The sequence below is a fragment of the Bemisia tabaci genome, chromosome 9, assembly GCF_918797505.1.
Source record: "Bemisia tabaci chromosome 9, PGI_BMITA_v3".
NCBI classification, from domain to species: Eukaryota; Metazoa; Arthropoda; class Insecta; order Hemiptera; family Aleyrodidae; genus Bemisia; species Bemisia tabaci.
Window position 1 is genome coordinate 1,733,192 of NC_092801.1, and position 144,179 is coordinate 1,877,370.

General features: G+C 37.8%; 5 protein-coding genes and 1 long non-coding RNA gene across 11 annotated transcripts in view; 4 read left to right on the forward strand and 2 right to left on the reverse strand.

Annotated features, from left to right (window-relative positions):
- LOC109038243 (muscle-specific protein 20) overlaps positions 1-12,601 on the reverse strand; it is a 23,228-nt gene extending 10,627 nt beyond the window's left edge. The window contains exon 1 of the mRNA XM_019053244.2: positions 12,368-12,601. Coding sequence (XP_018908789.2) covers positions 12,368-12,388 — 21 coding nt within the window. The 5' untranslated portion in view covers positions 12,389-12,601. The remainder of the gene's footprint in view (positions 1-12,367) is intronic.
- Positions 12,602-19,821: 7,220 nt separating this feature from the next.
- On the forward strand, positions 19,822-96,670 carry LOC109038238 (cubilin). Its single transcript, XM_072304547.1, has 52 exons — positions 19,822-19,979; positions 20,524-20,617; positions 21,650-21,779; positions 23,077-23,271; positions 24,614-24,637; positions 26,727-26,867; positions 27,857-28,096; positions 28,916-29,054; positions 29,666-29,766; positions 30,865-30,994; positions 31,732-31,932; positions 32,993-33,139; positions 33,877-34,061; positions 35,799-35,964; positions 36,499-36,683; positions 36,980-37,139; positions 38,355-38,554; positions 39,902-40,061; positions 40,994-41,181; positions 42,122-42,287; positions 43,178-43,406; positions 43,734-43,864; positions 44,642-47,595; positions 48,575-48,830; positions 50,415-50,570; positions 52,071-52,300; positions 53,296-53,430; positions 54,524-54,732; positions 55,743-55,921; positions 57,653-57,913; positions 67,479-67,640; positions 68,701-68,894; positions 70,098-70,458; positions 71,645-71,727; positions 72,624-72,818; positions 73,095-73,314; positions 73,994-74,181; positions 75,834-76,001; positions 77,376-77,541; positions 79,062-79,265; positions 80,728-80,851; positions 81,979-82,205; positions 83,483-83,706; positions 84,360-84,531; positions 85,249-85,469; positions 87,988-88,159; positions 90,000-90,181; positions 91,246-91,423; positions 92,038-92,178; positions 93,354-93,460; positions 94,818-94,934; positions 96,409-96,670. The coding sequence occupies exons 2-52, from the start codon at positions 20,529-20,531 to the stop codon at positions 96,457-96,459; spliced, it is 11,544 nt and encodes a 3,847-aa protein (XP_072160648.1). The 5' UTR covers positions 19,822-19,979; positions 20,524-20,528; the 3' UTR covers positions 96,460-96,670.
- Positions 58,076-64,651, reverse strand: LOC109038239 (uncharacterized). Of its 6 annotated transcripts, none has more exons than XR_002009558.2 (5): positions 64,431-64,651; positions 61,745-61,894; positions 60,561-60,824; positions 58,772-58,855; positions 58,076-58,250 (listed from the first exon to the last, which is right to left on the reverse strand). XR_002009558.2 is itself a non-coding variant. In XM_019053231.2 (5 exons), exons 1-4 carry the CDS (start codon positions 64,439-64,441, stop codon positions 58,814-58,816), a joined length of 567 nt encoding a protein of 188 aa, XP_018908776.2. In that variant the 5' UTR covers positions 64,442-64,651; the 3' UTR covers positions 58,076-58,250; positions 58,772-58,813. The 6 variants fall into 6 exon arrangements, 4 of the variants coding, with proteins under 4 accessions (XP_018908776.2, XP_018908777.2, XP_072160649.1 ...); XR_002009559.2 differs by having other exon boundaries at positions 58,076-58,290; XM_019053231.2 differs by having other exon boundaries at positions 58,772-58,955.
- An 11,938-nt stretch (positions 96,671-108,608) lies between the features above and the next one.
- LOC140225498 (zinc finger MYM-type protein 1-like) lies at positions 108,609-112,872 on the forward strand. Its single transcript, XM_072304621.1, has one exon. The coding sequence runs from the start codon at positions 109,487-109,489 to the stop codon at positions 112,259-112,261; it is 2,775 nt and encodes a 924-aa protein (XP_072160722.1). The 5' UTR covers positions 108,609-109,486; the 3' UTR covers positions 112,262-112,872.
- Positions 112,873-125,936: 13,064 nt separating this feature from the next.
- On the forward strand, positions 125,937-141,980 carry LOC140225500 (uncharacterized). Its single transcript, XR_011900573.1, has 2 exons — positions 125,937-126,487; positions 139,159-141,980. It is a non-coding gene; the product is annotated as an uncharacterized lncRNA (long non-coding RNA).
- Positions 137,044-141,980, forward strand: LOC140225499 (uncharacterized). The gene has a single exon (XM_072304622.1). The coding sequence runs from the start codon at positions 137,131-137,133 to the stop codon at positions 139,126-139,128; it is 1,998 nt and encodes a 665-aa protein (XP_072160723.1). The 5' UTR covers positions 137,044-137,130; the 3' UTR covers positions 139,129-141,980.
- Positions 141,981-144,179: the final 2,199 nt, after the last annotated feature.

Below are 144,179 nucleotides of genomic sequence, written 5' to 3' on the forward strand. Positions count from 1 at the left end.
ATTTTGCCGCAAACATCGTATCGGTCGGAGCCTGCCTTTGAGGAGATAGATGCCAAAAGACCCTCATCCCAAAAATTGCCTTTTGATGAAACGGCCTACTAAGTTTTGGTATCGTTATTTATATGTGTGAATTGGCATTTTGGTCATTTTGTTTGCCTGTTTGTAAAGCTACTGATGGCGGCCCCAAAATGCATTTAGTCATAATATAAGCATATTTTGAAACCTGCATATCTAGTTATGGTTCAAGCACTCAATTGAATAATAGTAATCGAGTTACGTATTCTCAAAGTCAAGCCGCCCATGTCTTTCACCATAAATTCGAAAAAATATCCTGCCCTAAGGCTTTAAATTATCATATGAGGGACTTGGAGGACAATGCGCATAAGTGCTGTTTTTGAACAAATTGAGATTTTAATTACTTCAAGTAAAACTAGTCTTAATGCCTCTTCTGTGAAAAATTCACTCCTAAATTTCAATTTTTAAGCATCAGAAAGTCAGTTTGAACTTTCTATTCATCATAAGAATCCATGTAATTTTGAAACTTCAAACACATATCTCTCGAAATAGCAAGAACTGCACTTTTGCGCCTCGTCCTCCAAGCCCCTCATATAATCATAATTACCACACATTAAAAGACTATCCAACCCATGTTTGGGGGGGATAGATATTTTTATTTTTCCAGGAACCCCATTCCCTACTTGTGCGCATGGGTGGAACTAAAAACTTTTCGGGGGGAGGCACCTCATCAAGAGGGTTCTGGGGGGCACCAAAAGACACTCCGCCTAGGAGGCACTGTGGACTACCCCAGCTCCAAAAGAGCGTTTGCATGATTCCCTTAGCATCAGAGGGGAGTCCGGGGGTCCTCTCTCGGAAAATTTTGAAAAATTGAGTCGATTCAGGAGTAATTTTGAGCCATTTCCACCGGTATGTTGATCCATCACTATTTGAAAGGTGAAACTGCCATGCCGAGGAAAAACGCCGTATGAGCCTTCAGGCTTTGCCAAATTTCCTCTGATAAAATACGAAATTATTGGAGTAATTGTAAATATTTTTCTTCCAATTTTTCAGACTATTTTATTCGCAATCTAATCTAAAACATTTGAAAATTTCAAGGAAAAATACGCATAAATTTCGTCAAAAATACACGTTTTATGCGGAAAATTTTGGCGACTCTCGAATGCTCATACGGCGTTCTTCCTTAGCACGGCAGAGAAGATGCCATGCACTTACTCAGCAAAACTTCGCACATTTTTATTTTTCTATTTTCACAATTGAATACATACAGAAGCTGAGTTTTAGCTCATGGTACCAAATGGTAGCGAATGCGGTTTGTACCTCAAAAAAGATTAATTTCAACACATGTCAATCAAATTTAATTAAAAAATATGTTCGTTTCTTTGGAGGAACCGCACATTTCCAACGGACCACCCCCCCCCCCTACCCCCTATTTCCGCCCATGCCTGAACGGCATTTAAATAACAACCTGGCAACTGACCGCCGGTGATTCGTGCATATTCAAATGCGGGTGTTGCGTATAATTATGTGCAAGCGCGAGGAAATGTCGTCTCGTTGAACAGCGGAACAGCGCGTGGCGCTTGCCCCCCCCCCCCGGGGGGGGGGCGGGCGGTCGACCAACTGACCAGGTGACCTAGGCGCATAAGGGCCGGCCTTGGCGCCGGCGTCTGCAACAGTCTCCCGCGTTCAACCGGTGAATCACCGGTGCAAGAACCGACAAGATCACGGCCACAGACGATGGATTTTAGAGACCTGGTAATATCTCTCCGGGGGGTATGGATTCGATCGACATGAATGGACCGAAAAATGATGACGTGAATCGATCGACAACCGTGAATCGATCGACAAACCTGTGAATCGATCGACAACCTGTGATCGATCGACAAACCCGCGAGTCGATCGAAAAACCCGTGAATCGGTCGAAAAACCCGTGAATGGATCGACAAAAGCCGTGAGTCGATCGACAAACCCGTAAATCGATCAACAGCCCGTGAATCGGTCGACAAACCTGTGAATCGATCAACAAACCCGTGAATGGACCGACAAAAGCCGTGAGGTCGATCGACTAACCCGTGAATCGATCGACAAAAGCCGTGAATGGATCGAAAAACCCGTGATACAATCGACAAGCCCGTGAATCGATCGAATTTTGTCGACGGAATCGGTGTCGATTGATTCACGTCGATCCGCACCCGTCCATCAGCCAATGAGAAGGAAGCTTTAAAATCAGTAGACAACACCGTTTCTAAGATGGGCAATTTCATGAAAATTCGCGTGGAATTTCACGAAATTGTTGAAACTTTTGGGGATGCATTTAGGAGGCCGAGAAACGCCTAGAAACATTGATTCTCGATTTTGACATTTTTCACCCCAAGCCAGTTAACATTCACGCGTTGCAAATGTTCCCGCGTTGCATTTGATGTGGAGGTAGGTTGGGTCTAAATTCCTCTCTAAGCTCCTCTTTGTGCCCCCTTCAGTGTATAGCACCTCATTAGGGTAGCACATACTACCAAGGTTTAAGTAATAAATAATTCCGAAAAAAATGAACAAATTTAAAATGTTGTGGAATTTCAAAACGTGAAAGTTCGCTTTCCATTTCTGCTCTAATGAGCAGCAATACGACGCAACTTTGGCAACATTTAATACTGAGCTGCATTTGCTTCCTGTGACGTAGGAATGTACATTATCCGACTCAGCAACACCCTCTTCCTCGATGGAGCCTCAAGGTCGAGGAAATTTCGAGCCGAAGCCTCTTACCGATCGGCGGGAACAATTTTTAGGGAACAATGTCGTTGTCCGAGCCATTTATAACTACAACTTGCCAACCTTCTCTCAAAACGTGGCAATTTCACGCTGAAACGTTGAGAAAACTCAAGATAAATCACGGAAATTTGGCAGCGCTCCATGGAGCCGTCACCACGTGAGTTGAGCAATCCGCCCGAAAATACACTTTCCCGAAATTATGATGGATGCGGCCGCCATCGGAGCGGGCTCTTCGGTCGCGTGAATTATTTTTGACACTGACTTCACTTTTCAGCTGAGACCGCCTCCCAGCCTCCCCCGTCACTCTGCGGTGGCGCTGAAATAACTTCCAGTGCGTGCTGCCTGGCTTTTTGCATTATTTTGAAAAGATTCGACTGAGGGCTGATTGTTGAACTTTATAGACAAAGCGGTAGATAATGAAAGCCTAAGGAGTATGGATCGATCCTATTGGTTGAAATGGGTGGTTCTTGTAGACTAAGGGAGAAAATGATGGACTAACTAAAGGTCTCCTGTGGGTTGCCGTTAGTTATTCTATTGCCTACCCCCTTGTTCAACGCAACCCCCCGCTTCCACCAATAGGATCCCTCCATATCCTTCATGTCACCTGTGTCTATGGCTTTGTCTACCAATTTCAACAATCAACCCGCAGGAGAATAGACATGACCAGGTATCCCGCGGGCTGATTGTTGAAATTGATATACAAATCTATAGACTAAAAAGGTAAAGGGATTATGGAGGGGTCCGGGGTCCTATTAGTGGAACCGGGGGAAGCGGGGGGTTGCGATGGACAAAAGGAGTAGGCACTAGACTAACTAACGGCAACCCTCGAGAGACCCTTTAGTTAGTTCATCATTTTCTCCCTTAGCCTATAGAAACCAACCCTTTGAACCAATAGGATCGATCTTTACTCCCTATGTCTTCTTTGTCTATGCTTTGTCTATCAAATTCAAGAATGAGCCCGCTGGTGAGACATTGATATAGAAAGCGTTTGTAGCGGCGTCGAAAAGGATGATGGTATTGATGGTGTCAGCGTAGAGTAGGGTAGAGTGGAATCATGGAAATTTTCAAGAAATTACGTTAACTAGTTTTTCAAATCCAAAATAAATAATAGCAAGAAGTCTGCAACATCGCAAACGTAGATACGTGATCTCGCACTTTGGCTATCAATATCATTCTAGAATCAATCGCAAGGTAAACGACTTATCATTTTGGCAACAATGTGATGTATATATACATTCTCCATCTCCAATATACGTGATCGTATTTTTAGGTGGGTTTTCTAAGGTCACGCTTTCAGCGGCTGCATGTGTGGGTGGGAGAACGAGGAGGAAAGCGTTGAGAAAGATTGAAAACTCATAAACTCATTGTTTGATGGAGTCTCCTCCGCCAGTTCTGCCTTGCTAAGGAGAAACGCCGTATGAACATCCAAGCGTTGCCAAATTCCCTCGTATGAAACGTGTATTTTGAGGAGAGTTTTTGAGAGCATTTTTCCTTAAAATTTTCAGATATTTTAGATAAAATTGCGATCAAAATTATCTGAAAATGTGCGAGAAAATGTTCACAATTTTCTCAGTTAAATTCGTGTTTTATCGAAGGAAATACGGCAACGTCTGAAAGCTCCTACGGTGTTCTTCCTTCGCACGACAACGTTTGCGTATGCAAGAAGACAAATTATGTACATGCAGTCCAGCAGTGATTGTTACAAATGTTACAGCCCTGCTGTGTGTTGCTGAATTTAAGTTAGGGGTGGCGGATGGACTGAAGCTGATGGAAGGGGGCGAACCGTGGATAAAAGAGATCAGGAGTCCTAAAATATTTCAAACACTTTGTACCCGTGAAAAGCAGATTTTGGCTGTTTTCATGGTAAAATTTACTTCTTTTGACTTTAGTTTTAGGGGTGCCAAAGGGAGCAATTTTCGTTATCATCCGCTGATGAGCTTGTCAACCTGTTTCCACTCCTTGCATTTTCAAAGAACACATTGTCTCCGTATCAGGATCGTAATTTTCAGATTTTTTCAAGAGATTTTTCCCTCCGAAAACAACTCTCAAAATTTGTAATCTGGAAACCCGCTTTGTAGCGGAAATCCAATGTGGTGTAAAAATTACCCCCCGGAATTTCGATTATACACGACGTAAAGGACCATATCCACCAATAGGTTCACCACTGCGTTTAGCGGTTCAATCAAAGCTCATGGAGCGATATACGTGTGTTGTCCCGCATAGATGACTATTCGAACTCCCCGGTAAGTATATTGCCTATCGGCGGAATGACAGGCGAACCTATCTCTCGATAAGTGTGCGCATGGTATGGTCTATTGGTTCAATTAAGATGAAACGATGCTCATGTGTATTTTTCGAATAGGTGAACATTCGCACTCTCTGATTGGAATGTGACCTATTCGCAAAATTGAAGTCAAACTTCAGATGCACCACATCTACCGATTTGTTAACAACATCTTGTATTCCTTGAATGAAAGCTTATGAAACGAGATCTGTTTGAAATGTTGCCTACAGCCAAAATCGAAGGCGAACTTCATAGATGGAGTACATTTACCGATATGTTAGCATATTTTATCGATTCAATAAACCTCGCGAAACGAGATATCGACGGTGAAACTACCAAACCACGTATCTCGGTTTGCGACGTCGCAAACTTCCTGTCATACTTTATTTTTTAAATGAAAAACTACTTAACGTCCAGTCTTGAAAATTGCTGTGATTTTTCCTCTTCGTGCGGAGAAAATTCTGTGAAAATTTCAAAGAATGATATTGATTTGGTCTACTTCAAAAAAATAAAATGTGAGCGTAGATTTTTAAACACCGCAAACGAGATACGTGGTTTGGTAGTTTCACCGTCGATATGTTGCCTATACTCAAAATTGAAAGCAAATTTCATATGGAGCACATCTACCAATATGTTGACAACATCTTCTATCGGTTACAAAGGCTTATGAAGCGATATTAATTTGTGTTTTTCAAATAGATATTCATCCGCGCTCCAGGGCCGGATTTTCTCACTTGCCGCCCATGGGCCGCCTGTATTTTGCCGCCCCCTTCTCATTCGTTTTGAAACATCAATAAAAACCATCAAGTGAACGCGCCAGCGGGGAGGGGTGCATAAGACGCGTTTACTCGGGTTGAACACATTTTTTGGGAAAGCCCTGTCAACACTACTAGCAAAAGGTCACGGAGCTTTGCGCGAAAGTCAAGTTTCGTAAACCTATCTCTAATGGACAATGCCTTCCATTCATAAGAAATGAACGAAAAAATTATGAAAGAACAAACACAAAATTTGGTTTAATGATTTTAACTTCCGCCGCCGCGCCGACCGCACCGTTTTTGGCGCAATGCGTGAAGTATTCACGCAGTCTTGTGGCGCTTTGCGTTTCACGCTGACCGCACTGTGTTTAGCGCAATGCGTGAAGTATTCATGCATTCTTGTAGGCGCTATCCGTTTCACGCTGACCACAATAACCGCACTGTGTTTGATGCAATGCGTGAAGTATTCGTGCAGTCTTGTAGGTGCTAATATGTGTTACATGCCAATTGCCGCGCCGAGGGCTTCTCCTTTTCATCTCAAGTCCTCGTCATCATTTCTCCCTAAGTCGCGCCGTTCCAGGCCAAATTATGTGTTTGGTTTCTCTCTTACCCCGACTAATTGAAGGCTGTCTCTTGTATCACTGAAAGACGACAAAATTAGAAATTACTATACTCTCAGGAAATGAGAGATTTTGTAGCCTTTTCTCGTCTGTAATTTTTTTCTTCTAAATCCGATTTTTTTTTATACCTACATCTAAAATAATTGCAAAATTTGCCGCCCCCTAGATTTGCCGCCATGTGGCCACCCCCTTATTCCGGCCCTGCCGCGCTCCCTGTATGTTTGTTGCCTACGGAACGAAAATGAAGGCGAACTTCAAGCGACAAAGAATGTATAACATAAAATATCAGAATTCGTACTTTTTTAGTGATCCATTACTCAAGAAAATCTCAGTAAAAGTTGTGAAAATCCGTCAATTTCAAGCATTCAAATATTGCCCAGATTTTTAGTTAAAACTGCCAAAATTTAATCCAGGAGAAATCCTCTTAGGAAAATTCTTGGAATGATTTACCATAGGAGATTTGGCTACGCCTGAAGGTTTATACGGCGTTTTTCCGTAGCACTGCAGCGAAGGATCCCTACCTTAATGGATGCAACCGCAGGCAGGTCAGGTCATGTCAGATTTACATGGAAATCTCGACGGCATTATACGCGTTCACGAAACGCAAGAGGGGCGCTAACCTGAAGGAATGCCGCGTTCGCGATGCTGGCTCTACGCTCTGCAGTCGTGCCAATGTAAATATTGAGGGATTGATCGTTTCTGCGCGCTCCAGATCTTTCAAGCGGAACAGTGAAGAGCGTGAATGAGCGATTATCGATATTCTCCCATTTGATGCTATGGTAAACAATCGATTATTAAGGTGTAGCGAACACCGTGTCTATCGATCTTCTTCCGTAGGTTTAAATGCCGGATAAATCGATTTATCGCAAAGCACGCCGTCCAAGACGCTCCTGGGAACGACGCACATTTAAAGCAGAGGGGCACCGACCGAAAAGTCTAGCGTTCTGCTGAATGGATCTGCTGCACGAAAGAGATACAGCCAACTGAGTTATATTTTCATGGCGAAATCACGCAAAATAACATCAACGAGTACACTAAAATTATCTTGGTTGGCTGTCCTTTTGGGACCTAAGTTTATGGGGAGGGGGGGTGGTGAAGGCGTGATAGATTTCCGAAATTACAGATCTTACGTTATGTCCATACTACACTATATTCATTATACTATAATAAACTACACTATATATTTATTATACTACACTATATTTATTATACCATAATATACTAAACTATCTGGAGTATACTATAATCTACTATACTATATTTATTATACCATAATGAACTATACTATAATATACTATACTATAGTTATGTCTATACTCTCTCTATCTAGGTACTCTATACAGTACAACTGAAAGCGAACGGAAAACAGCGTTCTCACTATTTCGTCTATTTTTTTTTCGGCTAAAAATAGGGAAGAATAACAGTGATAATGAGGATCGAGATGTGCCCTGAGGGACCGGGGGGGGGGGGGGGGGGGTTTAGTCATGTGTCTGTTTTCGTCTGCCGCCGCACAGTGGAAAAGAGATTTGTGAAAAAGTAAAAAATTGAAATCGCAATTTTGAGGAGTATGCCTGAAGGGAAATTTCACGGAAACACGAAAGGAACCTATTTTAAAGTTCTTCACTGCGTAATTTCGAAGATATAAGCTTCCGAAATTTCAAAATTCTGTGCAATCTCTCTAATTGACTCGTTCCTTTGTACGCCGTTCGGGGAGGTGTGCGGTGCGTGGCCCGTTGTCGGAGGCCCAGGAATCCCGCGTCGGGCCCGTTGGGAAATTGGCGTGTTTTTGCGCGAAATGCAACGCGCTCTGCGCCGCGGTATGCCGCAGTATGCCGCGGTATGCCGAAATTGCGGCAAACAGACGTTGAGCACTTCCAGACTTCCCTGCTTGTCGCCAAATCGCACTCCAATGCACGCTTTCATGGATCCGTTTTCAGCAAAGTAGATTTTAGAGGGGAGTTTTAACAACGACATGTCATCCATTAAGAAGCTTCGGTACTTGCGCTTTTTCGTCCCCCAAAAAAAAAGAAAAAACGAAAAAAAAAAAAAAAAATATCCGGCTCTGAACGCCGTAATGAATTTTTTGCATGCCACGGGGATTTGCGATTTGATCACTCAAACTTGTGTAAAATCTCGCGTGAGACACACGATAGTGCCGGCACGGCGTGCTTTGCGATGTATCGATTGATCTGCCATTTGAACCTGTGGAAAAGGATCGATATACAGGGTGTTCGCAACGAACACCTTAATGATCGATTCTTTACCATAGCTTCAAATGAAGGAAAATCGATAATCGATCATTCTTGCTTCGCCACTAGTGCCACTGGTTTCCTCTGAGACGATTTCTTTATGCTCAAAAAAGCTCTTTAAGTTGAGTCCGGTTTGGAGGAATCCACTGCTTTACGAAAAGACCAGTGGCGTGGCGTGCTTTTCGATCTATCGATATTTCCCCATTTGAAGCTGTGGTAAATAATCGATTATTATGGTGTTTGCTGCGAACACCCTGTTTATCGATACCTTTCCATAGGCCGATCAATCGATATATCGCAAAGCACGCCACGTCACTAGAAAAGACCAATTCTATATCTAATGACACTCTTCATGCACAGATAGGGAGTGAATATGTCGTAGACAATTAGTCAAACTAAGAATTGGGACGAAAGTCTAAGCAGTTGGTCAAATTTTGCGAGTCGACGAAATTTCTCCTGTCCGCGACATAGAATTTTAAATTGTTCAGTGTTTTATAAAGAAACACCTCGTTCAAAGTGTGAATTTTCACGAAATTTCATCTCATTGTCATCTTTATTGTTCACAGATTCGATTCGTAGAGTGACGACCAACGATATTCCAACTACTTGAAATGATAGTTGGCCTGGAGCCGCATGGGACTTTGAAATAATAGTGAATTGATTTGGAAAAATATGGTTCGTCTAAAACTTTTAATTTATTCAAAGTTCCCGTCAATCTAGGAAGAATCTCAGATAATTTTTCTTCCTACATTTAGAAAGTAAAAATCTTCATTAATGACGCTAGTGTGTGATTAAAATTCTGTGAAAAGACAATTTTAATCGGTCGCAGTTAAACAGAATAAGCCTATCTGAATTAGACGTTGTCTAAATTCCTTTCTTGTTTTATTTTTTCAACTGGAAATTTTATTTTGCACCTCTGTTAAAAACAAAACCTATCAGAGAAAACTATGAAGTACAAAACCCAATTGGACGTATTTCTGCCAGACAGAACGTGCATTATAACGTGAGCCCTGTTGTGCATATATTCTAAGGGGTCTCAGGGCTCATGTCTCAATGCACATACTTCCGTTTGGCAGAAATACGTACAATTCGTCGTTCCCCGCACGAAGGAACAAAGCTCCATTACAAGGTTGCAAAATTCACTCAATAAATTCAATTTACTAATAAAAAACTTACTTCTTAATTTACTCTCTCAAAAATTCAATACTAAGTACTTGTCAAGTTTTTGAACAAAATTTTCCTGATTTCAACCCGAGATCAGGAGCAAGGTTTACGGACAGTAGGTCTACAAGAAAAAGGGCTACAAAAAAGAGGGCTACCTCTTTTGGTCTATAGTCAAAATGTCTACATGAAAATGCCCATTAAAATAATGTCGATAGTAAAATATGTCTGTGGTATTAAAATGTCTTTGGATTGACTGCCTACTCTAAAAATGTCAAAGTACGTATTTATGTCGTCTAATAAGAATCTCATTTGAAAGTGTATCCCCAAAGACAGGACGAAGCTGTGGGTGCTGCAGAAGTTGATGCGTAAAAATTGTGAGGCACATTTCGCGAATAATTGATCCTATAAATATCAACATGTGTATTTTATTTCATATTTTATAAATATATTTTATATATTTTTAGTGGCCAACATAAATATTTTGACATTTTCTAAGTGGGCAAACAAATCGTAGACATTTTAATAGCGTAGACATATTTGACTGTAGACATACTTTTAGTAGGCATTTTAATGTAGTCGTTTTGACTGTAGACTAAAAAAGGTAGCCCTTCTTTTTGTAGCCCTTTTTTCTGTAGACGTACTGTCTGCATACCAGGAGCAAGATCAGTGAGATTTACAGTTAGAAATGCCCAAGACTCTCTCAGTACAAATGCAATTTGAGAGGTAGTCTGCCGTGCTAAGGAAAAACGCCGTATGAACCTTCAGGCGTTGCCAAGTTTCCTCTGGCAAATCACTAATTTTCAGGAAATTTTTTGAATATTTTTCTGCCAATTTCTAAGATAATTTTGCTTGTAATTTGATCGAAATAGTCTGAAATTTTCAAGAAAAAATATTCATAAATTTCCTCAAAAATAAACGTTTTATCGTAGGAAATTTGGCAACTCTCGAATGTTCATACGGCGTTTTTCCTTAGCACGGCAGTACTTTCCTTCTTTTGCGGAAGGACCGATGAAATATCCCGGAAATGTGTTTTTATCGACGGAAATTTTGCAACGTCTCCATGTTTATACAGCGTTTTTCCTTCACCCAACAGCGTTGTTTACATCACTATAATTCAGGGATCAAAGCCGAATTGAGATAGACGTGTTAATTATCATAATGCAAATGCAAATCGACCTACGATGCCATCTGTCGCCCGTTTAATTAAAGTTGTATCCGATCTCATGCTTCGAACAAATCTGAACAGGGGGCGTGTAACGAAATACTTCAATTCAGACCATATTTTATACTGGCAAATTAGCACAGGTGATATGAGCGAAAACTAAGTTTTAGCCTTTTTATTGAAACTTAACCGCTTCCAGAATCAAACTGATGTGAGAATACTTGCATTTTATGAAACACTTGAAACCTTTGAAAATTTTAAGGAATTTGCTTCGCCGTATGCAGAAAATGCACTGAAATTTTCACCAAAATCCGTACAACTGTGTTCATGTAAATAATTACATTGTCCAATTAAATTTGGCAATAGATGATGTGGCTTGGTTCGTTTCTGCTTAACGCGGTCCAATTCTCATTTAAGGTGATTCGACGGTTGCCATATTTTGTGTTAGAGCGGCGTGCGATATATTGCATTAATTCGTTCCATAATTTCAACTACTTGTCATTTTTTCGAATTTTGAGATCCCACTTCTGTTGTCATGAGATTATAGAATTCATGTATCAAATTTGACAAAGAAAATTTTCAGAGGAAATATATCTCATTCGATTCTGATATCGAAACTGTACTCGAATGCGATATTTCTCCTCTGAAAAACCCCTGCCTTTAATGCGTTGAATTTCTGTGTCAAAATTGGTTCGTGAATTCCTTAGTCTCATGACAACAGAAGTGAGATCTCAAAATTCGAAAAAAATGACAAGCAGCTGAAATTATGGAACGAATTGATGCGATATATCGCAAATCGCTCTGACACAAAAAATGGCAACCATCGAATCACTTTCACGGAAAAAATTAAATTGCTGATTTAACAATTCAATTGCGAAAAAAAGTGACTGCAACGTTTCAACGTAGATTTTACAACAAAAAAATGTTACTTTGACCACTGTTCTGCCGTGCTAAGGAAAAACGCCGTATGAACCTTAAGCCGTTGCCAAGTTTCCTCTGGCAAATCACTAATTTTCAGGAAATTTTTTGAATATTTTTCTGCCAATTTCTAAGATAATTTTGCTTGTAATTTGATCGAAATAGTCTGAAATTTCCAAGAAAAAATATTTATAATTTTCCTCAAAAATAAACGTTTTATCGTAGGAAATTTGGCAACTCTCGAATGTTCCTACGGCGTTTTTCCTTAGCACGGCAGTGTTGTAAGCCGATTTCACCACGGGGGTGGTTCAAGTATCATTTTTGTGTTGTAAAATCTACATTGAAACATTGCCGTCACTTTTTCTAGCGATTGAATTGTTAAATCAGCATTTTAATTTTTTCGGTGTCAAAAAAGAAAAAAGGCCATGAGTGCCTACCTGCCACAAAGGTCTCGGCATATCTGGAAGAAGCGAATGAGGTCCTGGGAGAAGCGAACGGAGTGCGCGTCGAAGAGTACGAACAGCACTGGAATCCTCGCGGCGGAAGTTTGCGTTTTGGGGCGCGCGTTCGGCGGAAACTGGACGGGGCGAAACGCGCGCCGGGACGCGAGAAATCCGGGATTGTAAAAATAAATTGCGTGGGAATTTCAGGCGTTTCAGACTCGGGCGTCGTCGCGGTGCGGTTGGGACTGGCGGGCGGTCCGACTTAGCGCCGCTTCAGACTTCAGCCAGCCGACACAACCGGTCCCCGGCCTTCACGCATCGTGCTCGGTTCCTCACGGCGGCTCCAGAAGAAAAGGTTTCGGGTTTCTTTCTAGGGGGAAAGGAGGCGCCATGTCTTGGAAATGGGTCAGCGGGCCGATTATTGAAAATGATAGACAAGGCGATAGACAAAGAAGACATAGGGAGTATGGAGCTATCCTATTGGTCGAAATGGGTGGCTCCTATAGACTAAGGGAGAAAATGATGGAGTAACTATCGGGTCCCTCGTGAGTTGCCGTTACTCAGTCTATTACCTACCGCCTTTGTCCATTGTAACCACCCACTTGCACCAATGGGATCCCTTTATATTTCTTTTATCCTCTTTGTCTAAAGCTTTGTCTATCAATTTCAATAATCGGCCCGCAGTTCTGCGTGTCGCACGGTGGATCGAGTCAATAGGAGAGGTCGGACGAAATTTGGAGACTTTAAACGCTCATAACTCCGTCTATACAAAACATTGAGATTCTAAAAAAGGTTCCATTAGTTTTCTCGTCAACTTTGCTATCAAAAGCACCCCTTTGAAATTTAAAATGTGACGAAATAAACATCAAAATTTGCAGTTTTAGTAAGAAATGATATGTCCGGCCTCTCTAATTGGACGTATTTCTGTCGAACGGAACTATGTGCATTAAGACATGAACCCTGATACCCATAAGAATATATCGACGGTGAAACTACCAGACCACGTATCTCGTTTGCGGTGTTTAAAAATCTCCACTCACATTTTATTTTTTTGAAGGAGATCAGATAAATATCATTCCTTACAATTTTCACAGATTTTTCTCCGCACAAAGAGGAAAAATCACGGAAGTTTTCACGAATTGACGTTGAGTAGTTTTCTATTTAAAAAATAAAGTATGACAGGAAGTCTGCGACGTCGCAAACCGAGATACGTGGTTTGGTAGTTTCACCGTCGATATGCATAACAGGACTCACGTCGTAATGCACATAGTTCAGAAATACGTCCAATTGACTCAATCTACTGTGTGTCGTCATGCGTGATTTCAATAAGATGAGGCACCAATTCTGCCGTGATAGCGAAGAGAGCAGTAAGTGTCAAATTTTCGAAATCGAGTCTCCTTCAACGTAGGGGACGTCCAGCAAAATCGTGGATAGGTGGCATTCAAGATGAAATCACAAGATGTCATTTACCAGATGACCTCTGGATCGATAGGCAAGGATGGCAATTTGGTGTCACAGAGCGCCCGGGCGCGCTGTAAAGCGACTCGAATGTATGTATGAGTCTCCTTCAAAATTCGTTTAATCTCTTTGGGTGAAATCTATAAAATAGTTAAAACGGCAAAATTCATCTTCTTTTTATGAAAACGAGACACGTGGGAAAGCCATAAGTGCACAAAAATGACGTATTTTCAGGCAAGACAGCGGTAACAATATTCCCCCAGAAAGCCAATGATGGCAGTGCTTTCAAGTAAAGTGCCGCCCTCTTCTGACAATTTTTAACTTGAAAATGTGTTTGTTGTGTGTCCAGAACGCAACCACGAAAGCATGCAAAGGATAGGACTTACGGCTATCTTGCCGAACACTAGCCTAGCATGAAAATGAAAAATACCCTTTTTATGTGATTGAAATAAAATCCGTTAATTTTTAATCATACAGATGATATCAAGAAGTCTTTCGGATGATTAGTGATAATTTGACAAAGAAGTGAAGCCTCTCTCAATAAAATGTTCGGGTCAGAAGCTTCTAAGCCCGTTTTCCCAAAACTTCATTTTTGCACTTACTGTTCTCTCCGCTATCACGGCAGCAAAGTGGAGTACGTGCAATGCATGTAGTATCCATGCAGTCTTGCAGGCTCTAACAGTGAGCACCGTGGAGTGCGCGCAATGCGTTAAGTTTTCACGTAATCTTGCAGGCGCTAACATTGCCGTGATTGCAATTGATATAATGTATTAAAATCGGTCGATTTTTAATCATACAATTTCAAAAATTCGTATTCGGCATGGTCTCGCATGATCTCCTTCGACAGTACACTGTGGGTCTGGGCTTTTGATTATGATGCATGTTAACATATAACAAATTCATGTTTTATACGAAGGTAAATAAATAAATACAACTTAAATACGCCCTATCTTGTGTCGGAGGCCAGAATCTGCTCAGGTGTCGGTGGGTTAATCTACAAAATTGAAGAGGTTACTCCAGAGGTCATCATACAATTTTATTCGTAGCGTGGGCGGTTCGGGAAGTGGTGGAACACGTTAGTGGTGGAAACTTCAGGAATTCTATTTCTAAATTTGAATCAGTGAGAACGCAAACACACCAACTCGGAAAAATGAAAATAATCAAGACGCACACAAAACTGCATAGTAGGTGAAGAAGTTAGTCCAAGAAAAAGTTTTTTGGTGCCGAAGGACAAGCACTTAAGGACACTTGAAAGGTCCAAGCTGGAATAGATGCCTTTATGGAAATTGACTGTCTCTAATGAAAATTGAGCATTTCCGAGCTACAGAGTTGGTGTGTTTTTGTTCTCACTGATTCATTTCTGTCATACAGTGCGTCCGCGCTATTAAAAAAGGTCGTTTATAAATTTGAATTTTGCCATGAGATTTCTGTATCCTCATTCCCCCAAGACAAGTATTTCTTTCCAGACAATTTTATCCGATCAACTTATACGTACGATAAATACATTTCTTTGAAAATTTCAAGTACATTTCGTTCAAGAGCAAGGAGAATCCCTAGAAGAGAAAAATATTCGTAAGTTTTCTAGAAAATTCTCGCTCTATCAGCTGAAATTCGGAAAATTACAAATGATGATAAGACCTTTTATTAAGCACGGCAGAGTTGAGTCTCGATCATGCGCCCTGCTCCGGATTAGATGCGAAGTACGGTTTTTTATGAAAGAGAGACCGACGTGAAAACGCGTTTTTCAGGACTTACGTTTGGCCAGTAAGTCTGGAGATCAGTACGACATTAACCCCTTCTGTCACACGGATAAATTATCAAAGAAAATGAGTAAGAAAGGATCAATAAAATTCAAATTTTTAGCCTTGGTTACCCATTTTTTGCGCTTTTTGTCCTCGTCACATTTCGGGCTATATCATCGTTGTTATTGCGTTCCCTCTATTTGTATATCGCTGCTGATTGTCTGTAAGCGAGCAATTCGCTCTATAACGAAAGTAATCTTCCTTCAACCAAAATTGGACGCATTTGACTCAAAAGAAACTACATCCGTTGGGACATAAGCCTTGCCAAGCATGCATTCTTATGGATCTTAGGGATTATGTCAGAATGGATATGGTTCCTTTTAATATAAAGACGTTCAATTCAATGTGCTTCCTAATTTCTTGTTTTTTTTTTTTTTTTTTTTTTTTTTTGAAAAAGCTGTTTTCCCTATTATTATTTCGCTTCAATGAAAGTAACGTGTTACATAATATCTCAGAAAGCTATTTCGCGACTTACAATTACTTCCTGCCATTTGCTGGTTTATCCTCAGAAGAACTCTTTCCACGCCACCTTAGAGAACCCCTTTTCATAATTAAGATTTAACCGTTACCAAAACACATATGACTTCAATTAATGTTTGTTTTGGTGACGGCTAACTCATCAATTTGAACTGGGAAAAACCGACGAGAAAACTTGATTCTTATCTATGGAACTCTTTCCACACCACCTTAGAGAAACCCTCGTTAAGATAATCAGTTGGCCATCACCAAAACACAATTTATGTTAGTCAAAACTCACGACATCACTGTGTTTTGGCGATAGCCATCAGATTATTTTTACCAGGGAAAGACCGACTTTTATGAACACTTAATTTCTCAGGAGGTAAGTTCAGTGGCGCGTTGCTAGTGTATTTTCTTCGGAAAATACACTATTTCTTTTTTTATAGTGGTTGCTTCCCCCGTAGGCCTACCAATCCACTTCATGACTAATTACGGAAAAAACAGAGAGGGATGAAGGAGTTTTACGTATCCTCCCGCCCGTACAAATGGACCATCTTTTTTTTTTTTTTTTTTCGCCAGAAGGGCCGAGGGTTTCTTTTACCGCCCTCTAACTTGCACCATACCGGGTCCTGGTTATGGATTCAGCCGTCATAGGAAAGCGATGGCCGCCGGCCGACTGAACGAAGTGCCGAAACACCACTGCATCCTTCGAACCAAAGCTACGGTATCGTCCGCCCCCTGTTATAAATTTACGAGGCGTTAGAATATTTAAAATTCCTAGACCCACTTTCTGTTAGGGGAGGGGAGACAAAGAAAAAGAGCGAGCCCTACTGGCACGCTTCAAAAGACAAAGAAAAAAAGAAAAAAGTAACATAATTGAAATTATGTTACTACGCGGGAGGGGTTGGGGGACTCTACTTTGAAACGCGAATCTACAAGTAATTACTGGTTTTCTTTGCTCTTTGTCTTTTAGAAAGCAAAAAAAAAAAAAAAAAAAAAAAAAAAAAAAAAAAAAAAGTTAGTAGAAAAAGAGGAGGAACCAACACCGGGAAGTGCGTTAAATCGCTAAAAGACAAAGAGAAAAGAAACCTCAAAAAATAAAAAAGAACACCAAATTAGAACTAGCATGCGATAAGCAACACATAACACACACGAGCAACATGTAACGTTTAAAAGCAACACGTAACATATAAAAGCAACATATAGCACACAAGCAACACGTAACACGCAAGGAACATGTAACACACAAGCAACACGCAACACACACAAGTAACACGCAACACACACAAGCAACACGCAACACACACAAGCAACCCGCAACACACATGCGCAACACGCATACGCAACACACATACGCAACACGCATCAGTAGAAACATATAACACATAGATAACAAATATAACACATAAAAAACATATAACACATAAATAACATATAACACATAAATAACATATAACACATAAAAAACATATAACACATAAATAACATAAAACACACAAATAACATATAAGACATATAACACACATGCAACACATAATACCTTTACCAACGAGTCCTAGCCAGGGACTGCCCGATCCACCCCCTGATGCCTATATTTATAACGTACGGCGTGGTGCAAACATAGCCTGGGAGCATTTTCAGCTGTGACGTCACGTTGGCTATCACCGTAAACCAATCAAATGCGTTGAAAAAAAAAAACATCGAAGTGAAAATAAAGCACTGAGGTTGGGAGCCTATCACGATTGAGTTTGCTCTTGGAGGTCTTAAAGCCTGAAAGGGCAGCCAACTTTTCTCCACGAAATATTCGAAACCGAATTGTAGTTGTTGCCAACCTTTACGTGACCCATTGAAGTGAAACCAGAGTACACCTAGGTTCGAAGACTTTCATAAGTAAAATCGTTATCTGGAAGCCGTTTAGGGCTTGAAAGGGCTGCCAACCTCCCCACATGAAAAATTCAGTCGTTGCCAACCTATAAATTCGAAGGGAAGATCCATCATAGTACCAAACCTAGTCAAGGAAAACCCTAGTTTTCGGAAAAAGAAGAAAAAAAACTAGTAAATCCATCCATGCTCCATGACGACTCAAACGTCATCAGACGTTTGTCATTTGAACTGACCAACCCCAGCATCGTTTTTTTGGGTGACGTTATTCTAAATTCCAGGGTCCGTGGTCACACCATCAATATTTTCCTCATTAACTCAAGGACATCTGAATTTGTTCGTATTGTAAACGTGTGATGATAAAACCAAGAGTTCCTCATGAATTTCAAGACGGACAATTGGACGTATTTATGCCAAACTGAACTATGTGCATTATAACGTGAAGCCTGCTATGCATACATTCTCATGGGTCTCAAGGCTCATGCCTAAATGCACATAGCTCCGTTTGGCAGAAATACGTCCAATTGTTTCTCCTTGCCCGAAAAGGTCGGTGGCCGTAGAGGTTCACTTGGACTTGGAGCAACCATGATAACTCCCAGGAGATCAAATTGCATACTCAACGAGATGAAGGAGCTTAGAATGGTTGCGATGAGTTGAAGTTGAAGTAAGGGCGCCTTACGGCTTGTCCCTTTGACCTTGGTCGGAAATCCTCTATTATCTCTATACATGATTTGCGGCTAGGCATACAAACTATTCTCTAGGAGTCTTTCGGATGATTAGTGGCAATTCGAGAAACAACAAAGGTTTCTTCCAATAAAATTTTCCGGTCAGAAGCTTCTAAGCCCGTTTTCTCAAAACTTCAATTGAATCAGTGAGAACGAAAACACACCAACTCGAAAAAATGAAAATAATGAGGACACACACAAAACTGCACAGTAGGTCAAGAAATAAGTCGAGCAAAACATTTTTGGTGCTGAAAGAAAAGTATTTATGACGGACACTTAAAAGGTCCAAGTTGGAATAGATTCGCTAACTTCAATGACCTTTATGAAAATTGACTGTCCTTAATGAAAATTGAGGACTTTAGAGTTATCGAGTTGGTGTGTTTTCGTTCTCACTGATTCAATTTTGCACTTACTGCTCTCCTCGCTATCACGGCAGAGCTAAGGCACGGGCTGAACCCGAAGAACGCGGTTAAAAATTCCCGTTTATGGTTACTGTTAGTTAAATTTTTTTTTGGTCAGATCAACCAGCAGGACTTGGTTCATCGACCAAATTTGCGATTAAATCGATCGAGACGGATTAGCTGGGATGAAGCAGGTGCTGACCAAGATTGAATATTGCTCTGAGTCATATCTAGGGATGCAGAGAGTGTCTGCAGAACTGATCTCTTACTTTTCTCAGTATCTCAGATATTACGATTTTCCAGTAGGGATGACTCGTTGGCGAATGACGCCTGCGGGCCGATTATTGAAATTGATAGACAAAGCTATAGACAAAGAAGACAAAAAGGATATGGAGGGATCCTATTGGTGGAAACGAGTGGTTGCAATAGACAAAGGACGTAGGTGATAGACTAACTGACGGCAACCCACGAGAGACCCGACAGTTAGTCCATCATTTTCTCCTTAGTCGATAGGAACCACACATTTCGACCAATAGGTTAGCTCCATACTCCCTATGTCCTTTTTGTCAATCGCTGTGTCTATAAATTTCAATAATCAGCCCGCTGGTCTTTATCAGGCCGTTGACGTCATCGTTATCACGGGCCCCCCGACTGGCACAACACCGGGGGGCCATGTGTTCATCCACCTACCCTGAAATCTCACCGGGCGTCGGATTTCAGCTCCATTCATGATAACCCGAAAAGGGATCCCCGACCGCCAGTTGGAGCTGCAGACTTCGACCGGACCGCCATCTGGTACTGAATAGTGATGTGTGAATTTCAATCTTGAATTTTCAATTTCGCCCTTGGAATTTAACATCCTCGAATCGTTGGTCAACAGGTAAGTGCTGTTTTCATTCGTGGATTTTTGCCCGAGTGCCGTAATTAAGAGATAGTTTTTAGCCATTAGGTGCCTTCAAGCCAGTTATCTTTTTCTTTTTCATAAAAACTGCAATCCAGAAAAATTTTGAGCAGATTTAGCATTACAGTGTAGTTTTAATTGTCTTCAACTGGACGGCGTTAACTAAGCAGAAAGGAAACAAGGTGCATTACGGCTATCGCCAAATTTAATTGGGTAACTTAATTTTTTACACGAAAACGGATTTTTGTGCGAATTTCAGTGCATTTTCTGCATAGCGCTAAGCAAATTTCTCACAATGTTCAAAGGAAACCGCACGAACGTTCTGTTGTAAAAAATCAAATCGCCCAGTTTTTGGCTGATGTGGCTTGGTTCCTCTCTGCCGAACTCGATTCAATTGGACTTCAATTGGGGCACTCTCCATCAACCCCATCTGCACATAGCTCTGTTTGGTAGAAATACGTACAATAAACTGTTGTTCTGACCATGACATAACATGCTAAACATAACTTCCTTCAAATTCCAGTATCCATGAGTGCGGGTGAAAAAATAAAATGGCTTTTGCTGATCCTCCTCGTAAGGGTACATCTCTCTGCTGCTGTCTCCCCTTACGCCAAGCAGTAAGTTTTTTTCTTCCTCGTATTTTTCTTCCAAAAAGCAATTTACAAAATAGGATCTAAACGGAAAAATGGATCTACCTATTTTCCGTCTAGAAAATTGATAGGGCTATTTCCTTAAGAACAAATATCCAAGAATCTGACGGAAAATAGAGACAAATTGGATATTTTCTTTATCCATTTCTTAGAAATTTAAAATTCAGAAAACAGATAGAAAAAACACAGAATGTAGACAACAAAATTGTTTGGTTTTTAATAAAATAATCGAAATTTTTGAAAAACAGTAAAAGCTGTATTAAAACTTTTAAAATCGTTTTTGAAAAACTCACGCTTTCGCTAATTTGTTATTTTCAGGGCGCGTTATGGACGTATAGGATGCTGGCCCGGGTAGCCGCCGAAACGCGTCCGGAAAATAACAAATTTTATAGTGAAAGCGTGAGTTTTTCCAAAAAAAATTTAAAAGTTTTAAAATCGTCTATTTTCCTTGTATTTGGTGTCCGGAGCATAGACAGAAAATAGAAGTTTTTTAATAATTTCATTACTTCTATTCGATAAATCTATTTTCTTTCCATTTCCTTTCTATTTTATTTTTCTCTCTAGAAAATAGACAATTTCTAAATTAGTGCTAAACAGAAATTAGAACCGCATGCTACTTGGGTACGGCTCTTCTTGCGAGAATCTCTAGATTCACTCATGAAGAGCATATTTTTGGTATATTTTGACCGGAAACTGAAGGGCTGTATGAAAGGAAAACTATTAGTAATATTGATCAAAGTCATTGAATGTCTCACTAAGGTTTTGTCTCACCAGGTTCATTCCACAAACCCTCAGATATGCTTTAATAGTTCAGTTCCTTTCTCGATTCGTATCCTAAGGACTGCATTTTGCAATTTGGAACTGTACATTTTGGTTCTTCTGGAAAAGCACTTATTTGCATAGGGAAACTAATGGCACATACGTTGTTTTTAAACCGGGCTAGAATTTATAGTTCCAAATTGCAAAATGTGGTGCAAATATCTCTCTCTGCGTTCACAGGCCACGGTTTGCGACGCTCAATGGACATCTTATCATCATTGCTGCGCAAGATCGTAACATCAGCTTCCGAACGTCCGGTGGGGGCCAGGTCTACCTAAACGATGAAAACTTACTTCAAATCGTTCAAAAGGTGAATTTATTTTTTGATTGTTTCCTGATATGGTTCAGTTGCCTTTTATAACTGCAGGATATGTTACAAATGAAAAAATTAAACACTAAGGCGTGGCCCAAAACTGTACATAACAAGGTGGAGAAATGGTGCTGGGTCCACACCATTTCGCGGGGAAACAAAGCCAAGAAATACCAAAAATTAAAATTAGAGTCAAAAATAAATTTTTAGAAATCATAAAAGTAAAAAAATATTATATTAGTCAATCTAATTTTATTATTTATGTTAGTAAACTACAATTCATTTTTATTATAATAAAAAAAAGAGAGGGGAGAATTCATAAAATCATAAAAGTAAAAAAATGTTATATTAGTCAATCTAATTTTATTATGTATGTTAGTAAACGACAATTCATTTTTATTATAATAAAAAAAAAGAGAGAGGGGAGAATTCGATATATGTTACATTCGGGATTTGTTACATTAAGATGTTCGGCGACATTTTTAGTTTTTTATCACAAAGCTTTCAAACACTGATTGCACTCTAGTTGACACCTACGCCATTAAGGAAAGAGATAGCAGTGGTTTACCTTACATCAGAGTGAGGCCCCACGATACGCAAGAATGACACTCTCACACATTTTATTTTGATAAGCGAAAATTCTTTAAAAATATATTGCTCTTATTTAATTATATCATTGCCTCTTGACGGGGGGAAGGGGGAAGGGTGCATCTTTGAGAACATCATCCATTTCCAGCGGCACCAAGGTTTGCTGTCCCTTCAGTACATTCATGACCTCAAAAAATAGAGGGACGTGGGTAGTGAAATTTTGAAGAAAGATGGCTGTGGAAACTTTCAACAGCAGCGTTAGTGGAGGCAAAAAGCCACGCGGAGGTAAATATTACATTGATGAGACGAAGTGAACCGGGTTAAACAGAAAGGAACCAAGCCACATCAGCGTTTGCAAAATTTTATTGTGCAACTCAATATTTTTTTTTTTTCATAAAAACAGTTGTGCGGATTTTTGTGAAAATTTCAGTGAATTTTCTGCATAGTGCGAAGCAAATTCCCTAAAATTGTCAAAAGGATCCGCGCAAATGTTCTCTTGTAAAAAATTAAAGTGCCCAGTTTTTGACAATAGCTGATGTGGCTTGGTTCCTTTCCGTTGAACGCGGTCCAAGTAGCATGAATAACTTCTGAGACACTGCTCCACTATGTGTTGACATGATTTCAACTTTTAAACTCACTGAAAGCTTTGTGATAATCTCTCTTGCCGAAAAGGGCTATTTTGACCTCCTGAAAAATATTTCGATTTCAGACAAAAGGTGCAAACCGGTTTTGGGAGACGTTCATGACGTACGACTTGCCTGAAATTCGGGACAAGATTGGGCGTTTCACGGAGTACCTAGAGGGAGCGCACGGGCTCGTTCAGAAAATGGCGCGCATTGAAATCTCTGGCACAAATGGATCAAGTCTCGCTGTCATCAACGGAACATCACGACCCACCTACCAGGTGAGATCTTTTCAAGCACAGCACTCGCCCTAGATTTACTTTGCAAGCTGCACCGAATGGACAACAATCGCCAAGTATCAAATTGTTGGGGCCTAGAGAGGGAATTCTTCCTCAAAATGTCGAAATATTCAAAAATAGGAGCGACCGAGACTGAGAGGGAGAGGGGAAAGAAGAGAACTCCGTTCTGGAGATTCCCCCCCCCCCCCCCGAGAAATATATTTTTCTCTCAAGAAATTTTTTCGGGGTCTATAGATTTTTTTTTTTTTTCCAGTTAAAAAATAAAGTTTTCAGGAACGGTGAAAATATTTCTACGGCAAATTTTTTCTTTTTTCTGAAAGAAAAAATATTTCTCCAGAAAAAAATTCTAAGCAACAAGAATATTTCTACGGGTGAAACTACTTTCTACAAATATATTTTTTTTTATCTTGAGAAACATTTTTTTTCTTTCGGTAAATGTATTTTTGTTTCTCAGGGTTACGGAAACGATGCCATAGGAGAGAAAGAGAGATAGAGAAAATCATGCATTCATCTATGTTTGAAGTTAGCAGAACTCCCTGCCGCTGTACGACATCTAACCGCCACTGATCCCCATATCGAACCTCAGTTCTCCGAGAATTTTCCTTTTATCATGTCCAATTCAATCCCTCTGCGATTATGCAAGTTGATAACGTTGTTTTTCCTCCATTTAAATCAATTAAAAATATCGATATTGGGTCAGGAAAGTTGCCTCACCAAGAATCGATTGTTTTGCATACATTAAATGGAGGAAAACAGAGTTGCCAACTTGCAGGAATCGCCACCGATTTAATACCACCCCTTCGCCTTTTTCATGGGCATATGTAATGGCCTTGATTGCTCCTGAAGCTGAGGGTGATGCTTGACGGTAACATAAACTTTTTTAGGAACCTTTTATCTGCTTAAAAGTAAGTGTGAGGGGGTCAACGCATTCACCTTAATGACGAGTATAAACAAGCCTCATGCACAAATATTACTGGGCAAGCCATTTCAACATCAAATCATCATACCACTCACACTCTAGGAAAAGGTTACCATACAACTTACTTACAATTGGACCACATTTTGCATTAACGAACCACTATTTCTGGCTAATTTTAGAAACAACATATATGCCATTGGTTTCTCTATGCAGAAAGGTGCTTTTACGATAGAGCCAGAGATAGTGGTTCCTTATTGCAAAATGTAATCCAATTAGTCTTTGAGAAGAGATATATGTAATGCCATGACCACGGTTAAATAATATGAATGAAGATTTAAGATAATCGGATGCTTTCAAATGACTTATCTTAATTTTTGAAAGACATTTTTCCGATTTTTGTTGCAGAATATTCCCAATTTGGAGCGGGTGGTAAGTAACAAACGCACAGTTGTTTATTTTTTTTAATTAGATTAATAACATATTCAATATCGTTGAGTGGGGACGAGATAAACTTATTGATTTTGTTAAAGTCAATTTATTGACTGTCAACCTCAATGTTGCAAGTTGCTGCAGCGCAGGCCCTCTGATCAAGAGGTCTCGGATCGATTTTCGGTCAGGCGATCCATGTTTACTGGTCTTAAAGAATGTTGCCGAGCTGGCATGTCGAGTAGCAATGAGTTTTTTGAGTAATTCTTAGTTGCATTTTTAAAAAGTAGAGAGTGCACATAGTTCGTAGGAATTTCCCTCGATTTTTTTAACTCATGAGAAAAAATTCAACAAAAATGCGCATTCTGAACTCTCATTTCTAAGCACATCGCTGAAAAAGCCGCTGAAAAAGTAAACTTTCGATCGCGCGACTGAAGCGACTCGTATGCCGCAATTTATGATCTATGGAGTCCTGCATTGACAGCAATGGCGAAGAGTGTTATCGACATTTCCCCATTTGAAGCTATAGTAAAGGATCGATTATTGAGATGTTCATCGCGGACACCTTGCTTATCTATCCTTCTCCATCAGTTTAAATGACAGAACAATCGATGTATCGCAAAGCACGCCACGCCACTGATTGACAGCAGCTGCACGGATCATAGATCGTGATAGGAGAGTCGCGCGTTCGATAGAATCTTGTAGAGGGACGGAAATTTTCAGACATCATCTTTGCTTTTTCGGCAAAACGCGATTGAATGGGACGTCAAAATACTCAACCTTTAACTTATTTTTCGTGTAAATATTGTTTTAAAAAAAATCAAGTAAAATCTCCGTGAACCAAGTTCACTTTCTACTTTTTAAAAATGCAAGAACAGAACTTACTGAAAAAGCTTTTAATGAGAGGTGGAATTCAGCCGTAGGATTAGTCCATAAAGGCTATCCAAAGTTGCCAATAAGAAAAAAAGAAATGAAATACCCATTCTAAGATTCTAATTTTCCGATTGTCCTGTTACATTCTGAAATTACCGTGTCACCCGAATTTTTACCCTGAGGCTCGCAAATGGATCATGACCCTCGAACCTTTGTCAAGAACATGTTCGCTGAACATGTCTACTTTGTCTCCGTTCACGATGAGGCACTAAAATTTCAGAAAGCTCAAGGTTATCTGGGCGACGCGTGTGCCCAATTTGCGAGTTGCCCACCTACGCATCTAGAGCCGGGGGCCAGAGGTTCGAGGTTCGAATCCCGGCTGAAACGTCTAATTTTAGCCGCGTGCCATCTCGTAAACTCCGCTGAGCCACTTATATGGCCGCGTTTGTTTTAGAGTGATGCCGAATTTCCTCGAAATGCTTTGGTGTCCTAAATAATCCTTGAAAATTGCAAGACATAGTAATGTGATACGGTACAAAGAAGGAGACCTTACATTAGCATTCCGTCTAGTGAAATGAGGTTGTTTTCTTTATGAAACGCACCCATGGAGTACACACAGTCGTAATAAGAATGAAGGAACCGGCGCCACTTTTAACCATTTTCCAGCCACTGAATTCCATGACTCCTGTGTCGTGCCGGGTCGTCATTTCGATACATTATCGATTGTTCCCGATGCACGGGTATCCAGCCATCCGATGTAAACATAAAGGATAGGAATTATTACATATGGACGGTGTAAGCCGGCAACCACATAACTCAGTTTGCGACGTCGCAGACTTCCTGTCATACTTTATTATTGAAACGAATAAAACTACTCAACGGCAACTCTTTAAAACTGCCTCAATTTTTCATCTCTGTGCGAAGAAAATTCCGCAGAATTTTCAATTAATGATATCAGTTTGTTTTCCTTTAAAAAAATAACATAGAGGTGGAGATTTTCAGACACCGCAAACGAGCTATGCGATTGCCGACTTACACCGTCGATATTCTACATCGGCATTTTGAATCGAAAATGTGTCGAAAAGGTGACAGAATCTCGGCGCACACCGAGCTCCGAATTTGTCGACCACAACATGGATACAGCTCACATCATAATATTACAACTCTATGTACTCTATGGAAAAACCCTGATATTCCTATGTGAATGTTTCATTTGCAGGTGCGGAAACTGAACCGAGATATGAATCGGCTGAAGAGATTACTTCAGGCAGACGAGTGCTCAAGCAACCCCTGTCGAAACGGCGGCACTTGCATCGACCAATTCAATAGCTTCCAATGTCAGTGCCCAGACGCCTGGGAGGTAAGCAACCCTATTTGCCGTGCTAAGGAAGAACGCCGAGAAAATTCGAGAGTTGCGAATTTCCCTCGACGAAACATGTATTTTTGACAACATTCATGCATATTTTTTCTTGAAATTTTCAGATATTTTAGATTAAATTGCGTACAAAATTTTCTGAAAATGTTGGAAATAATATTAGCAATTTTCCCAGTAAATTCGGGTTTTATCAGAGGAAACTTGGCAACGCCTGAAAGCTCATACGGCGTTTTTCCATAGCATGGCAGAATTGCGTTCCGAGTCGTTGCCTACTTTCAATCGAGTTCTAGCTTTCAAATCCATGGAGAGTCATTTTTTTTTCATCCGGATTTTTTTAGTTACTTCTTTTAAATAAATTTTTAGTCCGTTTTTTAGGTTTTTTTTGCCCAAACTATGATATTTCCCGATAATCTCTTGACGCTAGTGATCAAGGTTGCACACGTGAGACGAAAAATATGAAAGATTTAAAATTTCCGTGAAATTTTATGAGGCTGTGAAATATTTCATATTTTCCAGGGGTTAGAGTATGCAACCCGCACTCAAACACACAAAAGTAGAAGAAAATCACAATTCGACGGTGTAAGTCAGCAATCACCTATCTCATTTGCGGTGTCTGAAAATCTTCGCCTCTATGTTATTTTTTAAAGGAGAACAAATTGACATCATTCCTTGAAATTTGTGCAGAATTTTCTTCGCAAAGAGAAGAAAAATCGCGGCAGTTTTCAAGAATTGCCGTCGAGTAGTTTTCTGTTTGAAAAATAAAGTATGACAGGAAGTCTGCGACGTCGCAAACCGAGTTATGTGATTGCCGACTTACAGACTTACACCGTCGAGTTGTCACATTTTGCGAAACATCAAAAGGAACCGGTATTTTTCAATATCTTTCATAAATTTCTGATATTTCATGTGAAATCTCAAGATTTTATTTTCCATGAAAATGTGCTTGCCTCCTAATGATGATTCCTGTCATATAGGGTGTACTATGCGACGAAGACGTGGACGAATGCGCTTTGTACGCGAACACACATCTTTCTTGTCAGAACGGAGGCAGCTGCGTGAACAAACCAGGTTTCTACGAGTGTCTCTGCCCCCCTGGCTACTACGGGGTCCGCTGCACGGAGAGCACCACCAACTGTGCTACGCGTGGCCAGCAGCTGTGCGGTCACGGCATTTGCGTCCCCCATCAGGACTCCTACAAGTGCATTTGCGATCAGGTATGCATAGATATAAGTCCCAGCCAGGGCATAGAGGCCGTTCAAGTATTACGTAAGGCATTTTTGTCAACTTTTTGACCCCCCCCTTTGATCGTAGATGCCGGACCCCCCCCCCCTCATTTTTTCAGATAAAAACGGAGGAAGTCTGGTAAAATAACTGGAATATATTTAAGGCTTTTGTATAGGTATTTTGATGAAAATCGGCAAAAAAAGAAGCAAATAATTAAAATTTAATTGCAGAGTGTTTGCCAGTTATAAAAAACCAAAATTGGGGACTTTTAGGGGTGTTTTATTTTTTACAGCGGAAAGCTTACGTAAAACTCGGCTTAACCCCCCCTCCCCCTTCGTAAGGCTCCGTAAGACAAGCTCGGACCCCCCCCCCCCTAAGTACCTTACGTGCGTATCGTTTTTCGCAAAGAATGTTCTTTTTTTATCCTCTTTCAAATGAAGTATCACAAAAGGGGGGATCGCAGTTGAAAAAAAAGTTGGGGCGTCTCCCCCTCCCCCCTCAGGAGAGTGTCCCCCGAAAATTTTGGAAAGTCCTCTTTGACCTTGAAACATTCTCCAAGTTTCGTTTCAAAAGTTCAATCAAAAACAATTTTAAAAGGGATACGGACTTTCGGCAAAAGTTCAATTATAAACAATTTTAAAAGGAGTACGGACTTTCGCCACACCCTTTGGACGACCCTTAAATCATGAGCTCGCAACTGGGTATCGGAAATATTTCACGATTATAAATAATTTATTAAAGTTTTGCCACCCATTATTTGATTTTATCCATATTTTATTTAATTAATTATCATATTTGCTTTGGTTTAGGGCTGGAAGACCGACGGTATATCACCAGCTTGCGTTGTGGATGTAAATGAGTGCGAAAGTCACTATTCTTGCTCCAAGTCCCCACCTGTTGAGTGTCTTAATACACCTGGGTCCTACACCTGTGGACATTGCCCACCAGGTAAGGCATATTTTCTTTCCTGCCATTGCTCACAATACCTTAAAAATCCAAATCTTGAATCGGACCTTATTCCGCTATCGTTATGGACGCCATTTGCTAGTTGCGGCAAAGTGATGGCCTCCCCGCTTTTTCAAATTTCCCGCCGATAATTCGTATTTCCCGGCTTCTTTTTCCCTCCAATTCAACCGCCAATCCAGAACAAGGTACTTTTACATGATGGCCAACGCAATGAATCTCACAGAGCATTGTCTGCCATCTAAAATTGCATCTAATCCGTTGAATATCACATTACTGACCGATAATTTGATCGCAATATAATGAAAATTCCCCAAAAATTAAAAAAATGTATTATTTTTAATAGTATTTGATTATTATAAATATTTATTTTCATCCTACGAATGCGCTCTCACTCAGTAATGGCATCTCAAGGTTGGCAATTCAAATCGAACTTTACGCTCACGTGTTCGAAGTTTTGTAAACAACTTTTCGACTTTTTCAAAAATTCACACCCAACTGAATTATTTGTATGCATTTCTATATGTTCCCAATAAGTTTTCTCGTCTTTAAAAATGTTGCTTCGTTTAAATTGTTTCACTGAATTCGTTTCGCAGGGTACACCGGGAACGGACATTATTGCAATGATATCGATGAGTGTTTAGTTGATAATGGTGGTTGCAGCATTACTCCCTTTGTAACTTGTTTGAATCTACCCGTAAGTTAAATTTGTTTTCTCTACTTCGTCATGTATTCGTAGTTTCAAGCACGTTGTTAACGGTGTTAGATGCCAACACTTGACATCGCACCTATGTAGTTTTAGAACGGTATCTGGCGCTGGCAACTGACAGTTGAGTATCAGACTATCATGTATGCAGTAAGTAAATCCATTTGTTCAGAAGATCTGACCACTCAGCTCCACAGAGCATCGCTAAAATATCTTCTCTAGTGGTAAGTATGTAGTCCTGCGGGCTGATTATTGAAAGTTTAAAGCAGTCCGATAAGACATGGAATTGCAATATATTGCATGGCCAAGGTAGGGCCATGTTTTGTCGTATTGGGCTGACATCAAGGCGGATAAAGAATGGTGGTCGCATTTCGTACCCTCTGGACGTCACACGGTATTGGGTACATTGGTCGGCCGAGGCCGGGGAGCCGGCTCAACCTCGAATTGCATGGCAAAAGCCGTACCCTCCTGACGTCTCAGTGCTTCAAGATGGCAGCCAAAATCGAAATGCGACCACCATTCTTTATCCGCCTTGGGCTGACATAGTTTCAATAATCAGGTTGCAGGCTATCATTAGAGTTCTAAGTTCAGCTGAAGGAAGAGAAGGAATGTGTCTCGGGAACAGTACTTCAGATGCTAGCACCTGATGGAACGTCTGTTCCAAGGTCTAGTTTGCTAAGAAGCATCTCTGTCATCATTGTATCAGGATTATGTGCTGTCAATGGAATTTTTAATACAGAAATTGATTATCCTTAAGGCGCCACAAGATGTCATCGCAATTCCAAACTGTTTTTCTAAGGTAGTGACTTCTAGTAATAACTGAACTGTTCCTAAGTCCCTGGTTAAAGTGGAGCATAATGACCTAGTCATGATATCACTATGCTTTATGGAACAAATCTCTATAATTTCACTCTGATATCAATCTGACTTCACCCTAACATCATTCAGACATCACTATGATGACACTGTGATGGCAGAAAGTTCAATGACATCAGAGTGATGTCACAATATCCCACTTTTACTAGGGGTATTAGAAACAGTTAATTTAACTTGTAAACCGTGTTTTATCCATAGATTTTCTATTTGCAGGGCTCTGCAATCTGTACACCTTGTCCCCCAGGATACACCGGTGATGGTTCGGTTTGTCAGTATCTTGGAGGTCCTTGCTTTGTCGACAATGGTGGTTGCCATCCCAAAGCCACTTGTGTTCAAAATCCCGGTAAATATGCACTGCCTTTGGTTTTTAATTTAACTCTGCTATTATCAGGAAAAAGTTGTTTCATCATTTGTATGTTGCAAAAAATCTTTTCCATCAACAAAACATCAATCACACATTGCAAAATTATGTAGAGTTATAAAGTTTTTTTTTTATTATTATTATTCAGAATTATACCCACATGTTGCACAAATACATAACTGACTCCAAGAAAAATGTTACCAAGAGAAAAGCATCTTGTCCGGCACAAGGTTCAACTCGAAAATAATTTTGTAATCATAACAATAGAGATCATTTTATGATCGGCTCCGCTGCTAAAATAGCACAGTCTAACAATACTTAATGAACAAAGTGACAAAAATTTAAACCCTACGTGATGCAGTTTTAAAGGAGGAAAGACCCACACTTATGAAATAAAAAAAAAATTGATCGCTTCAGAAAATATGAAAATATATTTCTGAAATTTTCCCATCCCTAATATCTAATTGCAATTTGCAAGAAAAGCTGAGGAGAAAATTTGTAGAAATTTTATTTTTTGACAGAAGAAATAGTACCTTTCAAATCCTTATATACCGTAATATTGCATTGTCTGTTGCAAATTTTTGCGTGCTAACTCTGGATGTTAAGCTCCTCTGAACGCCATGACCAAGGCATTACAGGGTTATTATTTTTTCCCTCTTAAAATTACTTCAACGTGGTGCTCAACTCCGCTAATTTTGCTTTATTTTGGATTTTTTCAGCCATCAGTGACAGTTATGTTCAATGCGTGTGTCCTCCAGGATACGTGGGCTCTGGTATGGGGCCCACAGGGTGCACATCGACTGGAGTTACACCTACCAATGTCACTGTCTGTCCATCGTCAAGATGTAACAACCATGGTCAGTGCTCTTACTCTGCATCGGGGGCTGGATTCAAGTGTCGTTGTGATCCAGGATTTACAGGTATACTCTCAAAATGGACTTGCATATCAACTCCTCCTAGGAAAGTACCCTTTCAAAAAACCTTTATTCTAGGTAGTTTAGGAACCTAAACTTCATTCCTGCCTAGAAAAAACACTCTAACATTATTCTAAAATTTGCATTCATAGTTTATGCAAGCACTCGAACATAATTCATTTTTTCCACCCTCTTTCTATACTTAAAAATATCTCAGAGTAGCCACAGCCCAGGAAAAGCTGGATAACTGGGGAAAGTCTGGGGAAAATTGGCAGAGAACAGAAAACTAACATTTGTGAAAAAGCGACAGTCAGAGAATAATAAATGCAGTGAGAAAAGTGGCAAATTGTTACTGAACACCACCTGCTGATCAGTTTTTTCCAAGCTGGATCGGAAATCTTTCAGTTAATGTTTTGCGTCTTCTGTTGTCTCTAAAGTTGGGGATTTTTTACAAAATCGGTCTGGAGAAACTTATGGAAGTCAGGAAATTCTGATTCTAAATTTTTCTGACCCTTTTGACAGTTAAGCACTGAGAAATTAACAAAATATTTTTTCATACTACTTGAATGTACTAGGGCTGTCGTAAGATACAGGAATCACCCTAAATACAGGTGTTACTTACCCGAACAAATTTTGGCGAAAATCAAGTTTCTTTACTTCAAAAGCTCAAAACTATTTCTTATTCAATGATGGCGGCTTCTAGTTGAAGTTAAAATAAGAATGTCTCTCACTAGCCTGAAGCTTATAATGTCATATTGGGTAATGACTTATGGTTTCAACCTTTTTGATTCCAGTGCAGCATTACCATGGTTTGTTTCCCAACGGCAGTGTAACCTTTTGTGTTCAAAAATTTGCAAAAACAGATGTTGCTTTTATTTGATTGTTAATCTTTCCAAAGTGGGAAAACAGAGACCTTTTTATGCATTCATCAATGTTCTTCTTAAGAAACAAACACCGAGTTTATGACATCTGAAAAAGAGAAGCACATATTGTGAAAAGTTTGTTTGGCTAACATTACTCTAAACTCACTCAAAGCTGTCAATCAATAGGGTTTTTGCTGTTTCAGGCACTTACTGTGAAATAGGTGAAGATGGTTGCTCACCAAATCCTTGTTTGAATGGTGGAACGTGCTCTCGTCTTACAGATCCATCCAAGTTTGCTTGCCTTTGCCTGCCAGGATTTATTGGCAGCACTTGCGAGGTAGCACGGTCAGGTAATGTATTTGAAGGGTCACTAAAATCGAAGTGATAATAAACATTTACTACAAACATTTAGCAGAATTTAGATTAACAGAAAATGGATTCTGAAGATGAGGAAAAAACATTAAATCTGTAGCCTGAACTGTAAGTAACAAGGTGATAGAATTGTGCTGGGTCCACTTTATTCTTCGGGAAAATCAAGACCGAAAAATCCCAAAAATTGAAATCAGAGTCAAGCAACTCTGTTTGACAGTCAATTGTCTCAGATTAAAATTTTTGGAATTTGTTTGGCCTTGATTTCCCTGCAGAATAGAGCAGACCTAGCATTATTCTACTACCGTGTTCTGAAGATGTTTAGGTAATTCAAAATTTTTGTTCTTACCTTATGTTTTTTACGTAAATTTTTTTCTGCTTGGATTCCATGAAAAATTTTTATAACTTTTTTGTTGATTTAGTTCTCGATTCAAAAATTAAAATAAGACCTATATGCAACTAGAAAAAAAACATTCTCCAAGTTTTGTGTTGAGATGTCGAATTCATACTTGCTTTCTCAACCCCACAATAAACAGTTTCATTGAAAACCCTGTCCAACCTCTCAGACTTCAAAAAATGTTGGCTTTTCATGTTCAGTCAAAGAAATATTACTGGGAGAGAATCAATAAAATTCTAAGAAGTGCAATCAATTTTTATTGCAGAATCATTCTGACTCTAAGAAAATCATGGCTTTACATATTTTTCTTTTTTTTCACAGCTTGTTTCGGCATATTGAAATCACCGTCAGGTATCATGAGCTTTCCGGAAACTCCTAATACAACATACCCTCTTGAAATGAATTGTGGATGGATCATTACAACCAATGCAAGTCATGTTTTGAACATCTCCTTTGAATATTTTGCTGTGGAGGCATCACATGAGTGTGATAAAGATTTCCTCCAGGTAATTATCCACATCTTTTTTACTTACTTTTTCCTTTTTAAATAATTTTTCACCATAAACTGATACTTGAATGATCAAAAGACTTCTAGACAAGGTATAATGTAAAGCGGTATGCAACACTTTTCTCTTCTAAACACACAAGGTAAACAAATCTTACAACAGGAATCCCAGAAAACAGCTCAACAAGGTATAAATGTTCATAATGGACCATTAGACAAGGTGCATATTTAAGCATCACAGTTAAACCTCATTTAGTCAGAACCTGCTGAAGTCGGAAATCCCACTAACTCGGTAATAATGGCTTGGTCCTGTTTCTTCGTTTTACCAATACAAAGTCCATTCAACTTGGAAACCTTATTTAGTCGGAGTGAACCTTTGGTCCCGATGCATTTGGACTTAGTAAGGTTTGACTGTATGTTTTATGTTTTCTCATCCAAATTTCACATAAGGCACTCGCTGTTGCATGAAATTGTGACCACCTCAACTTCAGAGTTTCAGCTCAGCCATTGCACATTGTTTACAATTTGAACACTACAGGGGGAGAGAAAAACTGCTCAATTGAGAGGCTTGTTAAATCCATTGTAGTGCTCAATTTTACTCAAGTAGACTCTTGCTTTTTTTAAAGCAGGAAATTCAAATTGATTGGAATCTGTGCTCAATATTTACGTTTTTATTTTGGTTTGGAGTCAATTTCAGTAATTTTCGTTGTGCGAACAGTGTTCTACATGAAATATTATGAGGAAATATTTATCAAAATGTCTGAATTCGAACCTTGGCTAAAGGTCAATCATCATTGGTTGGATGGCAAAAATACAAATGACATCATTTGTACAGTCTAACTTGTATTTAATCTGTGTTAAATATACTCGTTTAATAGCTGGTTCAATACTTAATCACCGAACTTCTGGATATGTTATTCATTTTCTAAATTCATTTTAATGTGGAAACATGTGACGTTCTTTCCAGTTCAAACTTTGTCTGTGGCCCATTCCTAAGTTTTGGGAATTCATTGTCCAGTGTCATTCAATTTTCACAATCGAATTTCCTTTTTTTTTTTTTTACCCTTAAATTTTAATACCTTATAATATTGAAGGTCATAATGGTCAAATTTTCGATTGACCCGTCTTTTTACCTACCTGTAGGGCTAAATTTTTTGCGTGGGGGATTATCGTTGCTCTTCTGACTCTTGACGTATCTCGATTTCCACATGAGCCCCGGAAAGCATGCTAAGGAAGAACGCTGTATGAACCTTAAGGCATTGCCAAATTTTCTTTGATAAAATACGATTCTCCTGGTAAACTTATGAATATTTTTCTGCAAATTTTTCAGATAATATTGCTCGCAATTCCCTCGAAAAGTCCTGAAAATTTCAAGGGAAAATATTCTTAACTTTCCTCCAAAGTTAAAATTTTAGAGGGAAATTTGGCAACTTTCGAATATTCATACGGCGTTCTTCCTTAGTACAATAGTATTCTCACATAGAAATTGAGGTAGGCCCTTACATCAGAGGAGCAACCTCATGTTGCCCTGAATGGGAGATCGAAAACCTACCTCCAGATCTTTCATTTTGTACATAACACAAAAATGCTCTCTAAGTGCACAATTTTTTTTTCTTTCTCTGCTAATAAAATTGCTTACCTTTAGGCATTGCTAAAGTAGGTTAGAAAGAAGAAAAAATTAGAATACTTTATAATAGCCCATACTAAATATAGTTTTTTTTTTCTTTTCGAATTTCAGATCAATGATGGCCCGGACATGACGCACAACTTAATCGGGCGGTTTTGCGGCACCAAAAAACCGGACAATTTCACTTCATCTAGTCACTCGGTATACCTCTGGTTTCGGTCAGACTCCTCAGTGAGTTTAGCTGGATTTCGGATCCGATGGACCTCTGTTGTTCCAAGTATGTTTTTATTTTAGTGGAACCTAGATGGTTTACCACTCTAACTAGCTCTAAGTAGTATTAGCCATTTTGTTTGCAAACCTGATTTTTATGAGCTGTGAAAATTTTTAAAAAATCTTGCAATTTTGCAAGGAGCCAGTATGCAACAAGAACCATGATCGCCTAAATGTTTTTGGCACCATATGATATTAGCATTCTTTATTCTTAGCCTAATGTTTGTAACATGCATTTTATATACGTGAAGTTAGAGCCTAGTAAAAACGTACTATTATGCCCAGCTTAGCGTTTTAACTGCTCAGTTGACAAACACAAACAAAAAGATCAATATCTTTCCTTAGAAAATTATTGCTGTCATTATATGCTTAAAAACAATGATTTAAAATTAAATGAAAAAATTCCCTGCCACAAAGGAATTTTCAATGACTCAAAAGAAATTCATAAATTTTAAGTTTGATAAAATCGCAATAGTTTCAGTGTCCTAGTTTCCCCCATTGAATAAAAGTATTAAAGACCGAATAATTATTTCTATTCCAGAGTGTGGTGGGTTGATAAAATCTAACTCTCACGGAACAATCAGTTCTCCAGGTTCACCGAATCGGTATCCGGCCAACCGCAACTGTTCATGGCGCATTGAGGTCCCGAAAGGCTACAGGATCCTCTTCACATTTTACACTCTCATGATTGGCTCCTCTTCAAATTGCACCAATGATTATCTAGAGGTATACTTAGATTATTATTTTGTATCTTGTGTCCATGTAAGCGTGGAATGGTTTCTCTCCCTTCAAAATTAATTTAGGAAGTTTTGAATAAACCCGGCTGTTTTTCTCTCTCTCTTTAATATTTGCCTTGTAAATCCACACTCAGATCTTTTTTACTCAGGGGCCGTTTGTACAATACAAAATACTGATAATTGCATTTTTTCGGGCACTTCTCTCTTTCTTTTATAAGGCACCCACTCAGGTCTGTGATCCTCCCAAAAAAAATTGTGTAATGCTCATAATTTATCTGTTTTCAGATTGTCAACAGCTTTGATGACTACGGTTCGTCTGTAGGACGGTTTTGTGGTAGCAGCTTCCCTGCCCCAATCTATTCTTCATCTTCTCATGCGACACTACATTTTCATTCTGACAATATCACTGGCCCAAACGAAGTCGGATTCCAATTAACTTACGCTGGTAATGCACTTTAAATTTAATTTTTAAGGCAGACTCTAATCTGACGGTGTTAACTGCTTGATATCAGCTAAAAAGTGAATTCCTTTTTGACTGTTGTCAACCACTGGACAAGATGCAAATCTAAGCAATATGATGTACCCAAGTAGCAGTGATCCCGATAAATAGCTATTTTATCGGTTGGTTATTGCGATTATGTTGGTGGCAATATATCGAGACATTATCTCATTAAAAATTGCGATATATGGCAATTAAATTGCCACATATCGCAACTTTTGGTTTGACAAAATTGCGATCAATTTTTGTCAATAAAATTGAGATTAAATTGCCATTTACCACGATTTTTATTTCGAAAATATGGCAATAAATTGCCTGGCAATATAATCGCGATTATATTCTGATAATATGAGGATAATTGCTCAGATATTGATGACCCCAGCTATTTTATCGCAGACAAAATGGCAATATATCCCGATTTTTCCATTGAAACATGCTACTTGGGTATGTATGTTTTCTTATCATAATGTCATATAGAAAGTTATGTTTTTTGTTATCAAAAGTAATTCCTAGCTCACATATTAACGTTTTTCAATGCCTAAATTCAAACTTCCTGCTCATAAAAAAACCATAATCTACTTGAGTCAAATTGCACACTATAGGTTACCGCATTAGTCTCTGAGGTGTGCAAAGCATGGCAATCTTATTCTTGGCGCCTTGGCTCAGCTATTGCACATTGCTTACACTCTAACAAACAGAGGGCGGGAAGGAATACTGCTTGGTCGAGAAGTCTGCCAAAATCGTTGTAATGCACTATTTTATCCTAGAAGAGACTCTTAATTTCTTGTAAGGGGAAAATTCCATTTTTTTACAACCATCAGTTTGTTTTTGAGTTAACTTCAGTAATTTTTGTTGAGCAAATCAGTGTTAATACAGTATAGCACAAAGGTTTAAAATAACTAGTCCACCTTTTCTGTCCTGTCATTATGATCCAGACATGAAATTATGAAAAAAAATATTGTGTAATACTCTGACCAACTGTTTGCATTGTATTCTAACAGGAACAGCAGATGTTTTCCCTTACCTTTTAGCATTACTTAATTCATGAGTAACCATTAAAATTGAATTGTGGCCTGAGGTTTGCAACATTAGGAATAATTGAAATGCATCATAACCAAAACTTTGGAGTTGAATTTAAGATCTAAATTTTCTGTCCTGTAGCCATTCGTTCATGTGGAGGACTCCTCAGTGGCTATTCAGGGATTATAACATCGCCAAAACATCCTGAAAAGAATGATGAATACGTCTCCGATACCGTTTGTGAGTGGACTATCCAACTGCCCTTGGGGGAAAAAGTATCCCTTCATTTCGATTCATTTGACTTGGAGGACTCGGACAATTGCACCTATGATAATGTTGAGGTAATGTTTGATCTGCTAAAATATGACTTATTATTGCAAAATTATCAAACCAATGTTCTGATAGAGAGATCATGCTCTAAAGCATGGTGTCTAGTGTTTTAGAAACTGGGAAAAACGGGGATTCATCAGGGAATGAATTTACCGGGAAAATTAGGGAATCTATTCCAGAAACCGACTGGAATAGAAATCGAGCAATTTCTCCCTCTAACTTCAATTTAATTTTCCGCAGGTTATCTTTTTAGTACAGTCATTTGCTGAATATTTATGAATGTAATCCTTATTCTGGGTTTGTTTGTGCACAAAAGTGAATTGCAGTAAGGAAACTTTAAGTATCCATTGTTTTTAGGGCGAATGTTATTGCACCGGAGCCGCTTTTTTTAACTTCTTGAGTGCCGCATTTAAAGCTTCAAATCATCAAAATAATTTAGAAGCTTCCATTGACCAGATACGATAATATCAACATCAGGAACATTTTTCAAATTAAAATTTTGAATGTGCGCCATAGAAATGGCGGTAAGATTAATTAAAATGTATATTCATATCTGAAACTCTGGAAATTTATATTGTTTTCCTGAAGAGAATCCCGGGAAAGTGAAAGAAAACTTCGGTTTCTCATCAAGGAATGAGCTCCTGAAAATCAGGGAAAAATTAGGGAATGAGCTTTGCCAAATAAACTAGACACCATGCTTTGAAGAAATCATGGATTGTGTGGCCTTTAAAAAAGCTTGAAAACTGTTTGATTTTGACTCTCTCTTTTTGAGGCCCTGGAAGTGCTTAATTTTTTGGAAAATGTCTGAAAAGTGCTTAAGTTTTACAGGGTGTCTCCAGGTCTGGGAAACCAAGAATCGATAGGGAATTCAATCCGGTCAGGGAAAAGTGGGGGAATTTTCAAAAAAATACCGGAAAATTGAAAAATCTTGAAACTTGAAACCTTACACACTATCAGCGCTGTACATACAATCAAACTGAATTGCAGTTTGGTTTGGAGTTCAATGCTTCAATTCGCATAGGAAAACGCATCTGAATAGTAAACGGAGGAATAATTTTTTATAAGGAATTGTAATTTTATTCAATCAAATGACCTGAAGAAAAAAAGTTCACATGTTTTTGTCATTTGCAGTTTAATTATTGCCAAAAACTTTTTATCTTGAATTCTAGGCATGCAAATTGTTAGTGTGAAAATTTGGAGAATTGCGATTATTTTGGTCAAGGAAAACCTGGAAAAATCAGGGAATCCCTTTTTGCTGAGTCTGTAGACACTCTTAAGCAGTTAATGAAATAAGCCATCCAAATACATGTAGCTATAGTATATTCATTAATCATTAATAATTTAAAATATCTCAACAGATTTTTGATGGACCAACGTTTGAATCTCCTCTTCTTGGTAGATTCTGCGGAGCAAGAAAAACCATTCTTCCTATAATTTCTACAAATAATCAAGTTTCAGTGCGTTTTACAACCGATCTTACCAACTCTGGCACTGGGTTCCGCCTGAAATATGACCTGGGTAAGTTGTCTGTGATTTGCAATAAGTTTTCTTTTCGATTTTTGTCCAGAGAGAAATGAGTTTCTAGTTTTCACCAGACAAGGTACGAATTTAAGCATTTTAATGTATGTATCCTCTTCAAAATTTCCTGTTGGACACGATTTGCGCTACGAAAATTACTAAAACCAACTTCTAACCAATACATCAATGTTATTATTTAGCATTGGTCAAGAAAAAATTGAAGGAGCATAATAAGACTAGAGCCTTCATAAATCAAATTGCGCACTAGAATGATTCTGGCAGGTTTCTTAATCAAGCAGCTTTTCTTCCCCACCCTGAGTTGTTCAAAGCGTAAACAGCAAGCAGTAGCCAGTAGCCAAAGGCCGAGATTGAAGTTGCCATATTTTCATACCGCAAAGACTGTTATGATACCATTTAGCGAGCGGTTTAACTCAATTAGATTATGGTTTTTTTAATGAGCAGAACGTTTGAATTCATACATCAATAGTGTTAGTATCATTGTGAGGAGTTACTTTCAGCGATTTTCGCTGCTTAAATCGTGCTCTGTCTAAAATTTTGATGAAAAATCATGTATCACAGTACTTAAATTTGCACCTTGTCTAGTGGTCCAGTATAGACGAAACTTTTGAAACTGAAAAATCCAGATAAATATTAATATAGTTTTCCCATTAATACTCATTTCTCTTTATTATTACTCTTTATTTAAATGAGTCTGTCACAAAATAAAATTTGGGCATTTTTTCTCTCAATACATTTTTTCTTTTAATACATTCGTGTACCATTTTAAAAAATTAAGAAACTCTAGTTTATTTAGGTCAGTATTTTAATCTGAACTCGATGAGAAGCGCCTGTACTTTCCGAGTGTTTGAAAATCATACTTGAAGAACGTCTTCTATTTATCTTTAATTTTCTCACTTATTTGCGTGTTTCAGTTTGTGGCGGCGAATTCACAACTGAATCGGGCCATTTCAAGTCACCTCTCTTTCCGAATTACTATCCAGGCGAAAAGCGTTGTACGTATCTTTTGAGTCAGCTTCCGGGCAAAGCCATTGAAGTGACATTTTTAGAGTTTGAAATCGAAACCTCCTCCTATGATACTTGTGAGCTTGATTACCTTAAGGTACGTTGTTATGTCCTGAGCATGCTGACGAGCATGCAGAATTGCATGTTGGTCGGCAGAATTCTCCTTTTAAGCTGGCATGAATCAATTTGCCCTTGGTTCCCTCTCACAAATTAAGTTTCCCTCTTAAGCGATCCTGGAGATATCAAGTAATCACTCAGTTTTTCTTCGAGCTCATTTTTTAAATGATTGGCAGATTGATAGAAACGGGAGACAAAGGGAAAATGGAGGGATCCTATCGCCAGACATGGGTGGTTACCACAGAGTTAGTGGGAAAATGATAGATTAACTGTAGTGTCTCTCGTAGCTTGCTGTTAGTTATTCTACTACTTGCCTTCTTTGTCCATTGCATCGACCACGTTCAACCAATAGGATCACTTTATTTTTTCTTTGTTTTTTTTTGTCTATTGCTTTGTCTATCAATTTCAATAATTAGCTGAGTGTGTGATTTAATTCAGTACTTTTTCCAATAAACAGAAAGGAACAAACTGAGCTGAAAGTAGCATAATTTTTAGACTTCCTCAATTTTCTCCCCACTAAATATTGAGTGTAAATCAGTGGTGTAGCGTGAATTGCAATTTATCGATTGTTATGCCATTTAAACCTATGGTAAAGAATTGATTATTAAGGTGTTCGCTGCAAACACCCTGATAATCGATCCTTTTCCATAGGTTTAAATGGCAGATCATTCGATATATCGCAAAGCACGCCACGACGCACCACTGGTGTAAATAACTTTGAGTCATTCAAAGGAGAACTTCGAGTCTAAAAAATATGTTCTTTTTGAGCTTAAATGTGGATTTCCGTCAACAGCACGTTCCATGAACAAACCTCTTTTTCACCTGAAGAAACTTAATCTTTTTTCTCTAAATACGCACTGCTCATTTGTTCTTATAGCTTTGAGTTCAAAAATATCAACATCTTGATTTTTTTTATGTAGGCCTATGATGGCGAAAATGAAAACGCAACATTGATTGGCACGTACTGCACTGGCAATAGACCTGACACAATTGTTTCGAAACACAATTACCTGTTCTTTGTCTTTGAGACCGATTCAACTATTCAGAAGAAAGGATTTTATGCTAATTTCACTGTCATTGATGTTGGTAAGTGCTGTTGTCCTCTCTCAGTTTTAAAATTAGTCATTTCTGAATTGAAATATTTATTTCATTACTTATTTATCAGTATGAAGTACAATTGAAGACCTTCAGCTATCAGTGGCAGCAAAAAATAGTAAGTACTTAAGGCTACAGCATTGAAGGAATAACTCCAGGATAATTAAACTGAATGAAAAATGTCTTCAGAAAACTTTTACTCCAAAATTTCATGTATCATATGGTGGTATTATTATATTATTGAGATTTACCGAGAAAAGGCATAAAATGGAATTAAAATTTGAGAAATCCGTGCCCTGGAGTCCAGGTATGTATGTAGAATTGTAGAAAGTTCTTAACTCTCTCATTCTCTGAATTGGCCTTCCCATTTTAAAAACCCCTTTTTTTCCCTTACATTTTCAGAGCTGTTAACTTTTTTTTTGTCCTTTATTTACAAATCTCCCTCGTCCTATGAAATACACACATATTTCATGGTGGTTTTCAAAGAAACATGCGATTTCAATGCTTTTGCAAAGTGGTTTTCCAAATCACAGCCTCCCCATTTTTCACTGCGAACAGCCATGCAATTATGATCATGTCATTAAGAAGTTTCTGCATCCCTACCACAAACATGGCAAATTAGAATTTTAAACAATTTTATCTTAGAATTGTGTAATTTGAACTGGAAGTTTCAAACTGCCATAACTCCAGTTTAGTTGAACATTTGCGGCATTTTTGGTCCTGGGATTCTGAGAACGCTTTTCTGTGTTCAAATAGCAATAATCTGGTTTTGAGGGTTTGCAATCAAAGGTCCTTCTCTCTGTGAGTAGTCCTATTTGATATAAATTAAAAGCTTAAAATTCAGCAAGGATGAAAAATAAGTTTCTCTCCTCTTTCAACAGCTTGCGGTGGTATATTCAAGGCAAACAGTAGCACAATTACAAGTCCGAAGCATCCAAACAAATATCCAATGAATCAGAAGTGTCAGTGGGTGATTTCGGCTCCACCAGGCTATTTTGTCCAATTGACATGGACGGAGTTCTCCCTTGAGATGCATTCATCGTGCCGCCATGATTACGTCGAGGTTTTCGATAATTCTTCGGTGGTTGCTGAAGACACTCTGATCGGCAGGTGAGCTCTCAGTTTAAAAACCTTGATATTCTCATGAATCTCCAATCCATTCTCACAATTTTCAATGAGGAATCGACTGCATTTGTCAAGCATGGAAAACAAAATTGGAGACTTTATACCAAATAGTAGCAATAATTAACCAACCGATTATGTAGAAGTTAAAGTAGTACAAAATTCTGCAGTGCTCGGGAAAAATGCTGTGGGAGCATTAAAATGTTTTCAAAGTTCTCCCAGTGAACCATGTATTTTTTTGGAAAGTAATGCTTATTTTTCTTTGAAATTTGTAGACACTTGAAATTAATTTTTTATTTCTCAATATTTCTATAGATTTTGTGGCGTCAAACTACCACCACCTATTACATCCACAGGCAATATAATGACTATAACTTTTGTTTCGGACTCATCAATAAATATGGATGGATTCTCAGCCAATTATCTCATGCTTGATGGCTCCAGGAGTAAGTAATTGGCAAAGCACTTGAAATATGGGGTTCAAATTAATGTGTTTCTATTGAAAAATTATTGTTGCGTTTTCTTTTTCTTCATTTTTCAAAAGGGAATTCCAACTTGAAGACATTTTAAAGCTTTAGCATCCTATATACCCTTCTCTCTTAAGTATTTTCATACTGAAGAAGAAGGAGAACTACAAATTGATTCATTTTCATTTTCTTTTTTTTTTCTTTTCCTCAAAGTTTGTATGTGTTGCTCAGGTAAATGGTCAAATCTGGCATTTTATCAAATAACTCAACGAATAGTCAAATTTTGATAGTTGATGAAGTTTTGCATATTTCCAACGAAAAGCTCTTGAGTTTTCAATATTTTGTAAGCAAGAATTTTTCAAATACACGAACATTTCTTGTATTTTGCTCTCCGAACACTCCTGATATGTTCCAAGCATCAGCATTTTAATTTCGTTTAAATTTTATGATCTGCTACAGATTTGAGATAAATGCTTGGTCAAGAAGTACATACATACATGCAAATTTTTACAAATAATTGTTTTCCATATGATGGAAAAATTATTTTGTTTAAAATCACAAAAGAATCAGAATTTTAGTGTCTGTAATAATATTTGACTATCCGCCTAGGTATTTGATAGGACGCCAGAACTACCTTTTTGCTTGCGACATATGAATGCCAAGAGTTAATAATGCTTAACAAAGGACCATCATGTATTCCAAAAGACTTATTTAAATCCTTGCAAGTACCTATAGCCAATGCTCTCTCTGTTTCAGTGTGCGGCGGAAACTTTTATTCAACAACTGGGTATTTGCGCACACCTAACTATCCCAACCGTTACCCCTACAACCGCAATTGCATTTGGACAATAACTGTTCAGCCTGGTCAGCAGATCAAGTTGCATTTTAAGAACTTCACTCTGGAACCCAACAAATTTTGCTACTATGATTATTTAGAAATCAGGCAAGGTGGTTACGAAACTTCACCTCTGATCGGGAAATATTGTGGCCACGATACGAGTCCACCAAACATCACCTCCCATGGTAATCAGCTCTGGCTCAAATTTGTATCTGATGCTACGACCAGTCTAGAAGGCTTCAACATTTACTGGGATGGCACCAGTACAGGGTGTGGCGGAGTTTTGACCAGTTCGACTGGCTCCATCACATCACCCAACTATCCAAATTCCTACACAGCAAATGCCAATTGCGCGTGGAAGATCACTGTAAACAAAGGCTCCGTCATCAAACTGACAATCGTCGACATTGATGTAGACTCCATGTATCCAGGGAAATGTTGGACCAATTATTTGAGCATTTATGACGGTGCCAGCTCCAAAAGTCCCCTTCTTGGCCAATTTTGCCGCAACGGACAGCAGACTGTCCTCAAGTCGACGACCAATGAAATGTTCTTGAAATTCCGATTTATGCGACGTTTTGAAAACGGTAAAGGATTCTTCGTGCAGTACTCTTCCGAGTGCAACACAACATTGAGCGGCTTCACGGGTGTGATTGAGTCACCCAACTTTCCAGAGAGATACCCTAGGTTAACAAATTGTGTTTGGGTTATTAGAGCTCCATTAGGGAATCGCATCAATATCTCATTCTCACATTTCGACCTTGTCGCTGAGCGGTACACCGATCAACTCATGTATGTTGATTACATGGTCAATTCTCGTTTGCTTTGGCCAGGGAGGCTTGAGAGGTTGCAGGGCTCAAACTGTTCCGACTCTGTCGAAATCAAAGAAGGCGGTGTTGAGGGGGGCATCACCGACCCTGCAACAAAATCTCTAAGTGTTCTTTGTGGTAGAGCGCTGCCAAAAATGATCTCTTCCAGCCTAGATACTGTTTTTGTGCACTTCAAAAGTGTCTATACTATCCCAGGAACTGGATTCAGGCTGGAATGGGTGGTTCATGGTTGCGGTGGAGTGTTCCTGAACCGACCGAAGGGCAAGTTTTCAACACCGAACTACCCTCATAACTACCCACCAAAAATCCACTGCGAATGGTTCATTACTGCAGACTGGGACAAACAAGTAACCATCACAATTCCACGTATTGATATTGAAGATGACGATAACAATTGCTTGATGGACTCTCTCACCATCTACAGCGGCGAAGATGACTCTGCACCTGTTCTCACCAAAATCTGTCAGTCCCAAACATCAACCACTATCGTTCATTCTCATGGCAACAAAGCCTTCATCCGCTTTATTTCGGATCAGTCTTTTTCAGGTCGCGGTTTTGAGGGCACTTTCCAAACAGACATAGCGGCTTCAGGTTGTGGTGGTATGTTCAGGACACCCTCAGGATCGATCTTTACGCCCAATTATCCCAAAAACTACAGAGATGCAGAAGAATGCACTTGGTTGCTTACTGTCAAAGCACTTCACCGTGTCAATCTCACTTTCTCAGATTTCGATGTAGGAGTGGCTCGATTGAATCCTAACTGTAGTAATTCATATGTTGATATTTTTGATGGGACCTCCTCAAATGATCCCAAATTGGCAAGATTATGCGGCAACACAGTTCCTGCGCCTTTTGTTTCATCTAGTAATTTCCTATTGATTCGACTGAGAGCTCGTAGTCCAACTACAAAAGGATTTGCTGCCAACTACACCACTGCCTGCGGTGCGGTCATAGAAACGGATGATTCCGGCGTTATTTCAAGTGACGTTTCAGCAATGGCCCACCAGGAATCAAAAGAGTGCTCTTGGATTATCCAAGCCGCAAAACCAGACTCGAAAGTAACGTTCTCTGTAACACATCTAAATATATTCGCTCGGCAAGACGATCCAGAATGTACGCAGGACAATGTCTTACTGGCTTATGATGGTGATGATTCCAATGCCACCAAAATCCTTGAAGTTTGCGGATCAAGAATTCCACCCTCCATCACAAGCACCGGGCCATCAATGCTTATCACCTTCAAATCGGACCAGAGTTATGTTGCTGGATACAAATATCGGTTTTCTGGATTCTATTCCGTCCGGGCCACAGCTTGTGGTGGTACTTTAGCTGCGGAACATGGAACTATATCTTCACCCAACTATCCAAACAGTTATCCAAGATTAACAGACTGTGTCTGGACCATTTCAGTGTCTCAAGGGAATAAGATGCAGTTGGTCTTCTCCAATTTTAATTTGTTGAAAAGTGACCATTGCATGGAAGATTATGTAGAAATTAGAGAGAAAAGTGTATCTGGTAAGCTGCTTTCCGTAAGTTGTGGAGATGAGAAGCCAGCCTTAGTCACGGCTACTCATGGCTTCTGGATCAAATTCCACAGTGGCTCGCAGGCAGACACAACAGGTAAAGGATTCACCGCAGATTTTGCCACGCTGACACACAATGATCTGGAGGGTCCCTCAGGCACGATTACCTCACCACTCTTTCCCATGGCTTACACTCTAGATAAAACCTTCACATGGCGGATTTTGGTGGACTCAAAAGAGGCTGTCATGATTACGTTCAATGATTGCTCATTGGAAACTTCCCTTCCTGAGGAAACAGTGTACCTCAGTGTCCAAGAAGAAAGCGCTGATTCTGGAGACTCCGTTTGTATCAGTGATCTAAAAATCTACGATGGGTTCGATGGAAGCGCTCCTTTGCTCGGTCAAATCTGTGGTCTCGCCTGCCCGAAACCAATGATTTCTTCTTCAAGCTATGTGTACATTGAATTCCATAGCAACGTGGTTTTTTCTGGATCGTCATTCAGTCTGTCTTGGTCACAGGTGAAGTAAAATTTAATAGTCATGAACTATTGGCACTCATGAGTCATTTGTTCTTTTACTCATTAATAATTCATCATCTGTATTTTTATGAAAAAGAGGCCTTAGTGGACAAAGAGAAATCGTGGTGCTAAAACAGCGTAAGATGTAATGAAAAGTTAGAAGCGTGTCTTGCGATCAATTTTTGGTTCGAAAAACGCTGCCTCCCACAGAGAATATTTCATAAAGTACCGATTCTTAACTGTGGTGTCGATCTACATTTTAGAAATTTTAAAATTAATGCGCAAGAATGATTACATTTTTACCACATTCAAATAGGCGCACTCCTCTGCTGCCCTGCTAAGAAAAAACGCTGTATAAACATTCGAGGGTTGCAAAATTTCCTCCGATAAAACATTTATTTTTGGGGAGAGTTGCAAATATTTTCTCATGAAATTTTCAGATGATTTAGATTGCAAACAAAATTCTCCAAAAAATTTGAGGAAAAATATTCAGATTTTCCTGAAAATATGTATTTTATCAAAGGAAATTTAGCAACCTCTGAAAGTTCATACAGCGTTTATCCTAAGCTTGACAGAATGGAACCAGAAAAGGTACCAATGTATAAGTACCCTCTGTTAATTCCAGAAGATTTCGTAGTACCCTGTGCTTGCCAGCAGCCAGTCTTCAAAATTAACAACCAAAAGTAATAAAAAAAATTTAAGATGATAAGGCCTTTCTTATCAGCGCCAAAAACATATTAATTACCAAATTTTACCACACTACAGATGAATTTTGAACAATTAATTGTAACGCAAATTATTTTTAACCCTTTACTCATACGGCAACAATGATTATTTTTTACTTATACCAATTCATACTAAAAGAATAAAATAGATGAAAAAAATTTCCAGGAGACTGATGTCTGTGAAGTTATAGACACTATGATCTTTTCTCCATTAGATGGTCGTATACTTATTTTATATTTCTGTGTTTGTCTCAGGTTCCTCGCGATTCTACGTTTGTCTCAACAAAGTCATCCAATGAAACATGCAGCCAAGATGTCTTCTTGTCAGCATCTATCACAGGCAACATGAGTTACGTATTCAACTATAGCTCGGCATTTGCTGATCATGACTGCACTTGGATTGTGCGCAGTGACAAAGGCAGTCACATCCAACTCAAATTCGACAGAGTGAACTTGTACAAGGATGGATACCTTTATTATGGCTGCTCTGGTGGTGTTGATGTGTACGAAGGTATGAATCTCTTGAATATCGCAAATAAGTCAAAAATTTGCTCAAAATTTATGAGAAATCCTATGTTAATTGCAAGCAAGGTGTCTAGCAACCGAGAAATGTCAGGGAATTTTTTTGAGTGTCAGGGAAAACGTCAGGGAATTTGCAAAAATTCGGCATGTCAGGGAATTTTATTTTGTAAGGGATTTTTGTGTGAGGGAAATCGAAAGAGACGGATTTTCCGGAAAATGTTTCACGAATTTTACTCTAGCTGAGGTTTCTACTTTAATTTTTGCTGGTGTCTTTTAAATTATTAAAATGAGATTGAATTATCTTACATAAGTTTAGGAACCATATATTTTGTTCTGTTTATTCATTATCTTCCTAAGACTTGTAAAAATTTTCACTCACATCTAATTTTTTCAACCATGTCGAAAATGTAGAAATCTTTTTCCAATTTGTAAGAGAAATGTCAGGGAATTATTTTTTCTGTCCGACAGGGAATTTTAAATGTTTTTGGTCAATTTTGTCAGGGAAATTATGGAAACTTCAGGGAATTTTTGTATTGAAAATTGCTAGACGTCCTGGTAAGGGTCCACAGGAAAAGCTGAATAACAATAAAAAAGTCTAAATCTTGGTGGCAAATTTTTTAAGGAATTGAATTTTGTCAAGAAAATCAGTTCTTGTGATTTGCCAATGAAAAAAGGTCCACATTGCGTGGATAGTTGAAGGCTGAAAGCTGCAATTGTTCGCTAAGGAGTAGATTTTAGAAATTGCCTGCTGAAGGCAATGAAATTTTTGTTCAATATTACTTATCAAATGTGCAATTAGTAGGGATGTCGATACTTAACCGATACTTCCAAAGTATCGATACTTTTGATCGATACTCATCGATACTTGGCATCGATACTCAAAGATATCGATACCATGTGGTATCGATCCTCAGACCCCAATATCGATGGTATCGATACTTAATCTAACTTGGTCATGAAGAAGGCCTCTTTTTCTTTTTAAAAAACTTCTCTCCCTTCTATTTCACCTTCACTATGCACTGTGACAAACGACGGAGTAATCAAGTTTCTCAAGATGATTACTTTCGTTAAAAATGTTAAAAGCTCGGTTCGATAACGGTAGTAAAGGGCTCAAAATAGTTGACTAAGCACGCGAATATAGGGCGGTTTGGAGAGAGTCGTAAATCTGGCGGAACTTAACGGCCGACAGACATACGCACACTCCGAATTATGGCATAATTCAAAAAAGTATCGATGGTATCGATACCTATAAAGTATGGATACTTCAGCTCGATGCTCGATACCGGTATCGATGCTTAGAGTCGATACCAGTACTGATACCGAGTATCGATACTTTCCAGAGTATCGACATCCCTAGCAATTAGTGGTATCTCTTGTGTTTAACAGATTCGTTGCTGTACAATTTTTTAATAAGAACATTTCCTTGAAAAATACCTCTAACAGACTTTGAAAAAAATCCAAAACTAAAGTTTCTAGAGATTTTCTGTAACACTAGTCATTCAAAACTATAATTTACAGTGGTCAAATTTTTAATGTATGTATGAGTCATCAACTCCTTGATTTTTATCTGCAGGCTCTCCGTCAAACGAATGGAAATTTGTGAAAAATGTGTGTCAACCAAACGCAACAGGCAGTATCATAGAAGGCACAAACTTGATGAAAATGGAAATAACTTTGCAGCGTTTCAGGGATATTAATAGCAACGGCTTGATCGTCACTGCCTCAGTTGGTAAGTTTTAGTAGAAAATTAAGTGACATAACTTAATGAGCTAATTTTTAAACCAGAATCACTGAAAAACTTCTGATCCAACCTCCTTTTTGGCAGATTTTTGTATTGAGTTCCAGGCAAGTGCTACGGAGGAAGTAATTGTGCCATGCTCTTATAACAAGTACTTCCTTTTAGTATTCATATTCATCCTGATATAAAGCGCACACTGAGTCTAAGTGCCTTGATAGTTTGCAAATTCTTAGAGTTCTGCAGAGCAAGCCCTTTTTTGAGCCCACAAAATCAGAGAAAAAAGTGCAGCTTATCTACAGGCACCTACAGCACTAATCATACTACCACTACTACAGTCAACAAATTTTCTTGATCGAAAGTGGAGAATTTTCTCATCTTCTCTTTACAACCAATCAAATACTGTTAAGTTTCTTGAAAATTCTTGCAGAAGTCCATCTACACAATGAACTGTGTGTGGCAATTATTGACGGTTCTGATTGACTTGTGCCACTCTTATGGAAGAGAAAAAAACCAACCTTTTCATCAAACAAGGGTGAAATCATGCTCATTAGTTACGTAAAAGAATGCGTCAAGCATCACTCTATAGTTAATTCGTGTCTCAGAACTAATTCTGTTTGTTTTTCTGGTTTTTTTTTTTTTTTTTTTTTTTTTTTTTTTTTTTGGCATTCTGGAGACAGGAACCAAGTTATTAAAATTTTAAAAAAAATTTGTAATTGTAATGTGGTTTTCTTGGCCAGATTTGTGCAAAAAAATAACTTGCAGTTTCCTTAAATAAAAGTTATGAAATGGAATGTTTTCTTTGTAAGATTTAAAATATAATTCCACAACAAGCAGACCAATTGGACTTCATTTTGCAATCATTAAGAACTATAATCTCTGGCTCAATTCAGAAACAGCATAATGTGCCATAAGTATCCTCCTGCAAGTAGGTGATTTTATGGATGAGTCTGAAATTGCAGATCCTAATTGCAAAATGAAGTCCAATTGTTTTCCTAAAAAGCTTGGTCTCTCACTCCTCTATCTGGTCCAAATGCAGCTAAGCTGATTTCAATCAAAACCGTTATTATTCAGAGCCAAATTGAACAGGGTGTCTAGCATCAGGATTTTCCCGATTCTATCAGGAATGAGGTCAATCATGATTTAACCCCGATTTTATCAGGATTTGCGGAAAAATCGGTCGTAAAATCAGGATTTGAGTAAAGTCGGCCGTCTGATTGGATTTTTTTTTTATAGAGCTATTTTTGTGAAGTTACATTTGCCTAATTTTTCTCCACAAAAAATCAGGATTTGGAAAAATTATGAAATCAGGATTTAGCAGTCAAAAATCAGGAAAAATCAGGATTTCCCCAAAAGAATAAAAACTAGACACCCTGTTGAAACTGAAAGAGAAGTCCGATATTTTTCTTATAGTCTGTAAGGAAAACATCTAGATCGAAACTATCCTTCTCTAAACTAAATTTTATGTGTTTTTCGTGCCTTTTATCTTTTCAGTTTGTGGAGGGGTGGTTAATGGTCCCAACGGAGAGTTAGTTGTGACAGAAAAGACAAAGATGCTCCGCGAACTTTCGAAGATTTTGACTTACCAACAGCACTGTGAGTGGACCATTGTAGTGAAAACAGGGCGAACAATAAAATTCAATTACCCAGAAATACTGGATCTCAGTTCATCGGCAGCAAAAACTAACAAAAATGTGAAAGACTGCGATCGTGCGTACGTCATGGTGAGTTTTTTTAAGTTTTTAGCAACCGGGAAAACAGAGGAGACACAGAACATTTTAAGTTTTGACCGACTAAATGATTGCTGTCGAATCCTGTCTTTCCTTTTTGTCCGTGAAAAGTTTGAATAAAAATTTCAAATGAGAATGTCGATTTTTTGTAATCTCACAGGAGATTCTCTCCTAATCTCAATCTTGCTTGGTAACACAGTATAAAATTCAAACTGAAATTTTACAACATTGACGTATTGTAGCCTGCCCTCAACTTCAAAGATCTAAGCATAATTTGATGGTATACACGAAAATCAGTCCAACTCCATTTCACGTTGCCAAATTTTCTCTCAAGCTTTGTTTTTTTTAGCAGAGAACTAAACTTTTAATACCTTTAAACTTACCCTAGATTATGGAAAATATACTCACAAAATTCCAAGTTTTATTGTTGCCTAGAGTTTTGTTTAAAAAATAAGACATCAGAGAGAAAAGGCATCTTTTGATTTAGTTGAACTTATATTGGTTAAATCTGTCCAATAAAAGCCTTCGGTTCATCTAATTTTTGTGAGAATTTTTTATCCTAGTTTTCCTTTACGTTTTCTTCATCATCTGCTCGGGTTTTTTTTTTCTTTTTTTTTCCAAAACTGTAGCAAGGTGGAAAAAAAAGTAGAAATGGAACTCGCAGTCAAATCGTCCTTTTTTTCTTATTATCTTTATTATCGTTTATCAAATTTTTTCACATGCTACGTTTTCTGTGAACAGAGAACTCAACTAATTAATGCCTTGAAACTTTCTGTGAATTTACTCCACATTATGAAAAATTTACTCACACATTTTCAAATTTTTGTGTCATTTAGTATTCTGTTTAAAAAAAAAAAATCAAAGAAAATTAGACAACTTTAAACTGATTCTCGATAGATTTGTCCTTTTTATTCTAAATAACTGGTCCTCCTCTTTTTTTTTCCTCTATTGGTCTGTTGTTGAATCAAACTTTTATTTTATTTTTGCAGATCAAGAACGGACAAGACGATGATTATCCACCCCTAGGTAACGGTAAATATTGTAACAGTACGCACGTCAGCATACCAGAAACAACTGGTAACAAGGCGTTTGTCAGATTTGTCGTTTCCAGCACAGATCCGGTTGTAAGCTAATTTTAATTTTAGTACCTTATTTTCTTTTTAAATTTGCAAAACTGTCTTCCTCAATTTTAGATATTGATGAGCCACTGATTGAGATGAGAATCGATAGGATCGCAAGCTTACTTTTATGGATAGCAATTCACGCCTAGAAAATTTTCATGATCAACAAATGAAGTGAGTCATTAATAAAAATTGGACTTATTCCTATCAAACGGAACTATGTGTATTATGACGTTAGCCATGTTATGCACATATTCTTATGGGTCTCAGGGCTCATGTCTTAATGCACATAGTTCCGTTTGATAAAAATACGTCCAATTAGTCAATTTAAATTTCTAGCTCGCAAAAGTAAATTACAGAGCAATGCAAGTCAAATTGGCTACTGAAAACAGACTCTTATGCTTGGAAATTTGGCCGAAGGTCGATTTTATGGTCGACTCTACAGAATATTCATTTTTATTATGATACATAGCTGTTTTTAACTTGTCCTTTAAAAATCAGCACACAAAGAAAGGCCTTTAGGCATGTAGTGAAATATGTGGTTTGGTACACTTAAATTCAGGTATACCTGACGCAGGCAGGCAAATTCTCTGATAAAAGAGAATGTTCGAATTGACAATGTAATTAAAATTGAAAGTGTGCATCCTAGATTGTGATCAAATGTTGGGGTCGAGTTTGTACAAGAACTTTATACCTAAAGTTATTATCGAAATTCACTTGTATGTTGTTTTTATACCATAAATATATAAAAACAGTGTGCTAGTGAGTTTCAATAATAATTACTTTAACTAGATTGTGATGTTATAACCTCCGCTCATGTTTGATTTATTTTTTTTTTCATAGGAAAACAAACCAAAAGTTTTGATTAAAATCCCCAGGAATTTTCTTTACTTGTCGTAAAAAAACTAAGCAAAATTTTGAGGAAACATTTTGATTAATTCTCCTCTGAAGAAAATGAAACATAATCGGAAATTTTTAAACATGGCCATAAATATAAGCATTTGTCGCATTTAGCCATGGATATGCTGCGTCCAGTTTTGAAGCATAAGTACATTTTACTCAGAAGTAACCCAATGTGACCATTCTTTTGTTTTAGGGTCTAAAATTAGCCTTTCATGAAGTTTCACTGGACTGCAACCAAAATTTCGTTCTGTCTGACTCGGTAAACTCTGTCAACATTTCTTCACCTGAGTATCCTAACGCACCACCTCCGCACACTGAGTGTGTTTGGAAGTTCTCTGCTCCCCTCCATCAAAGCCTCCGCATCACTTTCCCTGAGCAGTTTGATTTCACGTACTCACTTAGGTAAAACTAATTTAAATAGACTTTGTAGGCGGGTATGAATTGCTTGACAGTAATTTTTAAGTCTTCTTAGTAATAATTCTCGGTCATTTTTTGCATCACGAACATAATTCAACACATCCACTGACTTTTTTGAACAAGATAGACTTATGGATGGCCCTTCGATTTAGAGCTATTTTGATGCGTGTCTTTTTTCCTGTAGCTTGACGATACTGTTCACATATTATTGATCGTTTTCTAACAGATAATTTAATTTGTCAACCTGCCTTTGCAAAAAGAGATCAACCTAACGTTATTAAAGCGTGTAGTTTCCTACTAATTATAATTATTTTTACTTATGGATTGTTTTCCCTTTTTTATCAGGGAGAAAAATGCCATGGTGTTTTGTGTTTCTTATTCAGTTTTCTGTTACTGTATTTCAGCTTTTTTTAGGCTATCAGGCGATGGCTTTATTGAGGCTCTCAGTCCCATTATTCAGTCCGGATGAATTGTAAAAAATATAAACGAGAAATGTACATGTGATGCAAACTTTTCCTCTATTTTTTACAACTGACAAGGGCCTGACGAAAGGAACCAAAAGCCCCAAAACAGCCATAGGACAAGCCTAATATAAGGGGGAATTCAGCAGAAGTGTGGCGTGCTTCACGATCTATGGATTGAACTATCATTCATACGTACAGAAAAGGATCAATAAACAGGGTGTTTGCAACGATAGATCGATTGATCTATCATTTATACCTGCAGAAAAGGATTGATAAACAAGGTGTTTGCAACGAATGCCTCAATAGTAAATTCGTTACCACAGCTTCAAATGGGAGAATATCGATAATCGATCATTCACGCCTCAACACTGGAATACAGTATATATGAACAACGAGAGAAACACACAAAAACCACAGTAATTTCATTTTAATGTACCCAAATAAACCTTGTATGACTTATTTTCTTGAGATTTTGGCTGATTTCATGATTTTCTGAACTATGAATTTTTATCTCGTATCTTGGTTTTACAGTTGTAAAGATGATTACATCGAGATCCGAGATGGTCTGACTGAAGTCTCGAGGGTCCTCGGCAGATTTTGCGACCAGAATGTGCCCAACTCCTTATTCTCAACCGGAAACCAAATGCTCGTGAAGTATTTCACAGATGTGAAAAATCCCAAAAATGGCTTTCTTGCCACTATTGATCTAGGTAAGACTCACTAAAAGAGCGCAGAGAATCTTTATATTTCTGATTTACTCAATCCGTTTTTCATATAACTCGATTTTTCGCTCAGTATTTTTGAAGTCAATGCATCCTAGAAGTTTTACATTCAAAGAAACTTTGGTTTGTAATTTTCTTAATCCTTAAAATAGGCATTGTTACTTATAGTCTGCTGTAGGTACTATTTTTTAACACATCGCCTTAAGATTAATTTTTTACCTTTCGTGCCTAGCTTTAGTGTTTAATTTGACTAAAATTCAAAACTTTGTTTGGATACTTTTGACCAGTCCTATAACTCACCTGAACATGCTAAGAATTAAGATACCATGCAAATTACACTCTGTCAGAAAACTTAAAAAGCAGCTTTTATACAGCTTTTACTTTCCTTACTTTCAACTGTCATAATGCAGAAAAAAATGAGATTAGATTAATTATAGTGTATAATAATGCCAAAGTACTGATCAGACGGGAAAAAATACCGTATGGAAATGTGTCCAGCTAGTCTTGTTACTATTATTACAAGTGTAGATTACAAGATGTATTACAAGTCGATGGTGAAACTACAGAAATGCGTGTATCGGTTTGTGGCATTGCAGAGTTCCTGTCACATTTTATTTTTTATGCACGAAAAACCTTTTAACTTCATTTCTTGAAAACTTTGGTGATTTTTCTTCTCTATGTGAAGAATATTCTGTGAAAATTTCAAGCCATGATGTTGGCTCAGTCTGCTTTTAAGAAATTAAAAAGGAGCGGATATTTTGAAACACTGCAACCGAGATGCACATTTTTGCAGTTTCACCATTGAATGTGCTACAAAAGTGTGCTTTCAAAGAATAATTGAACTAATGAAAACATTTCCGTAAGGTCTCATGATGAAGTATCTCGTCATTCCTTACCTGTCTCAGAGCGGCCATGAGCATACTTGTCATCGTTAGGCAATGTGTCCATAGTTAAATTATATTTTTTTAATGTGACTGTCCTCTAGGAAAAAGAACTTAGTCCTTTGCGGGCAGAAAAACCTCAGGATAGGTATTTTTGTGAAGTTGCGAGGAGGAATCTAAGTTTGAATTTTGACAGGAAATTTCCTCTTGGACTCCAGAGAATAAGTTGAGAGCTGATTTGTTTATTTCTTCGTAATCAAAGGCAATAAGTTGTTTGTATTGTTTCTAACTACTCCTAGCTTTGTACATGAGATGCAAAGCTTTTCATCTCTTTCTGCCAAAACGATCATTTTCAATTGTGAGATCCTAACTTTTACTATGCAGCTTTGGTTTCAAAGCCTGGTGTCTTGCGCCTGAATGGTGAAAAAATTATCATTCTGTGTAATGGTAACATTTTTTCAGTTTTAAGATTTTGTATACTAAACTTCCTTTTCTCATAGCAACCATGAAACTTCAGGAATGTGTATCTCAACGAATGTTGCAGACTTTCTTTATAAGTTATTTTTCTGGTTGAAAAACACTCAATGTCATTTCTTGATTTTTCTTCTGTGTGTGAAGAATATTCTGTTACAATTTTAAGCTATAGCGTTTGTTGACTCTCCTTTTATAAAATTGAACTGGAGCGTGGATTTTGATACACTTATAACAAGATACATGTTCCTGCAGTTTCACCATTGATATACGGTTACAATTGAGTCTTGTAGTTTCCAAACTAGTCCCTGGCCCTCACACAATTATTTTTTCTGCTTTCAATTTAAGAGTACGTTTTTTTCTCCAGCCTCTTGCGGTGGAACTTACCGACTATTCTATGGAAAAGGGAAAGTGACATCACCTGGTTTTCCAAACAGCTACCCATCGAACCAGGTTTGCAACACAACACTCATAACCGGTCCAGAGAGCTACTTCCAGTTCAACTTCTCATCAGTTAACCTCTTCCATGGGGACGGCCCCGCTTACGATGGCAAGGTTAACTCGTCTTGTACTAGTGGCGGTCATGATCTTATCGTCGTTTACAATGTCAACCCTGTCACCTACCACCGTAAGTAGATTATGTTCTATGTTGGAGCTATCTCAAATACTTTTTCCTATTCATAGACTTACTTTGAGCCTCTTCCCCTCAATGTAGGTCTAATTGAGGATTCATGTCACAATCAGGTTTCTGTTCTGCTCAGACGCTCAAATCTAAAATATGCTAGAGAAATCTATCAAAGATGAAAAATTTATTTCAGTGAAAAAATAAATATAACTTTAAAAAGATTTGAAACAATGGAGTCAAGCTTTTAAAAAATGGTTGGTTCAGGATTGATTGTGTGGCTGTTGAGTCCGCTGGGCTGAATGGAAATGCAAAATGGCTTTAGGAAAAATCGTCCGCATTCCTGAAAAATTGGGAAAATCTCACGACATTTCATACCTCTACTGTAAAAAATTGATTCAAATAATGACAAAAATCAGATAAAACAGTTTTTCGGACTTTTTTTTTTTTAAGAAATCTTCTAACATCAATCTCATTTAATCTCTCGTATCAGGTAACTTCATTACTAATTAAAATCATTAAAAGTATTTAGTTAAAATTAATTTTGCAATCTTGTTTTTCATTAGTGGTCTATGTCTTTAACCGCTTCACAGGCCGATCCTCAGGCGTTATGTGTTCCACGTTACTCTTATGATTTTATATTATAGAGTATGATTTTTATCTCACCATTTTCGTTTCTAGGCATCTGTATTCAATTATTCAGAGTAAATTTCCTCTCCAAATAACAGACTGTGCATATTTTTTCCCCCTTTAAGTTATAATTTTTTCTGGAAACTAAAATCTTTGACTCCGCCAAACGTCATTTGAAACTGAATGTTGAAGGAAAAATTTTCGGGGGTTTGAAGAAAATGGAAAAACTCTTACCTCAATTTTAAAGGTTAGAAAGCGGGTCATTAGAGTGTGTGGTTAGTCTACGGTTAAATTTATTTCCGTTTCCTCGGAATAACTCTGAAACAGTTTCATGGTACTTAAGTCATTTTGCATTTCCACTCTACAGTTAGTCTGAGTTTTATCTGAGTATTGTAATCGAAAGTTTGGCTCGTCTGACCTTCCGAAATTTGAAAGAGAAAAACAATTATCAAAATTCCGCAAGGCTATAAGACCAAAAACCCTCTTACAATCAATCTTTCCTCGGTGATAAAATTAAACTTTTTTCAGTTGTTTCCTTAACCTCATTTTTCACTCAAAAACATTTCATCGACCAGAGGCATGTCTTTCAGATGAACCTATATCTTCATACCTATACAGTAGACAATTTTCTGTGGTAGGAAATTATCTTTCCACTCTTTTCCTCACAATTTATTTTCAATGTGTGACCATCCATGGCAGATGAGACTTTAGTACTGAGAAATTCAAAATTGAAATATTGGTACAGTTGCTCAAAGGAGTGTTTTATGACCATTCTGGTAAAAAAATTACTCAAAGACAGCAAATCAAACTAGCATTGTAGAGTTTTAAGGAATAATTATCCATGCTTTTGATCTGCTGTATTGCGGGACGAAAATTTTATAACTGTCCAAAATTATTTCTGGAGGACACTGGAGTGTTTTCCATTGATAACCAGAGATTCGGTTTTTTTACTCAACTGGACCAAAGTTGGTCTTGAAAAATGGGCTGCATTTTAGAATGAAAAACTACTTTCTCTGGCTTATTGTGTGCTCAGTAAAAGCACCTATCTGCAGAAAGAAGCTAATAGGACGCATGTTGTTTCCAAAAGAAGCCAGTTCCTAATCGCAAAATTTAGTCCAAATATCCCTCCAAGTATGTACTAAGGTCGCTTTCTCAATGAACTGTCTTATCAAAATTAAATTTAATGAAATTTATTCGTAACCAAAGGAGTGAAAATCTGAGAGTTGTTTCTGTAACCAGGAAAAATTAAATTTTTACGTCCAGTTTGAGCAGAAAAATTTCTTTTATTTTTATATCTCATAAATTAAGTCTGAAGAGGAACATTTTACGATACAAAATCTTTTAAAACTTTATTCGGTGTCGCATAATAAAAATTTGTTCAGGAGAGTAACTTTGGTTTTGTTCTTGGCGATTTTTTCAACATCATAATTTCATATTCTGAGATATTGTAACCAAATTGCCCGGAAGTTCCAAAAAAAAAAAAAATCGAATTATTTTAATTTCCATTAATTTGTGGCTCATAATATTGAAGTTACTCGTTTAAAAAGAGTGTGTTTTCAGCATATGCTGAATCACACTCATTCACAGGTATTGCAAGTGCAGGAATTTATGTCAAATTGTATTTTGATAAAAATGTAATGAAGTCATTACTATATTTTTATTTTAAACTTAAGTAAAAATTATTGGGTCTTCTAAAGGCTGAATTTTTCAAACGCAGCTAATTTTTTTTACTTCAATTGGTGACGAAGAAAGACTTTTTACAAATGTATGTACATCATTTACAATTATTTACAATCCCTCTCCTAAAGCTTACAGTTTCTCTTTGGCCTCTTCTATAACTTCTTTCTCGACTTTAACTGGCTCCCCAAGTTTTTCCGTTAACTCGTCAACTTTACTTCCGCATGAGGCCTCTTTCGCGGCCTCTTTTTCGACTTCGGCCACTACTTCTGCGACTACAGCCGCACCCTCATTCGGCTGCAATTCCTCCTCCTCAACTACAAGAAGTTGTTCCTCAGGCACCGACCTTTTCTCCCGCTTCTCTTCTTCTTTTTTGACGTTCTCCTTTTTGATCTCTTCCTTTTTGGGCTCCTTCGTCTTTTCTGGCTTCTTTTCTGATGTCTGTTTCACTTCTTTTTCGTACTTTGATTTCTTGTCTGCCTTTTTTGACTTCTCCTTGTACTTTTGGTCCTTGATCTTACCAGCGTCTTTGCCGTGATCAACTTTTCCGGCTTCGTTGGTTTCCTTCAGGTATTTCTTGCTCTTTTCTTCGACGTAAGATTTATCATGTCTGGAAAAAAAGGAAAGTACAAAAATTAAGAGTACCAATCAAGATTTTGTCAATATTATTGCTGCCAATGGCTGGAAAAATTGCCTGTTAGGTATGGAGTGTTTACACTGGAAAATTTTGATTTTAAAGATCTCTAAATATAAAATTCTGCAACATTTTTTCGGTTGCTCGCCTATAATCATAGTAATATTTATATTTTCAAGCTCACTATATAGGATTTTTATATTCTACATCAAAACCCACAGAATTTTTAAAAAATCAAATATAAAAATTAGATAGAAGAAATAAGAATTAAAAATTTGAGCGTTTGTAGGATTTAACTAATTTTCAAGATTTGATCTAACGCGTTCAAGTATTTCTTTTGGTCTCTTTGGTTTTTTTTTTGTAAATCGTCCCAAAAAACTTAAAACATGTCATTCGTCAAAATAAATTTTATGCCCAACAAGAAATGGGCCTAATGTCTGGTTTCATCTCTACAGACTAAAGCTATCTTTGTAATGAACTTTAGAGGCAAGGAAAAAGTTTAAATGCAAGGTTAAGAGGAAGGGGCTCACAAATTTTGCTTAGGCAAAATAGAAATTCTTCCTTTTGAAACTAAGTGCATCAAAATTTCAATGGCTAAATTAAAAAAAAAAAAAAAAAAAAAAAAATGTGCATTTCAGATTGCAACGTAGTAAATTTCCACTCATGCCCTATCTTTTTAATAGAAAACTAATCAATAGTTATCATTGAAGTTTTCTATGGATTTTCTTTACTTATTCTAAAAAAAAGCACCCAAAATCATGGGAAACAGTTTGATGAGTTTCTCTTGGAAAAAATAAAAGATAATTGGAGAATTTTAAATGTTTCAATTGAGCTATGCGTTTTACGCTTTTAGTAATTGAAGTTTCTCCTCTCATTTAACTAAAGCTCATACTCACTTTTTGTTGTATTTCTCCTTTTCCTTATATTTTATTTCTTTATTTTTTTCTCCTTTTTCACTTTTTCCTCCTTTCTCATACTTTTTAGCCTCAACTGTCTCACTGAAGAAGATCGCCAACAGCACGCATGCCAAGAGCATCAAAGATATGCTGAAAATTAAAATAATTTATTTATAATATCGTTGTAAAGCACTTAATTTGACAAGAAAAGTCCTAAAAAATATTGCTGGAACTGAGATAAGCCTTTAAAACAGAGGATGCAAGGAAGGTGGTTCAAAAATATTTTTAATAGTCAGTATTCCAAAAAGGAAGAACATCAGAAAGGAACCTTTCTACGTCTTTTTTCTTTCGTTGATTGCAACGAAATATACAAAATTCATTACAATTGTTTGACCAAATTCAAGTTCCTTGCTACTACTTATAAGGAAAAAAGCATGTAAATGCTTTAAATTATGTTAATTAAGTATTATTCAAAGTGAGAGTAAAAACAGAATTTGGTCAACTACTATCAATAGGACAACCTCTAGTTCCCTTAAAAATTTGGATCCTTTTGTTCAATTTTTCCTGAGTGTTAAAATCATCAAATTTGAAATTCAATAAAGCTAGATCTAGACTAAACAAAGTTGTCACAGTTATGGAAAACTGAGGAATGATGGAAATTTTTAAAGTCCGGGTAATGTTAAGAAAAATGACAAAAGCACCAGGGAAAAATTGCAAAATCGCCTTTCTTCGCCTTTCAAAATTGTTTGACGTATCAGTGTTGCATGCTCAGATTTCAAATGACGGTTTACTTCTGACTCTTTTTAATCTAATTTGACTCTTTGTAATCATCCTGCAAATCAAACATCTGGGAAAACTGATCAGAACTGATCATCAAAACTAATCAGGGAAATTTTTTAGCAACCTCTAGTGCTATGGAATCCAAAAATATTCTCTGTGACAGTTTATGATTGATTAAATTTATACACACATCAACAACTTGTTTGTTCGTGTACGTACGCACTCCACTTAATCTTCATACATATAGAACCATTCTTATTTATTTCTTTCCTCTCTGCTTTTGCTCTCTCTTTTTCTCTCTCTCCTCTCTCCCTGCCATAAATCTTCCCTCTTCATTTAGAAGGTAGTTATCAGCCACTTCCGTCCTTTTTTTATAACCTTTCATACCGTATTCCAAGTCAATGTGAATTGCCCCCCCCCCCTCCCCTTCATTTTCTGAAATTAAAGATGTTTAAAGAGTGGTAGGAGTGGTGATTCTTTTAAGTTGGTAACACCGTCTTCAATTCACTTAAATCAATTATCAATGTTCATTTTCAGGTGTGGCAGCTTGCCTGGATAAATGAGATGGTTTTATACACATTTAACAGAGACGGATCCAGCAATTTAGCAACGCTGGATTGCCTCCATTTAAACCTATACTAAATTATCGATTCGTGTCAGAGCACCTGGCCCCTCCACGAAACGATACATTTCCGTTGGCTCAAATGGTGAAAAGACAATGTTGCCAATTTGCTGGATCCGCCAATGACATTTAAGGAGAGACATTAATCCCTATCCTCATCACATTAAATTTACTGATGCAAAGGTACACTTTTCTCAGGTTCTACCGGATGAATTTTCAAAAACTTTTTTTGTTTGATTCCTTGGACTTTTTTCTAGCTCTAGACGAGAGGATTTTTGTAATTTTGAAAATTGAAATTTGTATGAGTTTTGAAGAAAATAAAAATAAGCAAAAAATATAGCAAATTAGGCCTTTTTTTAAGAATAAACAGGAAAAACCCTCACTTTTGTAGTTAGAGAAGTAGGTCAAGAAAAAACAAAAAAAAGTCTTTCGAAATCCATCCAGCACCTGAGAAAAGTTTACCTTAAGGTTGATCTTTAGCTTTCGTGCAATGGGGTACGATTGATATATTCCATATTTTAACCTTTAGGTTAATTATCTTGAGAAAATCGAAAGTTCAGTCATAGATAAATCATTGAGGAATGTTCGAGCCGAAAATCATCTTCCTTAGTCTTGAAGCAAAGTCAAAAGTACTGTTTACAATCAACCATTGATATCGATATATTGAAATTGCTTGCATAATAGCATCAGTTCTTTTGACTTTATTTTAAGATTTTAGAAGATGATTTTTGGCCTGAACATTCCTTAATGGCTGATCCACCATCTGAACTTTTCATTTCCCCAGAATAAGCCACGAAAATTGTTAAAATTTGAGAAATATTGATAGAATATCGAGAATACATCGCGCTAAAGCTGAAGGTCCAAATGTTTGTTAGTAGATTGTTGATGTAGGAAAAAGGAATTTATATCGTTTTAATTATGGACAATCTAAAAAAGAAAGTAATTTTTCGTTCTCAAGTCTACAGACACCCTGGCCTTTCAAGTGTACAGAGAAGAGCTGTAAAATCGGAAGCTGTTCAATACCTCTGTAGGTGAACAAAAAAGGAAAGAAAAAAAATAACTATCGTTTTGATAGTAAAAGTACTAATGTCCTAACGCCTTTTACCTTTAGCCTCCCCCAAATTTTAGCATTACTTTCTATCGTAACATACAGTTTGATGCATTTACAAATGTGTCAATACTCTCCTTTTGTTTTTTGAAAACTTTTTAAATAGCCCATCGCTTTTCCTATGGCATCAATGAAATGTACATTAACTGAAGAATAAATAAGAGACTTAAACTTACTTCACCCTCATTTTGACGTATATTCCAGCAAACGCAATGTCAAGACTAACGAACACCACTTTACTACACTCAGAGACAACTTCTCCTTTTATAATTCCCAAGTAATTCCTCAAATCTCTTTGACCCTGATTTCACTTGTTTATCCAAATCCTCACGTACGCAAGCCCCCGATCACAGTGATGTGGTCTTATGCCAGTGGCAGTTCCTGAGCTTATCTCAACACATCAAGGATCACAATGATTGATCACCTCCCCTTATCTCTTCCTAGGTGTCGCACTCAGTCTTTGCTGTTTGCCCAGAGATTTTATTAACTCACTTTGTTTATCTTGTGATTGGGCTTGTAGAGTGTGGACAGGATGCGAAGTTCAAAATTCACCTGGGTGGGGGGAGGCAGGCAGGCATGTGACTGCAATTTTCGAATGTTGCCAAATTTCCTCTCACTGAATACGGATTTATTTTTGGTGGAAATTTTGTAAATATTTCTCTTCGAATTTTTTAGACAATTTGAGTTGCAATCCTGGTAGCATTGGCTGTTAAAAAAAAATTAAAGAACTGGTGAATTTCGAAAATTCTTAGAAAACTTTGAAATATCCAAGTTTTAGGAAATTTTAAGGAAAGATATTTATAACTTCTCTGGTAGCATTAACTGTTAATTTTGGACTTAAAAAATCAAAACTGTTTAGGAATTTTTATTATGTGCAAGTTTAGGTTAGACCTTTTTGTTCTTTCTTTCAGTAAAATTTGTGTGAAATTTACGGTATAGAAAATCTATGCAGGAAAATTAGCATTAAAATTTTGTCAAATTTTAAAAATCTTTCATTTTAATGTTAAACACAAGATGAACCACAAGATATGCAACATAAAAAACTAAAATTTTTTGTAAAATTCATGTATAATTTTTGTCAACATTTACTAAAATACGGTGATAAAAAAATTGTATTTTTGCAAGGTGGCATTCTCGTTTTTTAAAAAAACCTTAAGAGTTTCCAAGAACTTGGATATTCTAACAGTTCTTCAAGAATTTGATTTATTTACAAGTTTTTAATTTTCTTTAAACAGCCAGTGGTACCAGGGGGTTCTGGGAGTCTTGTGAATTTTTTTCTTTGAAATTTCCAGAGAAAATAATTCGCAATTTAATCTTGTCTACTCGCCTAAAATTTTTTTACCTCTTTTTAAAGTTAATTATTTAATTGGACAAAATTTGGCACCATTGAAATGCCTATATGGCGTCCTTCCGTAGCATTGCAGATTAGTTGGATCGAGTTTAGTAGAAGGAAACAGAGTAAGTATCTGGACACCAGTATATAAGCTCCCATTTGCAAGGGTAGGCAGATGAAGATTATGTCGTTTCTGAAATAAGCTAAGAGAGATGGCTTTTTTCTGCGGAACTGGGACCAGTTGTTGACAAAATAAAACTAGATATTTTAAGTTTATGATGGCTTTTCTTTTCTTCCTGTTATTTTTGGCTTCAATGACGTCTGAGTTGTGACTGCTTACGCAATGTTGAGTTTTGACTGAGTGGAGGAATTTTACGTACTCTCAGAGGCGGACGTAGCAGCTTGGAATGAAAAGGGGGGGGGGGGTGGTGGTTAGCATTCCACACTAATGTTTTTTACATTTTTTCTTCCCTTCTTTTGTTTCCCTCTCGTGATGCAAAGAGGGGGTATGATCACTGCTCCGCCCCCCACCCCCTTGCCCTTCAAGATGCGTCAATGTGTACACACAGTAATTTCAAAATGAACCTCCCAAGATGGGTGTCTGCTCGCCGTAAATGAGAAGTTTCGATGTTACGTCTGCCTCAAAGAATAATCTCAAGAATTTTATTTGAGTGGGATCTGACTGCAAAAACCTGTAAGCCGAGGCTCATTGTTTTTGTTTTTTTCCTGTTTGTCTCTTATTTTACCTTATCTGAAAAACCCAAACTTTGTGGCATTCAGGACAATACAAACTTGTTGTTGTTTTGCTCTCTTTTCCTCCAGATTTTTGAGAAGAAAAGTCTTCATAGAAAACTTCAAACTTTTTCTGAGAATGCTTTTTGATCAATGATCCATTCTTTTCCTCTCATCCTTATCAATAGCGTAATACCCTTTAAAAGATCCTCTAATATCTCAGATTCATCCTTGATTGCAAATACATGGCAACTTTTTTAATTTGGAACCCATTCCTCTAAATTTTTTGACTTGATACCAGAAACTACTGACTACCTATAGCTGAGACATTCGATCTTTCAAAATTTGTCGATCCATCTGTAGAACTTTAGAAATTTTATTGTCCTCTGCATTTAATGCCTTAAGTTTATGTATAATTTTCATTGAATTTTGGCAAATAACTATGGCTGAAGAGCTTGTAATTTTGAAAAAATTACTTTTCAGTAAGAGAAGAAAGAAAGAACAAAAAATTCAACTCGTCTTAACTAAGTACCATCAAACATTCTTTGAGCCAGGAAAATCCCGAATACTTGATGAAAGTAACAAACTGCTAATAAAAAGTAAAATAGTTAAGTCATAGTTATCTTAAAATTTTAATAGAATAAAAATAAAAATCAACTAACTATAAATAATATCAATTTTACTACATTAAACTTAAATGAATTCATTACTATATCACTTAAATCACCGACCAAACATTACTGTAATGAAGAAGAGCATCTGTAGACGTATATAAACTGAAAGTAAAGTCGAAACTAAAATTATTAATCAAACCAAAAACTCGAGAAAAAAAAGAGGAATAAACAAAATCATTCTATTTTCTATAATTTCATAATGATTAAAATGAGTAATTTCTTAAATTAAAATAGAAGAAGAAGAAAAAGAAAAGAAATTAGAACCTTCAGATAAAAAAACTTGACACACCAACTACTTTTTCTTGGATGCAACATTTGCTCAAGTAAGTGTGACCTAGTGTGAACATAATCAGTAAAATTTTCATAATTTTACTTAAATTTCCATCAAATTGATCTTGTTTAAAAATTTTTAGATAGTTTTTACACAAACTATCATGGTTTTGTCCTATTGTAAAATTTATCTATTTTATTTTGTGTGTGTGCAGAAACGGAACTAGCTCGAGCTTGCCGCCATTATGTCCCACCAACATTCGAATCAATTTCCAACCGAGTATTGGTGTCTTTTGTCTCCGGAAGTAACTCAAATGGGCCCGACTCGGATGTTTTTCATGCTGGTTTTGTTTTGGATTACACAGCAAAGTTTTCAAGTATGTGCAATTGTAGATCAAAATTTGTTGTGATTACCTGGTATACATTCTCTCTCTCTAACAAGACCCGTTACAGCAAAAATTTCTCTGTAAGAAAGGAATTGTTTGGTCCACTTCCTTCCTTAATTTCAGTAACGCTCATGTGACGAAAATTTCTTTTAAATGAAAATCGTTTGGTCCGTTGCTGATTCATTACAGAGAAAGAGTACTGCATGTTTATAAATCCTATTTTTGTGTATCGGGTGTTTTACTTTTAAGTTTTTTGCTAAGAGTTAGTGTACCATCACAATCACAACCTAACCATGTTAAGTCAATCATAATTGAATTGTTCATCCTCATAAAGACTCAAGCCTCAAAAATGAGAATTCAAGAATATTAGTGAAAACTATTGCAATCGACCTGTTCTAAATTACGGAGGTCAGAAAATTGAATGTGGGAGAATATTGCAGTTTAAAATTGGATCATAGTTGTCACAGAAATACTCCTATAGTTTGCAGGGAAAAAGAAGGAACAAACAAATTGACACTTGAGCCTTTTTGAGAATGAACAGAATTATTTCAGCATATTTTCCCCACTTAAAGTCAAATATTTAGTATTTCAGCCGTAATGCACACAAAATTTTCATTTACTCCTTCTTTATATAAAATACGATGATGACTTACTGACTGCTGATTACATTACTGGTGATCCTTTACATTATAAGTGCAAAAATTTAGGCACTAAAATCTCAAAAACAGGAAACCTTTGGCTTGAAAGAACAAACATGTATCCCCCTCATTCTTAAAAATTCTAAATAACAGCATGAGGGATTCAAGTCGGATCCAATCATCATATATGTATAGCACTTTGGCACTTGAGTCTTTTTGAGCATGACTGGACTTTCCGATGTTTTTCAGGCCCTAAAAATCAGTCTGTCTATATGCCACTTTGCTACAAGACGCATCTATGCCATTGTAATACTGCATTACAAAAAACTTTATTTTCGATTTTTTAATGCTAAAGTCTTTTTGATAATGACCTGTTCAGTTGTACCTTTTCATGCAGTATGATTTTCTCGCAGATTGTGATCAGACGCTCACCGTCCCATTTGGCAATGTTTCTTCACCGAACTATCCACTGAAACCGGACAGATTGTATCATTGCACATGGCGGATTGAGGCTCCGAAAGGTCGCCGGGTCACTGCGACCATTGTGAGAGCAAATTTCGTTTCTCCAGATTCAGCTTCAAAATCATCATCGGCTGAACGGCTTAAGGTAATGGCATTTCAATGGTGAAATTCATCCTATCAGATTTACGATTTTTAAAAGAGGTCATCATTCTTTTGCAAAATTCCGTGCAGTTTTTTATGCAAGAACATGTTCTGATAATTTGGTACAATAATGTCAAGTAGTATGATTTAAAATAATTTAATATGAACGAGAATTTCGAAGACAGGAATCTGTTACTGTAATTTTGTGGTTTTACTATTGAAACCCATCCCTGTTCTAACACTGTCGAAGAATGCTGCCAGCCTAATTTTATTTGAGTGATTCAGTCGGAAAATGGGATCACTTCTGTTTCATAAGTATCCCTCTCCGTTTAGACCATATTGATCGATTGTTATGATAAAACTTCATGAAGACTTTCATGATGATCAAAGATAATTTTTTTCCCTGTAAGGCAAGAAAAGTCTCTCTGTATTGCTCTGCCGCTGAAAGTGATGGAGTAATCCTATGGGTTGCTGAGAATGTTTAATTGATTGTTTTGTTTTTGAAAGCAGGAAAAAATGAGGAGAAGAAAAAGATAAGGAAAAGTCTCAATCTTTCTGACTGAGTAGCTATGAACACCACCATAATATCCCGATTTTCTGTCGCTTAATTGGTTAATTTGTTTGCCACTGTCATGTCATATCCAACTCTCTTAGTTTAAGACAAACAAAGAGCGGAGAATGATTACAAAAGAGGTACAGGAGCTGATGCAGGAAGTCTAGCGACTAGGAAAACTGGGAAAATTAAGGAGATAAAATTGGTCTGAGAGAGTCAATGGGAGAAAACTCGTAACCAGGAGTTGCAAACTTTTGTCCAAGATTTGCGATTTTTTACACAGTTTCACAGCACTTTGATACTGAGCCCTCCAGTGCTCCATCCTGTTCTGTACTGAATTTTTCTCTTTGAAATTTTAAGTTTTATTAATTTTCACCGATGCTTTGCACTGAGCTCTGTTTATTTTTGCACTTCCAATCTTCCCAATTTTTCCAATTTGGTAAATAAGGTTGGGAAGAATCAGTGACAATCAGGGAGAAGAAAAATCCAAGGGTCAGGAAAGACACAGAAAGTCAGAAAAAGGAAAGACAATTTTGCTAAACATGTCGTGATGGGGATTATTTGTTAATTTCGTTATTTTTAAGTCTTTTTTTGTTCATTTTAGAATACAGAATACAGTTTCAGGAAAATATTTCTCTTTTTTTCCACTTTCAGTTTTATAATGATAATTTCTACAGCAGTCGAATCACAACATTAACTGGGCCAATCGCATTTGGGACGAAAATTGAATCCTCGGCCAATTACATGCTTATTTCATATGTGACAAACAGTAAGGCTAACTTCAACAGAGGATTCATGCTCAACTTCACGACTACGGAGGAAGCGCTCTGTGGCGGACCTTTGGAAGCTGCTGGCACGGTATCATCGCCCAACACAAATGGCTCCGTCTTCTGTATATGGGAAAAGACAAAGGAAGACAAAAACACCACTTTTGTCTTAGATGTAGCTGGCGTACTGGCGCCGGTGAATAGAACTCAGTGCTTCACTTACAATGCGCTTTCAATTTTTGGTGATTGTAAGTTGGTTCTGTCCTTAATTTTTCCTCCAGATGGTCCTCACACTAAGACAAGCCACACACTAAAAGGACATGATGTTTTGCACTACAAGATATAGTTTAATTTCTAAAAAAATTAAAACTGGTTTTAAACCTTAGTAGGCCACTATTTCCTACTCTTCTCTTGTAATCTTTTTGTAGATCAAGTAAGAAAATTATGTGTTTTCGACAGCCTCTCATTTTTCAACTGCACTATGCAACTTGGTTGAGCGAGACGAGAACAAATACCAAAAATTAAAGAAAGAACCAGAACTGTTTTGGGGGCAGCTCTATCTTGTTTCTTTTCTATGAGTAAAACATGGGAGAATTGTCAGGAGAACAAACGAGATACATTCTTATCTCTACTATACTTTATCTTCCCCCGCTCAAAGGATTGTACCTTAGTTGCGCTGTTTCAAAATTTCTTACAAGCATTTCATTTTTTTTGGCACTTGTGAAAAAGGACCCTAACATTTACAGACACATTGTGAGACGGTTCTCAGATAAAAAAATAGTGTTTTCAGAAATACTGAAACAGTGTAGACAAGGTACACTCCTTCATGCGGAGACGATAAATCCTCATCTTTCAAGGATTTTTCAACTGTATGATCAGCAAAAAAGTATGGTTCACCAAAACTTCATTTTCTCTCCAGCATTCCTCTTGGCCTAATATTTGTTTCAGGGAAAAAAGAATGTATGTTCATTCTAACAAAGCCAAGAGAGAGATGCTCTGAAGAGTTGTCATTTATTTTAATCCTTTAAATTGGATGAATTTTCCACAACAACCGTGCATCTTGATATCGATGGCCAAAGTACAAAACCACGTATCTCTATAGCAGTGTTTCATTTCTGCCAATATTTTAATTTTTGGAAGAGTAAACAAGTTAACTACATAGTTCAAAATATACAGAATCTCCTAACAAAGACGAAAAATCAAGGAAAATTTCAAGAAAATATGTAGACTAGTTTCCCAAGAAAAATTAAAGTATGATAGGAAGTCTGCTACGTCGCAACGGGAGGTACATATGTCGTTTTGCACTATGTCTTTCAATATGTGAAGAATTTATTGCAGACAGACTTATTTTGTGTATGAATGATGCCAACTTCATATAGACTAATGTTCAGTGAGTAGCTCTATGTTACTAATGTGGGTATTTATTATTTTCAGCTGGAAAAATATTGAAGAGATTTTGTTCCAATGAACCAACCAGTGCTACAGTGCGGGTTCCTTTTCCGCAAGTTAAAATCAAGGTAATGAACTCAGAAGTTAGATTTTTTTATTTCCGTGTTTTTCAACGTTGAATTAATATTTTTAGAAGCATAAAATCTATGTGAATTGTCTGATAAGCACGGAAAAAATTAAATTGCTGATTTAACAATTCAATTGTTAAAAAAAGTGACTGCGATGTTTCAATGTAGATTTAAAAACAAAAAAATGCTACTTTAACCACCATTGTAAGCTAATTTAACTACGGGGATGGTTAAAGTAGCATTTTTGTGTTGTAAAATCTACATTGAAACATTGCAATCACTTTTTCTAGCAATTGAATTGTTAAATCAGCAATTTAATTTTTTCCGTAAGGGATTCTGATGGTCGTAAAAACTTGGAAAGTCAGGGAATCTACGGCAATCTGAGCAAGTCAGAAAGTTCTCAGAAAAAAACCAGGGAATTTTGCCAGCAATACGTCGGTTCAGCAACTTCAATGGGCACCATTTGAAAGTACTTGAATAACTACCAAGTCCCTTTTTTCTTAATTTGAATCTCTTGAAGTGAAGATTTTTCCTGTAGCTCAGCAAAAGTTAGTGTGATTAAAAGAAAAAATTATAATAGGAAGTTTTGATTACAAGTCAAAGAATTCAGAAATTTTGAAGTCGGGGAAAAGCAAAAAAAAGTCAGCAAAGTCATGGAATTGGAGAATGAAGAAATTATGGAAACCTTGTTTAAAATTTCTCGACCTGTAGATACCTTGTGTCTCTTAAAGGCCATCCATAAATTACTCTAACTGACATAAAAATGGTGACTGGGAAGTTTCTACACTTAACCAAAGAGTGCTTGGTTGTAATATTTTTCACAAAAGTGATTCATATAAATCGACGAAAATTTGCTTTGAGCAACTGTTGTCATTGGGGTTGTTCTTGGATTTCAGTCGATAACCTCAGAGAAGGATTGGTGGTCAACGTCCACTCTGGTGCCTGTTAATTTCACCATCTCGTTTCGAACGACGAATTGCGGAGGAGTGGTCAAAGACGTAAACCAAATCATCACAAGCCCAAATGCTCCAGATCCATATGATGGTCAGTCGGACTGTGCTTGGTACCTGGATTATGGGAATTACGCTAAGGTACATTTTGTTTTGAATCATGCCATTTCATATGTTTTTTAATTCATCCTCTCAAAGTCCCTACAAAAAAATTCAATCAAATTCAAATTCAAATTTCACTATTCAAAAATCATGTAACAGCTTTAATAAATTCAATTACGGCAATCAGAACATGGTTAAATCTCAATGGAAAACAAATATTCATCCCAGATTCATTAATCATCGATTAGATTTTTATAAGATGATTTTTAAAAAAATTAAAGACAAAAATTAGTAATCATTTGCCGAATGTTCCAGCTTACAGTAGAGTCAGTAGATCTAGAACCTGACTGTAAAATCAACTTCTTGCGCATATACAATGGACGCTCAACGGAGGACCCACTCCAGAAAGAATATTGCGGCCCGATTACAAACGAGGTCCTCATCATTCACCCTTCTACGTTTATTGAATTCCACAGCTCATCCAACAAAAACAGCAGGAAAGGTTTTCGTCTCCGTGCCTCACCCACCAACACTGGTAAATCTTTTAAGTTAAAAAGTTCAAGTATTTTTTTGCATAGCGTTTTGGGGGATGATTTTTTACGAAGGCTGTTTGGTGTTATATTTTTTTTGTCTTTTCAAGAATTTTCTCCCAAAATTTGTGCACACATTTTAAATAATAATTTCTTGATGTAATGAAATTTTAATATAAATCTTAAGAAGTTGTAATCAAGAGACTTAATTTTCTAGTTTTATAGTTATAAATTTTTACGAAGCAGCCTGAGACAATGGTAACAGGAGAAAAACAAGGGGGGATAAACGGGAAACAAGGCTAAAATACAACAGTAAAACATTCAAGATGTTTCAACCCAAAACTGAGTCATTTTCAGTCAGAAAGTAAATTAAAAATTAAAAAATATCGATGAAAAAACCTGAGATTACATGTTCGTGGCCAAGATTCAAGAAAAACAATCATTGGGTTTTTCTTAAATCTTGCAATGTAGTTGGTCCTCTTTTGCATGAATCCATTGATATGATTTTGATAGAAATACGATGTAAAATCAAAGCTGAGGTAACATAGAAGTATTTGCTGCTATCAAACTTGTGACATAAATTGTATTGAGGTAATCCAGGGTCGATTCACATCTTTATCTTTTTGACTAATCACTGCGTAATTATTTTTACTCGCTTAATAAGTTGGATTTTTTTTCCTGTAGGTCCATGCAGCGGACTGCTGGTTGGGGAAAACGGCGTAGTAACATCACCAAACTATCCAAACATGTACCCGAGTTTAACCAGTTGTATTTGGACGATTAATGTCCCTCCGGGTTACCGGGTCAATCTTAAATTCACAGATAGATTTTACTTGGAAGAAAGTGACAACTGCACCAAAGATTTTATCATGGTGTGTATTTTTCACCTTTAAAACTCATTTAAGTTGTTATCCCAACAGTTGGACGTATTTATGCTAAAAGGAACTATGCGCAAGTGGAAAGATGGGGTGTGCTCAAGGAAGCTGGATAAGAAACAATGTGGTCAATGGATATAGTTCCTTTTGAGAAAATGGGAAAGCGGGATTTTCAATTAAATCAAAAGGAACTGAACACTAACTTGTGAGCCGTGGGCATGTGACAAGAGCCTTGTGGACAGGGCTCGTAAGTTAAAGCCAAGCAAGAGTGAAAACGGGGACGGCTTTGTTGCCGCTGACATTACTGGTGCTTTCTTATGGCAACCCCTAACGAGCACACCCCATCCTCCCACTTGCACATAGTTCCATTTAGCATAAATACGTCCAGTCATTCTTTCGTGCCCTCTAAGATTTAAAGGTAGAGTGCAATAGGATGTCTCAAACATAAAATGTGATTATCTCTTTAGAGTACGTACACTTTAAGAAGAGGTAATCCTATCTTAACCCTTTTATTACAAAAAAAAAGTGTGTAGGTAGCTCTCCGATTGGTCTGCAAGTTTAAGACTTTCATAATAGCTCCTCTGTTCGTAATTTAGGATGAAGGTAATTTCAGGGTTGCCAGCGACCGGGAAAACCGGGAAAAGTCAGGGAAAAAAAAATCAACCGGGAAAAGTCAGGGAAAGTCAGGGAATTTCGGTGTTGGTCAGGGATTTTTCTGATTTTTCGTGGAATTAGGCGCGGGTGGTCTCGGGCTGGCGTTGCGGGATTTTCATGCTCATTTTCACTTTAACAGACTGCGTCAGACTACTTAAAAGTCAGGGAAAAATATTGGAAAGTTAGGGAAAAGTCAGGGAATGGAAAAAAATAATTTGGCTGGCAACCCTGTAAGTTACAAGATACATAGCAACAGAGTTCTAGACGTGCTAAGGATTTTCTCATATCCAACTTCTGAAATAAGTTCTGAATAACTTTGATGACTATTTTTGCGGAGACTTACACTTTTCCTGTGTGGATCATTCCCAAGTAACATTTATTACAGTTTACGAGAAAATTGTAATTTTATTTTGTCGCAATACAATTGTAATTTTGTTCAAAGAAAATTGCAATTCAAGTATGATCTTATCGTAATTTCTCTAGCTTCTGACCATTGGCCATTGTAATAGAATTGCTAAATCTTTAATTGATCCTCTGTTTTTAGACCATAAAGAAATGTTTTTTTTCTTCTTTTTTTTTAAAAAAAAAACAACAATCTTGCAAACATATCGTAATAATTTTACAATAGTATTTCAATATAATGCAGTATCTCAGTTACAATATGCTACCTCAATACTACCTACAAAACAATCAAAGAGGGGCACAGACATGGCAAAACTTAGCCTTCACCTGTACTCAATATTTTTTAATTTTAATTAAACTTTTCCCATCAACTTATAGCGGAGATTTTACCGACACAGATTTAGATTCCCAACGTAAGCAATTCATTTTTTTTTTTCACTGTTACTACCATTCACATAGAAAATACTCTTTCCTGATGTTTCTTTTCAAAGTGGATATGTGTATCCTTTTATACATCTAATGTTGTCATCAATAACAGTCTCTGTCTTGTGTAATATTGAAGAAAAGAATTTTATGTTGTCACTTCAACGTAGGTTTACAATCACAGTGAAAAAGATGAAGATCAAACAGCATTCGAAGGTGGGAGTCCGCCTCGGTCGAAGTTCTGCGGTCGAAACCATCCACCAAGTTTCACCTCAATGTACCGCCGAATGACTCTTAGGTTCCAGTCAGATTCAGACAAGGCCGGTGAAGGCTTTAAGGTAATTCTCTTCTCTTCCGTTCCAAACAAAAAATCAAGGTTTTCAATTCAAGGCACAAAACAACCAACTGAAATTTGAATATTATTCATTGAGTTCAGCAATCAATTGGACTTAATTCTGCCAAACGGAACTATGTGCATTACGACAAGAGCCCTGTTATGCATATATTCCTATGGGTCGCAGGGCTCATGTCTTAATGCACATCGTTCCGTTTGGCAGAAATATGTCCAATTGTGGAACTACAAAATCAATTACTTAAGTTCCTCAGTTTGTGAATTTTATTGTGTGGAAGGATGATTAATTACCTTTATTTTAGAAAGTTGCAAATTGTTCCCAGTTGTTTTCAAAGAGAAAAAAAGAGCAGCAATTTGAATTGCAGGCCAAGTGCCACCCCCTACTTTTATGAGTCGTCTCTGATTGGCTCATCTACCTTGGTGCCCACTTTCTGGGGCCCTTATGGAAAGTAACATGCAGTTCGTTTTTCATCAAAAATATCTCAAAAATAAGGAGCAATTTATACGTTGGAGATTTTAGATATTAACTCTCCAGATTTCTCTGAAGAGATTGATCAGTAATACAAGACACTTTTTCCTCAAAAACACCGTACAGGTTGACCTGGAATTTTGTTTTTTCAACCGGAAATATGACACTTGGTGTCATGAAAAAACAAAATTCCAGGTAGAACGATCTTTGTTATTAAGAAAAAAGTGTCATGTAATACCCATTAACCTCTTCGGAAAAATCTGAAGAGTTGAATCCTGAAATCTCTGATGTGTAAAGTTTTCCTTCTTTTCGAGATATTATCAATGAAAAATGAACCCTGTGTTGTTTTCCATTAGGGCCCTAGAAAATAGGCACCAGGCGGATCAGCCAATCAGAGACGACTTTTAAAAGTAGGGGTTGCCACTCGGCTCGCAATTGGAATTGCTGCTCTTGGTAACTTTAAGAATATTCTCTAAAATTGCGAAGCAAAAATCGCCAATAATATTTATTCTGGGGAAGCAAAAGTTGGAGTTAAAATTTAGAAACCAAACAATTGAAATATGCACATGTTTCTGTAGTACTAAGGAAGCACCTTTTTTTGTAGGTAGTAGAGACTCAAAAGTCTAAGAGGAAGATTTTTTCCAGCTTCAACCTTTCTTCATGGCCTCTAAGATCATTTTTTAAATTTTAAAAAAATTGTTTCAGAAACTTATAGAAAGACCTCAAAAGTCCTTAATTTTGCTTTTGAGAATCTTTCCGGAATAATGTTCTTAATTCCAGCTACAAAAACCTGCAGCTAAAGCACTGTCACTTTCCTCCTGTCGACCAAATATCAAACTCTTAACAAACAATTATTTAGATGCCACTATTTAAGCTTCTTGGAACTTTCAGGCTGAATGGCAAGCAGTCTGCGGAGGAGTTTTCACGGCCCAGGCCGGCACAATTGTCTCACCGAACTATCCTGATAACTACAATCCCATGGCCAACTGCAATTACACTATTTTTGCACCTGGCAAAAAAATCTCCCTTGAGTTTTTGAAGTTTGATTTAGAAGTAGGTAAGTCACGTTAAAATTACATTTCTCACCGATAAGGTGGGAATACCCTTTTTTTGTCTGATCAATCATAATATTCTCTATGTGCTTCATGCAAATCTTTCGACATGAATAGACAATGAAAACAATCAATTTTTCCATCATGAGTGAAAAATGTTCGCTGAAAATTTCGAGTATCAAGAATTCTGTCTCAATATTTTTGAGTAGTTTAAAATTACTTGAATGCTCCTGTGAAATTTGACTACATCATTCTTTTTTTGACAAGCTACATTTTTGATCTCACAGTAACTTATTTCGCAAATTTTTGGGATCAAATAGGATTTACAATACCAACTGGCGTAAATCTGAAACAAAATTCCCTCAGGTGGAAGTTTTTATTAATAATTCAGTTTTTCAATTGTTGCCCCAAAAGCAGCAAAAATTTATTATTAGTCTTTGACTCCCTGTCAGCTGTTTTTTTCGCAATTTTGGTTTAAGTCCAATCTCATTTCGAGAAGCGTAAAACTTTGCTTAGTGCTGAAGTGACTTTAACCTTTTCACCTTTTCATAGACGAGTCTTTTACAAACATTTTTACCCAAAGATGTTCAATATTGTCTAACCTACCTGGAGTTAAAACGTTTGAAATGTCAAGTTCAAAAGACTTAGCTGTGAGCAAAAGGAATTTATGCAAAATGTATTTTTACACTTTTTGGCACAAGAATCTCAAATATAATTCTTCAAAGTACTAGAGCACATTTTCTGTCATAAACGTAAAAACTGAAGTTTTGACCCAACTAGATAAACACCACTATCCTTAATAATTTCATTTGAGAGCTTTTCTCTCCGGAACAATCTCATTTGTCTACAAAGAGATAGTTTAATATTGAATGAAAAGCTTTTTATCGTAATGGAGCAATTTTCTCATAGGCTATGCGCAACATCATTTACCACACCAAAGTGACAAACGTAGGATTTAACATAGCCAACATCTAATAAAATATAAGTGCAACAAAATCAAAGCCAAAATCTAATGCAACATCGAACAAGGAGTCTGACGCATGAAAAAAGAACCGATACAGTAAAAAAGCACAGATTTTGAAAGGTTGGTATTGAAGTACGGAAAAGGTACGGAAAGTAGAGATTTTTGTGATAAATGAAATAAAAGAGCCGATGAGCTATGCAATATTTATACATAGTTAATCTCATCCCGTCTTTTCTCAAGCAAAATCTCAGCTTGATGCTGCGTAATTTAATTAATTTCTCTAACATCTCCACTTTTTGAATCCGAATTCATCCTACCTTTGTTAAAATCTGTCAGAGTTCAAAATGGGTATTGGGTAAAGACAAAGTGAGGAAAGAGCAATGAAAAAGCAAGGATTTCTGGAAAGGTCTGAGAAAAGGAATTATGGGAAGCATGCTAATGAAAAAAGCTAATGAAAGTGCTCGGATTTAAGATGATAATGTACCTATCAATATAAACCCTGTTAAACTGGGCCGTCTCTATTCATTTCATTAATTTATTGGAAGTAATGTTTTTCAACAGCTGGTCCGAGCGGCTGTTCCTATCACAACGTGACGCTCCACGGATTCGAGTCCTCCTGGTCCCGTCAGTTAAGCGTGCGAGAGGTCTACTGCGGACACACGCTCCCGCCAAAACAGGAGTTCAAGTCCATCGTGTCACTTGTTCTGCAATCTGATGACTACGTCCAAAATAATCTCGGCTTTGTCGTAAAGTATCACGTATTAGGTAAACAAATCTTTTATCAATAGTGCAAAAAAATATCCTCGTTTAATATCAATATCGTTGTTCCCCTCACAAAAGAATGTAACTATATTTCATTGTTGCCAAATTCCCCTACACAAATTCAATTTCTATTAGGAGAATCTTTGGAATTTCTAATTGAAAATTTTACCGAGTTTTCCTTTGATCTTATGCAAGTATCACGAAATTTCCGGACGAAAATTGCATATTCTTGTCAAAAATTGTTCGTTTGAGAAACGACGATATGCGTATCTAATAAGCACAGTTCATGGATTATATGCGTATCTAATAAGCACAGTTCATGGATTATATGTAGTGGCATATTGCTCAACAAGTATGTCTTGAGTGTATGACTCACCTATTACTATCTTAGAAAGCTGCTGCACAGAGTGTTTACAGGTCTGAAAAACCTGAAACAAGGAATTGTAAGGAAATTTTATCTTTTGAGGCATATGAAGGAAAAGTCAGGAAATTTTATGAAATAGATTGGAAATTGGAAATATCTTGAAACTTGAGATCTGAAAAAAAAATCATCGCTGTCCTCACAGCCTAACTGAGTCTGGTTCAGTGCTCAGTGCTCAGAGTTACTTCCTCAATAGTGGATAGAGGAATCATTTTCAATGAGCTGACATTTTAGTTATTTTAATTATTGATGCCTGAGGAAAAAAGGTTCACATGTATCTTTCATGAGCAGTGAAATTAACGCAAAAACGTTTCCATTTTCAGTTCTACGTGTGTAAATTTTTTATGTGAAAAGTAAGGGAGTTTTGATTATTTTTAATAAGGCAAACCTAAATAATTCGGGACACGTTTGCCTGCCAAGTCTGTAGACACCCTGGTTTCAGCTGTATCAAAAGTTTTTTCAGGAACATCAAAAATTTGAAAACAGTCACACAAGAGGAGGACAACTCAGAGGGGAATTTTGCTTTTTGCAACTTATCTTTAAATCTCTCCCGTTTCTCTTTGTTTTTCAAGCATGATTTTTCAAGATCTAAACTATACAGTCCTTTACAACTTAATAGAGCCAAGCAAAACAGTCACATATACATTGCACTACTTCAGAATATCATCTCATATTTAAATGTTTTGGAAAGAAACCAACCCCACTCGCAAATTGTTGCAATTTTCTTCAATAACTTTCCTGACACCCATCACCCATCCAGTAAATCGAGGTTTTGAAACTTCCTCTACGAATAAACCAAAATTATTAGTTCCTGACTACAAAATGCAGTCTAAATGCTCTCTGCTATCTGCTTTTAATACGCAAGCTAATTTAAAAATCTTAATTGGTCCGAGCCTGACCGATCTTAAACCTTAGATCTTATTTTGTCTAGAATGAAAAAAATTATCAGAATTTAAGTAGGATTACATGCTCCTTGCTCTGAAAAAAAGCTTCAAGGCACTCACTTATCGCAGCCTTATTTGGTGTATTTATTGCGGTTTACAGGATGTGGTGGTGCCATCACAAGTGCTCCATCGAAGTTGGCAGCGGGATACAAAGACAGCTTTAGAGATATCAGCAGGTGCGACTGGAATATCACTGCGCCTCCCGGCCAAATAGTGCTTTTGCAGTAAGTGCCCATATTCTTTTACTTATTAATTCATGCCATTGAAGAGGCCGTCAGTTGTCCAAAGCCTCAAAATTCTCATCAGCACCAAAATTATGTTGGTACTTAGATGTACCTTATTCTTGATTTGAGACAGAGGTTTTTATTTGCTCCGGCCATGATCCTCTATTTTGACGTTAAACTACCAAAACCTGTTTGTTGATTATAGTGTTTCAAATTTTACCTCCTATATTTCATTTTGAATTTATATTTAGCTGTATTAGCTGTTCAGGGCATGCTTTGTGCATCCTCTTAAATGTCGCCTGCTTCGCAAGTGATTAAGACTAGCTGTGAAAGCCTTCATGAAATAGCATGATTGAATTGATTGGGTGGTACTTATTTTAATTGTTTGCAATAATTACCTTATTGAATTTATTATTTTTTACTTCAGTTTAATTTTAATCAATTCATTTATATTTTATGATTCGTTCTTTTATTTTGATCTAGGTACTTTCGATGAAAGAAAAAAATTATTTTGTGAACCTAGAAAAGATTTCCACTTCTGACATCAGGTTATCGAAAACCATGTTTTTTGTTGTCACGTGAATGAATTTTCTTCCTCTCAGGGACAAATACTTTTCGTCTAGGAAATGTATAGTAATTTTAATGGATGAAACATAGTATAAGGAAAAATGATGAGTGTGAAAAGTTCGCCAAGTTTGAAATCTGATTATTTGACACTTTGTCGCAATTCTGACAGACAAACAGCATATTTAGAGGAGCCTCATTATACATATGGACGGTGTGAGTGGGCAATCACATAACTCGGTTTGCAACGTCGCAGACTTCCTGTCATTCTTTATTTTTTAAATGGAAAACTACTCAATGGCAACTCTTTAAATCTGCCGTGATTTTTCTTCTCTGTGCAAATAAAATTCTGCAAAAACTTCAAGGAATGATGTCAATTTGTTCTCCTTTAAAAAAAAAATAACATAGACGCGGAGATTTTCAGACACCTCAAACGAGTTTTGTGATTGCGGACTTACGCTGTCAATATGTGTTAATCCTCTCAGAGCTTGTTCAGTATCAATGTAAGTCTTACATCAACAAAGAAGTCTTTGTGAGTATATATCTTTGTTACTTGATTTCAGGTTCACAAAAGTAAATCTGCTACAGACGTCAACCTGCTTTGCTCACACTTTGAGAGTCTATGATGGTCTGAGGCCACGAGAAGATGCCACTGAAATTGCAAGGTTCTGTGACGAAACTGGTACAACCTACAGGACTTTCACTTCTACTAACAATACAATGTCAGTCTCATTTCTTGGCCGCTTAACGCAAGAGACAGGATTCGAGGCCAATGTTTTCTTCACTTATGGTAATTCACAATTCACCCTCTTTAGGTTTTTTTCTCGTTTTATTTCCTTCTCTTTCTTTTTTGTTTCCTTTTCTCTTCAGATAAGTTCTACTTCTTAGTATACCTAAATTTTGTTTATTTGGTTCTTCATAACTTACTTTCACCATGAAAGCGATTTAAAATTTTAAATGAATACAGGATGAGTTGATTAGCTGCGAGTAAAAAAAGAAAAAAAAACTTGTTTGCAGTTTTGGTATTTCTAAACTGCTTGAACCATTTTTACACAATCATCACCAAAAACTAACATGATTTTTTTCCTGTTCCTTGCATCATATTGCGTGGTCATTGAGCTGATAAGAAATGAGTTACCGAATTTAAGGCTCATCCTAGAATCTCTAGAAGTAGAAGTTTATTACCCTTAGTTTAGCAAAAGTCAGCATAGTTAAAATAAATAAAATCTAAGCAGAGGTTTTGTACGATAGTCAGGGAAAGCCAAAGAACGTGGAAATTTTGGACTCGGGGAAAAGCAGAAAAAAGTCTGGGAGTCGGAAAATGAAGAAATTATGGAAACCTTGAAGCTGCAAGCCGTTAAGTTCAATTTTGTGCCAATCAAAGTTGTACTGAAATGAATTTACCACGGTACTGGGTACAGATACCAATTTTTTGTATTTTACCAGTGCCAAATTTTGGCTAATTTGCAGAAGTATCTAGCTGGAATCAGATCATACCAGATCCAGATAGTGCTTTTTGGCATGGGAAACATCTCCCATTTTGCACATTTCAGGTGTTCTTTCTATCCAGTGCCAATAAAATTCCGTTTTCATTTGACCATTTTTAGTCTCCAATATTATGAATTGAACTCGTTGTAAAAGCTGAAATGTAGCTAGAATCACGAATTAAGTATATGATTTTTGCAAGAAAATATGTTTGTATCTTCCCTACAGTTTGATTCAATATTTTCGAGTGTTTTTTCTGTGTCGGAGTTGTTAACAATTCGCTATACAACAGTAGCAATAATTAAATTTTGATTTTGTCAGCCCTGTAGTCCATTTTGCTATGGGTTGTCTTATTATTTTTTTTCGACCCAATGAAAACTTCATTTGATTTGTCCTTCATCAAGTAATATTTCAGACCAAGAAAAAGGAAGTATCCAGATTCTTCAATTACCAGAATTTGAAATTTTTTGCAACATCCTAGTTTGCTTCTAGAGTTAGGAGCAGCATTTAGTTTATGTGCAATTACTTTTCAGTTTGCGCACTTGATCTTTATGATAAATTTTTCTTTTTTGCCTAATCTAGGAGAGAGGAAAGGATGCGGTGGAAGGATTGCGCTTGAAAGCTCGAAATCACAAGTTGTACATTTCTCGCCTGAGCGAATTTCTCAATCTTTACCGCTAAGTTGCGAGTGGAAGGTATTTGTCCCAATGGATGAAACAATTCAGCTTACGTTCAACTCAGTTGTATTTGGAGCTTGCGACAATTCAACAGGAGAAGCCCAGAGTTGCAGCTGCAACAGATTATCGGTTAGTTAGCTCGCCATTTGTCAGATACGGTAAAATTTGGAGCATCTCCTAACATATTTTCTGTTCATGTAAAGCACAATAAACACGTAGAAAATTTCCACAATCAACTGGTAATTTAAATATTAGCATTTATTGTTTGTATCAAGATTTGTCAGTTTAACCTTCTGGCTTGCTAAAAACAAACTAAAATCAGTGAAGATCATACCAGTCGTTACTGACCGTAAACTTATCATAATCAAATCACTTCTGTCAGTTTTGCAAAAATGTCCTTCCTGTTCCGAAACGCACGTCACAAATATAAAAATTATTAAAATGTTTAATAACTTTTTTCACACAATACGCGTAAAAGGTATCCTGTAAAACACTTATTTTACCAAACATAATGAATAACGAATGATCAAAACCTAGATCCGCGAAAATTTCCGGTGTCTTAGAATCTTTGTCGAATATTTATGTCTTAGAAAAGAATCTAATGAGAGAATCTTCTGAAATTTTTCTTTAGAACCTTGTAGAATCACGGAATTAGAACAGTGGTATTTCCAAAGTAAGGACTTCCATTTTGCTGGAGGATCACAGCAGACAACCTCATCTATTGGATTTCTGAATTTTTTGTTAGACTTACCAAAAATTTGACATAATAATGCATTTTTCAGGTATTTGACGGCACCAACACTCTTCAGGAGAACTTGATTGTTTCATTTTGCGATGAGACAACCACTCCACTTCCTCTATTAACCTCTGGAAATTCATTGTTACTGCAATATACTGTGACACAAGCCTCAAGATCACAACCCAGTTTGACATTCAAGGTGGAACGTAAACCATGTCAGTATACAATTCTGTCATTAACGATAACTTGTGCAGGAGAAGTGGAATTCATCCGAAGGATGTCTAGACTCAGACAAGCTAGAGAGTTTGAAGTGAAAATTCCTCCAAAAGAGAAAGAGGGAATTTCATGATAAAGACTAGAATGTCTTTCCTTGCTTTATCTTTTGAGTTTTGATGACTGTCAGAAGAAAGATTTCAGTTCAAGGAGTTCAGGTTGTCTAGACTTGGACAAGTCAGAAAATGTGAGGTGAAAATTCCTCCAAAGGGGAAAGAGGGAATTTCACGAAAAAGACTAGAATATTTTTAAAGCCTGCTTTCTCTTTCGAATTTTGATGACTGTCAGAAGGAAGATTTCAGTTAATGACAACTTGGACAGGGAACATTCAGAGAATTTGGTCATCTTTTAGTCAAATGAATGGCAAGAAAAACGCCCTAGAGACTAGAAAGTATGGAAAGATATTATTGTCCAAGAACATAGAAAGTTCTTGTAAGCAAAAATAAGTCAAAATCCCAGTCTTGAAATTTTGTCCGTTCAGAAAAAGATCAGACATGCATGTGAAACCATAAAATTAAACAAATCAGCATCCTATTCTATTTTCTCCTCATTTTTAAAAATAAAAAAACTTCAAATGCATGATATTATTTTGTAAGTAAATTTATATAATTATTTGTGCTTACATTACGTTCTTTGAGCCTTTTGAAACTCTTTTCTAGCAATCTGCGGTCCATCTCAGTTAAACGTGACCAATATGACAAGCGTTCTGACATCACCAGGCTGGCCACAGCCCTACCCAACAAACATTCGTTGTATGTGGTATTTATCCAGCCAAGAACTGGGCAACACCTATATCGACGTTCACATCTTGGATTTGGATATTGAACCATCGCCGCATTGCAGAAAAGACTATCTTTTGATCACTGATGAAGGATTCACTGTAATTTATTTTATTTTCTCTATCCCTGCTCTTTTCTTTAATAGTTGTAAATTTGTAAATTGTAAATAGTGTACTGCTGTGTTAAGGAAAATTGCCATACAAGCCTTCAGACATTGCCAAATTTCCTTTGACTAATGACGCCTTTTCTGGGAAGCTTGAATATTTTTCTTCAAATCACTCAAAGAATTGCATTCTCCAATTTACCAAAGTGAGTGGGAATCGGCCGTATTTATGTTTTGAAGGACTATGTCTACAAAAACTATGCATGTAGTTCTTTATAGTATTAATGCGTCCAATCTCCAGAAAAAATTGTATTACCGACCAAAAATAAATGTTTTATTGAATGAAATTTGGTAACATTTAACCGTACGTTCAGTGTTTCATAGCATGGCAAGAGAGGTAAAAGGATCTTAGTGCACAGAAGAAAATTTTCAGGAAAGTGATTTTCATTAAGTTTGGTTGTTAAACAGACTTATTTATGCTAAAAGGAACTACGATAGAATGAATAAAATCAGAAGGAATTATGTGCACTGGGATTGCAAGCTACACAGTTCCTTTTGGTTCAGTCCATGAAATAGACAATTCTCGTGAACCTTGGGTAAAACTCAGTATTATAATTCTAGAAATGGATCTTTACAAGTGTTCTCAATGATCTGTCGGTAAAAAAAAATACAGAATACTAAAGGAAATATTTATCGATTTTTGTAAAATTTACGATAAGTTGCCGATTCCCAAGTAGCAGTGATCGCGATAAATAGCAATTTTATCGGTTGGTTATTGCAATTATATCAGTGGCAATATATTGAGATATTATTGCCCTAAAAGTTGCGGTATATGGTGATTACATCGCTACTCATCGCAATTTTTGGTTCGATAAAATCGCGATCAATTTTCGTTGATAAAATCGAGGTTAAATCGTCATTTATCGCGATTTTTATTTCGAAAATAACGCCATTAATTGCTGAGAAGATAAAATCGAGGATAATTGCTCAGGTGTTGATGATCTTAGGAATTTTATCGCCGATTAAATTGCAATATATTCCGATTTTTCCGTTGAAAAATGCTACTTGGGTTGGCACCTATGTGAAACTTTGTCAAATTCATAGAAATTTTTCTTTTGCATTCAGTATTTTTTGTGTTGACAACTCATTGTAATCCCTTTCAAGGATTTTCCTGAGTTCCTTTGTATTTCCAGAGCTATAATATCAAATTTTACTGGATGCTTGCAAGAATCGTCTATTTTATGATGCTATACTCAAGGCTTCCTTAAACGCCTCGTAATCACAATGTTAACAATATGAGTTCCTCCTTAGGAAAGGAGCTCATTAAGGAAAGCCCATGAATACGGCCCTGCGGTAATTTCTCTTTGAGTCCTGACTCTAGTTCCTTATACGAGGGTCATCCAAAAAGTAAGGTTCCCTACCTTGTATCTTCCGAGCGAAAAGAGATAAATCAAATCGGTAAGAAAGCACATATCAAGCATACTCTAAGCTTTAAAACAAGCTCAAGTTTTTGAAAATCTATCAAAGGATTCACGAGTAAACTTAATTTTACTGAGACAACCTCCTGTCGCCGCGTGCCCACCTCTGGGGTCAGGATGCACGGAGAGTCGATTATTGAAGACTCGGGTTATCGCCTCTATACATCACATCAATAAGGAATTTTAAAGTTTTCATTGAGTAGGCCTTACCTTACTTTTTGATGTAGTCTCCACATCTTTTTTGACATTTCTAGTATCATTACAGCAGCTTCTTGATGCCTTCCGCGTAGAAGCTTTCGCCTTGATTCCAAAACCAGTCATTGACAGCGATCTGCACTTCCAAATCAGTTGCTTTGCATAGGAAAATTTTCCCCCAATCCTTCAAACTCTCTTAAATTAGCTTCATGTGACTTTCATTTGTTCCCGAGCGGAAAAACTTCCACGATGGAAGCGATTTTCAACCGATTCAGAGGTACAGATGACTAGTCAATGACTAGTTTCAGAGTCAAGGCGAAAGCTTCTATACGCGGAGGGCATCAAGAAGCTGCTGTAATGATACCAGAAGTGTCAAAAAAAGATGTGGAGACTACGTCAAAAAGTAAGGTAAGGCCTACTCAATGAAAACTTTAAAATTCCTTGTTGATGTGATGTATAGAGGCGATAACCCGAGTCTTCAATAATCGACTCTCCGCGCATCCTGACCCCGGAGGTGGGCACGCGGCGACAGGAGGTTGTCTCTGTAAAATTAAGTTTACTCGAGAATCCTTTGACCGATCTTCAAAAACTTGAGCTTGTTTTAAAGCTTAGAGTATGCCTGATATGAGCTTTTTTACCGATTTGATTTATCTTGTTTCGCTTGGAAGATACAAGGTAGAGAACCTTACTTTTTGGATGACCCTCGTATTTAAGTTTTACTCTGGAGGGAACTAATTTCTTCTGACTTTCCAGCATGTTAGGAAATCATTACTTTAGCTCTGTTTCATTGACCATGCCAAACTTGTAGCATCTAAATTCACATTTGCATACTTTTTTTCACAGTCCACAACTCTATACTATTGTGAGCGTAAGAATACCACCTCTTTGACTGATTTCTATTCGAGAGGTAGCACTGCTAAAATCACCTTCGTTTCGTCGCCATTGGGAGTTCAAAACAATGCGCCAGCAACTCCACGAATTCACAAGGGTTTCAGATTAGAATATAGACTCGCAGGTAAGTTCTGTATTTAAGCCGGAATGTGTAACTGTCTTCGTTAAGGACATCACAAGATAGAGATACCCTCTAGCTTATTATTTGGGAGGAAAGGAAAGAAACAATTTAAATAAACACAGACTGCCATGAAGATGGGGCAGTGGCAAGAAATTTCTATAGATAGTTTAACATACATTTGCAACATTTTTAATGTAGTTTCTTCAATGTGAAATTTTGTGAAACAAACCAAAAAAGTTATAAAAAGCTCAAAAGAGCACTTCTGGCAGTGAGAAAGCTACTCAAAATCGGATCAATCAAAAGGCTCGAAGCTAAGTTCAGCCAATCAGCAAATGCTGTTTCCCTCACCTCAGAGGGGGCCAAAAATATCCTTTCTTACTGGTCGTATTCGTGCCATTTACAAAATGGGCTTTTTTTGTCTCTAGGATTTTCAAAAATTCCACAAAACTCAGTTCACTCTGTACTTTCAAAAAATAAATTTAAAAAAAAATGGTGCCTTTAACCCAGTACCTCACATATAACATTAATTGAATGTTGGATTTTGTGAACATTGTTAAAAAAAAAAAAAGAGGAAAATTTAAGTAGAAGTACTTCATTTTAAATATTTTGAGTATGAGGAACACGCGTTACAAGCCTGACGGGTCAGAGGCACTCATTTTTTTAATTCATTTTTCGAAAGTATGGAGTTGACTAACCTTCTTTTTTTCGCTGTTTGTCTGATATTGATGGTCAGAGGACCTGCAGAAACATGTATCTCAATTGCGAAGGTTTCAAATTTTCGCTCCTGTTTCATTTTTTCAACAGACTGAATCCATACCATTGCTTGAAATTTTTACAGAATATTCTTCGAACAGAAAAGAAATATCCTTACGCTGTTTTCCGTATAGAAAATTAAGTATGACAAGGAGGCTGCAATGTAGCAAACCAAGAAACACCTTCCTGCAGTTTCACCATCGATATTCTGTCAGGAACCTACAGAAGTAAGCAAATATAGAGGGTATAGACACATCCATGCCCTAGGCCTTTCAAGTGGAGATGTTGCATGTGTGAGGAATTTGCGATTTGACTATTGATTCTTATGTAAAAGTTTGCAAGAAACACGATGGTCCGACTGGTTTTCTCTGAAATCAACTCCCATGCTCAAAAAAAGCTCTCAAAGTTGAGGCTGTAATGAAGGGAATATAATTATATAATTTATTTATTTTATTATATTTATATAATTTTCAAACAGATTCAACCAACAATTTCTCTGTAAAAAAATATAATGGCGGCGGAAATTTTTAAACGTCGCATGGCGCTTGTGATACTTTGCCTGGAAGGTGACGATATCCCACGCTATCCTGAGAGTCCACCTCTATATCAAGACGAACTCTCCATGCAAAGATAGGGAGCAAATACATCAGCAAGGTTGCCGTGTTTTCAGTTTTAGAGTCCCCAAATAAAGTGGCAGCCCTATCAATGTATTTGCTCCCTATCTTTGCATGGAGAGTTTGTCTTGATGTAGGACGTGGACTCTCAGGATAGTGTGGGATATCCCCTCCATCTTGGCCTCAACTTGAGAGCTTTTTTTGAGCTTGGGAGTTGATTTCAGAGAAAATCAGTGGCACCATCGTGTTTCTCGCAAACTTTTATGTAAGAATCAATAGTCAAATCGCAAATTCCTCACACATGCAACATTTCAATTGTCAGGGAATAGGGCCAAGAGGACTAGGTTCCAGCAGACCCATTTGGATCTATTCACCTAGAGTTAGATGCGCTAACCATTAGGCCACACTGTCCAGCAGCGATTTCATAAAAAATTACATCAGTATTTTGACTTACATGACTGAATTTATTTGTTCAGGTTGCAGCCGTAACTTCACCCGTGACAACGGACAAGTGCAACTGAATAACCAGTACTATCAATCGTACTCCGACTGTGTGATCTTAATAACTAGTACCAATCCCAACGCAACACTCTCACTTTATTTCAACGGGTTTTCCATGCATGATAATGACCATGACTGCACCAAGCACAAAGTTACGGTAAGAAATGTTCGCCAAGATGGGTTTATTAATGTGATACAGTGATTTAGTCCCTTCTTTTTTTCTTTCACCTGTATAAGTTGCAGTTTTTTTTAATTTCGATGAATATTCCACATTTTGCTTGGCTTCTCCTTCTCTGTGGATGTCTGCACTTAAATTCGAGTTTGTTAGCGTTGTGTGCAAAGTCAAGTGCCACTTTAGTAACAAAAAAATGATGGTACTTTTTCTCTTTTATTTTGTAACTTATTTGCCAATTCGAAACGACATTATTGCCGCTAGATATAAGAAAAATATGATGTCAACATTGATGCACGTTTACTCAAAAATCTGCAGACCAGTTTGTGCCGAATGAGGCTAATTTTAATCTATACTTTAACGCATTCATTCGCAAAATACTGATGTTTATAGCATGTCCAGAATTGAATCAGTGAAAACGAAAACACACCAATTCGGTAACTCAAAAATGCTCAATTTTAATCAAAGAGTCAGTTTTCATACAGGTCATTGAAGTTAACACATCGGTTCCAACTTGAACCCTTAAAGTGTCCTTAAGTACTTGTCTTTGTGCACCAAAAATCTTTTTCTTGTGCTAACTTCTTCAACTACTGTGTTGTTTTGCTTGTGTCTTGATTATTTTCATTTTTTCGAGTTGGTGTGTTTTCGATCTCACTGATTCAATCGGTGGTAAATTTACTAATAGAGAATTTGCAGGGGTCTGCAATTTGATGAATTTCGTGTTTAAGAGGAAACTACTGAGTGAACTGAACATGAGGATACTCTTGGTTCATGAATTGAACAATTATTGGAAGAGATGTGTCAAAATGATCTAATCTGCCAAAATACGTGTGTTTAAATGGGATATGCCGCCAGATAACGTCACTAGACAGTGCATTTTCTCACTTTTAAATCTATTTTGATACTATTTTTCATATCAGAAAAAAATTATAAAAAATACTGTGAAATCAGCTCTTTCAGCACTTTCAGATGAAGCAATAAAAAATTTGCATGCAAATTCTCCATTTGAGCATATGACAAAGAAATACTGGAAGTTATATTTTCTCCAGGTTTATGATGGTATAGATGCCTCAGCAAAACTTTTGAGGACTCTCTGCACCTATGACAATGTACCAAATCCCATTTTTGCCACTGGACCAAGCGTTAGGATTCGCCATCAAATTTACAACCACACCCGCTCACCAGGCATGCTGAATCTTGATCTGACTTACACATCGTCCACGTACGGTATGTTCCTGTGTTCCTATGTTCTCTAATGAAAATCAACCTTAGTTTTTATTCTACATTGTTGCTTTAAAAAAAAATTCTCAAGGCTGAATTATTGACATTTTCAATTTTTTTTATGTAAAAATGTCATTTTAACTTCAAATTCTTTCCTGCTTTATTGCATAGTATTGTTAGGTCTGCAGACGAAGAAAGATAAATTAATTTTTACCCAAATTCACAAGAATTTTCGTATTTTAGCATGTAAAATACAAAAATGTGGTTTTTCTGTGTAGCCTGAAAAACATTATGCCTCAAGCTGAAATTCTACGAAGAAGTATGCTTTATCATAAGTTTCTAATTGAGCTACAGACTGTTTATCCAATCAAGTATCATAAATTGGCCAAAAAACACTCTTCAAGTAATTTAAGCATGCAGTCTTTAAATCATAATCATAGGACAAAGAATTTTATAATTTCAGTGGCAAAAACAGTGTTCAAATTCTGTCATTGCAGTCTTTTTTCTTTTTTGCAAACAAGAATCAGATAAAATTCTAGATATGTTCGTTAGAATATAAGGAGCCTATCAGTTTCTCCTATCTAGCAACCATTTTTAACAGTGCAAATTTTTCATCTTAGGCCGTGGTTGTGGAGGATCTTTCTACAGTAGTTCGGGAACGTTCTCATCGCCTTTCTATCCAGAGATCAACCGTAACGACTCCTTGTGCCGTTGGAACGTAGCAGTACCCGAAGGCAATATTGTGCAACTACAGTTTTCAGGTACCTTTTTCAAATCTGTCTTCCATATTTTCAAATTCATCTTTGAACTAAATCTGAGGGTAATGATCCGCGGGAATAGAGACTTTTAAGTGTACCAACATTTTTTTAGATGACAATTTTGGTCAAGTTGGCTCAAAAGACGACTCAAAATATTTCATGAAGAACACTAAAGCATCCTGGACAGTAAGTTACGAGCAGTTTAGTGTATGTTTATGCCGATAGAGGGCACATGGTTGTATTTAATTTGATGATTTTGGCAACTGAACATTGCAGATGTAACTTAGAATACTTTTTTTTAAAACTACAGACTTATCCAGATATCTTTGAACTGTCATTTGTACACAAACTGTAAAGTTATAAGTCATTTTTATGCCAACATTTTTGTATAACATTCCTTTAAGTAATGATATCAATATCCTGATTTTCAGCTTTTCAATGCCAAGGTCTCTTTTCCCACGTGCGGTCACATATTATGAAGTCATACCATTTACCATTTTTACAAGTAGCCTTCCCCCCCTCTGCTAAAAATTTGCCAGAAAAGTGGGTATCGGTGTGAAAAACCTTTTTTTCTGCGGCACGAACGTGGATTTGTGCCCTTCTTCCCTCTTGATGAAGGTGACTGGGATTATGACCTAAAAAGCTGACTAAGGCAGTGGCAATAAATTTTTGTATACTTTTTCCTGTGTGAAATTTTGTGGCATAACCAAAAAGCACCTTAATAATTTCAACAAATCATTTCTAAGGGGAGGAAAAGCTAATTAAAATCTGACCAATCTAAAGTCGGCTGTCGAATTGATGTAGCAAGGCAATGCTTGTAACTGAGCTCAGCCAATCAACTAACATTGTTTGCTGCCTGGGTATGCCACCAGAATCAGCAAAAGTATGGGTTCTTTTAGCCATTTTCAAAACGGGATTCCTTTGCCATTTAAGGGAAAAAAATCTGGAAAACTCCTTGAAGCTTGGTTCCCTCCGCACTTTCAGAAACTGAACCACAAAAAATGGGCGCCACTAATTCATTTCAAACTATGGGACGGAGTCCTTTAATTTCTGTCTTTATTCTTCAATACGCAAATTTTAAAGTTGTTTCTTTTTTCTTTTTATATCATTTTAACTTTTTCTCTACCTTCAATTCCACCAATTTCTGATATAAACCTTTTTCGATTTTCTCCATGTAGATTTCGAATTGGGACCTCCATCAACCTGTTCAACAAACTATGTGACCATATATGATGTGTCTAGAGCTACAAATGAAGAAATCTTTGCTCGAAAATTCTGTGGCAACGTAAGTCACTTAGAGTTTTGTCTTCCTCCCCCTCTTGCCTGTTTGTTTATCCATCGTTTTACTAAAAGAGTAGATGAAATAAAACAGAAAACTTCGATTGTACCGGCTTTATAGGCATTGCTGCTGGTTCCAAGCCCACCTAAGGCGAAAGGTTCGAGGGTAAGGCTGCTCTTGGCTAAAACCCTACCTGCTTAAAGACACAACGTGCAGTATTGGTACCTGAGTTTTGTGTGTATTTTTATTATTTTCACCAATGACTTTTTTATAGAATGAAGATCTGATCAAGCCAAAAAGTGAAATAAAATAGCATAATTGCATAATCCTTGGAAAGGCTGCCGTTACTTACAAAAGTTCACGCCTAGAAAAAAACCTAGGACGTTTCCAAATAATGACAATCTCATTTTCAACCGGAAAAAAAGAGTTAAAAAAAATTGAGTCACTGATTTGCTGTTATTGCAAGACCGAGAAGCAAAACAACGGACAGCTGTTGCAAAACAGCAGTCTTAGTCTCTGCAATAACAGTGAATTGATGGCTCAATTTTTTTGCTTATGCTAATTTTTTAGACACCATAAAACTCGTTACTCGCTCCTAAATTCCAAGGTGAAAGAATGTCCAAATATATTGAATTTTTAAGTCTAGAAAATGATATCCTCTCGTTTCTTCAACCCTTGTAAATAAAAAAAAAAAGAGAAAGCAAAACAATAGTTAGATTATGGCTGTATTACGTAGTTCAGGCCTTAATTGTGACTGTGCAAAAATGCATGTTCTGTAATAAAACTGGTAACATTGAAGACGGCAGGTTACACCATCATCAATCTCATGTGCCCTTTGTTTTTGGAGTAACTATTCCAGGGTGTCAACAGGTCTGGCAAACAGAGAATTGTCAGAGAATTTATCAGGTCAGGGAAATGAGAGAAAAGTAAGGGAGTTTTATAAAAAAGACTGGAAAAATCTTGGAACTTGAAATCTGGAAAAACTTCAACCCTGTCCACACAATCAAACTGAGTCTCACAATTAGCCTGGTTTGGGGTTCAATCCGCTGAGTTATACTCCAAATAGTGAAAATAGGAATTATTTTCGATAAGGAGATGCAATTTCAGTCAATTAAATGATTAATATCCGAAGGAAAAGGTTCATGTTTCTTTCATTTGCACTGGAATTAATGTCAAAATGTTTTCTATTTCTGTCCATTTACGCCTGTTTAAATGTCGTCGTAAAAAGTCAGAGAGCTTTGATTATTTGGTCAGTGAAAGCCTAGAAAAGCCAGGAAATTTTCTCTGCTGAGTCTGTGGACACCTTGTATTCCCTTGTAACTTTTTCCACTAAAATTTTATACAATCATTAATTTTTTTCTAGGACCAAGTGGCACCATACGTCAGTACCTCCAATAAAGTGGTGGTTGAGTCAAGAACCAATGCTAATCGCGTTGGCCCAGGATGGGTGATCAATTTTGTTGCCATTCGGAGGAAATCGGTAAGATTCTTCCCTGTAAAAAAAACTTTATGATCTAATCTAAAAGCAAGTGAAATGCATCGGCAGTCAATTTTTATTTAAACTCAAAATGTCATCTGAAGCTCATGCAATGACTGGGTAGCAATCTCTATCAAAGGAGTAAAACTTGTCGACCGAATCGTGAAATTTTGGTCTGGCTAAACAATTTCTTGTGTAAAAGAAGTGAAGTAAGGAAAAAATCAAAGAATAAATGAGGGACTTGGAAGAAAAGGCGCATAAGTGTAGTTTTGGAAAAAATTAAGATATTCATGAACTCAACTGAAACTAGTATAGAAGTATACTTTGTGAAAAACTCACAACCGAAATTCAACTTCATTGCATCAAAAAATGAGTAAACATTCTTTCCGCCGTAAGGCTCCATGTAATTTTGAAACTCCAAACACGCATTTCTTGAAATAGCAAAAACTGCACAAGCGCAGTTTTAAGTGCAGCATAAGCTTATGTGCCTTGTCCTCCAAGCCCCTCAAACGTCCCCTGTCTTCTTGAAATTCCTCACAATCAACCAATTTTCTTGAAATTTCTTCTTTTAAGATGTGATTATCATTGATCATTTTTAATAATCAGACTCGGTTAATCTTTTTCTTTTAGTCCTTGCATGAAGAGAAATGTAAACTCAAATACTAACTTTAATCATTTTTAGGCTTTACTTTGCTCTGTAAAAAAATTGATAGGAACTAAAGAAGTGTGCAGTTTAATTGAAGTGTTTTGAAAATGCTGTCTTGTCTTAGTATTTTACAGAAAAATGAGCCATTTTTCCTTTTTAAACGTTGAAAAAATAGATCAGTGGCAAGAGTCGGCTTGTTCACTTTTTTTGTCAAATTATAAAACTACCTTTTGAGCTGAGAGTGAAAATATCCTTGGTTTTTGAAGTCAGAGAAAACTGAAAAAAGTTATGATGAAATGTGAATGTGTTAAAATTCACAGAATTAAACGGAAATGGTTGCTCAGTCACATCACACCAGTCCTTTCACACAGTCCTTTTTCTCCGTATTAGAGCATAATCTATCCATAATCCATAATTCTCCATAATCCCATATAAAAAAAAATATTGAGAAATTTTCTCAACTCAGCTGATTTCACAATTTTACATGAAACAATAAAAATTTTTCGCCCCACTGACCTGTTAACCCCAAGGAGAAAGAAAATGAAATGAGTTTTCAAGAAATATTTTTATTCAAAAAGTTAAGCATAATATACTATTTGCTACATCTCAAGTTGAAGGACACATTTTTCTAACTCTACCATCACAATACTTTAGCTTGAGTATTTTTAAATTCCTTATTTATTAATTCCCTTGGTTTTGCTCACATACTTTAGTGGATGTGTAGTTTATTCTAAGATTTTTTTTTTTTTATAATTTCAATCAATATTTTCAATACAGCATCAATAATATTAATAACTTTCTCAATTTTAACCAGGTAATTTTGTTTTTCAGGATAGCGTATTTTCAACAAACGGAGGTGTAAGCTATTTTGATTATGTTTAGCTGCAAGTAATTTTTCTGATTATCCGACTGCAATTCAATCCATTCCTGGAGCTTCAAAATTCAAGAGGAATTGGTTATTATTCGTAGAAATAATTTTTTACAAGACATCTTAAGTATTACTCCATACCAAAGAAATTGAACCTCCTTTTTTACTACCATAAGTTAATTCTGTGATCGCTTTTTTTTAAATAAAAGTTTTGTAACCACAAAATATGTTCACCACATTACAAGAGCACCTTCATTTTTTTCTTGGATTCCTACTGTGCCATAGCGGGCAGAAAACTGCTGAATATTCTGTTGTTCTATTCATTGTAAGAACCTAAACTAAGGTCACTTTTTAAAAGTGATCAGTTGCTGCATATAAGGAATCATGGCCTTCAGTGAAAGATTAAGAAAATTTGATTTTCAGAAGAGTACTAATCAAAGAAAAATTCCTTGATTTCACCTCCAAGAATATATTTCCCACTACAGGACTTACAGGAACGTACAGCACTTCACTTCCAGGAAAATACAGTTACATGGCCTAACTTGTGAGTCGAGATAAACTGCGAAAAACACCAGATTTTCACCACGAAACTTTACCCCATTTCGGAGGCGTAGAATCGATTCCCATTGGTCCCGAGCGACCAGCGGACTCGCAGAGCTTTTTAGACCAGAAAATCGGACTCAGCGGGTCATTTCCAAGGGGACTTGCCCGGTTTCAGCCCGATCGGAGAACTTTCGATTTTGACCCCGAAATTTCACTCCATGGTACCCCTGTCGATTTTTCTCGATTTTGGAGGAGAAAAAAAATTTCGAGCTGAGTGTCGGATCGTACATAGTTGGAGGCGTAGAATCGATTCCCATTGGTCCCGAGGCTCGGCGGAGCTTTCTTAGCCGAGAAACGGTCAAAAACTCCAGTGTTTTTGACCGTTTTGCGAAAGTTCACCGACCGCGCGTTTTCGCCGATCCAGCGGACCAGCGGACTCGCAGAGCTTTTTAGACCAGAAAATCGGACTCAGCGGGTCATTTCCAAGGGGACTTGCCCGGTTTCAGCCCGATCGGAGAACTTTCGATTTTGACCCCGAAATTTCACTCTATGGTACCCCTGTCGATTTTTCTCGATTTTGGAGGAGAAAAAAAATTTCGAGCTCAGTGTCGGATCTTACATAGTTTGAGGCGTAGAATCGATTCCCATTGGTCCCGAGGCTCGGCGGAGCTTTCTTAGCCGAGAAACGGTCAAAAACTCCAGTGTTTTTGACCGTTTCGCGAAAGTTCACCGACCGCGCGTTTTTCGCCGATCCAGCGGACCAGCGGACTCGCAGAGCTTTTTAGACCAGAAAATCGGACTCAGCGGGTCATTTCCAAGGGGACTTGCCCGGTTTCAGCCCGATCGGAGAACTTTCGATTTTGACCCCGAAATTTCACTCCATGGTACCCCTGTCGATTTTTCTCGATTTTGGAGGAGAAAAAAAATTTCGAGCTGAGTGTCGGATCTTACATAGTTGGAGGCGTAGAATCGATTCCCATTGGTCCCGAGGCTCGGCGGAGCTTTCTTAGCCGAGAAACGGTCAAAAACTCCAGTGTTTTTGACCGTTTCGCGAAAGTTCACCGACCGCGCGTTTTTCGCCGATCCAGCGGACCAGCGGACTCGCAGAGCTTTTTAGACCAGAAAATCGGACTCAGCGGGTCATTTCCAAGGGGACTTGCCCGGTTTCAGCCCGATCGGAGAACTTTCGATTTTGACCCCGAAATTTCACTCCATGGTACCCCTGTCGATTTTTCTCGATTTTGGAGGAGAAAAAAAATTTCGAGCTGAGTGTCGGATCTTACATAGTTGGAGGCGTAGAATCGATTCCCATTGGTCCCGAGGCTCGGCGGAGCTTTCTTAGCCGAGAAACGGTCAAAAACTCCAGTGTTTTTGACCGTTTCGCGAAAGTTCACCGACCGCGCGTTTTTCGCCGATCCAGCGGACCAGCGGACTCGCAGAGCTTTTTAGACCAGAAAATCGGACTCAGCGGGTCATTTCCAAGGGGACTTGCCCGGTTTCAGCCCGATCGGAGAACTTTCGATTTTGACCCCGAAATTTCACTCCATGGTACCCCTGTCGATTTTTCTCGATTTTGGAGGAGAAAAAAAATTTCGAGCTGAGTGTCGGATCTTACATAGTTGGAGGCGTAGAATCGATTCCCATTGGTCCCGAGGCTCGGCGGAGCTTTCTTAGCCGAGAAACGGTCAAAAACTCCAGTGTTTTTGACCGTTTCGCGAAAGTTCACCGACCGCGCGTTTTTCGCCGATCCAGCGGACCAGCGGACTCGCAGAGCTTTTTAGACCAGAAAATCGGACTCAGCGGGTCATTTCCAAGGGGACTTGCCCGGTTTCAGCCCGATCGGAGAACTTTCGATTTTGACCCCGAAATTTCACTCCATGGTACCCCTGTCGATTTTTCTCGATTTTGGAGGAGAAAAAAAATTTCGAGCTGAGTGTCGGATCTTACATAGTTGGAGGCGTAGAATCGATTCCCATTGGTCCCGAGGCTCGGCGGAGCTTTCTTAGCCGAGAAACGGTCAAAAACTCCAGTGTTTTTGACCGTTTCGCGAAAGTTCACCGACCGCGCGTTTTTCGCCGATCCAGCGGACCAGCGGACTCGCAGAGCTTTTTAGACCAGAAAATCGGACTCAGCGGGTCATTTCCAAGGGGACTTGCCCGGTTTCAGCCCGATCGGAGAACTTTCGATTTTGACCCCGAAATTTCACTCCATGGTACCCCTGTCGATTTTTCTCGATTTTGGAGGAGAAAAAAAATTTCGAGCTGAGTGTCGGATCTTACATAGTTGGAGGCGTAGAATCGATTCCCATTGGTCCCGAGGCTCGGCGGAGCTTTCTTAGCCGAGAAACGGTCAAAAACTCCAGTGTTTTTGACCGTTTCGCGAAAGTTCACCGACCGCGCGTTTTTCGCCGATCCAGCGGACCAGCGGACTCGCAGAGCTTTTTAGACCAGAAAATCGGACTCAGCGGGTCATTTCCAAGGGGACTTGCCCGGTTTCAGCCCGATCGGAGAACTTTCGATTTTGACCCCGAAATTTCACTCCATGGTACCCCTGTCGATTTTTCTCGATTTTGGAGGAGAAAAAAAATTTCGAGCTGAGTGTCGGATCTTACATAGTTGGAGGCGTAGAATCGATTCCCATTGGTCCCGAGGCTCGGCGGAGCTTTCTTAGCCGAGAAACGGTCAAAAACTCCAGTGTTTTTGACCGTTTCGCGAAAGTTCACCGACCGCGCGTTTTTCGCCGATCCAGCGGACCAGCGGACTCGCAGAGCTTTTTAGACCAGAAAATCGGACTCAGCGGGTCATTTCCAAGGGGACTTGCCCGGTTTCAGCCCGATCGGAGAACTTTCGATTTTGACCCCGAAATTTCACTCCATGGTACCCCTGTCGATTTTTCTCGATTTTGGAGGAGAAAAAAAATTTCGAGCTGAGTGTCGGATCTTACATAGTTGGAGGCGTAGAATCGATTCCCATTGGTCCCGAGGCTCGGCGGAGCTTTCTCAGCCGAGAAACGGTCAAAAACTCCAGTGTTTTTGACCGTTTCGCGAAAGTTCACCGACCGCGCGTTTTTCGCCGATCCAGCGGACCAGCGGACTCGCAGAGCTTTTTAGACCAGAAAATCGGACTCAGCGGGTCATTTCCAAGGGGACTTGCCCGGTTTCAGCCCGATCGGAGAACTTTCGATTTTGACCCCGAAATTTCACTCCATGGTACCCCTGTCGATTTTTCTCGATTTTGGAGGAGAAAAAAAATTTCGAGCTGAGTGTCGGATCTTACATAGTTGGAGGCGTAGAATCGATTCCCATTGGTCCCGAGGCTCGGCGGAGCTTTCTTAGCCGAGAAACGGTCAAAAACTCCAGTGTTTTTGACCGTTTCGCGAAAGTTCACCGACCGCGCGTTTTTCGCCGATCCAGCGGACCAGCGGACTCGCAGAGCTTTTTAGACCAGAAAATCGGACTCAGCGGGTCATTTCCAAGGGGACTTGCCCGGTTTCAGCCCGATCGGAGAACTTTCGATTTTGACCCCGAAATTTCACTCCATGGTACCCCTGTCGATTTTTCTCGATTTTGGAGGAGAAAAAAAATTTCGAGCTGAGTGTCGGATCTTACATAGTTTGAGGCGTAGAATCGATTCCCATTGGTCCCGAGGCTCGGCGGAGCTTTCTTAGCCGAGAAACGGTCAAAAACTCCAGTGTTTTTGACCGTTTCGCGAAAGTTCACCGACCGCGCGTTTTTCGCCGATCCAGCGGACCAGCGGACTCGCAGAGCTTTTTAGACCAGAAAATCGGACTCAGCGGGTCATTTCCAAGGGGACTTGCCCGGTTTCAGCCCGATCGGAGAACTTTCGATTTGGACCCCGAAATTTCACTCCATGGTACCCCTGTCGATTTTTCTCGATTTTGGAGGAGAAAAAAAATTTCGAGCTGAGTGTCGGATCTTACATAGTTGGAGGCGTAGAATCGATTCCCATTGGTCCCGAGGCTCGGCGGAGCTTTCTCAGCCGAGAAACGGTCAAAAACTCCAGTGTTTTTGACCGTTTTGCGAAAGTTCACCGACCGCGCGTTTTCGCCGATCCAGCGGACTCGCAGAGCTTTTTAGACCAGAAAATTGGATTAACGGGTCAAAAACACTGAGCTCGAAATTTTTTATCCCCCCCCCCCCGAAATCGAGAAAAATTGACAGGGGTACCATGGAGTAAAATTTCGGGGTCAATTTTGAAAGTTCTGCGATCGGGCTGAAATCGACGAAAAACGCATGTTCGGGGAACTTTCGCATAAATGTCAAAAATGAGTTTGATTCTCTGGTCTAAAATGGGAGACAATGGATTGACTAAATTTTGAGTGTCAAAATCGGAAATCCGTTACAACTTTATCATATATTTAAGAGTGGTGTCCAAGTAAAGTTAGTGGAAAACTTCCTGTCTTCCCACCCCTTGGACTTACCGTCGCAGTAATGCTACTCCACATTGCAAGAAAAATTATTAAAGGAAATATGCTTATATTACAATACCTTTAAGTATTTTTTCTTTTCTTCTTCCTTTGGTCCTGTAAACTCGGGGCGCCCTGCCTCTGTACCTAAATGTTTTTTTTATCGTAAAGAAAAACCAACTATTCCAAGCCACTTATGTAGCCGCTTTTACTTTTTCTTTTTCTTGATAACTTATCAAGTCTTCTTTAAAGAATTGATTTTCTGTGGATGCTAGAAAAATACTTTTAGATTTGATCAATGCCTCGAAATGGATTCACTTTGTTGTCGTAAAGCAAAAGGGATGAAATTTTCCAGCTCCTCATTATTTTTTGCCCATGGTTTCAGAACATTCCGTCGACGACTTTTTGTCCAGTAGTTTTCGTTCACGCGTAAAATAAGCTACAGTGAGTTGGTTCAAGCGTTATTTTTTAGTCCGTATGTACAATTATATTGACAATAATGAAATGAGAAAATTGAGAGAGAATGATGTGTTCCTATGGGAACCCATTTTTTAAATGGGTTTCTTTTTTTGATTCATCTTTTCAAAAAGTCATTGGTGAATATTTGGTTTTATTTCCATCCTCAAAATATTGGATATAATATATACCTTTACACATCATACCTTTCTTTTCTCTTTTTAATGAAAATATTACTTCATTTTGAAGACATTTACAATTTTAAAACAGTAGATATTTGTAATACCTTTTGCAAGCGATGGCATTGATATTGATCTCAATGAGAAAGGAACTAGAGAAAGCTGAATAAAAGAAGAAAAAAAACCAAGAAGCACGCAATCATTGGTTTTCATCCATTTGCACATCGATATTTTACAGTTAAGTACGTCCAATTCTGAGCGTTTGGTTGCGCATATGTCGCAGGCATTTAACAATTTTAGGCGAATAGCCATCTGCCTAAACATAGCGATCATGCCTATTTGCCCAGGCAGATGACCATTTTCCTAGGCAGTTTGCTTTTTGCCTAGGCTGCCACAAGGCCGCTGCTTTTTGCTTCTTATTCGCCTAGGCAAATGGCTATTCACCTAAAATTGTTAAATGCCTGCGACACACACACCACGATGCAGCACAGTGAAAGCACAAAATATAAAAGAAAACATTTAAGTGCTTTGGAAATCATGAAATTTGACCAAGAACTACCTTAATATTTACAACAACACACAGTAAGTATATTTTCTTTAAATACATATTTTTTTCCATCAATTTAAGTGAGAATAATCCATGTCGAATGTGCGAACATTTCAAAAATTATGAGTTGAAAAACGCTGACTCCGCGAGTTTAAATATTAGAGCCTAACACAGAGCGGAGCGGCATGCTGCAGCGCGAAGCGCGCACTGGCGCCTACAAACCTAAGGGGATACTTCACGCATTGCGCAATGCTTTAAGTATCCCCTTAGGTTTGTAGGCGCCAATGCGCGTCTCGTGCTGGCCGGCCGCGTGCCACGGCGCTTCAAGCAACTATTTCACCACAGAAGTGTTGCACAGTGTCATACGAAATTGAAGGCGCTCCAACATATTAAGAACGACGGACATCCTTCAAGAGTACGGAGCTTTCTCGCAAAATAAATAAAGATGGAGGTGTCGTCAGATGAGTTGGCATTTGTTTACTTCGGTTTGCAACCGCGGACGAAAAATTTAGGCCTCTGCAAAGACCGTTGTTCGCTACTATCCACCTTAAGAACATCCGTCTCATGACCGTTTCGTAAAAAAAAAGCTACGTATCAGTTATGATCCGCGACTTTTATGTGGCTGTGATTTTATTGTGGCTAAAAATTAAAGTGTTACAAGGTTTGGAAGTATTAACAAACTTATTTAGGCTTGTGTTCTTGCTTTTGCGAGAGTTGGATGTTTTCAGGAGGATAGCAGTGACGCGAAAACGCTTGCAAACCGAAAGTAGACAAATGCAACGTATCTGACGACAGCTCTACCTACTACAGCACAAAAAGAGAGCGGTAGTACAAAAACTCACCGAGTCCTAGCATCCGTATTTAATAACGTTTAGCATAATTTTTGAATTTTGTTAGAGAAAAAAGTGACTCGATTTAGGCAGAGACATTCTTCAGTATGCCATCAAGAAGATTTGATTTTGAATCAAGAATAAAATCGCTGAAAGCTGGTTTCTCATTGATGTACTAAAGTGACTTTCTTTTTATATAGCATCTTTTCTTTCACACAAGCATTATTTTCTTTATCGATTCAAAAGGAAATCTTCTCGGCGGTAAATTTGAGCATATTTCTGTTAAAATCAAGTCACTTTTCCCTCTACTGAAGTCAAAAATCATTCAATCAGTTTTTAACTAGAAAAATGCGAATATCTCGTAAACCGTTGGTTAGAATGTCCCTTATTTTTCAAAGTTGAAAAATTTACAGTTGGTCGTAGAGCAAAACGGACGAACTTTGGCTGGTCCTCATCACTCTTCTGACTACTTCGCACCCCTCAGGCCCATGGGGTCGGGAGAAACCTGCGGTCAATTTTAATTTTTAAACTTATCATCAGCCAACAACAGGTGTTTCCATCATCTAATTTGTAGTAGACTAGCCTAAATCATGGTATTTTTTATGAATATACCAGTAAAGGAGGCATACGGTGAATAGGTCCTCTAATCATCTCATTCACTCGAGATCCCAAATCTACTAGTTTTTCTTCAGAGAGTACCAGGAAAGGAGGGACTGTTGATACTGCTGTGCTAAGGAAAAACGCCGTATGAACCGTCAGACGTTGCCAAATTTCCTATGATACAACACGACTTTCCCGGTATATTTTTGAATATTTCTATTCCAATTTTTTAGATCATTTTGTTCGCAATTTCACTCAAAGTTCCTGAAAATTTCAGGGAAAAATATTCATACATTTCCTCAATAATAGACATTTCAGAGAGGGAAATTTGGCAACTCTCGAATGTTCATACGGCGTTTTTCCTTACCACGGCAGGTTAGGTCTTTTCATCATCAGACACAGAGTGGGAGTCGTGATTCCCTTTTGCGACACATGAAAATTTGTTTTAAAAAAATGGGAAAATGAAATGATAATGGAAGAGACATGAAAATTAGGAAACAAATCATTTATTCAAGAATCGACAAAAGAATTATCAAAACATTCGAGACATCGATTGACCATCCCCAATACTGGGACAGGCCTTCCTTTCAATTTCCTCAAGAAGAAGAAGTCGTCGCTTGGCTGACACAAAGGCGTAACTGCACATTGAGATGAGCCCGGAAAAGCATTGAATGGAGATGTTGCATGTGTGAGGGATTTGTGATTTGACAGTTGTTTCTTGTGTAAAAGTTCGCGAGAAACACGATGGTGCCACTGGTTTTCTCTCAAATCAACTCCCAAGCGCAAAAAAAGCTCTCAAAGTGAGGCCAAAATGGAAGGGATATCCCGCCCTACCCTGAGAGTCCACCTCTACATCAAAACAAACTCTCCATGCAAAGATAGGGAGCAAATACATTGACAGGGCTGCCACTTTATTTGGGGACTCTAAAACTGAAAACACGGCATCACTGCTAATGTATTTGCTCCTTATCTTTGCATTTAGAGTTCGTCTTGATATAGAGGTGGACTCTCAGGATAGCGTGCGATAATCCTTTCATTACAGCCTCAACTTCGAGAGCTTTTTTTGAGCTTGGGAGTTGATTTTAGAGAAAACCAGTGGCACCATCGTGTTTCTCGCAAACTTTTACATAAGAATCAACAGTCAAATCGCAAATCCCTCACACATGCAACATCTCCATTGAATGGAGGACAGGGTTCTTTGCAAGTGTAGTTACGCCCTTATATCAGGTAGGCGACGAAGTGTCGAACTCAGTATGAGATAGTAAGGAAAATATATAACTTGGAGAACCTCTTTTAAAGGTTTTCTTTAAATCGAGGTAATTTTTTTTTTCGGGGGGGGGGGGGGGACTATGTATTCAGCACATCTCCGTTGACAAATTTACAATTATTTTATTTATACAAATCCTGTACAATTAAATACAACAGAAGTGATAACAATTAAATACTTACATACTTTAAAACTAGTTAACCAAATTACAAGACTATTATGAACTAGGTGTGTCGATTAATAGGTATAATATTTTTCTAAGAACATCTCTTGACGCAAGATACTACAATTTAGGTGTTCTTTTCATAATCAAATAATATTTTATTGCTTTAATTCTTCTTGTTTCATTTACCTATTCAGTTCCGCAATGTAGGTATGTAAAATTGAAAGAGAATAAAATTGAATCCGATTTAAATAATTCTGTATTTTTTTCCGAATCCCAGTTTCCATTACTACAACCAACAATAAATTGCTTTGAAAGACTTTCTTAACACTCTCTTTTGCAGAGATGCATCCCAACAGATATTGATACCTACAACTGGGATCAAGGAGAGGTCTCGCATTTTTCACATTTGTCGCAGTTTCACATTTTGCTCATGAAATTAGGCAATTGGACTGCATTTTGCAATTCAAAGCTATAAATTCTGGCTCATCTGAAAAAAATATCTATGTCTATAGGGAAAACTAATGGCACATACGTTGTTTGATCTTAATTGCAAAATGCAGTACAATTGAACAACTTACTATTTCTGCTGAAGTTCAAGCACTAAGACAGCCGATCTTCTGTCTCACTCTAAAAGTGCGTAAACTTTTTTAACACTGACTCGACAATTATTTGGACAATCAGCAATACCCCATGTAGCAGAGTTTTCAAGGATAGAAATTCGATAAAGATAAATTGCAATTCAGAAGCTATTAAATATGTGAAAATTGTGTGATGAAAATGCGCATTAGGCATACCTGCAACATGGCGAAGAGGATAAAAAAAAGAATAAGCGATCACCCGTTAGGATGGATACACCCTAACCAGTAATATCATGAGCCTACATACGCTTTTTTCTCGACAAAATGGAAGCCACTACACAGTAAAAAATGTGGGTCCTCCGAGTTTACTGTGTTTCCGTGGATAAATTTCTGCACGTTCAACGCATACAAAATCTCGGCCTTATTAACCCTCTCTCTGTAATTTTAACACTTAGTCCAAGTGCCTGGTAAGTCTACCTGGAATTTTGGGTACACAGCTATTTTTTTTTGGCTTACATTATGTTTTTTGGGTCGCTGAATCCGAATCTGAAGTTTCCTACCGCGTATCTGGTGAGCATTTTCCGCCATTTTGAAAAAATGACCTAAAAAGGCCTTTTTTTGCGGTTGTTTTTTATATAGCGGCTACGCATAAGAAAAATTCCCGGATTTAGTTAATGTTTTGAATAGCTGACATAATTTGGAAGAAAATGGTGTATACATATGCTAGGTTTGCTTAAAAATTGAAGAAGATACAGCATCGTGAACGTCGCGCCCATTCACGTTTTCGCGGCGCATCCGTCAACGCGCGATCCGGCTCGCCGCGGTCAGCCGAGTTCCGAGGCGTTCCAAAGTTCCGAGATCCGAGGTTCCTCAATTTTTGAGCAAACCTAGCATATTCATATACCATTTTCTTCCAAATTATGTCAGCTATTCAAAACATTAACTAAATCCGGGACCTTTTTCTCATGCGTGGCCGCTATATCAAAAAAACCGCAAAAAAAGGCCTTTTAGGTCATTTATTGAAATGGCGGAAAATTCTCACCAGATACGCGGTAGGAAACTTCATATTCAGATTCAGCGACCCAAAAACATAAAGTAAGCCAAAAAAATCGCTGTGTACCCGAAATTCTAGGTAGCCTCATTTTTAGCTAACAGGCGCCTGGACTAACTGTCAACACAATAACGTATATACTTGTTTTTGGTACGTGCCGGCCGGCCCATTCCTTTTTTTTCCTTCAATTTTTTTTCAACTTTATGACGATTATTTGTGTTTTGTATCTTTAAAGAAAAAAATCATTACAGTTTTCAAAGGGACGTCTTTGATTTTCAAACAAAGAGATATACTAAAAGTCAAGTAATGGTTGGTGTCTCTACAGCGATGAATTGGAAAGTTTCAAAGAATTTTGCCCCGAGGTGGACAAATTTAAGGGAAGATGGGCCGTTTTGATATCACTTCTTTTAAAAGATGGATCAAAACGTGTTCTAGACCATTATACGTTTTAGTTATTTGTTTTTTTTTTTTTTTTTTTTTGGAAAAAGCTTTGCGATGTATATTGCATTGGCATTAAGGGGGAAATTGGGCCGTTTTGATATCACCTACTTTGAAATGATGAATTCAAACGGCAGAGCTATCGTATGTTTTTGGTATTTTGGTATAATTTGTTCTTAAAATAATAATCAGAGAGTTTTTTGGGATTGGGCCAAAATTTTGTACAATTAGATTCTCAAAAAGTCTAATTGTAAACAGGATCGCGTATACTGTCAAAAATTGAATTTTTCACACCCCAGTAACATGCGGCGGGCTTCTCCTTGTTGAAAGGGGTCGAAAAACGTCATAAACAGACTTATTTTTCAAATACGGGAGAATCTCCCAGTTTCCATTATAGTAGTAAAAGGGGATTAAAGAAAAATAGGGGTCACATTTCGTACCCTCTGGACGTTACAAGGTATGATAGAAAAACAAATTGAAAAATAAAATGTAATAAATGGTTACGAGCTTTTAGAGCCAAAGTAAGTGGGAGCCTCAACGTTTCCCGCTCCTTTTTATATTTCAAAGACGTCTCGGTTTTCCCGCAATCCTCTTGACGAATCAGATTGGCGGCTTCATTTGTTTTCTCTTTGGCTGTGACGTAGCGTAGAAAAGTACATTCCTCCGCTAGCCACCACATTGTGTACTTTCTCTATACGTTACTAAGCACGTGCGTGCGTGGAACTGTGAAGTGAATTCGTTTTCCTGTCCGTACTTCATAACTGGTAATCGAAAATGAAGAGAGTAAACGTAAAGCAGAACGATCTCGATTCTCTAATCCCTAGAGTAAGTATCATGGCTCATTTTTAACAATACATTACACAATCCAATTCAATCTGCAGAACTTGCAGAACCCTTGCTGAAATAAATGAATAAATATGATGTCTTGAAGGTGCTGAGTTTTGAAAAACATGTCCCTTCAAATAATGTGATTGTAATACACGCCTCTACGAAGAGTCCCCAAACAAAGTAACAGGATATTCCCAACCTTTTCCCCTTATGATATAGAGTACTATGTGAGGCGATAACTTTTGGGAACATACCATGTCAGGGCCGGATTAAGGGGGGGGCCCAAGGTGCCATGGCACCGGGCGGCAAATTTTTGGGGGCGGCAAATTTCGGATTTTTTTTTTTTTTTCATAGAAAAAGAAAGGAGAGAGAAAAAAATTAGGGAAAAACTACTGGGAAGCGGCGGGGCAGTGGGGCACGGACTTCCATTTCGAATTGGTTCCATCTTCGGGTGATAGTCATCTCAATCCACTCACTCTGAAAATCATGCGCCACTTCAAGGCGGAAATTTTGCCGCCTAGTAAGTAAGAAACCATTTTTTGACTCTCTCTGCAAAATTACACAGAATTTTATTTGTATTTATGCTCTATGAACTATGAGGGGAGAGCCACCTTTTGCAGCGACTTTATTGCCTCGTGCTCGTAAGACTCGATCTTTTCTTTCGTTTCTTTTATTTTTTTTTTCGTGGTACGAATTTGCCACCGCGAAAACTTTCCTTCACGAAAATCGAAAAAATGACTCCGTGATGCAGCATTGCTCCGAGAGCGGTGTTGCGTCCAATTCGACGCCGAAATTCGGCTAGCGAACGCCCAGCGGAATCGCGCCTTCATCGGAGATCGCGATCGCCGCCAGCGGCGCCAGCGGCCGGCACCAGACAGTCCCCAGGCAGACAGCTCAACTTCCCCTCCCCCCCCCCCATCCTTCTACTCCTCGTCCAGTAGTCTGATGCTGTTCGTGGCACGTGCGCGATCAACCGGGTGTTAATTACTTATTGCATCCTCGATCCTCGGCGTAATAATTGAATTTTCGGCGTTTTGTGTGTGCGAGAGTGTTCGGCATTGACATTATATCTCAATCAGAATATCTTAAGTCGTGATTGATGTTTGTTCCGACGTCATCAGTTTTGTTTTGAAATGACTGGTAAAGCTAGTGGATTCAGAAAAAGACCCAGTGGAGCCGAAAGTAAAAGAAAGGCGGTTGAAAAGGAACGAAGAGAACAAGATGTGCTCCAGAAAACGCGTAAGCTAGACTTATTTTTTTCTTCCAACAAGCGTGCTAAAGCTGATGATAGTGAAGCCATTAGTAGCCGTCACAATGAAAATTATGTCATTTCGGGTGACTGTGATGATGAAGCTGATGATAATGGTAGTGGTGGTGGTTGTTGTGGTGGTGGCATAGGTGATGGCAATGATGGCATAGGTGATGGCAATGATGGCATAGGTGATAGCTTCGTCTGCACAGATTCAGCAGCTGATAGACCCCAAGAGGCCCAGTGTCCAGAGGTGGTGCCAAGCTTATCGATTTCAGAGGGCGGCGACGTTGCTGCAGTCATGTCGGCTCCCGCTCCATACAGAATTGCTGACAGCAGTTCTGCTTCATTTACGCAGTGCGAAAGGCCCAGTGATGACCCCTTTTTTTGGAAAGTTAATGAAGAAACTGTGAATTTTTTTTTGAAAAATGACTTTAATCAGAATATTGATGGAGATTTTTTAAAATCAGCACGTACTTACACGGACGGTGACCGGGTCAGGAAAAGATATTGTAATTTGGAATTTTTCAAGAGAAAGTTACAAAACGGCATATCCATTTCCCGTGCAAATCTTGTGTATTCGCCTAGCCAGGGATCCATTTACTGTGCTCCATGTATGCTTTTCAATAGAGGTGCAACGAAATTTTCATCCGAAACAGGGTTTAGTGATTGGGCTCACGCTAGAGATAGAATCGCGGATCATGAAAATTCTTCTTCTCACAGAGATTGCCTCATTAAATTCAGGGATTGCAAAAATGAAATTGGACGCATAGACCATGAGCTCCGTGTCCAAATTACTAAAGAACAAGAATATTGGAAAAATGTTCTCAGAAGAGTAGTGTCAGTGATTAAAAAGTTAGCCTCTCGAGGGCTTGCATTCCGCGGCACTGATGAGACATTCGGCTCGGTATCAAATGGAAATTTCATGATGTGTTTAGAACTGATCAGTGAATATGATCCATTTCTAGCCGATCATATAGCTCGGCACGGTTCAACCGGTAGAGGCAACGTTTCTTACCTCTCTTCGACTATTTACGAGGAACTGATTGAACTTATGGGAAAATCTGTCCTAGAACACGTGGTTAAATTAGTGAAAATTGCAAAATATTACGCGGTCATTGTTGACTCCACTCGTGATTTAAATAAAAAAGATCAGCTCACCCTACTTGTTCGCTACGTTAACACTACTGGCATACCCGAAGAACGATTTTTAACTTTCATAGAAAATTGCGGTCACACGGGAGAAGAAATGGCAGAGAGTGTGCTTAAATACTTAGCTTTTGTTGATTTATCGATTGAAGATTGTCGGGGTCAATCTTACGACAACGCTGCTAACATGAGTGGGAAATTTAAAGGGTTACAAGCGCGCTTGAAAGCTGCCAACTCTGTAATAACGTACGTTCCGTGTGCTCTCCATTCTATGAATCTAAGCGGCTCTTCAGCAGCCGAAAGTTGTAAAATGACGGTAGTTTATTTTGATTTTTTGCAAAGTGTATACAATTTTATCTCTAGCTCCACTCACCGGTGGGCTATTTTTTTATCTTTTTGCGAAGAGGAGAAAGACAGTCGCACACTGAAAACTTTGAGCAGCACAAGATTTAATGCTCGCGAAAAAGCTTGTGAAGCTCTGAATTCGAGTGCTAAATCTCTGGCCAAAACTCTTCAATGTTTGGCCGATGATGAATCTTTAAAAGAGGTCGATCGCATCAAAGCAAGAGCTTTTTTGCGGCAGCTGAGAAGTTTCGATATCATTTTTATGTCCATCGTTTGGAAGGCGATTTTCCTTCGATTTGGAAAAATTTTACATGATATTCAAAGTAAACAGATGCATGTATCAAGAGCTCTCTCTCTGTACGACTCCCTAGTCGGTTTTTTGGAAGAATTAAAGACATCATTTCCGACTTATTTCGAAACGGCCAAAGAAAAACACCGCGAGCTTCGTTCTTTCAAAAATGATGACACCGGAGATGAAAGCGGGGAGGCCGATGAACGGCCAAAACGGCACAGGAGAAGAAAGAGATTTTTTGACGACTCTGAAGATGAGGAAGAGCAGGAAGTCCAGGCGGACGAAGAAATCAACGGAGAACTAGCTAATCAGAGCTTCAATATCATTTTGCAGACTTTGATTGATGACGTAAGGGAAAGGGCTGCAGCCTATAGGGAGTTTGCTCTTAAATTTAGTTTTCTCACCGAACTTCCTTCCCTTGAGAGTGCACAGATTTCAGAAGCAACAGCCCAGTTAATACAGGCTTATAAAGAAGACCTTGAAAGCTCTCTTTTCGAAGAGTGCCTTCATTTGAAGAGTTACTTAAATCAGTTAGCTGCCTCAACTACTTCAAATTCTGAAGCTCTCGGCCTTACAGACCTGTCCTTGTCAAAACTTTATCAATTTTTGATCGAAAAAAATTTGCAGGACGTATACCCAAATGTTTCAATTGCATTACATATATACCTCACTGTACCAGTGACTAATTGCTCGGCGGAACGATCTTTCTCCGCTATGGGGCGAGTCCACAATTATCTACGGACATCTCAGCAGCAGGAGAGACTCGTAAATGTCGCAATCATGTCAATGGAATCCGACATCACCATGCAATTGGATTTCGAGGACATAATAGAGAAGTTCGCGCGTGCTAAGGCGAGGAAGAAAAATTTCTAGAGCTTTCAATGCCTCGGTGAAAATCTCTGCCCTTCAAATTTTCTCTCTCTTCTTCTCAACTATATTAATCCGTAAGTTTTTCGAAAACTTGAGTAGGTACATTGAAGACCGATGTGCGAAACCTCGAATCTCCGTTTGCGACGCTTCAGATTTCCTGTTATACTTTATTCATTCTATGAAAAAGTGGTCAACGTAATTTCTAATGCCCATAATTTCTTAAGCAGAATATTCTAGATATTTGATTGATTACGAATCTCAGGTTATGAAATTTGCTTCTTTCTCTTTGAAAAAATAAAATAGAAGCGGAAAATCTGAAACATCGCGACGGAAATACGAGGTTTCGCACTTTAGCATCAACATTTAATTTAATTTTTTACTATGTTTCATTTTCGTGTCTCAAATCCTCAAACTAGCCTCAAACCTTGAAAAAGCATTACCTCCACCTAAAATATTTGTTTACAACACTTTCCTGCATAGATGCGCATTCTTCTGACAATCGGACAATCGGATTCCGCTTTTGCCGTGTTTTCGAAACTTACATTTCGTGCGCATCGCGTGTTTCTATACGATATTACCCAGTCCGGGAGGGGGGGGGGGGGCGGCAAAATTTTTTGGGCACCGGGCGGCAAAAACCTAAATCCGGCTCTGAGGAGCCAAGACAGATGCGCTTTGATTTCCACCGATCCACTGTACTGCACTCAGCATGTTTATGTAACCTACTTATGTATACAACCGCGCTCACGGTGCGTTTTAAACAATTTTAATGCGGTCAACATACCACCCGCGATTTTTTTGCGGAAATGTCAACTAGAAGGCCTACTGATTGAGGAACAACAAACCGCGAAATCTGTGATGGGGCCGTTTTTGAGAAAATGCGATTTTTCGCTTTTTTGGCGGGAATTTCGGGTCAAGGCGCTGAAAAAGTCAAGTTAGGCTGTTTTTGTAGTTCGTAAATGCATATCCTATACATTTTGAGTCAATCAAGTGCCAGTAGATAGCTATTCGTGCACATTGCCCAAAATTCATATCCTTAAATCCACGACTTTTGGGTTTTTGGGGGGTTAGTCAAGGAGAAATCCGAAAAAAAGAGGGTTAATTCGGAACAAATTGCTTAACAAACTTTTCCTACGTAAACTTCTTCAGTGGGTCCTATTGAACAACATACCAAAAGTTTTCCTTCAGTCAAAGGAGCAATTCCTTTGACTTGAGGGCTTTTATGACTTCATAAATGAAATCTACGACCAAAATTACATAAGAAATGATACCTCACTTGCCTTATCACGTGAACTTTTTAAAAATCCACCCTCTTGACTTTCAAAATTGGCTGCCATCTTGGATTTGGGGTACCCCCTTTTGATCGAGGGACTTTTTTTACTTCATATTTGAAATCTACGACCAAAATTACATAGGAATTGACACCTCACATGACACTGTATGCGTATTTTTAAAAAAATCGAACTCCCAGAGGCCTTATTATGGCCGCCATTTTGAAATTTAGGCAATTTGGGGGGGGGGGGTGCTCCGGGAGCGAACCGTGGTAAACTTTTGGTATGTTGTTCAATAGGACCCACTGAAGAAGTTTACGTAGGAAAAGTTTGTTAAGCAATTTGTTCCGAATTAACCCTCTTTTTTTCGGATTTCTCCTTGACTAACCCCCCAAAAACCCAAAAGTCGTGGATTTAAGGATATGAATTTTGGGCAATGTGCACGAATAGCTATCTACTGGCACTTGATTGACTCAAAATGTATAGGATATGCATTTACGAACTACAAAAACAGCCTAACTTGACTTTTTCAGCGCCTTGACCCGAAATTCCCGCCAAAAAAGCGAAAAATCGCATTTTCTCAAAAACGGCCCCATCACAGATTTCGCGGTTTGTTGTTCCTCAATCAGTAGGCCTTCTAGTTGACATTTCCGCAAAAAAATCGCGGGTGGTATGTTGACCGCATTAAAATTGTTTAAAACGCACCGTGAAGAGGCTGGAACAACATAAACAAAACGGAGAGTACCCGTGACACTCCCAAAAGGTCAGGTATCAACAAATAATGTGCTGAATTTTTTTTTTTATATCTCTCAACTTCTTTCTGTCAACCCCCCCCCCCCTCCTCACCTACTCTTATCCACCTAAACATTTAAATTTTTTGGCCACGGCAAAGACCTCGAAAATGTATGTTATCTGCAGGAAAATTGAAAATCATACCGTCAAACTAGATTGTTTGTATTGAAAAACCTTCCCCGATATTAAAGTTTGAATTATCACTTATGTTTATCCTTTTAGTAATTAAATTTACTGCACATGCGATAGGTTCAGTGATTCCTATGATTAACAGTTTATTTGGTAAAATAATGTAAATTAATAAATTCAGTAATAACCGATAAAAAACCTCCCCCTAAATTTTCGTTCGAAAATCGCCCTCATAGAACGTACCATACGATATTAAAGTTTGAATTTTCATTTATGTTTATTCCCTTAGTAATTAATTTTACTGCATCTGCGATAGGTTGAGTAATTCCTATAATTAAAAGTTTATTTGTGCCTTCGCGCGATTATGAGTAACCAATTATTTTTCGTTCCAGTAATGTAAAAATAGCAAAATATTAATATTTAACTATTAAGTTCTAAGTTTAGCGCATTAAAATCAAAATCATTGGGATAATGTGTCGTATTGAAATAGTTTGTTCTTTGAATTAAAAATTCAAATTTTTATTAATTGATGTTTTGAAAGTTCCGTGAGTCACAAGTTCTACAAAATACAGTTACAGTTTTTACAATGTTCTAAGTTAAGTTTTAAAACCTACAAAGCTTCAAGTTAATTTTCATTCCTTTCGCAAAAATACCATGTACAATTAATGTTAAAACATAGCATGTAAGTTAAAAAGTAAAAATGTGTACTTTCATTTTAGTTTAAGAAAATTGCTCGACAAGATCTCTATTACATCTCCTTTTTCCTTTCTTTTCTCTTGTTTTTCCTTTCTCTCTCTCTCTTTCTTTCCTCTTTCAAAATATCTTACTTAGGTTTTGCTCCTTAATTCTTCCGAATTTCTCTACAGCCATACAGTCATTGAATTGTGACATCTAACATGCATCTTCTACTCTTTGTTTTTCTTTTTCTCACGGTAAAATATCAGGAGCGATTCGGACGAGTCTACACATACGATTTTTTCCATTCATAGAAGCAGAGCGCGGTTGCCTGACATCGGCACGCGGATTTTGCACTGGAACCAGACATTTTTCTCTTTAGTAGCGCACCCAAATTCTCTCATTCTTTTCTTTCGGTGAAAATATAATCTTTGCAAGATTATATTTTGCCCGGGAGGGGGGAATGTGAGGAGGCGCCCAATTTTCCCAGACAATTCATCATTACGGGGGGAAATTGGCAACGTCAGGAGGAGCACCGACTTCAGGAAAAATGCTGATGTCCGCTGGGAAATGCGCATGCGCACCGCCGGCCGACCCGAGCGTAGGGAGCTGGGCGACTTGCTCCGACGCTCGAGGAAAGCCAAAGCCAGTCTTCGCAACACGGTCGTCTTGTGCATGTGCTCAGGGCTCCGGCCTGCACATGCGCGTCATTGACGAGCCGACACGTCAGCCGAACGACTCCGGTTCGTTCTCAACACCGTCCATATTTTTTGAGTCTTTTTCCCCCCTTTTTGCTATTCCTTTCTGTGTCTTGTCGAGCCCTCTCATCTGATAGAATAGCCAACTCAAACAATATACCGAAATTCAGTCAAAGACAGACCCTTTCTCTCTTTATTGACTACGTCTTTCGTCTTTTGGGAGGTCAACGACTGCCCCCCGAAGAGCACCCACTGTTGTGTTGTGTAGGTGGTCTGCACGAGATCTCTCTCCATAGAGAGACCACGGGCGACCACTGTCCGACGCAACAGCCCCCCCTGGAGCTCCGTGACGTCAGCTCGAGATATCTCTCTTTAGAGACGTCCCGTCGGCTGATATCGCGAAGCTCCAGCTACGTCCCCCTTCGACCCCAAATCAGGGTCATCACAATACGCATGCGACCTAGGTAAAAGTCGAATTTTCTCGAAAACGAATGGTCGTATTAAAATTCGGTCTGTACAGTTTTCCGATCTTCCATAGTGTAAAAGAATCGCATCGGTCCGTAGCGGATTGGAGGAAGGGAATTTTCCGAAATTTTTTTTAATTTCCCTAATCAGACCCTCCTCTCCAGTCTCCGATACCAGTCTCATCCTGGAGGTTATGGTCTAGGTATTGATCCCGAAAAATTTTACAAGTCCTAAAATCCGAATATTTTGCACAATCTGAAAACAATGTAAGGAACAATACCGCGTATACACATAAGATAGGTATGTGTCATAGATGTGTTTTTACCATCAGACATACAACCTGTCAATAGCAAAAGTCAAGAATCCCATTTATTCGAACAAGCATAAAAACTCGTATATACACGTAAGATATGCATGCGACTTAGGTAAGAGTGGGATTTTCTCGAAAACGAAAAGTCGTATCAAAATTCAGTCTGTACAGTTTTCCGATCTTCCATAGTGTAAAAGAATCGCATCGGACCGGGGCGGATTGGAGGAGGGAAATTTTCCGAAAATATTTTCCAGCGCGGGACTTAGACAATTTTTAATTTCCCATATTAGACCCTACTCTCCAGATTCCGATACCAGGCCCATCCTGTAAGATGTGGTTTATCGTGGATGCCGCCAAAATTTTACAAGTCCGAAATCTCGAAAACGAAAAGTCGTATCAAAATTCGGTCCGTACAGTTTTCCGATCTTCGATAGTGTAAAAGAATTGCATCCGTCCGCGGCGGATCGGAGGAGGGTAATTTTCCGAAAAATGTTTTAATTTCCCGAATCAGACCCTACTCTCCAGTCTCCGATACCAGACCCATACTGGAGGAGACGGTCTTTCAAAGCCAAAAATTTTTACAAGTCCGAAAATCCGAATTTTTTGCACAATCTGACAACATTGTATCGAAAAATTAACTAATTTCTTGAACCATCTGGCAACACTGTAAAATTCGATGTTGCAAAATTTCACCCTTAATTAATTCATTTATTTAAGTGCACCGTCCGGCAACGCTGTTGCATAACCGCAATCTTGAAGAATACACCATTGCATAAACCGTAGATTGAAGGGGCTAAATTACACCATTGCATAACGTGGCATATTGCAGGGGCAACATATAATCCTCTCTTTTTTACAGCTTTGCCATATTGAATAATACTCGCCGTACAACACTATAATTCAATTCGTATTTTTCTGTACCATCGTGCAACGCTGTTGGATAATTTACTGCGCTAAAGTCATCATTTTCATACTACTGGGGTCAAATTCCCATTTTGAAACTACTAACGAGCAGACTGGAAATGCATTTTCATACTAATTCCAGAAAAAGTGAATTTAGTATGGATGCCTCAAATTCTCTTTCACACTCCTTTGTTCCTTTGGCATATGTCCCTAATCCTTTAGCGATCTAGTTGTCGTTTTGATATCTTTGTGTTTTATCGTTGTTAATCATTTAATTTTTTCATTTCTTCACAGAGTGACACCTCGAAAATAGGCGTGCATAAGTTACTCCATGATGCCATGAAGACAGTTAATGGTTGCCAAAAAAGGATTGAGGAATTGCTTGTTAAAAATAATGAGAAAATCCTCGCACTTCAAGAAGAGAAGGCTGCCGTGGAGAGAAATATGACAATGGAAATCCTCGCACTTGAAAAAGAGAAGGCGGTCATGAAAACGCAGTTGGACTTGATAAAAACAGAAGCGGTAAGTACTGCAATAGAATATTTACGGACTAAGAAAGAAGTATGACAATGGGACTTAGAGCAGTTTTTACAAGATTTTTCATTTCGATAAAATCGATCTTTGCTTTATCCATTACAAATCTTCGAGCTATCGATTTGGACCCAAGCATCGATCTCCGAGAAGAACCAAACCCAAATGTTGTGGTGTCGAGTGCCCTAACTTAGGTGCGGTGGTGGTCGAGGAACCAAATAACGGACTTTGACCCATCGAAATGCACCTAACTATCGATCCTCGCACTCACCTAAGTGGAACGATTTACAACGTTGTCGGGTACCTAACCTGAGTTTGGTGGTATCGAGTAACCTGACTCCCTGCCTGATGCTGCAAAGAATTAAGAATAAATATATAAATAAATAAATTCAAAAACTGGTATGAAATTTCGAACCTAAGTTCGAAGGGTAGCGCGTGAATGCCTTGCGGACTTGGTGTATTTTAAAAGGTCTGTTTGGAAAGTATATTGCCCCGTCAGTAGTTAAATTGGCGGTTCAGAATCAAGCATTTAAAGTACATATTCAACATTGTGTAGTGGACTGCAAAATACTAATGACATCTTGCAGCGGTGTTATAGGTACCGATACGGAGATGGGTAATTAATCGATAGTCTTACAAAATTGATCGATCGATCGATGTCAATCTATAACCATGACCATTAATCGATGAGACTTTAATAATCGAAGGATCGATGAATTGGTTGGCGATCAATCGATTATCCTGTGTTAATTACCCTGAGCGATTTTTCGTTAATTACACCCTGCTCGCTGCATGCCTATCAGCCAGCATAGGGTAGATAATGCTACCGTGTTATGAAAGAGAACAGTAAGTGTATTTTGTATGAACCATGGTTGGCACATGATTTTATGTGTTCCGAGGTTCATCCTAGAATGCGCTTACTCCCATTGTCCGTGACACAATAGAATGATTCATAAAACTTCTAAATAGGTAATTTTTAAAATAATTGTTCAATTTAATCTTTTGTGGGTTCATTATCTCTAGAAGTTTGATTCCAGAGTAACCACGGTAAACAAAAAAAATAAATGATGGAAGCAGTTCAGCTGCTTAAATTTTGAAATAAGAAAAAAGGAAAATATTGATGAATGGTTGGTAAATATATTAGTAACCAATTCATTTAAACTTATTTTTTTTATGGTGTATATGGAGATTTGAAAGATTTTCGAAGTGATGGAGAGTGATAAAACAGTTAGAACCGGATGAATTTTAAGGAATAAAAGATCAATTTTATTCGTTTTCTTTTGAAAAGAGTAAAGTTAAAGTAAAATTAATCCGGTGCACAAGTTAAATTCTCTTCCTCACTTGAAAATTTAATATTGATCAGGGAAAATAATGATACGGTTCACGGTGCGTTTTAAACAATTTTAATGCGGTCAACATACCACCCGCGATTTTTTTGCGGAAATGTCAACTAGAAGGCCTACTGATTGAGGAACAACAAACCGCGAAATCTGTGATGGGGCCGTTTTTGAGAAAATGCGATTTTTCGCTTTTTTGGCGGGAATTTCGGGTCAAGGCGCTGAAAAAGTCAAGTTAGGCTGTTTTTGTAGTTCGTAAATGCATATCCTATACATTTTGAGTCAATCAAGTGCCAGTAGATAGCTATTCGTGCATATTGCCCAAAATTCATATCCTTAAATCCACGACTTTTGGGTTTTTGGGGGTTAGTCAAGGAGAAATCCGAAAAAAAGAGGGTTAACCCGGAACAAATTGCTTAACAAACTTTTCCTACGTAAACTTCTTCAGTAGGTCCTATTGAACAACATACCAAAAGTTTACCACGGTTCGCTCCCGGAACACCCCCCCCCCAAATTGCCTAAATTTCAAAATGGCGGCCATAATAAGGCCTCTGGGAGTTCGATTTTTTTAAAAATACGCATACAGTGTCATGTGAGGTGTCAATTCCTATGTAATTTTGGTCGTAGATTTCAAATATGAAGTAAAAAAAGTCCCTTGATCAAAAGGGGGTACCCCAAATCCAAGATGGCAGCCAATTTTGAAAGTCAAGAGGGTGGATTTTTAAAAAGTTCGCGTGATAAGGCAAGTGAGGTATCATTTCTTATGTAATTTTGGTCGTAGATTTCATTTATGAAGTCATAAAAGCCCTCAAGTCAAAGGGATTGCTCCAAATGCAAAGATGGCGGCCAGCTTTGAAAGGCAGGAGGGTGAATTTTTGAAATGTTTACGTGACATCCCTAGTAAAATAGAATCAACCTGACGTCAGGGTATGTTTCATAAACTACCCTGAGTCAGATTGATATCAGCCTGAATTAGTCTGACTCAGGGTAGTTTATGAAACGTCAGGTTGATTCTATTTTACTAGGGATGTCACGTAAACATTTCAAAAATTCACCCTCCTGCCTTTCAAAGCTGGCCGCCATCTTTGCATTTGGAGCAATCCCTTTGACTTGAGGGCTTTTATGACTTCATAAATGAAATCTACGACCAAAATTACATAAGAAATGATACCTCACTTGCCTTATCACGCGAACTTTTTAAAAATCCACCCTCTTGACTTTCAAAATTGGCTGCCATCTTGGATTTGGGGTACCCCCTTTTGATCAAGGGACTTTTTTTACTTCATATTTGAAATCTACGACCAAAATTACATAGGAATTGACACCTCACATGACACTGTATGCGTATTTTTAAAAAAATCGAACTCCCAGAGGCCTTATTATGGCCGCCATTTTGAAATTTAGGCAATTTGGGGGGGGGGTGTTCCGGGAGCGAACCGTGGTAAACTTTTGGTATGTTGTTCAATAGGACCTACTGAAGAAGTTTACGTAGGAAAAGTTTGTTAAGCAATTTGTTCCGGGTTAACCCTCTTTTTTTCGGATTTCTCCTTGACTAACCCCCCAAAAACCCAAAAGTCGTGGATTTAAGGATATGAATTTTGGGCAATATGCACGAATAGCTATCTACTGGCACTTGATTGACTCAAAATGTATAGGATATGCATTTACGAACTACAAAAACAGCCTAACTTGACTTTTTCAGCGCCTTGACCCGAAATTCCCGCCAAAAAAGCGAAAAATCGCATTTTCTCAAAAACGGCCCCATCACAGATTTCGCGGTTTGTTGTTCCTCAATCAGTAGGCCTTCTAGTTGACATTTCCGCAAAAAAATCGCGGGTGGTATGTTGACCGCATTAAAATTGTTTAAGACGCACCGTGCGCTGTCACCAAGACAGCGTGCGGTCAGTCTTCAGTCTTCTTCAATAAAGACATTGTGACTCAACTACGTTTCTCGTCTTGGCCCACACCTCAAACCTACATGGCGACCGTGACTTGAGTGATTTTCTTATCTTCTCCTTCTGTTCGGTTTTTCTGCTTTCTTGATGAATTTATGTCCTATTATGGTGCGTTTGGCTGCTTGAAAATGGGTGGTTCCCAGTCTAAAGAGAGTGAGAAATCGGCAGAGACGATAGTAGTGTCCGGACAGGCGAATGTTAATTTTGACCACGACAGCGCGCAATGGTGGGCGATCGGAACTTTATTACTTGTGCTCATCCTGAGTTTTCTGCTGTTTGTGTCGCGCCGCGTGTATTTGTGGGGGAAAAATCTTAAACGCGAGCAACAACGTTTACGGCAAGCACTTGTCGACTTGCGGGCTACGTCCTCAACCGTGTGATGGGCTTACGCGGTTTTGTGCTGATGAATACTCGGGAGGTTCCTCAGGGCCGTCCCGTCAATTTCCGACTCCTTCAAGATGTTCTATTAAATCAAGCAGTATCTGCGGTTCGCGGTTCTTTTCGACTGTGTAATACTAAAACCCAAATTTCTTCGGGACACTGTAAATTTCTGGGTATTTAATAGTTTTTTTTTTCTCTCTCTTTTTGCTGACTTTTGTTTCTTTCGTTTTTCCGGATAATTTGATGTGTGTTATTTTACTTTGACACCGCGAAGATTTTTAAGTTGTGTTTAACATGGCTTTCGTGGACTTTGCCATTTTATTTTTGTGTTTCGGCGGAACGGTCTGGTTACTTTTTATTTTGTCTGATGCGTGGGCGCAATGGGCTGAGGTAGTGTCTCACTTCCCCTATATGTAAGTTAAGTAATCCCGGTTATGGCGGACAGTTTTCTCAATTTCTGTGATAATCTGTATAAAACTCCCAAAGATCGCCGTTCCCGTGAGGCTCCGCAGAAGAAGACCACATTGGAGCAATTGTGGCTGAGTGTTTCCTCTGAGGAACAAAGTGAGGAACTTGTTGCAGCCTACAACCGGGCAAAACTTTTCCTGGAAGGAATTTTAGCGTCGACATCATCAGCGATCGTCAGGATGCCGGGAACGGACTTTAATATCAAAACTGTTTCCTCTGTCGTGCCTGATTTCGATGGAAAATCTAGTCAGCTGGTGGATTTTCTGGATTGTGCGAAATTATATAATGATATGCTGACTACTTCCGGAAAAGCTACATTCTTAAATTTTCTTTTGAAAGTGAAGCTAAAGAAGCAGGCAAAATTAGCCGTTACGTCTAATATTACAACTTTCGAAGAGTTCGATGAATTTTTGCGTGCTCGTTTCAAACCTACACCACCCTTCTCAGGGTTACAGTGATGGATCCATGCTCTTTAGGCAAGATAGTCACTGGAACCGAAACTGACCTAAACAAAAAGCAACTGCGAATTTGTTTGTATCCAGACCGACCGTATTTCTTTCACTCGATGATTGATTAAGAAATTCGGGCTTGTGTTTCATGATCTGAGCCGACTGGGGGTGGCGGATAATCGATAGCCTGAGCAGGGTTAAAAAAGCCGACTTATGTCTTGATTGAGCCGGCCGCCGGGTTAGTAGACGTTTGCTCCAATTTTTTTTGTCCAATAAAGTTTTCGTCCCATTTTGTTCGTCCACGGTTTTTAGTCCTTGAAAATTTGTCCAATATGATTTGGTCCTACCTAAAAATTGGTCCGTTTTCTTTTTTTGTCCAAGACAACGTGGGCAAATGTGTTAGGCCCAAGAAGGTGCATTGTTCAATGTGTGGAATGTGTAAAAAATAAATTCATGAATGAAAATAAATGCATGGTTGGCGTAAATTAATTACATTATGAAAGAATTGGCGTAAATTAATTACATTATGAAAGAAACATATGTTACCGAAGTGAATATTGTAACCACGGGAACGGGCACATTGACTCATTGCATGAAAGAATAGAATAAATTTCAGTTGAAAATTTCGGATTTACTTTTTCTTTTTCGTATTTGTTTTATTCAAAATTTAAGTGTGCTCATTTTGTTGACCCATTTTTGATTTCTTTCTCCAAAATTTAAAAGGGTCAAAAATTAAATTTGAAAAAATCATTATTATACTCTGCGTTTTTCTACGATGGCTCTAATATTGATAAAAAGTAAAAGAAAGAAGCCTTTGCTTGCGAATGGAGGTTATGATTACCAGCACCGCTCACACACCAATCACATTCTGGTGTTTGTGTATTGTGTTGATTTCAACTTGTGTTCTTAAGTATGGAGATGGAGGTAGTGACAACGGCTGCAACAGTTGTTGCGCAGAAATTAAGGAGTATGCAACATCTCAATAGAATGCGAATGGAAGCGGAAAGTGAACTCCTTGAATTGATGTCGAATTTAGATGAGCTGTATCTACTCCGCACATATGAGTTACACCCCAAAGTGGAGCAGTACACGGAGGAATACCTACCTCGGCACAGCGAAACATTTTTTTTCAGGACATATCGAATGAAGCGAAGCACTTTTGCCAAGCTTCTGAAGGTGCTCTGCTCAAAAGGAAATTTTGAGCCACAGAATCTACATGGACGGAAGGCAATTACCGCAGAGAAGAGGCTCTTGCTAACCCTCCGTTACTTGGCCACAAAGAAGACCCTCTTTGAGATTGCCGAAATGTTTAATGTGGCGGAATCAAAAGCTTGCTCTATTGTTGAGACAACGATGGCTTTCTTGGAAGGAATTTGAGCAGCGCTGTGGTTTTCCAGGTTGGTTTAGTAGACTGATCAAGAAGTCGAAGCTGATAAGGTGGCCGTGTCTAGCTTGCGGATCGTGGGAAAGCACCCCCGCACAGACTTCATTCAGACTCATTACCGCGTCCTGTAGTGCTGTGTGTAGTTTGTTACGTTTTAGTAAACCCAAAAATGGACCAGAAGCGCACCGATGGAATGTTGGACCAAGCGGAAGTTGCGGGAGTTAAAGAAGAAGATACCGCCTCCGCCGTTTCATCTCCGCCTCCGTAAGTGATTTAGAGCAATGTTTAGAGTATGATCAATGAAACAGCCTCATATCCTGGAATTTTTTTTTCGGAGGAAAGAATCAAAAATTGGAAATCATTCTGAAAATTCTGACTTTTTCACCCAAAAAAAAATCTCGAAGATCTACTTGTGCACGGTGGACGCATGTTATTAACATCCGAACAGAAAATTCTACTTGATCAATCTTTACCTTCAGTACCTGAAAGAGAAAATGCATGAAACTCCAAGACCCTAAAGAATAATGAAAAACGGGAAGATTTGAGGACAACTTTGGTTTGCCAGGTTGATTTGTTGAACTTCAAGAGAGGATGTAAGCGAATGGAGGAAGCCCAGAAAGTCAATAAGCTTCTACGTGAAAATAGAAATCCAAGTTTTCGCTTTTCGTATTTGCTGAGTGACAGAAAGAAAAGTATGGCAATGAAGACTAAGCTCAAAAGTCAGGTAATGAGCATTTTTATATTATCTATAAAAAAACTTTATTTGTTTGCAGGTGTCATTGGAGCCATTGACGGAAGTCATATGGTGTAGTAAAGGTGTCCAACAAGGATCGGGCCGACTATACCAATCGGAAGTACAGACAATCTGTCATACTTCTGGCAGTTTGCACTCATAGTAAATTATTCACGTATGTTTATGCTGGTTTTCCTGGTCGAGCGCATGATTCCAGAGTCCTTAAAAATTCTGCTTTTTGGAATAAGATGGAAGTACAAGGAAAAGCTGTTCTAAGGGAATTTTTTCTTGATCGGAGACTCAGCTTTTCCTCTTCAAAAATATTCGTTATCCCTTCAAAAATACGCAAAATCTACTTCGCAACCGTCGTCGTCGCCGCAATCTCGGTGCGCGTCCAGTCCAACCTGTGCAACCATACGTGAATTTGAGTGCTGAACATGACTGCCACCGATCTGTTCTCACCTCTTCTTTTCCCCGTGCCCTTCATGAACCGGCCGCTTACCCGAGTCGCGGCCACTTGCTCGATGGTGCCAGGTACATAACATAACATTGGCACATAACATCGTACATAACATTGGCGACGAGATTAAAACGGATAAATGTGCGTCAACCTAGTACCCTTCGTGTCGCTTGTCAACCACGTCGTCCTTGCCGTCAATCGTTGACCGGTGCCAGTGTTACTTGCAATCTGTTCTCCTTTCGGTTTCCGCGATTTGAACTCGTCTCTAGTGAATCTTTCGTTCTCGTTTTCCGTCGCATAACATAGCTGCTTTCGACTCGCCCCGTTCCACGGCCCGTTTTACCGAACTGTTCAACGAACGAATTCCACTCCTTACTCGCGAATTTCAGTCAGACGCAGTTACCCCAGTTACGCTTCTTTGAAGAAGAGCTCTCGGAATTCGACTCAAAGCGTCGTGCTGTAGGACTCGCTGTGCCCTAGTAGCCAAAATAGGATTGTAGAATAGGTATCGACCAGATAGGCTATTTTATAGCTATTTATTTTGTTATTTTACATGGTATCGTACAGATAGCATATTTTACAGCTATTTTGTAGCTATTCCATGCGCATTTATCTTGGTTTAAAATTTATGTTTGAAAATATGGGTTTTATAGCTACGTCCTAGGTTTTTTTCTTCTTTCAAGCCCCTCATCAACAAAAATCAATTCCCCAAAATATATCCGCCCCAATAATAGACGAAACTGTGAGGTCAATAATTCTGTTGCTAACCGAAGTCTCTGTTGCTAACTGAATTCTTTTCCTCGCCTTTCTTGATGAGTCACCCCAAATCAATACTGTAGGCGCCGAGATTCTTCATGCGATGACACATTCATGTCTTGCGCTGTCAAGCGTCCGAGATGTTCTCAGCAAATCTCGATGCGCTCTTGACTCATTCTTATTTTATCCTTCTTACTTAAAGCATCTCTGCTCCAAACCCAGGGTTGTGCCCTCAAGCACTATGCCACAATTTAGTGGTTCCGATTGAGTCTCGTTAAGGCTCCGGTTACAATTTAGTAACTGCGACGGAGTTTCGTTACAACTCAAACCTCGACGGTGTTACGTACAACACAAATAGTCCGAGTACTTTACACTCACTTCGTTTTACACGCGTTAAGTGTTAATTCGGTGGTAACACGTAAGTTACATTCGGACGCGTACGTTACACGCAAATTCGACAGCGTTCGTTACACGCAATTCCGGCCGCGTACGTTACACGCAAAACTTCAACATCTTCAGTTTATGGTGCGCTAAGGTAAAACATCTCATCATCCTAAAAATCCTTCATTATTTCCCATATCTTTCCTCTACCAATTTTTCCATTCCAACTTTCATACTAAAATTTCCGTAACCAATTTATCTGTAAAATTCATTAATTGTAACTTCATTTATCTTGTAATATCTGTAATACTAAATCTGTTAATTTTCCTCAATATACATAGCCGAAAGACTTCAAACGTACTGAGTCCGACTCTTCATTTAATTTCCCTTGAATTCCTTATCTAGAATAAATTAGGTAAGAAGGTGAAAGTTGTTTTGGTTGCAGTTCATTTCAATCCATCATAAATTTCTATTAAACTCATCAAATTAATTAAAGGCAACCCAAACATCTTCTCACATTGGTGGAGGCGCAGTTTTCCTTAAGTACCTCTCGCAACTAAAAAAAACCTTAAACCCCCCCCATTAATCCAAAATTTTTTTTTTTACTTTCTTCAAAAATCTCCACCAACTACCTCTCGTAACTCAAAAAAAATCCCCTCCACAAAACCTTTTTTTTGTCCCCTTGACTAAAAGCTCCATAACTGAAAACCTAAAAATTTAATAATTCATTCCCTTTTTATCAACTACTTTTTCTTTCTATTTTATTTTTAACTTTTATTTTTATCCCTTCAAATTATTTGTAAAATAGCCGAAAATTATTCAAAGCCGGCTGTTCTACATACTTTTCTTTACTTCTTTTCATCTCTATATTTTAATTTAATTTTTTTTTCTCTTCTCAAAATTTTGTAAAATAGCCACCTCACCTGGGTTTATGGGAAAGTTGGTTCTGTTCCAAACAGAACGCGACAAGTACTGTCCATGATTTTCTTGATTATTAATTTAATCCTGAAATAGACGAAACTAGCCCCGAGCCAGCTATCTTACACAATTTTTTTTCTCTCTTTCCTCCTTTCTTACTCCTCACTTCTTTAATTTTACACCTTGTAACTTTCATTAATCTACTACTAAATTACCAACAGTATACTGACCAATTTTAATTTACTTTTTTTTTCATTTCTCGGAATTTTGTAAAATAGCCACCTCACCTGGGTTTATGGGAAAGTTGGTTCTTCTCCAAGCAGAACACGACAAGTACTGTCCACGATTTTCTTGATTATTAATTTAATCCTGAAATAGACGAAACTAGCCCCGAGCCAGCTATTTTGCACACTTCTTTTTCTCAACTCAGACTTTACAACTTTCACTCAGACGAACAAAGGTATACTATTTTGGCTGAAAGATCCCTTAGTTGGCGTTCATTTGACCAAATTACCTGAGTTCAGACTTTACAACTTTCACTCAGACGAACAAAGGTATACTATTTTGGCTGAAAGATCCCTTAGTTGGCGTTCATTTGACCAAATTACCTGAGTTCAAACTTTACAACTTTCACTCAGACGAACAAAGGTATACTATTTTGGCTGAAAGATCCCTTAGTTGGCGTTCATTTGACCAAATTACCTGAGTTCAGACTTTACAACTTTCACTCAGACGAACAAAGGTATACTATTTTGGCTGAAAGATCCCTTAGTTGGCGTTCATTTGACCAAATTACCTGAGTTCAGACTTTACAACTATCACTGACGAACCAAGGTATATACGTTGGTTGAAAGTATCCCTTAGCTGGCGTTCATTGCCAAACTACCTGAGTTCAGACATTTCAACTACTCCAAGACGAACAAGGTATATCATGTTGGTTGAAAGTATCCCTTAGCTGGCGTTCACTTGACCAAATTACCTGAGTTCAGACATTTACAACTATCACTGACGAACCAAGGTATATCATTTTGGTTGAAAGTATCCCTTAGCTGGCGTTCACTTGACCAAACTACCTGAGTTCAGACATTTTAACTACTACCAAAACGAACAAAGGTATACTACGTTGGCTGACAGTATCCCTTAACTGGCGTTCATTAGCCAAACTACCTGAGTTCAGACATTTTAACTACTACCAAAACGAACAAAGGTATACTACGTTGGCTGACAGTATCCCTTAACTGGCGTTCATTAGCCAAACTACCTGAGTTCAGACATTTTAACTACTACCAAAACGAACAAAGGTATACTACGTTGGCTGACAGTATCCCTTAACTGGCGTTCATTAGCCAAACTACCTGAGTTCAGACATTTTAACTACTACCAAAACGAACAAAGGTATACTACGTTGGCTGACAGTATCCCTTAACTGGCGTTCATTAGCCAAACTACCTGAGTTCAGACATTTTAACTACTACCAAAACGAACAAAGGTATACTACGTTGGCTGACAGTATCCCTTAACTGGCGTTCATTAGCCAAACTACCTAAGTTCAGACATTTACAACTATTACCAAGACGAATAAAGTATTCTCATTTTGATTGACAGTGACCCTTAATTGGAGCCATTTGACCAAGAGATCTGAATTCTGGCACATTAAATCTGCGGGCGACAAGACAAATAATTTTTTTTTTTCTCTTCTTCTCTTCTTTTCCACTCTCTCTTTCTTCGTTTTAATTGACAAAATTTCTTTATCACTTCATTCCCTTTCCGCCTAACATTTGGCTATTTAATGACTACAACAACAAACCTTACCGAAATAAGCGACAGTGATATCGACCTTATTTGTCATGAAACTCTTGACGACATAATTACAACTATAGTGGAAGTAGAAGAAATAGATAAACAAATTGATAGTACTTTTAACAGACTGTGTAGTATAGTAGAAGCGCATCAATCACAAAAGAAAAATCAAAACACAGAATCCAATCTAAAATCAGCTCTTTCGACCAAAATCGGCAGTCGCCGAAATAAAAGACTAAGATTAGCTGCAAAAAAGACAGTAAATAAAGTACAACAAAATTCTGATCCAAAACTTTCTACAAGTACTCCATCCACTTCTAATTAAATTTAATTTAAAGTACCCCCTTACTCTTCCTAATTCTACTACAATTAAATTTCATTACCCTCTTTATCAGAGCCTAAATTTAATACCTACTTATGACTACCCCAAACGCTTCTATTGCAGAAACTATCAGTAAAACTAATAAAATTCTTCGCGAATCCCTCGTTACTGTTACATCTACATTAAGAGAACTACATGGCTCGTATAAACAAGCTGAGGAAAATTTGATTAAACTCAATACTTTAGTAGAAAAGCACCACTCAATTGTCAGTAAACAATACAACCATTTAAAAGCTTTGTCTGCGACAAAAACTGAAAATCGTATTAGACAAAGTTCTACCACTGAAATAGTACCGGCTGACTCCCCAACTGGCAGTAATTCTAAAAATCCCACAAACGATTCGCCATAACCTTAATTACATTGAGTCCTTCTGCTTAAATTTTACTTTTTCAAACTCTCCTCTATTTTATCTTTATTCTCTATCTATCATATGATTCGATTTTAACCCTAATGACAAATCTAAAATGGCGGAAATCCCCCATATAAAATGGCCGAATAATTTATCTCCCCCTTCATTTTCTTCAGCAACTGAAATTTTTGATTATTGTCAAAAAGTGGCCGATACAAATAACTTACCAGTACACATCCAGATAGAATTCCAACCCTCACAAAATCATATTACAACTTTCATCCAACATTCTGTACGTTACGTTAATCTGAAACAACGTCGACCCTCCAAGAAACAGAGAGATCGCCTTAAAAAACAAAGTACTCAATAATCCTCTTACTATAATCACCCCTGCATGCTCTTCAATTACTTTTGAATTTTGTGTTGTGTGATCCTTCAGTACTTTCAAGTGTGACGTAAGTGCTTTTAGTAAGCTTCTCTATCCTCTTTGTGACTATCCTCACTTGGTGACTCCCTTCAAAATGTCGGATACAATTTTAATTACCCTAACATTTTCTACTGGTCCAATAGAAATTTTGGTGGACAACTTTTTTGAACTTTTACGTCAAAAATATCCTGACATCATCAAAGTCAATAGACTAGTGAAAATCTCCTATATTTTAGAACTTTTGACTTCCCTTGGAACAGAAGAAATCATTTCTTACATAAAAACTAAGTTAAATTTAACACTTCCGCAAGAAGAATTTGTATTTTCCTCTATCGACTTAGATAAAGAAGTCCAAATTACTTGTGATAAATACAAAAAGGAACCGACCGAATTAGAATTTGACGAGCATGGCAGATATGCAAATATAGGTAAATTTAATAAAGCTCGCCTAATTCATGAATTTGGAATCAGAAATATCCCCTATAATTTCAAAAATAGCACAGTAGCCAAGCAAAAACTCGTTGAAATATTAAACGAAGAATATAGCCAAAAAAACATCGCCATCCTAGATCCTTCTTATGACGACGACTCATTTACTAAAGAACTTAACGATTCCCTTAACCTTTTTACAAGACAACGACATGACTCCCCAACACCTCCCCACTCAGAGTTACATTCGAGATCACAAAGTCCTAGAAGTGTGAAACGTACCTTCCACACGTTTAAACCTAAACTTCACCCACCCTTTAACTCCCCATTTAACATGCTTAATGCCATTCCTGACCCTAACCAAAAATGGCAACTTAAATCCACTTCAAAACGTCCCTTATTTGAGCCAGAAAAATTTGGCGGAAAACCAAAAGAGGATATCCACGACTTTCTAAATTCTTATGATAAAGCCGCTAGAGTTAATAATTGGACTGAAACTGAAAAAGTTGACCTTTTAGAAAACTACCTGACTGGAACTGCTCAAAAATATATTAAAGCCCTGGATGAATCCATAGGATCAGCTTTAACTTTTGAGACCGCTAAAGAGGAACTTTTACGTGTTTTTGCACCTGTACAACGTGCTACAAAACTTGAAATTGAATTAACTAACATGAAACAAGGTATCAATCAAACTGTTGAAGATTACCTAATTTCAGTAGAACGATTAGCTAAAAAATGTGACCCAAAAATGCCAGAAGAGAAAATAGTTACCCACTGTCTTAAAGGCTTACGGAGAGACATAGCTAAAGATTTACTCCTTAAAGAAGTCAAAACTCTTGCACAATTACGTGAAGGTGTAAAAGTATTAGAAGTCAGAGATTACTTACTAAATCAAAGCTTAACTGACAAAACCATACTAAATACAGACGACTCACAATCTGACAAAGATACTAAACCAACCGAAAAATCAGATACCTTAGTAAACTTGTTAAAAACCCTACAAACAGACATCAAGGAATTAAGCAACTCAGTTATTCAAAATAAAGATTCGGTAAACTACGTATCACACCACCCTATTCGGCAACAAGGCTTCGTTGACAGAGACCAGAATAATCAATACAGACGCACCCATTCACCCTCCCCAAATCCTGACTACTACAGGAATGACCACAATTATACTAACCGTCAACGATCACCATCGCCTTACAGAAATGATCCATATTCCTCTCACAGACCTAGATCTAGAGACCGTGTCGATAGAAACAACAATCGAACTTCCTCTAATCAATACTACATTGACAACTCACAAGCCCAAGACAGATATAACAATAATTATAACAGAAATGATAATTATTATAATAGGTCCAACAGATCCCGAGAAAGAGACCAAAACCATAATTATTCTAATAATAATAATAGAACCAATTTCATTTCGCCTAACCGACAGCAAAGGTACCACCCACAAAATTATTCTAACAATAATTATAGTAATCCTTACAACAACAGACCTTCTTCCCCTTATAATTCTGGTTATCAAAATCAATCTCCCCGCAATTACGACACTAATAGAAATGCTCAACAACCATATCCCAGCCGATCACCTTCAAGAAACCCAAATTTTAGAAATACCTCTAGAGATAGAACTCCCCCCCAACCCAACAGGTCAAATACCTACAATAATACTTCAAATAGACCTAACTCTCGTTCTCATTCGCCTATTCAATGTAATCAAGCCAATTTCTCAAATCACTCCCCAAACTAGATCCTGCTCAAAGACACGGGTCAAATCTTTGGGTAGGTCAAGATATTGACCCCTATTCTGAAAAATTTAAAAGACCAAACACACCAGCCACCGTACAACCAAACTTAAAAAGTCGTAAAGTAAAATTTCAAGAATTAGAAATTGATCCTGCAAAAATTAATCTAGCCTCCCAGTCAACAGGCGTTCAAATTAAAGTAAAAATTGATGGGTTAGACAAATTTTGTCTTTTGGACAATGGGGCAGATTGCAGTATAATTCACCTATCTGAAATAGGACAAAGAAATATCACTCCAAAAACAGACATTTGTTTGGCAACAGCCAATACGAGTGCCCTTCAAATCATTGGTATTGTAACCATGCAATTTTCCATTAATGACGTGAAATTTGTCCACAATTTTCTTGTATCAGAGACTCTAACAGTCCCAGTAATTTTAGGAACAGATTTCCTATACTGTCATGTAGAAAGTATGAATTTTAAACAAAATTATGCAATTTTCATCAATCCAATCTCCAAAGAAAATTTCGTAACAAAAATTTTCGGGTCCATTCGCCCTCTAGCCAAACAAATTCAAGACAATGATTCAAATTGTCAGGGCATAATTGCCATTAATGCAATTTTTAATAACTCTCTAGAAGAGGATGCAAATTTTATTTTTCACATTACTCCACAACCTAACTTACGACTTACTAATTCAGCTTATGCCCAACATTTTACTAACATTCCACCACATAGTCAAGAAACTGTACCAGTTCTATGGTCAAATTTTCAGCCACAATTCCCTGTCATTATCCAACCTTCTGCCTCGCTTCATAAATTAAATTTACACCTACTCTCTACAAGTCTGTCTGAAATCCATTCCATATCAGTTGTAAACCCCAGCGACAATACTAAACACATTTATCCTTACACAAAAATAGGACATATGAAACTTAACCTCTTAACAAACGACTCAAATCAGCCCAAAGAACTGCTTTTTAAGCATTTAACCCCTTCTGTACTCACTCCAGACTGTTGTCTGATAGGAACTCAACTTTCAGCAGATGAACGATCTAAAGTTTTGGATCTTATTACAGAATTTTCCGATACTTTTATTTGGGACAAATCCCAATTTCAAGCCGGAAAAGCAAAATTTCCACCACAAACTGTTCCCATTTTAAATCACAGTCCTTGCTATCAAGCTCCATATCGAGTTTCTGAGGGTGAACGACAAATTATTAACAGCCATGTGACTGAACTTTTAAAGCAAGGAGCAATTGAGGAAACACTTGATAGTCAATATTCGAGTCCCTTAATACTAGTACGTAAGAAACTATGTGAATTAGACAAAGCAGCGGGCATTAAAGGTGAAATTGACCCAACTCAATTCCGGGTAGCAATAAATTTCAGAAAAGTCAATGAAAATTTAGGCTTATTACGCTTCGAAATACCAAAAATTGAAGAATTGCTGCTAAATTTTCGTAATTCTCAACACCATACTAATATTGATCTAATATCTTTTTACCATCAAATTCCCATTCAAGAAGAACTAGGAAAACTACTTGCTTTTAGCACTAGCCAAGGAACTTATAAATTTTTAGTCTTACCTAATGGTATTAATAGCGGACCTGCAATTGCCATGAGACTTATGTCCAATGCCTTCAGGCAAATGCCAGAAATTAATGTTTATTTTGATGACTTACAGCTCAGTACCCCTGGAGCTTATGCAACCCCCCAAGACTCTACAAACGCCTTTGAACACCACCTACAAAAATTACGAAAAGCCTTTGAAATATTACGGACATATAACCTAAAAATTAATCCCAAAAAATGCACTTTCTTCTACGATCACGCAACAGTTTTTGGATTTCTGATTACTAGAGAAGGCATCCAACCAGACCCTTCTCGAGTACAAATTATAAAAGAGTTCCCTACCCCAAAAACACAAAAACAAATTCGAAAATTCGCAGGACTTTGTAATTATTATGCAAAACATATACCTAAATTAAGTTTAATTTTGGCACCTATGTATGATTTAATAAAGAAAACCACCAAAAAGTTTCAATGGAATGAGCAAGCAGAAAAAGCATTCAAACTTTGTAAAGAAAAATTATGTACGGAGCCATGTCTGGCTCATTTTGACCCACACCTGGACATATTCTTGTTCACGGACGCAAGCTATTCAGGTATATCTGGAATTTTAAGCGTTAAAAAACCAGACGGAAAAATTCATCCTGTTGCTTACGGATCAAAGAAATTAACATCCATTCAACAGAGACGCCTCAGTGTAAGTGAAAAGGAATTATACAGTATAGTTTACTATACTTCTAGGTATAGAAATTACATCTATTTAAAGCACATTACAATTGTCAGTGACCATAGACCATTAATATTTTTGACAAAAACTAAACGCACTGGAAGCACTTTCCTAGATAAAATGCTCCTAAAACTTTCTGATTTTTCCTATGAAATTGTCTATAGAAAGGGTAGACTCAACAGCGGACCAGACACACTTTCCCGACTGTATGAAGATGATGAACCTGAAGAGCCATTAACTAAAGATGTAGGAACAATGACAGATATGGATCCTTCCTATTCTCCTCCTACAAATACAATACACCATACAGAACTACGTAGGTCTCCTAGATGCCATGATTTAAAACGACTCGCAACAGAAGCTTCAACCACTCATAATACCCCCATTAAACCAGCTACACCACCTACATTTTCCCTTACACACGACCTCGAAGACTTAAATTTAGACACATTATTTACAGATAATTCAACTTTGGATCCTAATAATTCGAGTATTTTACCTTCAAATTTTCCAAAATTTCAATTCAATGACCCAAATTATAGAGACATTATCAAAGCTCTTAAATCTCCAAATCATATTTCCTATAAATTAAAACGCAGAATTAAAAATTATGAATTAAAAAACGGACTACTTTACCGGATTTCTTCTACTAATAAACCCTTATTAATGATCCCCAACTCCCTCCGATACTTTTTCTTGTCTTCTGCACACGATCTCCCTTTCACTGGCAGTCATAGCGGCTTTGATCGAACACTAAGTAAATTACATGATTATGACTGGCCAACCAAAGTAAGCGACTGCAAAAATTATTGTAAATCTTGCGTCTTTTGTCAAAAAGCCAAACTTCCAACTGGAGCTAAACAAGGCTTGCGTGAGCCAACACATGTTGACCCAGTATTTTGGAAAACTGTGATTATGGACCTGGCAGGCCCTTACAACCCCTCATCTGGTGACGAATACCTCCCTGGTCATGGCTATAAATGGGTAATTTCATTAAAATGCGCTTATTCACGCTTCTGGGTTGCAAAATGTTTACAGAATGCAACTTCATTAACAATAGGTAGATATTTATTTGAGACATTTGCTATTTTTGGTATCCCTCATACCCTAAAATCAGATAATGGCCCCCAATTTGTTGAAGGTTCAATGAAAGAATTTCTAAAATTGTTAGGAGTAAACCATCGACTTAGTCCCTTCTATAACCCTACAGTCCAAGGTTTATGTGAAAGACAGTTTCATACCTTGCAAAATACCTTAAGAGCCTATGTCCAGAATAACCCCAAAACTTGGGCCAAATTTGTCATTCCAGCAGTTTCGGCTTATAATATGACACCACATAAGACTACTAGAGTCTCACCCTATTTTCTAGCCTTTGGCCAACATCCCATACTTATACCAGCCCCAGAACTTCGCGATCCTTATATTTATGATATCAACTTTGACCGTCTCCAAGTTTTAGACACTGTCCGAAAAGATGTACTAAAAACTATTGAAAAAGCTCAAAAATATATGAAGCTAAAAATGAATGAAAACAGAAAACCCCTTAAATTTATGATCGGAGAAAAAGTTCTAATCGCTAAACCGGTCAAAAAGCTAGGACATACTTCTAAACTGTTTTACAAAAACTTTGGACCATATACAATTACCCAAATTTTGACCGAGAATATTTACGTAATTTCTGAGAATCCATTAGACCCTAATTCTAAATCTGAAACAGCGCACGCTGAACACCTCAGGAGATTTTTTGACCCTACACTGTACAGAAAATCCATTTTACCGCAAACCCAACCAACTGAAATAGTAAATTCAGACTTCTACGACCCGGAGAAATATTTAGACGCCATTCCTCCAGATGTCGATGAAATCGACGATGTAGAAACCTAACTTTTACATACCATTTCTCTCCTCCTATTCTTCCTCGTCAAGCACAGACTAATCAATACTCCAATCTCGTCCTGACCTTAGCAACCCCCCCCCCCTCTCTAGTTCATCTCCCTATCTCAGCTACCACGCGCGAGCAAAACACTTTTATTGCAGTCATAAAATTATTCGGTATTTGAACCTCCCTCCTGTCAACTCCCCATCAATACTAACCGACAACTGTCACCACTGCTGTCAAGCGTCCGTCCCCGTCACTCCACTGTTTCCAAATCTCACCCCAAAACATATATTTAATCCATTTTTCACAAATTATTTTGCTATACCTTCCCCCGGACCTTTAACAGCAAACCATGCATACTTATGTTCACCTTTCATACTCAGCCAATAATAACCACTTACCCCCCCCCTCCTTTTGACCACTAAATTTTGAACTATTTACATATTGCCATCATTATACACCCCCTCCCCCTTCCCTACACTCCCCGCTTATCTTCTCCCCAAAAATAAATCGTGACGTCTGTTTTTCTGTTACAGACGTTACATCTCACTTTAAAATGATTCTTATACTTTTGGGATCACTTTGCTTACTCGACTCAACGCTAGCAATGTCCTTTCTTCATCCATCCTTAACAGGCTTTGACTGCACAGAAAATCCAAGTAGTGTGGTTGAAATTTCTTTAAACGAGGTAAAAGAATGCAAAAAATCTTACGGAGGACCAATCAATAAAACCGTGGAAATACAAATAGTTCAACAAAATGAAGACATCGAACTGAACACTATTTCATGTAAAATTCTTGTGGAACGTTTTGTCTCAAAATGTAGTACCTTTAATGACATGCAGGCAGTCCCAAATTCTTTTGCTTCCTTTTATGCTGATATGACCCTTGAAAAATGTAAATACATTATAGAAACCCAAACTTATAGTGATTATGGGACAATGAACTCTCTAATAGTCAACGGTGTCACGTCTAGACCTGTGCTTTTAGCAGGGTCCATTGAAGGCACAAGTGATTGCACTGGAGGATATTATTCAGATCAATTCGGAACCTATTCAAACGTAGTTGTAAATGCAAACATCGAAATTACCTTATATAAATCTCTAGCTAAATTCAATTCTAAGACGGACGAAATTTACCTACCCACTGGCACAAAATGTGTCTTTTCAAAAGGAACTTGTTTTGATACAATCCGCGGACCAACTTTTTGGGACATCAGTCTCCAACAAGACCACTGCTCTTCTTCATTTTACACTGTCCTTTATGAGGGTAAAGCTGTCACTCTTACAACTCAAAATCACGATTCCCCAACAATTTATTTAGTGAATTCAGATAAACATGCATTCAGTTTAAAAGCATTAAAGAAAACTCGTGTTTGCCTTTATGAAGCCTTTACCACAGAACACAATAGATTTTTCATTTTAGAAAAATCCGAGTTTGGTTACCCATTTGTAAAAGATTCAAATCAGATAATTTCAGCAGATCTCCTTACATACGTTAATTTCAAATTTCAATTTCTCGAGTCGCATTTAGCTTCCTCGCTGTACGCATTGCATGATAGTTTGATAGCCCTTAGTTGTAAACAAGACAGGCAAATTTTGGAACATGAGATTATGATGGCAATAAGCAATCCAGAAGGCTTTGCCTTTTTAAGAGGCGGCGGCGCCGGTTATTATAGCGTCACTTCAGGAGAAGTTGCATACCTCATTAAATGCACCCCTGTCCCTGTTTTATTACGCTCAACAGACCACTGCTACACAGAAATCCCAGTCTTTTATAACAATGTTTCAATGTTTCTTACTCCTAGAACTAGAATACTAAAACAAATGGGCACCATCCAAGATTGTTCACACCAAACTCCAGTAAAATTCCAGATAAATGGTGTCTGGGTAGCAGCTACTCCGCACTTTGTAGAAACTAAAGAACCTACACTTTTAGAAGCCACCCCATTCATTAACTGGACCTATGAATCTCCCAAAAATATGTTTGATGCTGGAATTTTCACCAGAGAAGACTTAGAAACATTCCAGAGACGAATTTCCTTTCCTTTAGAAAGTCAAGCAGCAACGTCCTCAATCATTAGACAGGCCATGGGCCTCCCCCAACCACATCAAATTCATTATGAAAATTTCCTCACTCAAGCCTCTCTTGACACAATCATTCAAAAGACAACTAGAAAAATCTGGGGAATTTTCACAGATTTTGGAGTTGTTACTTCAGGCTTTCTTGGAATATTCTGCGTAGGAAAATTTGTAAAAGCCCTATTTGATGTATTTTTCGTAGGCAAAATGCTCCATGAAATTTTTGGCTATAGTTGGCAAATGTTCGCATGCTGTTGTGACAGTTTGTCACATTATCTAGTTCATGATCACCACAGAAAATTCAAAACACGCAAAAATTCCACAACAATTTCTTGCCCACCTTATGAATTACAAACCCAAGAGCCATTCAACTCCATCACATTTGATTCTCCAGTCCATAAACAAACAGAAAACCTAATATCAGAATCGCCAACACTCTATCCAAAGTTTGTCTGCAAACCCACAAATGTATAATAATTCCCCGTCCCTTTCCCTTTATTTCAGAATGGACCTAGCTGTTCCTACAGCCCCGGCGGATGTACTTCCAACCAAACCAATAACTCCTAAAAATATTATCCTTTCCGCAGTCCTCTACGAGATTGGCAGATTAAAATCACTTGAATCACCCACCCCAGTTTTCTTCTACGCCTGGGGACCACAAAACGAAATTGCAATTATTATTCTTTCCTTATATCCAGAATTGAAATCGGACTCAAATCATAGTATTGAATTCAACTTTCAACCGAAGCTAAGCACAATCAGAATTTCAAAACCTCAAGGCCCACCAATATTTTCTATTGAACTAATGGTAACAGAAGCCGAAGAACTTACTTTCAGCATCCATAAGTAATTTTAAAACTACCTGATATGACCCTACACTTACAATTTTAATATGTCCTCTTCTGAAGTTACCATATGCTATTTTAATCAATGCAGTGATAAACAAGTTTTAGACTTTCTAAGCTCAATCCTTCACTACAAACGCGCCCTTCCCCTTTCAAATCAATTTTGCACCTATTTTTCGATAATTGCTTCCGCAAAAAATTGCTCTTACATGCGAAGCAAAATTTACGAATTGTGTAACTCAACCCTTCCGTATCAAAAAAGTGTAGAATCCCTTCTAATTTACGATGGCAAACTCTATTTAATGACCAATGTCACCGAATTTAGCCTAGTCATTGATTTTATCATTACAAATACTTACGACAATATTTCTCTCTTACATCACTCGACAAACTCAAATTTAACTGATCCAACACTCAATACTTAAAAGCCTATATCCCTTGCAATGATTTCTATGGAATTTATCCTTTACCACTTAGATCTAATTCTCGAGAGAATAAAAATTGGATACCTGCAACCCTCTCTTATAGTTTCCATCTCCCTACCATTTGAAAATCAATTATTTTACTCAGAAATTGTCACCAAATGTTGTAATGTCACTCAGTGGAACGAAGCATTGACACTTGATACTACTGAAAATTGGATTTCCCTTACAGCCTCAGGACTTTTAGTTTTTCAACTAACCCTCCGAAACTCTCCAATTCTACATTTTTCTTTCTTTACCATCCCCAAACATCTACAAAATTCCTTTCTGCTTAATTTTGTAAGAGACATTTTAACGCTTAAATATTCTCGTCTGCCATCACAATTTTTTCACACAAATTTTACTATTTTTAGTAACTCCCTTAACTGCAAAATTTTAAGAAACACAATTTTTACAATAATTGTTTCCGTTCTTAGTGAAGAACTTCTAGTTACCAACTTTTTGGTTAAAAAAGGTAATTTTATACTTAATCATAACTCCACTATCTTTCTATCAGTAAACTTCGTGATCGATCGTACCCATCCTTCACTTGAACTCACATTACAGCCCGCGATACTTCCCCCCCTCCCCCACCCCCTATAATCTCGATTAAACAGTTAACGTCTATGGATTCTTCTATTCAAAATTTCAACCTTACTTCTGACGAATGCTGCATACCATTTTTAACAAATGATTTTTCTCTGTCAAATTGGAAACAAATCTTCACACACCATAACCACATCGCATTTTTAGAGGAAAAATGTTCTGCAAATTTCCATGATTATGCTACAGAAGTTGAAAGATTATTCTTTCATGCCATTACTAATAATCTCCCATTAAATTATAGCCTCTTTCGCCAAGCACGTAAAAACATTCCCTTATTTTGGCCTTGGACTAAAGTCAAATTTTCAAAAAAGGACCAACTTCAACAAAATTTAGAAATTTTAAATACACTTGAACATAAAATTCATATTCAATTTTTACCCTAAATCTGTTAACATCTGCTAATTTCCGTCCTTCAAACTTTTGTATAACATACCTTTAACCTTCTACCTCCCCCGACCAGCTCAACTATTGATTTTTCCCTATCTTCCTCTCAATTTACCCTCAGCCCATTCCTTCGTCACTCACACAGTCATAAACTCCAATCTGCATCTATTGTCTCAATCTTCCTAAGCGCATCCTACACCACTCCCTCCCCTTCTCCTCCCCCTCATACCACCAAAATTACCACATTGCCCATATTCATTCCCTTTCAAAAATTATCCAATCCATATTCATTCCCTTTCAAAAATTATCCAATCACAGCCTCCAAATTTCCTTCAACTTCCTTTCCCCTACATTCACATCACCCGGATCAACATCACCCACCAAACGAACTCTCATTCTACTCTCGGACTTAGCTACACAACGTCCTTCAGATCTCCAACCGCCTTAATCATGAATACCCACGTCATTGCAGATTTTGACTGGAATATCCCAGTCCCACTGTACACCGTCCTAAATCCACGCATTGACTCAACTGAATCGTTATTATCGCAACTCGAATCCACCATAGCGTCAACTCAATGGAGACACCGTGAAGTAGAGCGGTTTCTCTACACTCAACACCTCCAAACACAATTCCTGGGATACCTCCTCCTCCACAAGCAGCCGGATACTCAGCTCTTCCTAAAAACCCAAAAAGCGTATGGTCGGACTCTCCAAGTACCCGACGTCGAAAGCTTCGAACTTTCCGAACTTAATTGGGTAGTGGAAATTCTCCAATCCTCACTCACTAAGGCTCAACTGTTTTTAGAAAACCAACGCCAGGAAACGGAACTTCTTGGAAGCATCAAATATCTATTTATGTAAAATTCTTCCTTGTTTAGTTTTAAGTTTATTGTATCTTTTTCTTCATTTTCCTACTTGGGGGGCATCTTTTTCTTCCTTTCCACTTGTGTATTTTTCTTATGTGTTTGTAATAATAAAAAAAAAAAAAAAAAAAAAAAAAAAAAAAAAAAAAAAAATGAAACGAAAAGAGTGAGTGAGTGTAAAAACAAAAAACAAAAAAAACCAAAAAAAAAACAAAAAAAACAAAATAACTTTTCACGTACGCCCAGAACCTAAGTCCCCCAACTCACTTCATGTCCGATTTTTCTCTGTTCCATGGTTGCCAAGTTCATTTTTACCCTACAATTATCCTTTAAATACATACATTTGTCAACACCCCACCTCACTCCCCTTAGATCATTGTCCCTTGTAACTGCAATGTAGCCACATCTATCACATATTTATCTCTTTTTATTCGTATAAATTTTCTTTTTCTTACACATTTTGCCCTTGTAACCCCTTTTTTTTCTCTCTTTCTAAATCCTTCCAGATTCCTGTGCATCTAAAATTATGCAATCCAAACGCTTTGTCAATTATCATTTAGACTTGATGTTCAGCTTATTCGACGTAAATCACAACACTCCGCCTGTCAAAATAGAAATTCGCTTCCCACCAACTGATCTGTCCTTTCAAAATACACTTTTTGATAGAAGCATCAGAATCTTGTCAGAACACCCGACATTGTCATGCTTACTCACGGCTAACACCATCAACCTTATACACGAAAACAAATATTCACTGCAACTACTTCTCATTGCAGATACTAGTTTTAAAATCTCTATGTGCCTTTGTGAAAATAACATGGAATTTACTGAATCTCTTGAAACTTTTCTATTAAATATCTTTCTTGTAAAAAACATTCTTTTAAACGAGAATTTTTGTACTACACTTGTATTAGAATTCCAGCATTCATATTTTCTTTACAAACAAATACTTCAAGCCAAATTAGCTTCACTAATCACACACCCCGCTTATCAATTATGGAATTTCCCAAATTCCTTACTAATTAAGAAAAATTTTCAAAATTACTACATCATAAATTTTACTCATAACACAAATTCTTGTCCCATTTGTAACTCGTAACCTTGTAATCCGTAGGCCTTTATTGTCCATCTGGCAACTTCTTGTACCAACCCCTTCTCATACGGACACGCTGCTCTATTCACAGATTTTACGACGTTTTTATTGCACTTTTGCATTCCCCTACCAATAATGCATCCCCTTGCACCTTCATGTCAATCACCCTCATTCTCGTTGTCTAATTTCCACTTATATCTTTCAGATGTGGGACGAACCTGAAATTTTCGATCAATGTCAATTTCTTACCTGTAAGAAACTTATCTTACACACTGACAGATGGTGTTATGACCACAGAGTTTTAGAAGCACATTTCTCATCAGCTCTCGAAAATTATGAATCTTCATATGTCTTTCACCTCCTAACGCATGATTTAGCCATTCCGCAGCATTGGATTCATAAAATTATCTCTTATATTCGTAAAAAATCCTTTTGTTCTCAATTTACATGAATTACATGCACGAAAATTATACATTAAATTATTTCATAGAAGTAACTATACTATTGATTTCCGTGCTTACAGAAATAAATTACTAGCTCAACTTTTATACTATAAAAGTGAATATTATGTTTTAAATAACTTAAAAGCACCATTTCTTTTTAAGCTATATTGGCTTTATTTAAGCGACTACACTGATTGGACCACAAATCCCAAAGAGTACATATCTGTTTACACCCATACATACTTAGATTTACATCGATATATTCCGCCCAAACCATATTCATGCAATTCCTCCCTATCTCTTAATTTATGTAACAACCTAAGTCACTCGCCCTCCTCAAACGAATCAGTTTACTCCCCTCTTAATCCGGCAATTCCGTCACTGTCCTTTATGTTCTTAAAACGAGAACTTAAACTTAGGACCCAACCCAATTTAGACTGGTTATTTGATCTTACAACTCCCTTTTATTTTAGCACCATCTTTGACACTCAGCACACTGACCCCATCCCAATCCCCACATAAACACCTTTATGTCACTCACTCAATTCTCACCTCACTTCGATGTTATTCACTCATATAATCACCAATTGTACATACTTCTTATATATTTTAACCCTTATATGCATATTCCCCTTACTTATAATGTACATACATTTTAATTACTTCTATGTCACCTATATATGTCTATCTACACCTACTCTTAAATTACCTCAATTTTTGCTGTAACTTTTAACTCTGTATACTCTATTTTACGTATTTATTCATGTATGACCACTTACCTGTATCATGACCCTTATATGCACCTATCTACTTACTCATATATTCAT

Coding starts and splice junctions, on each gene's coding strand:
- LOC140225499 (XM_072304622.1), top strand. CDS start 137,131: ATGATTCTTATACTTTTGGGATCACTTTGCTTACTCGACTCAACGCTA.
- LOC109038239 (XM_019053230.2), bottom strand. Junction 60,825..61,744: donor AAGGAGAAATACAACAAAAA/GTGAGTATGAGC, acceptor CTTTTTTTCCAG/ACATGATAAATCTTACGTCG.
- LOC109038238 (XM_072304547.1), top strand. CDS start 20,529: ATGAGTGCGGGTGAAAAAATAAAATGGCTTTTGCTGATCCTCCTCGTA. Junction 38,555..39,901: donor GCACCTATGATAATGTTGAG/GTAATGTTTGAT, acceptor ATATCTCAACAG/ATTTTTGATGGACCAACGTT. Junction 70,459..71,644: donor GCTTTCAATTTTTGGTGATT/GTAAGTTGGTTC, acceptor TATTATTTTCAG/CTGGAAAAATATTGAAGAGA.
- LOC140225498 (XM_072304621.1), top strand. CDS start 109,487: ATGACTGGTAAAGCTAGTGGATTCAGAAAAAGACCCAGTGGAGCCGAA.